Source organism: Pongo abelii, chromosome X, assembly GCF_028885655.2.
Source record: "Pongo abelii isolate AG06213 chromosome X, NHGRI_mPonAbe1-v2.0_pri, whole genome shotgun sequence".
Lineage (NCBI taxonomy): Eukaryota > Metazoa > Chordata > Mammalia > Primates > Hominidae > Pongo > Pongo abelii.
In genome coordinates, this window is record NC_072008.2 from 153,739,631 (window position 1) to 153,883,809 (window position 144,179).

Sequence of the window (144,179 nt, forward strand, 5' to 3'; positions counted from 1 at the left end):
TGCAAATTCTCAAGTACACACTTTAAAAAGAGGTATAGTTTACTAGCCAATAAAGAAGAGAATATTGACTAATACCAATATTCAACATAAAACAAAGCAGAGAAAAGTAAAAAGAGGAGGAAAAAAAGTAGGTGGGACACATAGAAAACAAATAGAAATTATATTGGTAGTCACATTAATTAATTAATTAATTAATTTTTGGGACAGAGTCTCACTTTGCTGCCCAGGCTAGAGTGCAATGGCACGATCTCAGCTCACCCCAAACTCCACCTGCCTGGGCCAAGCAATTCTCCTGCCTCGGCCTCCTAAGTAGCAGGGATTACATGCACCCGCCACCACACCTGGCTAATTTTTGTATTTTTGGTAGGGACGGTGTTCCACCATGTGGCCAGGCTGGTCTTGAACTCCTGACCTCTAGTGATCCACCCACCTCAGCCTGCCAAAGTGCTGGGATTACATGCGTCAGCCACCATGCCCAGCAATAGTCACATTAAATTTAAATGGCATATCACTATAAATAAAAGGCAAAGATTGTAATATTTAAAAGCAAGACTCAATTATATGCTGACGAAAAAGCTTATTTTAAATAAAAAGATAATAGAGTAAAAGTAAAATGAAGAAAAAATTATATATGCAAACACTATTCTAAGAAAAGCTGAAAAAACTATAATGCATCAAAGTGGATTTCAGCAAGGTACATTACCAATGACTAAAAATACTTTATTTTTTTTTTTAATTTTACTTTAAGTTCTGGGATACATGTGCAGAACGTGCAGGTTTGTCACATCAGTATATATGTGCCATGGTGGTTTGCTGCACCCATCAACCTGTCATCTAGGTTTTAAGCCCCACATGCGTCAGATATTTCTCCTAATGCTCTCCCTCCCCTTGCCCCGCACCGGATGACAGACCCCAGTATGCAACATTTCCTTCCCTGTGTCCACGTGTTTTCATTGTTCAACTCCCACTTATGAGTGAGAACATATGGTGTTTGGTTTTCTGTTCCTGTGTTAGTTTGCTGAGAATGATGGCTTCCAGCTTCATCCATGTCCCTGCAAAGGACATGAACTCATTCTTTTTTATGGCTGCATAGTATTCCATTGTGTATATATGCCACATTTTCTTTATCCAGTCTATCATAGATGGCATTTGGGTTAGTTCCAAATCTAAAGAGACTAATTTAATAAAGATAAAAGATTAAATTTAAAAAGATGCTATAACAACCCAAAATGTATATGCACTGATTAAAAGATCTTTGGAATAAATAGAAGCAAAAACTTTGAGAACTGGGAAGAAAGAACAAACCACAATTCTAGTTGAAAACTGCAAGACCCTTCTTTTAAGAGTTGAGAGAATAAATGAACAGAACATTAGTAATCATATAGAAGATTGGAATGATTATCAACCTCATTAATTTATGTGGTGATTAATGAGGTTAAAAAAATGGAAAGAAATGACATGTAGCATTAATATGTTTCTGTCCAAAAATGAAATTAAATTAGAAAAAAATGAAACCTAGAAAATAAGCAAGTATTTTAAAATTAAAAAACATATCACAAAATAACCCATAACCCAAATAACAAACCACAAGAAAAACTACAAGTTATATTGAACTAATGAAAATGAGAACAAAATAACCCAAAATTTGTTGTAGTCTGCTAAGGCAGTGCTTAGATAAAAATGTAGAGCAGTAAATCTTTACCAAAAAAAGAAAGTTTTAAAATCAGTTATTTAGTCTTTCACACTGAGAAATTAGAAAAAGATCAAATTACACAGAAAGTAAACAGAAAGAAAAATAAGAATACAGAAAATTTGAGTGGCACAATCATCCAACTGGTCTGATATTTATAGAACAGTTAACCCAACAGCAGAATTTACAATCTTCTCAAGTGCACAAAAGATATCCATCAACATACACCACCTTCTGGGTCATAAACCAAGCCTTAAGAGATTAAAACAGACTCAAGTCATATATAGTATATTTTTTGATCCAATGCAAAAAAACTAGATATCAATAATGTAAAGATTTTTGGAAAATCTTCCAAACATTTTGAAAATAAACATTTAAATAATCTGTAGGACAAAGAAGTAACAGGAAAAATCAAAAGTTATTTTAAAGTTAATCAAAATAAAAACACAGTCAATCAAAATTTGTGGGACGTTGTTAAAGCAATATGTTGGGTAAATTCATAGTTCTAAATGTACATTAATATAAAAGAAAAAATGGCGCTTGGATAACTGGGAAGCCATATACAAAAGAATGAAACTGGACCCCTGCATTTTGCTATATACAAAAATTAGCTCAAGATGGATTAAATATTTAAACGTAAGACCTCAAACTAAAAAATACTAGAAGAAACTCAAGGAAATATCCTTATCAGCATCAGCCTTGGCCAATAATTTATGGCTAAGTCCTCAAAAGCAATTTCAATATAACACAAATTGATATGTGGTACTTAAACAAAAGTGCTTCTGTACAGCAACAGAAACCATCAACAAAGTAAACAGAGAACCTACAGAATGCAAGAAAATATTTGCAAGCTATACATCTGACAAAGATTTAATATCCAGAATCTGTAAGGAAATTAAACAACTCAGCAGGCAAAAAAACAAATAACCCCATTAAAAAACGGGCAAAGAACATGAACAGACGTTTTTCAAAAGAAGAAATATAACTGACAAACACATGTGAAAATGCTCCCCATAACTAATCGTCAGACAAATGCAAATCAAAACCACAGAGAGATATCATCTCACCCCAGTCAAAATGGCTATTGTTGGAAAGTAAAATTAAATAAGTAAATAAATAAATGCTGGCAAAGCTGCAGAAAAAAAAAAAAAAGGAATGCTTATAACTGTTGGGGAGAATGTAAATAAATTCAGCCACTATGGAAAGCAGTTTGGAGATTTCTCAAAGTACTAAAAACAGAAGTACCATACAACCCAACAATCCCATTATTGAATAAATACCCAAAGGAAAATATATCGTTCTACCAAAAAGACACATGCACTCATATGTTTATTGCAGCACTATTCACAATAGCGAAGATATGGAGTCAACCTAGACGCCCATCAACAGAGGACTGAATAAAGAAAATGTGGTCCATATACGTCATGGAATACTACATAGCCATATAAAAGAACAAAATTATGGTTTTTGTAGGAACACTGATTTACCTGGAGGCCATTATTCTAAGTCAATTAGTGCAGGAACAGAAAACCAAATACTGCATGTTCTCACTTACAAATAGGAGCTAAACTCTGAGTACATATGAACATAAAGATGAGAAAAATAAACCTTGGGGATTACTAAAGAGGGGAGACAGAGAGAGGGTTAACGGCTGAAAAACTGCCTATTGGGTCCTATGCTCACTATGGGTGACAGGATCATTTGTATCCCAAAACTCAGCGTCACACAATATTCCCATGTAACAAATTTGCAGATGTACCCCCTGAATCTAAAATAAAAGTTGAAATTTTATATATATATAATTATATATAAGCATATATAGGCATCATATATATAATAAAATTTAAAATTATGTTTATAAGCATTATATGTATATATGCATTATTAATAATACCTCTATGGCAAGTTACACTTATTGCTTCCTTCAAATTAATTAAAAAAAAAATAAGAAAGGTTTCACATTGAGGACTTCAACGTTCACCTGAGAAAATAGAAAAAGAAGAGTAAATTAAAAATAAAATAAGCAAAAAAAGGAAACAATAAAGACAGCAGTGGAACTAAATATAAGAGAAAACAGAAAATCTGATAAACAATGAAATAAAAAACTAGCTTTTTAAAAAAAAAAATCATTGACATTAACATACCTTAGCCAGATTGACTTGGAAAAAAAAAATCACTGTTTATCATAAATGAGAGAGTAGATGTAACTACAGATTCCATAGATATTAAGAAATACAAAAGGGAATATTATAAACAAATTAATGACAAGAAATCTGACAACATAAGTAAAATTATCAAGTTATTTGAAAGAGACAAATTAACAAAAATTACCTAAGAAGAAATAGATAATCTGAATAGTCCCACATCTATTAAATTATTTTAGTAAAAATAATTATTGCAATGGAAACTCCTGGCATAGATAGCACAGTGATGAATTTTAACAAACATTTAAGTAAGAAACCATACCAATTCTATGTAAACTCTTGCAGAAAACTGAAAAGAAAAAAATAGTTCCAAACTAATTGTAAGACCTATACTATCTTGATACCAAAAGCAAATATATTACACGAAAAAAGATACAGACAAATGTACTTGGACTTACATGAAAATTTAAGCAAGATGTTAGCAAATAAAATTCCACATTATATAAAAGCATAATAGATCATGACCAAGGGAGGTTTACATTAACAAACCCCAGAAGAATAACCACATAAACATCTTAGTAGACACAGACACATTTGAAAAAAATTCAACATCTTTTTCAGTTAAAGAAAAATCTCAGCAAAATAATAATAGAAGGGAAGTTCCTAACCTGATAAAGCATATCTCTAAAAAACCCACAGCTATTATATTACTTAGCCAAGGACTGAATGACTTCCTGTATATCCAGGATATGACAAGGACAGTTTTCACTATCACTATTCAACTCTGAACTGGCGGTGCTACTCAGTACATTAACACAAGAGAAATAAGTAAAGGAAATTATGGTTAGAAAGGAAGAAGTGAAGTAGTCTTTATTCACAATCAACATGATCATCCGTGTAGAAACTGATGGATTCTACAGAAATGCTACTGGAACTAAAACTTGAGGTTAACAAGGCTGTAAGATACAAATCAATATACCAGATAAATTGTATTTTCATATATGGGCAACAATCAAAACTGAAATGTATGAATGCCATTTACGATATAATAAAAAAATCAAATACTTAAATTTAATGAAATGTGTACAATATCCATACACTGAAAAGTGTAAAATTTGTTCAGAGAAACTAAATATCTAAATAAATGGAGACATATATATTTATGTGTCAGAAAACTCAATAATGTTTAGCTGTCAGTTTCCCACATACTGATCTATAGACTCAATGTAAACTCAATCAAAATTCCAGCAGCGATTTGTTTTGTGAAAAATTGATAAACGTATCTAAAATGTGTATAGAAATGCAAAGGAACTCTAATAACCAAAATAATTCTGAAAAAGAATAAGGTTTTAGGACTTACCCTACTTTATCTCAAAGTTTATTCTTTTTTTAAATATATTTTTATTATACTTTAAGTTCTAGGGTACATGTGCACAACGTGCAGGTTTGTTACATATGTATACATGTGCCATGCTGGTGCGCTGCACCCATTAACTTGTCATTTAACATTAGGTATATCTCCTAATGCTATCCCTCCCCCATCCCCCCACCCCACAACAGGCCCCAGTGTGTCATGTTCCCCTTCCTGTGTCCAAGTGTTCTCATTGTTCAATTCCCATCTATGAGTGAGAACATGCGGTGTTTGGTTTTTTGTCCTTGTGATAGTTTGCTGAGAATGATGGTTTCCAGCTTCATCCATGTCCCTACAAAGGACATGAACTCATCCTTTTTTATGGCTGAATAGTATTCCATGGTGTATATGTGCCACATTTTCTTAATCCAGTCTATCATTGTTGGACATGTGGGTTGGTTCCAAGTCTTTGCTATTGTGAATAGTGCCACAACAAACATACGTGTGTGTGTGTCTTTATAGCAGCATGATTTATAATCCTTTGGGTATATACCCGGTAATGGGATGGCTGAGTCAAATGGTATTTCTAGTTCTAGATCCCTGAGGAATCGCCACACTGGCTTCCACAATGGTTGAACTAGTTTACGGTCCCACCAACAGTGTAAAAGTGTTCCTATTTCTCCACATCCTCTCCAGCACCTGTTGTTTCCTGACTTTTTAATGATTGCCATTCTAACTGGTGTGAGATGGTATCTCATTGTGGTTTTGATTTGCATTTCTCTGATGGCCAGTGATGATGAGCATTTTTTCATGTGTCTGTTGGCTGCATAAATTAATTCAAGATGGATTAAAGACTTGAATGTAAGACCTAAAACCATAAAAACCCTAGAAGAAAACCTAGGCAATACCATTCAGGACATAGGCATGGGCAAGGACTTCATGTCTAAAACACCAAAAGCAACGGCAACAAAAGCCAAAATTGACAAATGGGATCTAATTAAGCTAAACAGCTTCTGCACAGCAAAAGAAACTACCGTCAGAGTGAATAGGCAACCTACAGAATGGGAGAAAATTTTTGCAATCTACTCATCTGACAAAGGGCTAACATCCAGAATCTGCAATAAACTCCAACAAATTTACAAGAAAGAAACAACCCCATCAACAAGTGGGCGAAGGATATGAACAGACACGTCTCAAAAGAAGATATTTATTTCAAAGCTTATTCTTAAGCTACAGTAATCAACACAGTATGTTACTGGTATATAGGTAGACTAATATTACAATGGACCAGAAGAGAAAATTCAAAAATAGACCCACGCATAGATGACCAAATGATTTTCAACAGAGGCACAAAGACAATTCAGTAGAGAAAAGATAGTTTATTAAGCAAACGGTGCTCAAATAATTAGATATACATAAAAACGAAAGAAATAATTTAGATTTATATTATACATCCTACATAAAATTTAACTCAAAATGAATTATAGACCTAAATGCAAAACTTAAAACTATAGAATATCTAGGAGAAAATAAGTATGACCTTGGCTTAGGCAAATATTTTTTAGTTATGACATCAAGAGGAAAATTCAGTTTAAAAATTGTCAGTTGAACATTTTCAAAACTAAAAACTTATGTACTTCAAAATATATTGCTAAGTGAATTCAAAGATAAACAATAGGCTGAGAGGAAAATATTTACAAAACATATATCTAATAAAGAACTTACATTTGAAATATATAAAGAATCCCTAAAACTTGTCAGTAAGAAAACCAACAGCCCTATGAAAAAAATGAGCAAAGATTTGAATAGGTGTGTCAGCAGAGAGGATATAGGGATGGGAAATAAGCATATCAAAAGATGTTCAGCATCATTAGTCATTAAGGACATGCAAGTTAAAACCACAGTAAAATATTCATAGCAGCCTTATTTGTAATGATAAAAAAATATAAAAACAACCCAAATGTCCATCAACAAGTGATTGTATAATCACACTGTTCTGTATCTATACAATACTACTCAAAATATAAGAGAAATTAACTATGGATACGGGTACTACCATGGATACATCTGAAGATAACTATGTTCTCTAGAAGAAGCCAGAGATAAAAGGGTATATGTGATTTAATTTATGTACAATTCTAGAAAATTCAAATTAATCTATATTCATGGAAAGCCCATTAGTCGTTGTCTGCAAATGGTATGACCGAGGGGCAACAGCAGGGAGGGATTACTAAGGGGCACAAGAAAACCCTTGATGGGGATGGATATAATGTGCATTTAAACATGTAGTGTATATTTTATGTCAATTATACCTCAGTGAGGCTGTTTAAAATGAATAGCTATGGTTGCCTAAAAAAAAAGATAAGGAGGCTGGGTGCAGTGTCTCACACCTGTAATCCCAGCACTTTGGGAGACTGAGGTGGGTGGATCACCTGGGGTTGGGAGTTTGAGAGCAGCCTGGCCAACATGGAGAAAGCCCATCTCTACCAAAAATACAAAATTAGCCAGGCGTGGTGGCACATGCCTGTAATCCCAGCTACTTGGGAGGCTGAGGCAGGAGAATCGCTTGAACCCTGGAGGCGGAGGTTGCGATGAGCCGAGGTCATGCCATTGCACTCCAGCCTGGGCAACAAGAGCAAGACTCTGTCTCAAATAAATAAATAAATAAATAAAAATAAAATAAATAAAATAAATAAAATAAAAAAGATGAGGACATTAAAAACAACTTCGTGTCAATAATTTTGACAACCTGGATGAAACAAAGTCTATGAAAGATAAATATAATACTGTTGAAGCTCACTTAATAAAAAATACATAACTTTTATATTTATAAAGTGAAGTAAATTTAAAATTAAAAATCAACCACAGGAAATAGGGATTATGGCAATAGCAATGTGAGGAGGTAAAATGATGCTCCCTTGCAGAAAACAAGTATACAACTTAAGAAAAAAAACCCTTCACACTATTTGAGGGCACAGAAAATAAAAGACAAAGACACATTGAGAATAATTAATCATTTAGTTTTAAAACTCTAACAACATTGGGTGGGAATGGCACCAAGAAACTCCTGTGAATCTATAAACTTCTTTTCTTGGGTTGCTTCCATCCAAGCGCCCTCCACTCAGCTGTCAGAGCTGTAGCTTTAGTGATTTGAGATTGACACCAAAAACAGCACCTTTACAGCCAGTCGTCCTGAACTCTAATTGCAGTGGAGGATGTATGCAGAAAACTGAAGGCTTTGCTGGCTTAAGAGTAACAGACTCATTTCAGAGCAGAGAGGAAATGCCCAAGGCCTTGCTAGCCCAGCCATGTTGAAATGATTCAGGGTGAATAGGAGACAAGACAAAAATTAAGGGGGTAATCCTGAAAATTAGAGAGCCCTGGAAGGGCTGAGACCAACTCACACAACCGTGGATGACTGCCAACCCACATGTGCGCTGAAGAAACGCAGAAGTGTCCATCAAAAAATCTAGAGATCTAAAGTACAACATGAAGACTATAGTTAATAATAATACTGTACTGTATACTGGAAGTTTTCTAAAAGTGTATATTTTAAGTGCTCTTACCACAAAAAAAATGGTAGCTATATAAGATGATCAATTTAACTGGCTTAACTGTAGTAACCATTTTATTACATATATGTATATCAAAACATTGTCCTGTACTTTAAATATACACAATTATAAACAATAAAAGCAAAAAGAGATGAGAACTGGATGCAACTTTGAATGTTCCCGAAATGACACATCTCAATCCGCAAAAGGGCGGAGTCCTAATGGCCTCAAGGTGTATGACCACACACTGTTTCCAATTCACAGGCTGACTATGCAGACACAGGAGCAATCCCTAGGAAGTAAGACTAAAAAATGTACACAATACCTTTAAAAAAGAAAAAAAAAGTTACCTGAGACATCAGGAGCTGCGCAGACGCAGGAAAGAGACTTCACAATAGTCCAGACAAGTTACTAAAACAAAAATCTAAAAACAAATTGTTTAAAAAATTGAAAAATATACAACAGAAACCAGAAAAGCTGAACTATGTTATGTAAAATAACCCATTTTCAACCAAAAATTGCTAAACATGCAAACGAAAAGGAAAGTGTAACTCATTCAGGAGAAAAAACAGTCAACATTAATTAACTGTACCTAGATACTTAATTTAGCAATAACTTTGAAATAGCCATCATGAATATGTTTAAGAACTGAAGAAAAACACACTGAAATATCTAGAGGGTAATGTGCTAACAATGAGTTAACAATTAGGACTCACAACAGAGGAAAAGAAACTATAAAAAAGAAACTGTGGGGATTCTAGATTTTAAAGGCACAATAACTTGCTCAAACCAATGTCATGAAGTGTTTCTCCTGTGTTTTCTCTTGGTACTTTCATAGTTTTGAGTCTTAAAATTAAGTCTTTAATGTAGTTTGAGTTGATTTTGATATATGGGGAGAGATAGGGATTTAGTTCCATTCTTCTGCATGTGGACATTCAGTTTTCCCAGCCCCATTTACCGAACAGATTTTATTTTCCTGAGTGTATGTCCTTGGCACCTTTGTCAAAAATTAGTTGGCTATAAATGCATGGATATATATTTGGGTTTCTATTGTGTTGCATTGGTGTATGTGTCTATTTTTATGCCAGTACCATGCTGTTTTGGTTGCTATTGCTCCACAGTACATTTTGAAGTCAGGTAGTCAGGTAGTCAGGTAGTGTGATGTTTCTAGTTTTTTGTTTGTTTGTTTTTTCTGATTTACTCTGGATTGCTTTGGCTTTTCAGGCTCTTTCACGGTTGTATATGAATTTTAGGATTTTGTTTCTGTTCCTCTGAAAAATTAACTGGTGCCTTGATAGAGAGTGCATTAAATCTGTAGATTGCTTTGGATAATATGAACATTTTAACAATATTAATTCTCCCAACGCACAAGCATGGGATTTCTTTTCCTTTATTTGTGTTCTCTTCAATTTCTTTCATCAATATTTTACAGTTTTCATTCCAGAGATCTTTCACCTCCTTATATAATTTATTCTTAGGTATTTAAATGTTTTTGTAGCTATTGTAATGGGATTGTTTCTTGATTTCTTTTTCAGGATTTTTTGGACAAGACCTCAAAAGCATAGATAACAAAAAGAAGAATAGACAAATAGGATTGTATCAAACGGAAAAGCTTCTACACAGCAAGTAAAACAATCAACCGAGTGAAGAGACAGGTTACAGAATGGGAGAAAATATTTGTACACTATGTATCTGACAAGGGTTAATATCCAGAATACATAAGTAACTCAAATAACTAAATAGCAAATAATAATCCAATTTAAAGACAGGCAAATGATCCTAATACACATTTCTCTTTTTTTTTTCTTTTTATTATTATTATTATTATTACTATTATTGTTATACTTTAGGCTCTATGGTACATGTGTGCAACGTGCAGGTAAGTTACATATGTATACATGTGCCATGCTGGTGTGCTGCACCCACCAACTCGTCATCTAGCATTAGGTATATCTCCCAATGCTATCCCTCCCCCCTCCCCCCACCCCACAACAGTCCCCGAAGTGTGATGTTCCCCTTCCTGTGTCCATGTGTTCTCATTGTTCAATTTCCACCTATGAGTGAGAATATGCGGTGTTTGGTTTTTTGTTCTTGCGATAGTTTACTGAGAATGATGATTTCCAATTTCATCCATGTCCCTACAAAGGACGTGAACTCATCATTTTTTATGGCTGCATAGTATTCCATGGTGTATATGTGCCACATTTTCTTAATCCAGTCTATCATTGTTGGACATTTGGGTTGGTTCCAAGTCTTTGCTATTGTGAATAATGCCACAATAAACATACGTGTGCATGTGTCTTTATAGCAGCATGATTTATAGTCCTTTGGGTATATACCCAGTAATGGGATGGCTGGGTCAAATGGAATTTCTAGTTCTACATCCCTGAGGAATCGCCACACTGACTTCCACAAGGGTTGAACTAGTTTACAGTCCCACCAACAGTGTAAAAGTGTTCCTATTTCTCCACATCCTCTCCAGCACCTGTTGTTTCCTGACTTTTTAATGATTGCCATTCTAACTGGTGTGAGATGGTATCTCATTGTGGTTCTGATTTGCATTTCTCTGATGGCCAGTGATGGTGAGCATTTTTTCATGTGTTTTTTGGCTGCATAAATGTCTTCTTTTGAGAAGTGTCTGTTCATGTCCTTCGCCCACTTTTTGATGGGGTTGTTTGTTTTTTTCTTGTAAATTTGTTGGAGTTCATTGTAGATTCTGGATATTAGCCCTTTGTCAGATGAGTAGGTTGTGAAAATTTTCTCCCATTTTGTAGGCTGCCTGTTCACTCTGATGGTAGTTTCCTTTGCTGTGCAGAAGCTCTTTAGTTTAATTAGATCCCATTTGTCAATTTTGGCTTTTGTTGCCATTGCTTTTGGTGTTTTAGACATGAAGTCCTTGCCCATGCCTATGTCCTGAATGGTATTGCCTAGGTTTTCTTCTAGGGTTTTTATGGTTTTAGGTCTAACATTTAAGTCTTCAATCCATCTTGAATTGATTTTTGTATAAGGTGTAAGGAAGGGATCCAGTTTCAGCTTTCTACATATGGCTAGCCAGTTTTCCCAGCACCATTTATTAAATAGGGAATCCTTTCCCCATTTCTTGTTTTTGTCAGGTTTGTCAAAGATCAGATAGTTGTAGATATGTGGCATTATTTCTGACGGCTCTCTTCTGTTCCATTGATCTATATCTCTGTTTTGGTACCAGTACCATGCTGTTTTGGTTACTGTAGCCTTGTAGTATAGTTTGAAGTCAGGTAGCGTGATGCCTCCAGCTTTGTTCTTTTGGCTTAGGATTGACTTGGCGATGCGGGCTCTTTTTTGGTTCCATATGAACTTTAAAGTAGTTTTTTCCAATTCTGTGAAGAAAGTCATTGGTAACTTGATGGGGATGGCATTGAATCTGTAAATTACCTTGGGAAGGATGGCCATTTTCATGATATTGATTCTTCCTACCCATGAGCATGGAATGTTCTTCCATTTGTTTGTATCCTCTTTTATTTCCTTGAGCAGTGGTTTGTAGTTCTCCTTGAAGAGGTCCTTCACATCCCTTGTAAGTTGGATTCCTAGGTATTTTATTCTCTTTGAAGCAATTGTGAATGGGAGTTCACTCATGATTTGGCTGTTTGTCTGTTATTGATGTATAAGAATGCTTGTGATTTTTGTACATTGATTTTGTATCCTGAGACTTTGCTGAAGTTGCTTATCAGCTTAAGGAGATTTTGGGCTGAGACAATGGGGTTTTCTAGATATACTATCATGTCATCTGCAAACAGGGACAATTTGACTTCCTCTTTTCCTAATTGAATACCCTTGATTTCCTTCTCTTGCCTAATTGCCCTGGCCAGAACTTCCAATACTATGTTGAATAGGAGTGGTGAGAGAGGGCATCCCTGTCTTGTGCCAGTTTTCAAAGGGAATGCTTCCAGTTTTTGCCCATTCAGTATGATATTGGCTGTGGGTGTGTCATAAATAGCTCTTATTATTTTGAGATACGACCCATCAATACCTAATTTATTGAGAGTTTTTAGCATGAAGGTTGTTGAATATTGTCAAAGGCCTTTTCTGCATCTATTGAGATAATCATGTGGTTTTTGACTTTGGTTCTGTTTATATGCTGGATTACATTTATTGATTTGCGTATATTGAACCAGTCTTGCATCCCAGGGATGAAGCCCACTTGATCATGGTGGATAAGCTTTTTGATGTGCTGCTGGATTCTGTTTGCCAGTATTTTATTGAGGATTTTGGCATCAATGTTCATCAAGGATATTGGTCTAAAATTCTCTTTTTTTGTTGTGTCTCTGCCAGGGTTTGGTATCAGGATGATGCTGGCCTCATAAAATGAGTTAGGGAGGATTCTCTCTTTTTCTATTGATTGGAATAGTTTCAGAAGGAATGGTACCAGCTCCTCCTTGTACCTCTGGTAGAATTCGGCTGTGAACCCATCTGGTCCTGGACTTTTTTTGGTTGGTAAGCTATTGATTATTGCCACAATTTCAGCTCCTGTTATTGGTCTATTCAGAGATTCAACTTCTTCCTGGTTTAGTCTTGGGAGGGTGTATGTGTTCAGGAATTTATCCATTTCTTCTAGATTTTCTAGTTTATTTGCGTAGAGGTGTTTGTAATATTCTCTGATGGTAGTTTGTATTTCTGTGGGATCGGTGGTGATATCTCCTTTATCATTTTTTATTGCATCTATTTGATTCTTCTCTCTTTTTTTCTTTATTAATCTTGCTAGCGGTCTATCAATTTTGTTGATCCTTCCAAAAAACCAGCTCCTGCCAAACTAAGCTTCACATAAGTGAAGGAGAAATAAAATACTTTACAGACAAGCAAATGCTGAGAGATTTTGTCACCACCAGGCCTGCCCTAAAAGAGCTCCTGAAGGAAGCACTAAACATGGAAAGGCACAACCGGTACCAGCCACTGCAAAATCATACCGAAATGTAAAGACCATTGAGACTAGGAAGAGACTGCATCAACTAACGAGCAAAATAACCAGCTAACATCATAATGACAGGATCAGATTCACACATAACAATATTAACTTTAAATGTAAATGGACTAAATGCTCCAATTAAAAGACACAGACTGGCAAATTGGATAAAGACTCAAGACCCATCAGTGTGCTGTATTCAGGAAACCCATCTCACGTGCAGAGACACACATAGGCTCAAAATAAAAGGATGGAGGAAGATCTATCAAGAAAATGGAAAACAAAAAAAGGCAGGGGTTGCAATCCTAGTCTCTGATAAAACAGACTTTAAACCAACAAAGATCAAAAGAGACAAAGAAGGCCATTACATAATGGTAAAGGGATTAATTCAACAAGAAGAGCTAACTATCCTAAATATATATGCACCCAATACAGGAGCACCCAGATTCATAAAGCAAGTCCTGAGTGACCTACAAAGAGACTTAGACTCCCACACATTAATAATGGGAGACTTTAACACCCCACTGTCAACATTAGACAGATCAATGAAACAGAAAATCAACAAGGATACCCAGGAATTGAACTCAGCTCTGCACCAAGCAGACCTAATAGACATCTACAGAACTCTCCACCCCAAATCAACAGAATATACATTTTTTTCAGCACCACACCACAGCTATTCCAAAATTGACCATATACTTGGAAGTAAAGCTCTCCTTAATAAATGTAAAAGAACAGAAATTATAACAAACTATCTCTCAGATCACAGTGCAATCAAGCTAGAACTCAGGATTAAGAATCTCACTCAAAACTGCTCAACTACGTGGAAACTGAACAACCTGCTCCTGAATGACTACTGGGTACATAACGAAATGAAGGCAGAAATAAAGATGTTCTTTGAAACCAACGAGAACCAAGACACAACATACCAGAATCTCTGGGATGCATTCAAAGCAGTGTGTAGAGGGAAATTTATAGCACTAAATGCCCACAAGAGAAAGCAGGAAAGATCCAAAATTGACACCCTAACATCACAATTAAAAGAACTAGAAAAGCAAGAGCAAACACATTCAAAAGCTAGCAGAAGGCAAGAAATAACTAAAATCAGAGCAGAACTGAAGGAAATAGAGACACAAAAAACCCTTCAAAAAATAAATGAATCCAGGACCTAATACACATTTCTCAAAAGAAGACATACAAATGGCCAATGGGTATATGACAAAATGCTCAACATCACCAATCATCAGGGAAATGCAAATCAAAGCCACAGTGAGAAATCACTTCATCTCAGTCAGAACGGCTATTAGAAGAAAGTCAAAAAATAACAAATGCTGGTAAAGATAGAGACCAAGGGCAACACTTACACATTGGTTGTGGGAATGTAAATTAGTGCAGCCATTATAGACAACAGTATGAATGTTCCTCAGTAAATTAAAAATAGAACTACCATATGATCTAACAGTACCACTACTGGATACACACACACACACACACACAAGAAATTAAATCAGTATATCAAAGAGATAGCCACACTTGCATGTTTATTGCAGCATTATTCACAATAGACAAGACATGAAATCAACGTGTCCATCAACACATAAATGGATAAAGAAAATGTGATACACACACACACACACACACACACACACAAACAAAATGAAGTACTATTTGGCCAGAAAAAAGTGAAATGTTATTGTTTGTGTCAACACGGATGTACCCGGAAGACATTATGTTAAGTGAAATAAGCCACGCACGGAAGGACAAATATTACATGATTTCACGCATATGTGGAATCTAAGAAAGTTGAATCGTAGAAGTGGAGAGTAGAATGTTGGTTATCAGGGAATGGGGAGGGTTGGAGGAGGACGGAAACCAGGAGAGAGGTTTCTCAATGAGGACAAAGTTACTGTTAGGTAGGAGGAATAAGTTCTGGTGTTCTATTGCATAGTAGAGCGACGATAATCAACAATAATGTACCGTGTACTTAAAAATAGCAGAAGGTAGAATTTCAAATGATATCACAAAGAAATGACAAGTGTTTGAGGTGGTGGGTATGCTAATTACCATGACTGCATCTTTACACAATGTACACATGTATCAAAATATCACACTGTACCCTATAAGTACGTACAATTATGATGTATCAATAAAGAACAATTTATTATAGCTTTACCTTTCACATGTTTGACAGTTGAAATTTACACATGGTTTGGGTTATCAATTTCTGATTATCAAATCACTCCAAACCTTCTGGCTAGTCACAATTTATTATTTATAAGAATTCTTCAATCTGGGCAGAATTAGCTGGACAATTCTTTCGCTTCAATGTTGTCTCCTAGGTCTGGAATGTCAAAGACGGTGCTATGGTTGAAATGATGGTGTTCCCTGCAAACTTAATGTTGGAACTTAATCCCTAAGGCAACAGTATTGAGAGGTGTGACCTTTAAAAGGTAATTAGGCCATAAGGTCCACCTCTCTCACGGGATTAAGGCTCTTTTAGAAGATGCTTCATGCAGTGTTTGGTCCTTTTGCCCTTTCAGTTTCTGCCATGTGAAAACACAGCATTTCTCTCCTCTAGAGGATGCAGCCACAAAGCACCATCTTGGAAACAGAGAACAGCCCTCACCAGATATCAGTCCTGCCACTGCCTTGATCTTGGACTTCTCTGCCTTCAGAACTACTAGAAATAAATTTCTAATTTTTATAAGTTACCAAGTCCCAGGTATTTTGTTATAGCAGCACTAATGGATTAAGATAGATGGCTTTCTAACTCATGATGGATGCCTCATCTAGAATTATTAGAACAGCTGGGGATTGGTCAAGCATCTCTCCATGTAGTTAGCTTGGGTTTCATACCCAGGTTTAGCAACCATCACATGGTGACCAGCCTCCAAGAACAAAAGCTACCCCTTTGGTTAAATGTTAGGCCTGTAACAGGCACATCATTATTTCTGCTGTACTCTGTTAGTCAAAGTAAGTTAGAGGGTAGCTCATATTTAATACAAGGGAAAATAGAGTCAAACTTTAGGTGTAAAAAGTGGTACACACATATAGGTAGGGAAGAAATTGATGAAAGCCATATTTGAGGACTATGATACATACTCTAAAATATAGAAGAACAACAAATATATATGAGTAGGGTTAAGCTAGTATATCCAACAAGGTAAATCTTGTTTTTAACTTATATCATCTCAATCACCAGGATAATTTTTTAATGGAAGTTCTATGTTGGATAGGATAATCAATGTGAGTTCCTACAACAATCACTGAAATTCTACAGGTTTAACACCATAAAAATTTATTTTCTCTCATTCACACTAATCTGATGTAGGTTAGATGGTCTTCCACTATTTGGTATTTACTTCATCTGGAATATGTATGTGGTCTCTCGGCAAGGGAAGAAGAGATGGATGACATTATTTCACATGGTTTGGGTATGTTTAATCATTTTATTACATACATACCAGCATATGTATTACACAATACATACATATGTATATGTGTATGTATGCATTTATACAAAATACACACATACATGTTTTCATATGTACATATGTGTATGTTAATATACAGTTATCCCTTAGTATATACAGATAGATTCCAGGACCCTCCTCAGATACCAAATTCTATGGATGCTCAAGGTCTTAATAGAAAATGGCATAGTATAATCTACGTACACCCTCCTGTATACTTTAATTCATCTCTAGATTACTTACAATACCTAATACAATGAAAATGCTACATAAATAGTTGTTATACTTTAACGTCTAGGGAATAATGACAAGAAAAAACAAATACACGTTCACCACAAATGTAACCATCAGAGGCCTAACTACACTTTTGATCTGTGGTTGGTTGAATTTGCAGATGTAGAACCTGCAGACACAAAAGGCTAACTGTGTATCACTTTTTAACTCAAATGGATCATTGCATAATATTTTTTTACATCAATGGCTTTTTATCTATATACTTCCGCTACCTTTTCTAACCAAAAGATAAGCTCTGGAGAGCTTTTTAATATTAATACCTATAGGGTACCTCATTATTTTTAACAGATGCACAGCATTTCATAGTCTAGATATAACCTAATTAAAAAAATAAATCGCCCTATTCATAGACGTAGATCTGTGAGTGGTAGTATATGTAGCAGATAAGAATGTTGTATCTGGAGCCAAACTACCTAGGTGTAAATTATGGCTCTACTGCCTCCTAACTGTAATTTTAGAAAAATTACTTAAACTCACTATGCCTCAACTTCCTCATTTGTAAAATTATGATTAAAATAGTATCTCTTTCACAGGAATTTCATGAGGATTGAAAATCAGGATAGATTGGATTATTCTTCAGTGATAAATCATCCCCAGTTTAAAGGATTAAAACGACAATCTGTCTTGCTCATGCTTCATGCTCATCACAGATCAAGAGTGGATCTATGTTCCTCTTAGTAACTCAGGGTTTCCAGTGAATGGAGAAACCACCATCTTTAATTTTTCCATCTGTGATGCAGATGGAAAGGAGATGGAATCCTGAAAAGGACTCAAAATGGCACGTAAATAATCCAGCCTGTAAGTAGCACGCATCAGTTTGACTCCCAACTCATTATCCAGAACCAGTCACGTGATCACATCTTACCAGACGGAAACCAGAAAATGCAATATATCTGTTTCTGAAAGATGGACAGCAGGAAATATTTGATGAAAAGCATTAAAGACCATGAGAAGGAGCAAATGAATTAATTCTTAGCACAGTGTCTGGCTCATAGTAAGTACTCAGTAAATGATGACAATTATTTCAAATTTTCCATCATTATAATGATGCTATAATAAATATATTTGTGCACCAATATACATGCAAATGCAAGGATTTCTTTGTTTTCAAATTTTTAGCCTTTATTTTAGATTACAAAGGTACATGTGCAGGTGTGCTTTCTGGGTATATTGCATGATGCTGAAGTTTGGGGGACAACTGATCCTGTTACCCAGGTACTGAGCATAGTACCCAATAGTTAGTTTTTTTAACCCTTGCTCCTCTGCCATCCTCCCATTTCTAGTAGTCACCAGTTTCTGTTGTTGGCATCTTTATATCTATGTGTACCCAAAGTTTCGCTCCCACTTAAAAGTGAGAACATGAGGTATTTGGCTTTTGTTCCTGCATTAACTCACTTAAAATGAGGGCCACCAGCTACATCCATGTTGCTGCAAAGGTGAAAGGTTGGAGGAGCCTCATAGGTACCAGATTGGTGAAGAGAACTTCAGTGGACTAATTCTTCAGAATCAGGGTAAATTTATGTTCAGTGAGTACATGGTGCTACGAGTTGAAAATTTGTCTAAAGATCAACAAACACCTTCCATTTTCTTCAATAATGTGTCCTGTGGTGTTTTTTTCTTCTGACTATAGGACTTCTGACCATTCTGCCTCTTTGTCTTGTTTTTTTCCTAATTTCCCCTTGGTTCTCAATTGAGGTTCTGAAAACAATGTATTACATTTTACACCAAAATCACTTTTGTTCTTTGTCCTATAGCAAGGTAAAGAAAACAGAGAGATGCTTTAAAATGACCATGGTATTTTCAAAATGACAGGAATGTATCCATTCAGGAAGCTGTAGTGTGCTGAATTGAATGCAACTGTTTTCCTCAGGGAAATAAGATAAAAAGGGGTCACTAAATATGAGCTTAAGGGACAGTCTATTTCACGTTTGTAACAAGAAGCAGACAGGCTTGTTGATCTACCATTGAACTAGAATTACAGAAGCCATAAAGCAATTACTGATGCAGAAACTGGCCATTCGAGACAGCACATTCATTTGCCCTAGGATCTGAAATAACTCTTTCAAAACAAACATTTCCATCAGCAAATTTTAAGCAGTTAAATGCCACCTTTAGCAGTTTTCTATATTAGCAATTTAATGTATATTTACAAATATTGAGGTGTTTAGACTTCAAAAAAGAGAAAGTCATGTTCGAACAAGGCAAGGCATCAAGACCGCAATACACATGTGAAATTATACTGAAATATTAAAATTGTCCAGGTCGTAACAGAAATCCCAGCACTTATCATGGAAATAAGAGGTTAGAAACAGTTCACCTCTAAATGTTGGTAGGACAAGACACCAAGTGGTTCATTTTATCAAAAACAGTAGGAGTTGTTTGCCACAAAAATATTTCTCATGAATGCATTTCCTCACTCTCAAATTATGCCTGTTAATTGGTCTAAGGATCCAACCAAGTATAACACTTCTGTGTATAATTTTTCAGAAAGAAAAACACTTTACTTTGACAATCTTTTCCTTGACTTCTCTTGTTCACTAGTTACTAAGTCCTGAAGATTATTTTGAAACAAATCAAAGCAACATTATTTTCCTTATCTTTCTATAAGCAATGCCTTCACCCTAAACCAGCACACACACCCTCACACGTCTTGGTGAGTGCAGTGATCTCCAAAGTGGTTTTCCTGCATGTAGTCTATCATGCGTATTTCTGGCCAAAAACATTTAATAGATGTTGAGCAGCTTGCATGCATCCTATGTGCTTGGGATCCATTAATGATCAAAACAAAGTTTCCTAACCCCATGGAACTGACATTCTAGCAGTAGGAGATAGATAATAAAAATACACATAACAAATAATAAATCATATTGTGTTATAAGTGCTATAGAGAAAAAAGAAAAAGAGGAAAACACATATGATCTTTCCTCAGTAACATTTTTCATCATGCTATTTTTCCCCTTCCCCTATTTATCAGCCTTCAATATCTCCCTATTCTCCATATGTTTAAATGGAACCTCTTAGTCTGTTAGTGGCTCCTGTTATCTGTCTCACACTGAGGATCCCACGACCACTTCTTTTCCATCCTTATCCTCTATTATACCCCATACACAAGTTTCTGCTCCAGCAAAGTCAGTGGGGTTCCAATAAGGAGCTAAGCACCATCACCATCAAAACAAACAAAAAAAAAAACAGATAAAATAAATGAGCACTTACTATGTGTCTGGCATTGTACTAAACTCTTTACAAGGACTACCTCATTTAATCCTCACATACTTACACTGCCCAATGTGATAGGTATTATCATCATCTTCATTTTGCAGATGAGGACATTGAAGTACAGGGACTAACTAGTTCAAGATCACACAGGTCAGTAAGTTAGTGAGCTAGCATTTGAACCCAAATCTGACACGAAAGACCATGCTCTTCACCAGTATGCATTGGATTTTAACTACCTGAAGCCATTGCACTGGAGCAGGGGATGGCATTTTCTATAAAGGGTCAGATAATAAATGTTTTGGGCCTTTCAGACCATACAGTTGTCTGTAAACTACTCAACTCTGTCCCTGTTGCTTGAAAACAAACACCAACAACATGTAAATGAATGTATATGGCTGTATGCCAATAAAAACTTATTTACAAAAGCAGGTGATAGGAGGGACTTGGCCCATGGGCCCATAGTTTGCCAATCCCTGTACTAGACTGAGCACTCCTAGTCATAAGATCAATGATCATGTCTTATGCATCTTGTTAATCCCAGTGCATCTACAGTGTTTGGAAACTGAGGCACAGAGTCCACAAAGTTTGTAAGTGATGGATCTAGGATGCTGACCCAAGCAGTTTGACTCTAGAGCTTGTGTTCCTAACTAGCAAGCAAGCCTGCCTTTCAAATATTTAATAATATCTTATAAATATCTTATAGAGAACTTGGCATGCAGTAAGTCCTCAAAAATAAGTGGCTATTATCACCATAATTATCTAAAAAGGAATCACGTAAAAGGACAGATTAGTGAAGGCCATGATAGCTAACTTAAAAGCAAAATACAAACAAACTTTAAAAAGGAAAAATAGTGCCTGACAGAATCTAAAGAAATCAGTGTCAATCCTGATGGGGAATACATTCAGGAACAATACACAAAAGACCAAGAAAATATGACAGCAGTGTTCATCCTTGCCATTGCTTCAATAGCAGAATGAGATTAACCTCATCCATAAACACCAAGTTTATTGCGCGTATAGTCCAAAGTATCTGGCACCAACCCTGGGTTAGCTCAGGGTCTTGTAATCTTAACAAACACAAGGGCATGACCCAAAAACCAGAACAAGGCCTTCAAATGTTCTCCTTGGAGCAAGATGCAGTAATAATGGTATGAGAAGTAACTGGCTCCTATGTACCCTCTTAGCGGCATTTATATATTTATATGCCATCACCTGCCTGGATATGAACTGTAGCTTTGCTTTGGGTTCTCACTTTCTTGGATGGGCACACAAAAATCCCCAGTATCAATTCAGTCTGAAACTTTCTCCAATGAAAGTGCTGGCTAGTCATGTTCAAGATAATAAAGTTGGTATTTCTGAATTATTTACGTTAGCAGTCTTCTTTACCCTCCAACTCATAACTGTTCATTCAAGGTTATCATGATTATATTCAAAATATATGTATTTTTCTAGAGTTAAGGCAGATAAATGAAATAAAATGACATCTGAAATACTGAAATACTATGACTTATTTGAATTTAGCCTGACATTTTTCTTTTCTTTTCTTTTTTTTTTAAATAGAGATAGGGTTTTGCCATGTTGGCCAGGCTGGTCTTGAACTCCTGAGCTCAAGCAATCTGCCTGCCTTGGCCCCCGAAAGTGCTGGGATTGCAGGCATGAGCCATCAGGCCTGGTCATATTTTAAAAACCAATTTCAAAAATCATACTATCTGAGGAGGTTTTCCCTAGGTTCATTTCTATATATAAAAAATTTGTCAGCTTTTATTGAAAAATAAATGCATTATTGAGTATATATTCAGTTCTCTATATACTGTTAATATGATATTCTCTGTGCAACAATCAGCAATCCTTTTTGAGCACTTACTATGTGTAAAAATAATGAAAAAAAAAAAAACTTGGGACCTGCTCCAGAGTATTTCATGATCTTATAGGGAAGAGAAATGTGTATGTTGATTCATTTTTTTTTTAATGTAGTACTTGCCATGATAATGAGAAGTTGGAGATGTTAGAACACAGAGAAGTCTCTTGGGTTTTGTGAAGTTTTTTGATGGATTTGGTGAAAGTAAACTGGTTTGAGAACTCTTTCTACATGAAGGGACACATAATACGAATATTGAAGGGTGAGTAAAAATTAGCCAGGTAAATGAGAGCTTTCCAGGCAAAAGGAGCTTCAGTGGGAAAAAGTAGAAAAGTAGGAATGAATATTTTGATTACAGGAAAAAAGCCTCTTAGAACCACAAGATGATACAGCTTGAGAAAGAAAAGAGGAATGAGATACAATATTTGAGATGTGCTAGGAGTCCAGATCCATTCATTCATTTTTTCCTGCATTCCTTTATTCATTAAATAAGCTTTTAATTGCATACCTCCTATTTCACAAAAAGGAATCAAACAGTCTCAACCCCTGGCATTGCAATGCTTACAATTTAGTGAAAATAATTAAAACAGGTAATTATCGAACAGCACAATGAGCACTTCATATGTCTAGAAAATTTTTTATCCCCCAACCTTAATGCAGCTGTGTCTCCTTCACTATGCTGAGCTCATATATTAATTCCTTAAGAGATTTTCTTTGATCATCCACCACGAAATAAGTCAGTCCATCCCTCCTGTGCTTTTCATGTGTTCTATTGTGACTTAGCAGTTATCAAAATTTATAAATATTAGGCCAACTATGTGAAATTGACATTTTTATTGGTCAAATGTTAGTAATTTCGCCTGATTCACCCTAATATATTTTGAACTCAATATACTTTTATGCATGTGTTTACTTGTTTTTGTTGTCCTTTGTCTCTATTAAAACAAAGGCCATATCTATTTTGCTCACAATTACATTCTGAGAATACAGTATAGTACCTCATATGGTATAAGTATTCAATAAGTGTCAGTTGATATTACTATTACTGCTGTTATTATTATCATCACTCTTATCATTATAGCTTTACAAATATTTCGGAGGGCTAATATGTGCTAAAATGGTAGAATTCAAGTAATATGGGAACACATAAGGGGGAGATCTAACTCAGAATTTTTATGGGTACACTAGATTAAGATAAAAAGAGTTATTTAAATTAAGGCCCAAAAGATGGCTGGTAGTCCAGAACAAGAAAGAGGTTAAAGGAAAGGGAAATTCTAAGTGGAAAAGTCATCATGTGCTAAGGCTGACACGTAAGAGTGGACATGGCCGCCATATTGAGAAATCAACAGGTCTTCGTGGCTCATGGGAAGGTCATGGGAAGAGTTAGAGGACATAAACTCAGAGGGGTGGGCAGGGGCCAGAAGGTTCAATCCTTGTAGGCCACAGTAGAGTTTGAGTTGTAGTATAATGGTGATAGGAAGTCATTGGGTTTTGGAGAAGGTGTCTAAGTTCATTCAGTCTTGTCTAACAAATACCAAAAACTAGGTGGCTTTTAAACAATAGAAATTTATTTCTCACAGTCTGGAGGCTGAGAAGTCCAAGATCGAGGTGCTATTAGATTTAGTGTCTGGTGAGGTCCCACATTCTGGTTCATAGATGGCACCTTCTTGCTATGCCCTTGCACGGTGAAAGGAGCAAAAGAGCTCCTTCTTGGGCCTCTTTTATAAGGGAATTAATCCCATTCATGAGGGCTCCACTCTCATTACCTAATCATGGCTCCCAAAGGACCGACCTCCTAATACCATTATCTTGGAGGATACAATTTCAACATATGAGGCTGAGACGGGTGGATCACCTGAGGTCAGGAGTTCAAGACCAGCCTGGCCAACATGGCGAAACCTCGTCTCTACTAACAATACAAAAATTAGCCAGGTGTGGTGGTGAGCACCTGTAATCCCAGCTACTTGGGAGGCTGAGGCAGAGAGAACGGCTTAAAACCCAGGAGGTGGAGGTTTTAGTGAGCTGAGATCGTGCTCCGCAATCCAGCCTGGGCGACAGAGTGAGATTCTGTCTCAAAAAAAAAAAAAAAAAAAAAAAAAAAGAATTTCCACATATGAATTTGCAGGAGATAAATATTGAGACTATAGCAGAAAGTGGCATATTATTTACATTTTAAGACTAGTATTGAAGTTCTGTGTGTAGAATTAATTCTAAGAGTAAAAGAATGAAAGATCTCTTAGATGTTTATAAGTGATCCAGGCTAGTGAGTGTATAGCTGATGAGGAGGGCTAGATCAGCAAGTTATTCAGGGCTTTGTGTATGGTTTAGAAGTGAGAGAGCAAGGTTTCTGGACTGGGGAACTTGATAGTTGATAGATTCATTTACTGAGATAGGTAATACTAGATGAAGAACAGGTGAGGGTAAGAGTTGTTGAGATCAGTTCTGAACATGTTAAGACTCTAGAGTTTCATCTTTTTGAGTGGAGTAAAACTTTCTTCTTTTTAAATTCAACACATAAACAAAATGCTGAAAAAGTCCTTGCCATCTGTGACAGAAAAGCAGAGCAGCTCTGTTTCATGAACGACAGCACAATTAAAGCTAAAATAAAAATAATTAAATAAATCCCTTTTACTGTACACTCTCAAAGCAAGAAAGAGAAACAACAGTTTTGTTTTTTTCTGCTAGCCAGAAAATGTGTTTCTTTTAATTTGGGCTTTGAAGTTCAGTGTACCCCACATCTGTGTGCATGTTTGTGCTGCTATGTGTATGTGATCTGTGCAGTGTAGAAACCCCTAATCTTTTCATCTAGTTCGCCTCATCATTAAGCTACTTAACCAATTATAATACTATTATGTCACATTGAACAAGTTTACATAATTGCTTCTTTGAAATACTAGGAACATTGGCACATGTATTTGGCTTGTAAAGGACTGAAATATTACAGATAATATTATCCAGTTTTTAAAAAAAAAAAAAGGTTCTTAATAAATTGATTGAGTTCCAGAGCGAAGGTCACTTTTAAAAAATTTCTTAAGCTGACTAGAAGCAGGATGAATATCTTCTGATTTGGCCAAAGATAAGACAAGTATTTCATTTCCCTTAAAATTTGAGGGATAAGTGTATAAGGGGCCCCTTTGCTGTCAACTGTTTTCAGCTGAACTTGTCATGAAGTTTGTTATAACATCGCCACTCAGCCAGCAGAGGGCACTTTAAACACCGCTACATTGCTTGGGCAGCAAATGTAGATGATGCAAAAACACCAGTGTTCACCCAATATCAGGAAGAGCCCCTGCGATTTCCTTTTGGAATTCACAAAAATATAGAAAATATGTGTTACTCTCACTTTCAGAACATCTTCTGGTCCTCACTCATGTACCTTGTGCTCTTCTGCCATTTCTTCTTTGAGGCCTACATTGGCAAAATGAGGCAAACAACGAAGGCTGAATAATGTTGGAACTGAGGAGGAAGCCATAGCTCAGGGTCATCAAGAAAAATAATAGACAAAAGAAAATGGCACAAGGAATCACACGTGGTGCAGCTAAAACAAAACAAAACAAGAGCAAACACAAAACCCAAGGCAGCTTAGGGATAATTAGGTTGATTTAACCCAGTATGTTTATGATCCTTTTAGGGTGAGCACTCACTGAGTGCACCTCCATCTCCAAGCACTGCTGCTGGAAGACCCCCATTCCCTCTTTATCTGTTAACTCTAGGACAAAGGATAACAAAAGCCAGCCAGGGGCAGAGGAGACTAATCGAAGGCAAACAAAGGCTATTAACACACAGGAAAAAATGTATTTACTAAGTGTCACATTTCTCTAAGATGAAAGGCTTTTACTCTAGAAACTGTGCAAGCACACACACACACACCATCCTTTCTAACTTTCTGGACACCAAACTGGAGCCAATTGAAAAAACAAAAATGAAAGAGACACAGGGTGTATACCTAGAACAATAATGCTTTTAAAGAAGCTAAAGCCTTTTTAAAAAATGTTAGCTGCTGTAGCCCCCATGAGAAAAGGTGTCTCAATCATCCTTATGAAAACAGATGTAAACAACTATATTTCAACTAACTTCATCTTCACTGCATAGCCTAAGGCTAGTGAGTTTGCCAAAACCAAAGCGGGTGAATAGGTTCCCAAGGTTCTTCCTGGGAGGATGGAAACAGTGCAGCCCAGGTCCCACGGGGGCAGCTCCATCCCAGAGCATTTCTGATAGTTGAACTGTAATTTCTACTCTTAAATGAGATATGAAGCATTATCCTTTTGTTCGGTTGCCCCAGGCTTTTGAACAGAAGAGTAAATACAGAATCAAAAAGATAAACACTCAACCAAACAATGTGAAAATGGGTTCTGTAATACCTGTAAAAAGGCCCGGCCCAAGACCACTGTGAGCTAGCTAGAAAAGGGAGAAAGACAGTGGGAAAAGAGGTAAGCCGAAGATCAATTCGGTAGACAGTGTGTATGCCCCTCTCTATTTGACTTCACATACACTCGTAACTTTCCAAATAGAGTTACTTTCTTAAACCATACAAGAATTGGAAGAACCAGTTTGATTTGTTAAACCGTTATTTCCAACAAACTTTACCTGCTGTTACAGTAACTACTGTTAACCTAATAGAAAATTTAGTACTTTGAAGTAGGGTCATACTATAAAAAAATCTTAAAATATTTGGCGTTGGTTTAGAGGGTAAACAACAGGCAGCAGGTGATGAGGAAATAGATATAAGAAGCTAAACAAATTGGAGTGGTGTATCATTCCAGAACAAAATATTGAGCAAAACTACTGCCTATGATAACTTGTAAGACACAACATGTACCTATTAAACTGGTAGCTCTTGGAGAAAAATGGTTTTAAAAGCGTTAGTCTGTATTCATGTCTGCTTCTTGTGTTTGGCAAGGTGATAGTAACTTGATAGGTTTAGTTAGGCATTACATGAAAATTATGAGCTCAGAAAAGAATTGCAAATTTTCCAAAAATTACTTATTTGTATTCATCTATGAAAAACTATTGGGTCCTAAATTGGCACCAGCAAAAAGCGTATTGCAAAACCTGGGCATCTCCCATGAAAGACAATGTTCCCCCTACATCCATGATAAAGCCAAGTACCAAAGACCACCGGAGAAACTCCTATAATAAATTCGGTTTTAAATCTGTTGCAACAAGGAAGACTGCACACCATGAAGAACAATAGGATGTCTCAGGAAGAGGAAGTTAGGATAGTAGCCTTCTCATGCTGCAATAACAAATAACACAGACTGGGTGATTTTAACAACAGCAGTGTATTTACTCATTTCAAGGCGTCAGCAGGGCTGCTTTCTTCTGTGCTCTCTCTCCTTGGCTTGCAGATAGCCACCTTCTTTCTGTGTCCTTACGTGGACTTTCTTCTGTGTACAAGTGTCTGAGATCTCCTCCTTTTATAAGGACACCAGTCATATTGATTAGGGCCTACACAAAACACCTCATTTTTACTTAATCACTCTTATAAAGACTTTATATCCAAATACAGTTACATTCTGAGGTACTATGTGTTAGGGCTAGGTACCAGGGATTACTACACCAAATGAATTTGGGATGAGACAAATACTCATTCCATAACTGATGGAAATGTTTGGGTTCATGTCTTTAAAGACGTGGGGCTCTGTTCTGGATTGAATTCTGTCAGGAAAGAGAGGTCCTTATGTATTTCATATTTTAAGTTTTATTTAGGTGGTAGAATAAACGAAGTGGGGCCAGAGTTACCATTGGTAGTCATTTTACCAGGAATGGAAGATATTTAATTATATTTTTGTGCATGGTGTTCTTGCTTTGTGTCTGTGTTCAGTCATGATTACTCAGTGGTCTTGTTTTTGTCTTGTTTCATCAAAGTCATGGAGTGATCCCTTTTCAAATATTGTTGATATTGTGTAGAATTGTTTATTTCCGCAGGGAACACCATGGACTAGCTATTTAGCAAGTAAGCACTAGGCCTAATTTTAGTTACCAGGCTCGCTACCAGCTGTCAGCTGTCAGGGCGGTTTCTTTCTCACCCGCTTCAGATGTGGCAATGGAGATAATGAACAGTGAAGAACATCCCAGAATGTGTAGCCAGGGGCCACTGAGAGTAATGGACAAAGGACTTCCACTAAAACAGAAGAATCAGGAGATAATCATAGAACTTTTCTCACTGCCGTGGCAAAGAAATCTCACAATGCCTGTCCAGCAGAATTCCATCATTGCTCTGGATCAGTGACTGCTACATGTATCCTAGGTCTCCCTTTGTGAATGGGATTTCTTTTTTTCAATGTGATCAGCCTGCCCTACTCCATCATGGTACATTGGCTATTCTGGGGAGGAGGTACTGATAATTCAGCTTGTCATTTGAAGTCATGAGTAGCCAGAACCTAAGGAACCATATCAAGAGCTGATTGAGCTGGATTCAATGACTGCATGAGATTTTGGGGTATCTCATTCAAAGAGATGTCAAATGTGTGTTACGTATCAGAAAAAAATGAAAGAATATTTTAACCAGAAGGGAAAACATGGCAGAAACTACGAACAATTCACATAATAGTAGACTGCATTTCCCAGCTTCACTTGCCTTGTGTGGTTATAAGAATGAGATCTAGCCAACAAAATGTGAGAAGAAATGCAGTGTGCCAAATACACCGCGGATCCATTAGGATCTCTCAAGTATATTTATGTTCTTTCCCCCTTCTAGCTTATTTGGATGGAAATTACTATGGAGAGACCAAGGAGGTCAAGTATAAAGATGGCAAGCCTTTGGCAGCCTGGGCCACTGAATGATTGTGTGGAGGAGAACCAACTTCCCCAACCAGAAACATCCATCTTTCACTTTTAAATGAGCAAGAAATAAATCTATATTCTGACTAAGCCATTATACATTTGAGTGTAATATTTGGGTATTTTTGTTGTTTTCTTCCAAATTTTATTATAGGTTCAACGGTACATGTGCAGGTTTGTGACATGTGTAAATTGTATGTCACAATGGTTTAGTGTACACATTATGTTCTCACCCAGACAACAAACATAGTACCTGATAGATGATTTTTGCATCGTTACCCTCTTCCCACTCTCCACCCTCAAGTAGGCCCAGGTGTCTGTTGTTCCCTTTTTTGTATCCATGAGTACTCAATGATTTGCTTCCACTAATAAGTGACAACATGCAATATTTGGTTTTCTATTCCTGCTTTAATTCACTTAGGGTGATGGCCTCCAGCTATATCCATATTGCTGTAGGACATGATTTCAGCCTTTTTTTTGGCTGTGTAGTATTCCATCATGTATATGTGCCACATTTTCTTTATCTAGTATGCCGCTGATGGGCATCTAGGTTGATTGTCTTTTTACTATTATGAACAGTATTGTAATAAACACACATGTTCATGTGTCTTTATGTAGAACAATTTATATTCCTTCGGGTATATACCCAGTAATGGGATTGCTGGGTTGAATGGTAGTTCTAAGTTCTTTGATAAATCGTCAAACTGTTTTCCACAATGACTGAACTAGTTTACATTCAAACCAGTAATGCATAAGCACTCCCTTTTCTCCACAACCTCGTCAGCATCCGTTATTTTTTGACTTTTTAATAATAGCCATTCTGACTGGTATAAGATGGTATCTCATCGTGGTTTTTATGTGCATTTCTCTAACGATTAGTGATGTCGAGCATTTTTAAGTTCCTTATGGATTCTGAAGTTAGACCTTTGTCATACGTACAGATTGTGATTATTTGCTCCTATTCTGTAGGTTGTCTGCTTACTCTGTTGATAGTTTCTTTTGCTGTGCAGAAGCTCTTTAATTTAATAAGGTGTCAGGCGTCAATTTTTGTTATTCTTACCATTGCTTTTGAGGACTTGGTCATAAATTATTTCCCAAGGCTGATATCCAGAATGGTGTTTCCTAGGTTTTTATAGTTTTAGGTTTTACATTTAAGTATTTAATCCATCTTGAGTTGATTTTTGTGTATGGTGAAAGGAAGGGATCCAGTTTCATTCTTCTGCATAGGCTAGCCAGTTATTCAAGCACCATATATTGAATAGGGAAACCTTTCCTATTGCTTGTTATTACCTACTTTGTCAAAAGTCAGATGGTTTTAGGTGTGTGGTTTTATTTTGGGGTTTTCTAAGCAGTTCCATTGGTCTATGTGTGTTTTTGTACCAGCTGTTTTGGTTAATTTAGCCCTGTATTATAGTTTGAAGTTAGGTAGTATGATGCCTCTGGCTTTGTTCTTTTTGCTTAGGATAGCTTTGGCCATTCAGGCTCTTTTTAGGTTCCAAATGAATTTTAGAATAGATTTTTCTAATTCTGTAAAAAATATTGTTGCTAGTTTGATAGGAATAGTGTTCAAATTGCTTTGGGTAGTATGGCCATTTTAAAAAATATTGATTCTACCTATCAAGGAGCATGAAATGTAACTCCCTGGTTAACTGGATTCCCAGGTATTTTATTGTTTTTGTGGCAATTGTGAATGGAACTGCATTCTTGATTTGGCTCTCAGCTTGGACGTTTTTGGTGTATAGTAATGCCGCTTGATTTTGTACATTAGTTTTGTTTTCTGAAACTTTGCTGAAGTCGTTTATTAAATCTAGGAGTCTTTGGGCAGAGACTATGGGATTTTCTAGGTATAAAATCATATAATCTGTAAAGAGAGATTGTTTGACCTCCTCTCTTCCTATTTGGATGCCTTTTATTTTTTTCTCTTGCCTGATTGCTCTGGGTATCATTTCCAGTACTATGTTAAGTAGGAGTGGTGAGTGTGGGCATCTTTATGTTGTTCTGTTCTCAAGGGGAATGTTTCCAGCTTTTTCCCATTCAGTGTGATGTTGATAGTGGGTTTAACATTGATGCCTTTTAATATTTTGAGGTTGTTCCTTCGATGCCAAAATGTTGAGGGTTTTTAACATGAAGCAATGTTGAAAGCCTTTTCTGTACCTATTGAGATGATCATATGGTTTTGAGTTCTGTTTATGAGATGAATCACATTTATTAATTTGTGTATGTTGTATCAACCTTGCATCCCAGGAATAAAGCCTACTTGGTCGTGATGAATTAGCTTTTTGATGTACTGCTAGATTTTGTTTGTATTTTGTTGAGGATTTTTGCATCTATATTCATCAGGGATATTGGCCTGAGTTTTTTCTTTTGTGTTGTTTCTCTGCTACGTTTTGGTATCAAAATGATGCTGGCTTCATAGAATGAGTTAGGGAGGAGTCCTTCCTCTTAAATTTTTTGGAATAGTTTCAATAGAATTGGGAACAGATCATCATTATACATCTGGTAGATATTGTCTGTGAATCTGTCTTGTCCAAGGCTTTTTCTGGTTGGTAGATCTTTTATTTACTGATTCAATTTCAGAACTTGTTACTGGTCTGTTCAGAGTTTCATCTTCTCCCTGGTTATGTCTTGGGAGGTTGTAAAAGTTTCCAGTAATTAATCCATTTCTTCTAGGTTTTCTAGTTTTGTTCATAGAAGTATTTGTAATAGTCTCTGAGTGTTTTTTGTATTTCTGTGGGGTCAATGGTAAAGTACCTCTGTTATTTCTGATTGTGTTTATTTGGATCTTCTCTCCTTTATTAGTCTATCACTGGTCTATCAATCTTATTTCTTTTTTCTGAGAACAAACTTTTGTTTTTGTTGATCGTTTGTATGATTTTTCACATCTCAATTTCTTTCAGTTCATCTCTGCTTTGGTTATTTCTTTTCTTCTGCTAGCTTTGCAGTTGGTTTGCTCTTATTTTCCTAGTTCCTCTAGATATTGTGTTAGGTTGTTAATGTCAGATCATTCTAACTTTTTGATGTGGGCCTTTAGTGCTATAAACTTTCCTCTTAACAATGCTTTACCTGTGTCCCAGAGATTCTGGTATGTTTTATCTTTGTTTTCATTATTTTCAAAGAATTTCTTGATTTCTGCCTTAATCACGTTGTTTACCCAAAGGTCATCTGGAAGCCGACTGTTTAATTTGCATGTAATTGTATGGTTTTGAGAGATCTTCTTGGTAGTGATTTACATTCTCATTGTGCTGTGGTCCAAGTGTGTGTTTGGTATGATTTTTTTTTTTTAATTTGTTGAGAATTCCTTTATGGCTGAGCTTGTGGTCGATTTTTGAGTATGTAACGTGAAAATATGAAGAATATATATTCTGTTATTTTTGGGTGGAGTGTTCTGTTAGGTGTCGGTTAGGTCTATTTGCTCAAGTGTCGAGTTTAGGTCCCAAATATCTTTGTTAGTTTTCCGCATGGATGATCTAATACTCTCAGTGGGGTGTTGAAGTCTCCCACTATTACTGTGTAGTTATCTAATTATCTTTGTAGGTCTCTAAGAACTTGTTTCATGAATCTTGGTGCTCCAGTGTTGAGTGCATACATATTTAGGATAATTAAGTATTCTTGTTGAATTGAAACCTTTATTATTATGTAATGCCTTTCTTTGTCCTTTTGATTGTTGTTGTTTAAAGTCTGCTTTGGCTAAAATAAAAATAGCAACCCCTGCTATTTTTTGTTTTCCATTTGCTTGATAAATCTTCCCCCATTCCATTACCTTGAGCCTATGGGTGTCATTCCATGTAAAATGTTTCTCTTAAAGACAGCATACTGTTGGGTCTTGCTTCTTTATCAAACTTGCCCCTTTGTGCCTTTTAACGGGGACATTTAGCTCATATACACTCAAGGTTAATATTGGTATGTGAGGATTTGATCCTGTCATGTTGTTAGCTTGTTGTTATGCAGACTTTATTATGTACTTGCTTTGTGTCGCCAATGGTCTGTGTACGTAAGTGGGTTATTTTGATGGCCAGTAACAATATTTTGTTTCCATGTTTAGCTCTCCCTTAAGGACCTCTTGTAAGGTAGGTCAGGTTGTAGCAAATGCCCTTGGCATTTGCTTGTTTGAAAATGATTTTATTTCTTTTTTAGTTATGAACTTAGTTTGGCTGGACATAAAATTCTTGGTTGAATTTTCTTTTATTGATGCTTAATATAGGCCCCCAATCTCTTCCGGCTCATAGGGTTTCTGCTGAAAAGCCCACTGTTAGCCTGATGGGGTTCCCTTTGTAGGTGACCTGCCTCTTCCCTCTAGCTACCTTGAATATGTTTTATTTCACATTGACCTTGGAGAACCTGATGACTACATGTCTTGGGGATGATCATCTTGTATAGCATCTCATACAGGGGTTCTCTGAATTTCCTGAATTTGAATGTCAACCTCTCCAGTGAGGTTGAGACAATTTTTGTGGACAATATCCTCAAATATGTTTTCCAATTTGCTTGCTCGCTCTCTCTCCCTGTCTTTCAGGGATGCCAGTGAGTAATAGGTTTAGTCTCTTTAGATAATCCCATATTATTCAGAGGGTTTGTTCACTCTTGCTTTTTTTAATTTTTTTTTCAGACAGGTAATTCAAAGAATCACTCTTTCAACACAGATTCTTCATTCAGTTTGGTGTATTCTGCTGTTAATACTTTCATTTGTATTATGAAATACTTGTAGTATTTCAGCTCTATCAGATCAGTTTGGTTCTTTCTTAACATGGCAATTTTGTCTTTTAACTATTTTATGGTTTTGATTCATTAGATTCCTTGGATTTGGTTCCAACTTTCTCCTGAAACTCTATGACTTCATTGCCATCCAGATTGTGAATTTTATTTTTGTCATTTCAGCCTTTTAGTCTGGTTAAGAACCATTGCTGGGGAGCTAGTGCTATCATTTTGAGGTAAAAAGGCAATAGGGCTTTTAGATATGCCAGATTTTTTGCACTGGCTCTTTCTCATCTGTGTGGGCTGATATTCCTTAATGTTTGAAGTTGCTGTCCTTTGGATGGGGCTTTTTGCTTTTATATTCTTTAATGTCCTTGAGGTTTTGACTGTGGCATATTATGTGTTCAGTTAACTAGCTTCATTTCTGGATTATTTCAGGGGCCCAATGCTCAGTTTAGCACTCCTTGGTTGCATGCTCTAACTAGGGGGCTGGGACCAGGTCCATGGCTTTGTTCTGTAGCCCCTGTAGTTAAGCACCTGCTATGCTGGGGGGCCCAAGGTGTTACCAGTCCACTGGTAACAACACTCTGATGGGAGGTGCTGGCTGTGGGGTCTGCATTCATTCATATGTGCTGATGGCAGCAGGACAGTGGGGTCTGCACCTGTGCACCGGTGGGGGTGGAGTGTCTGCAATGTCCACATATATGCATCAGCAAAGCAGTGAGGGGAGGCCGCAATTGACTGCACACCAGCAAAGCTGTGGTTTAATGCAACAGGTGGGTGCATGCTGGCAAATGCCTGTCTGCAGAAGCTCTCTGACAGTCAGGCAGGTGCTGCTGGCAAAGGAGCTATGGTGGTGGCCAATTGCAAGTGCCCAAGTTGGGTACCTGAGGCTGCATTGCAAGTGGGTGCTGCCAGGCAGGGATCCTGGAAGAAGCCAGCAGATGCAGTGGGGGTGGGGGGTGGGGGTTGGGGGTTGGGGGTTGGTGCTCAGATTAGACTGGCCCCATCCCACAAGTAAGACAGCTCTGCTTTGTCCAGGTCCAACAGTTGGCAAAGGCCACAGTCACCTACAGGAACATGGTAAGTCTTGAGGAATGGGTAACCTTGGTTGTGCTCCACTGCAGCCATTCCCACACCAAACCCTCTGGACTCCATGCAGGCTGGAGTCCTGTCCCTGCCAACTCTCCGTGTAGCTCTCCCTGCCTGCTTAAATGTCCATGTGGATCACAGGGGCTCCTGCAGCTAGGATTCCAGAGGTCTGTGATGAGCGTGAGCTACACCATGCCTTTTTTACTCATCCCTTCCTCAGGAACCACTTGGAGCCAGGAATGAGTCCTGGAGCTCAGAAACCCTGTGCAGGTTCCCAGCTTCTTCCTCCTTTAGCCCAGGCTTTGTGTACTTCCTTCATCCACTCCGAATTCCTTCCTTCTGAAGATTTGCTCAGAGTATGCCAGTCTTGAGGGTCTCTGGCTCAGAGTATGCCAGTCTTGGGTTGGGTAGAACTCTCAGTGTGAGAAGCTCCTGCAGGCTGCATCTTGTGAACCATTTTAGCTCTTTTCCACTTGAGTGTATATTTGTTACAGCAGCCAGTGATGCCCTAATCTCAGCCCTGTTTAGCATATTTGATTGATAAAATTGTTTGTTTGTTCGTTCATTGACTGCTATACTATAAAAAAAAGATGCAATCCCTTAGAAGCACATAATTCTTTAGAAAGGCATATATTTTGTTTGCATACTCAGCCAGGTGACAAGAAAACTCCATACCTGGGTTACATCCCTCTGGTACCTAAAAAGTCACCCTTGTAGGAACTACAAAACACCTTGCCCTTGAATTTTCTAAGCACCATGTCTGTTACTGCACATGTAGAATGTCTTCAAAGATATCACTGCTAATATTCCTCTTAGAGCTCCTCTTAACAGATTTACCTTAAAGTCTGTGGGGAAAAAATGCGTATTTTACCTAATGAATTTATATACTTAAACAAGGATAACATCATGATGAATGTTTCATTGTTTGCTGTAGATTCTAAGAAGCTTAGATCTCAATTTCATAATAGCTATCCTCAGAAAGCATTTCTTATACTATAACATATTCTCTTCCCTCTGCCACTTGGTGTATTTTATCCAACATTAAGGTATTTTTTTCTTGGAAAATCCATACCTCTATGTATGTTGCCTTGTAGATTTTTGAGATGCACATATTGCATATTCATATATTTGCCATTCTCATTCAATTCTTCTCAACACACTGTTTTCAGGAAAAAAAAGTTTTCCGTAATAATTTCAAACCTTTATGTTCCATGTTACTTTCATTTATTTGAAATAACCTAGGCCTATCAATAGAAGGCTTTGAGTTCATCAATCAGGTTAACAAGCTGGGAGCAGTATGGGTTGGGTAGAACTCATACAGTTAAAATAGTGACCAAGTGAAAAGTATCTAGACACTTCTCACTAACCAGTGGAAGCAAAAGGTGAAACAAGACACTTTTACTCATGCATCTAACTCTCTACTTCCCTAGTGCATGTTCTTTTTTCCTCCTACCCGCCTTGGGATACTTGACTTGGACAGTGAGGAACTAATGGTGATTTTCACCAAGAAATAAGAAACACTCCCAGGTAGAGCAAATCTCTCTGAGTATTCTTCTGTTTAGAATTCACTTTAAACCCAAGGAAATTCTCCAGAGCAGTGACCTGGGACACCCGTAGCTGCCTAATCATTCTCTTAGCAGTTATGTGAGATATACATCCAACATAAGAATGTACTTAATTTAAATACCACTTTTTAAATAATCAGTACCATCTTCCTCTACAACCAGCCCCTTTTCTGTTGCTTTCTCAGGAATATATAAACACATTCTCCAAAATATTTTTTTCCAAAGCATTCTAAAAATAAATTATAAAGAGCAGAAGAAATTAGTGTGTTTGTCAGAAACATGGCAACTTATATATGCAAGTGATTTTCACATTATTCTTTAGTGTCAAAGTTTGAGAATATGTAATGTTAATGGAGGCGTCACTGTTCTCTGTATATACCTCATGCCAAACAGGAAGGTGATAGGAACCGGCATCCTGAGAGGCAACAAATAGAAAAGCCTACCTCTGCCTTCTTCTTCTAATTTCTTCTAGGATTCCCCGAAGTAAATGATAGACTCTCAATAGTACACTCCGGATACAGAATTCCAAACTGATAAGAGCTGATAAGGGATTATAGAAGTCACCTGGTTTAATCCTCTTTTCTTTTTCTTTTCCTTTTGTTTTCTTTCTTTTTAACATAAGCAAAATACCTTAATCAAATAATTAATGAGAATCACTAAGATGAGTGTTCTTTGTTCCCATCTGATATTGAAAAGATGTGTCTTATTTCCAAGTCTCAGAATTTTTTTATCTGACAGTACCCACTCTTGTTATCATAATCAATCTCCAAAGTCTATTTTTAAAAGGTTTACCTCATAAGCTTTGGCCTGTTTATTTCTACAAGCGCAATAAGAATGCTAATCAATCACATAGGCCTTCTTGAGTTTTGTCTGCAAGTGTAATACCATACAATATTGAGCAACTAGTAAGGCCACAATTAACTTCTGTCCACAAGTTTATATAAGAAACCTCAAATTGGACTTATAATGCTTATTGTTGTTCTCCCAGCCAAGGCTAGGAAACCAAGCCCAAGATACATGCTCCACCAGATTTCATGAACAGCCCCTATACACTTAGGTGAAATACTCTCTTGTTGAGGTCCTCCAATATTGATAATGTCCCTGTCTTGTCAGGAAGCGACCATCATTATTACCGGTGAGGCTGGCATTCTATAGGCAGGTACAAGAGCACTTTCCTGGAAAGACTTTGTAGGCATTAAGCCCATATGTATTTCTTAATACTGAGTTTTTCACACCTGATTAAAAGACGATCATTCTCAAATATATCACTCCAGATACAATGGTTAATTTTATGCATCAATTTGACTGGGCTAAGTGATGCCTAGATAGACAGCTGTCAAAACATTATTTCTGGGTGTGTCCATGAGAGTGTTTTAAGAAGAGGTCAGCGTTTGAGTTAACAGACTAAGTAAGATCACATTCACCAGTATGAGTGGACATTATCCAATCTATTGAGGAATGAATACACACACACACATATGTGTATATAGATATACACACACATATGTACATATATACTCATATGTGTATATATAAACTAAAACAAGGATAACATCATGATGAATGTTTCATTGTTTGCTGTAGATTCTAAGCTTAGATCTGAAGCTTATATGTATATATGTGTATATATGTACATATATGTGTATATATGTATATATTTGTGTATATATGTGTATATATGTATATATGTGTTTTTTCTTCTTTCTGAAAAACTTCCTTTAACATTTCTTGTAGTGCAAGTATGTTGATGTTAAACTATTTCACGTTTTATATACCTGGAAAAGTCTTTATTTGGACTTCAGCTTTTAAAAGTATTTTTGTTGGATAATAGATTCCTGTATGCTCCACCGTTTTCTTGCTTGCATTGTTTCCAGTGTGAAACCTGTTGTCATTATTATCTATGATCTATTATATGGAATGGGTCATCCTTCATCCAGCTGATTTTAAGATTTTCTTTATCACTGGTTTTGAGCAATTTAATTGTAATTTGCCTTGGGTTCATTTTCTTGTTTCTTCTGCGTAGGGTTCATTAAAACTCTTGGATCTATGAGTTTCTAACTTTTATCAAATTTAGAAAATGTTTGGCTATCACTACTTCAAATATTCTCTGGATTGCACCCCCCAACCAGGGGCTCCAATTGTATGTATATCAGGCTGCTTGAAGTTGTCCTATAATTCATTACGTGCTCTTTTATTTTCTTTTTAAGTGCTGCTGCTTCTACTTTTTCACTTTAGATAGATTGTTGCTATTTTATTATTATTATACTTTAAGTTCTAGGGTACATGTGCACAATGTGCAGGTTTGTTACATAGGTATACATGTGCCATGTTGGTTTGCTGCACCCATCAACTCGTCATGTACATTAGGTATTTATCTTAATGCTATCCCTCCACCAACCCCCCACCCCACAACAGGCACTGGTGTGTGATGTTCCCCGTCCTGTGTCCAAGTGTTCTCATTGTTCAATTGCCACCTATGAGTGAGAACATGCAGTGTTTGCTTTTCTGTCCTTGTGATAGTTTGCTGAGAATGATGGTTTCCAGCTTCATCCATGTCCCTGCAAAGGACATGAAATCATCCTTTTTTTATGGCTGCATAGTATTCCATGGTGTATATGTGCCACATTTTCTTCATCCAGTCTATCATTGATGGGCATCTGGGTTGGTTCCAAGTCTTTGCTATTGTGAATAGTGCTGCAATAAACATATGTGTGTGTGTGTCTTTACAGCAGCATGATTTATAATCCTTTGGGTATATACCCAGTAATGGGATCGCTGGGTCAAAGGGTATTTCTAGGTTCTAGATCCTTGAAGAATCACCACACTTCCACAATGTTGCTAATTTCAAGTTCATCAATCTTTTCTTCTGTGCTCTCTATTTTTTTGTTAATCATATCTGGTCTGTTTTCTATTTCAGACATTTTCGTTTCATCTTTATTAGTCCAAATTTGGTCCATTTTATATTTCTCATGTTACTACTTTATTTTTTCACATATTCGGTACAGTTAGAATAATCCTTTTAATATCCTTTTCTGTTAATCCTAACATCTATCAGCTCTCTATATTACAGGTTATACTTTCCCGCTTTTTTGTATGCCTGAAAAGTTTTTATTGGTTGCCAGTCATTGTGAATTGTACCTTGTTTAGTTTTAGATATGTTTGTATTCCTATAAATATTTTTGAGATTGTTCTCAGATGCAATTAATTTACTTGGAAACAGTTTCATCCTTTCAGGTCTTTCTTAAGATTTGGTAAGCAGGAAAAGAGAAGTGTTTATGGTTAATCATTCCCCATTATTCAGGCAAAACCCTTCTGAGTATGCTACCCAATGGCCTGTGAATCTTAAGATTTTCCTGTCCGGATGGTGAGAACAGGCACTATTAACAGCCCACTTGAGGTTCAGGAACAATTATATCTCATGCCATTGGATGGTTCTTTTCCTGGACTCAGGTAATTTCACACACAAGTGTTTATCAGTACTACATTGAATACTCAAGGAAGACTCTCCACAGAACTCTAGAGTTATATCTCTGTGTAGATCTGAGAATAATCGTTACTGTTATTTCTTTACTGCTATATAAATGTGGCATATGCCTTAAAGACACTTGCTGCTGAAGAGAGTTTTGATTACTACTTCAGAAAAATTAAATTCCTTTTTAAAAAACCAAATACTATTATCCCATAAAGACATGTAGTAAACAAGGTAAATGCTTAACTGCTCATATTCTGAGTATTTGAATGGTAATTATTATGCTGTAGACATTAGTCTAGTAAACACATAATGTATTTTCATATTATTTTGGTATTTCTCTAAAATGCTCTACTCATTTTTCTTATGTCCATCATTTCCTATACTGTTGATCTGAAAAATGGTTTGCACCTTTTACGATGGATAAGACTCCTATAAAGGAAAGACAAAACATTCAAGTACTAGTGAGTTTGTATTTGAATTTGAGTTTGTATTTGAGTGTGGGGAAAATTGGGCTGGGGTGCAGTATGTTTAACATGAATATGTGGGTGTGTGGGTGTGTTTATTATCCTCACACGTGTATCATACTGTAGCATGGCCATGTGTCTGAGAAGTCTCTTATATAGTTATGTATCTGAGATTTATGAATCTGGGAATGAGATTTAGTATGGCTGTGTATTTATAAGGCCTTCCATATGGACATGAGTCTCATGCAAGGGAACTACACTTTTGTGGAATTATGTGAGATGGTTAGGTATGCTGCCATGAAGTAGTTGTGTGGAAATGGCAGGTGAGGAGAGGCGAAACTAGGCAGGGTGATAACAATGAGCAAATGGGGCTTCAGATTCTAAACTTTCATGGCAATGAGATTCTGTTGTACCTAATTTGAGTTGAATGACCATGTCCTTAAAGCCCTTGGTTCTAGGACAAATTCTCAAACGTAAATGAAGATTTCAGAATATATCCACCCAAATCTCATACTTGAAAATGCCTCATGTTTCAACATTTTATTTTTTAGCATTGTTTATGCTGCAGCAGCATTTAAATAAAATTTTGATGCCCTCTAAAAGCACCCTGTGAAAAAAATGAAGAATGATGAGCAAACAGCTGAGAAGTCAGGATCTATTTATCTAAATACAATTTGGCTAAGGAAGATGGCTATACTTGCCAAGTTTGAGAGAGTCTATCTTGGTAGCTGCTTTGCTATCAGATGCAGGACTTCCACAGATAAATAGAAAAGCAAAATAGGCATAGAAAGTATCATTTTATAAAGATTCCATCACTCCCATTATCTCCCCATGTCTCGTGGAAAGTAGCCCAGATCAAACCCATGAGCTAGTTGGAGCACTATGTACTGCTATTCTTTTGGAGGAAACACCTTGGGAGGTATTAAAAGAGAACATAACAAATGACCAGTTGCTGATATGTATAAGACCATTCACCAAACATTCCTGAAAACCTCTTTCCATTGTGCCTAGCACAGTGCTACGAGCAGAGTACATAGAAGTGGGCTAAGACATGACCTCTGTCCTGATGATCAAGTAGAAAGACATCCAACAAATATAAATGATGCAGTGTTTTACGCTGAAGGATGTGTCATGTTTTCTGTTATCCACTCAAGTAAGTCCCAGCACTATGCTATACTTGGCATCAAAAGAACAGCATCCAAGCATCCTGTGGTAATACAGAATGAACTATCCTTGCTGCCTGCATTCAATTTTGATGTCAAGAGACTGCTCTTCAATCATATATGAGGCATATCTGATTAAACATAAATTTTATCCAACTAATAGTTATTGGGTGACTATTATGACCCAGGCCATGTTCTAGGACCTTAAGATATAATGATAAACAAAGTAGAATAAGATCATGCCCTTCATTTAGCTTGGGAGAAAGACAATAAACAATAAATATATATAAGGAATAAGGCAGCTACCTAGTAATGTAGAAGATGATAAGTGCCATGGAGGTGGGTATTCAGACTGCTTAAGGGGAATCAGTAGTAACAAGGGGGGAGGTTAGAGCTTTAAATAAGAAGGGCAGGGTAGCTCTCACTGAGAATATGATAAATATGAGAGAGGACATGAAGGAGACAAGGGAGTTGGCCAAGGAGCTACGTGGGAGAGAGCACTGGGGACAGGGCATTCCTGGCAGAGAAAACAGGTAGAGTCAGACCCTGAGTGGGGAGCATGCCTGGCCTGCTCAAGGAACAGCAAGGAAGCCAGTGGGCTGGAGCTGAGGTATGGAGAGTAGGAGATGAAGTTAGAGGTGGGGGATGAGGGTGGTAGTGGTGCATATTATGTAGGCTCTAGGGGGTCATGAAAAGGACATTGAAAGGAAGTTGTAATATAGGGGAAAGAATACTACACCTGGTATCAGAAAGGCGAGGTTCAAACCCTGATCTATACCTTTTCTAGAGGTATGACTTTAGGCAAGTCACTTAATTGTCCAGAGCTAAGTTTCCTCAAGTTAGTTGAAAAAACATTTTTGAAGTGCTTCCTCTGCACCAGTGGATTCAGCAAAAGAAAACAGGATGTATTTGGCCAAGAAGTCTACAGGCTATTAGGAAGAGAAGGCAAGGAAACCAACAGGTCCAGTAGAGTGCAGTGAATGGAACAATGCAAGCGAAAGGTAGAGAGGTGGTGGCGTGGGGGAAACCTTCCTGATCACACACTCACCACCTGCTTCATATTCTCTATCACAAAACTGTGCTTTCTTCACTTCATGGCACATAGAAAAATTGAAAGTTATTACATTCTTTGTTTTATTATCTCTATCTCCTCATTAGAAAAATATCTCAGTTAGGGCAGGACCCTTGTCTCACTTCTTCACTACTCTATTGTATCCCAAATGCCTAGCACAGGGCCAGCACAACACTAGCCCTTCATGTTGTGGAAAGAATGAGTGGAAAGAGTGTAATAACGGAAAGCTTCAGAGACTAGGGTTATGTCCAGACATACAGAAACCACCTCCTAAAAAAGCACAGGGTCTGTTTACCAAGAGTCACACATCTACATTACAGAAGTATAATAGCAGTTCTCTCATAAAATGGTTATGAGAATTCAACAAGATCATGTATTTGAGTGGTGTGGAGTGGCTCCCCATAGTTGTGGTGGGAACCAAGTTGATAATATTTGTTACAGATGGTTTTCTCTGTATGTTGCTGAAAGACCTCTTCAATGAAATTGGCATGCAATTGCCTAGACTTCTCAGTGCTATTTAATGAGGCTGTTGTGTCAGCAAGAAGAATTCATGAGTATGTTACTGCTATCTTCCAAACCTTGCAAATGGGTATCTAAATCCTCATTCTCCCTTTGTAGTCTCTTACTACCTCAGCAACACTGGGATAAAACTATAATAAATAATCAATAGTGCTCCTCTCGAGGGAAATGCTGCTCTAGCAGTCCATGAAAGACAAATGCTGCTGTAGCCATTGAAAGAAATTACCTTTATGAAAGATCTACTAAATCAACATGGAAGAGCATCGGGATGAGAAAAAAGAATACCAACAATGGATTTTGTCAGATTCACACAGAGCAATCCAGAAATGTTGTAAAACATTATACATATAACCCCCCAGAAGTCAAAGAACCAGCATTTATAATGCATTTGAGATGCAGCCTTGAGACATGTTCATATAACTCCCATATTATTTTTAATTTAAATCAAAACTGAAAGCTGAAAAGATTTTCTGAAATCTAGGCCACAATAATCTCTTTAGTGTTGCATTGCATCTAGTGTTGTAATAATCAGGTAGGAAAAATATGCACAGGGAGATTGTTTTTCGAGTCTTTGATTCTATAGAGGCTGAAAATTGTAGAAAAATACTAGAGGATTTGAAGTGACAACAAAGTTAGGATCAAATCCTGGCTCAGCTATTTAAAGCTATGTGCCCATCAGCAAGTCGCTTAGTCTCTAAGAGTCATATATAAAATGGAAATTATAATACTTGTCCTCATGGAGTTGACAGAAGGAACGAATGAGATAATAGATGTGAAATTAATTCTTTACAATGTGAACTTATACACAGATGTTATGCCAATTATTTTGATTTCTACAAATGATAACTGGTAATAGTACAGGTTTTCTAGTAGTTCAAGTTTCTACTACTAATAACATGTTATTTCTGAATAGTTATGATCATGTAGCTGTCATATTTTTGATGATTCTCCTGCCTATAGATTATCAAAACTCCGTATTTAACATCTAAGGAATTTCTCAACATTACATAAGATTTAAGACTGTGTTGTCCATTATTCCTTCCCTACTATCTAGACCAGTCCCTGGCACATAGGTGGTACCTGCTATATAGCTGTTGATTAATGGATTAGTTAACAAACCTACATTTCTATCCCATTCACCATTACTCTTCTTGATACACAGCCCAGAGTTCAGCCTCACTGAATTACATTCTCCTCATACACATTCTATACCTTTCCAGCTTCAAGCCTTTGTTCAAACTTTTCTTCCACCTGGAATGCCCTCCCCCAACTCCTTTCCATGTTTTCTTATCTTTACCTAATAGCCTTCTCTTTTGTCCCAAGTAGAAGTAACATCTTCCTCCTCAGGCCCCCTAGAATATTTTATTTGTACTTCTCATACGATACTTATAACATTTATTATTGTGTTATGCAAATTGAACAATGTGTTATATTTCCCCTACTAAGCTACATCCTTAATGAACTTAGGATCCTTAATGGATTCATTGCTGCATTGAACACAGCACCTATCACAGTCCCCTGCACAAAACAGATGTTTCTATGGTTTAAATCTGTCCCCCAAATTTCATGTGTTAGAAACTTAACCCTTAAATTCATATGTTGATTTTGTTTGGAGATGAGGACCTTAGAATGCAGTTAGGATCAGGTAAAGTTATCAGGTTGAGGATGCCACGATGGGACTTGTCGCTTTATAAGAAGAGAAAGAGAGACCTGAGCTGACACATTTGTCAGCTCACCATTTGATGCCTTCTCACCATTTGATGCCTTCTACCCTGTTATGCTGTAGCAAGAAGGCCTTCACCAGATGCTAGCCTCTCAATCTTGGACTTCCACGTCTCCAGAACAATAAGACATAACTTTCCTTTCTTTATAAATTACCCAGTCCCTGGCATTCAGTTAGAGCAACAGAAAATGGACTGAAACAATGTTCAGTACATGTTTGTGAAGTATCTGAATGAAAGACAAGTAGAAGGTTAAAAGGGTTATGAATTTCCTACTCACTGTTAAAAATTATACAAAGTGCTCCAATTCTGTTTAATCAGGATATGGTTTCTTGACAATTAAACCCACTTTGCTATTGAAAAATTAAGACACCAGAACATTGTGAATTCAACACTCACATTAAAATGTCTTGGGAGCTTATATTTTCTAATTTAATGATTCAGTAGAGATGAAGGAAATGTATATGATGCAAATTTGTTAAAAATTCAGCAACTTGTATTAACTAAATCTCAATCTGCAAGCTTGAAATCTTCTCTATGATAATATTCTGTTCGATGACCTTTTATATTTATCCTTTGGAAACTGTGCTTAGACTTAATAACCCAACTTTCTCATTATCATTTATTTTGACCTCAAGACTAATTTTGCAGCCTGCAGGGGAAAACTTTTCCTGCTAATTAGTTCTCCTTGGTTGTATTCCAAGAGAAATGACAAATTTCACTTTGTTGAAGATTCCTCTTGATACTGGCTTCAGCCAACTGAAAAAAACCGTATATAATTTTAAACTCATATATTTTTCCCCATGAGAAGAAACCAACATTTTATGAGAGCATTCCTCTAGCGATTGTCATCATTTAGCTGCACACAACTTGGAACCCTGGTATTTCATTGTTAACGTAATGAAATATAGAAGTAGTCAAATAATTTGGAAATAGTATACTCGTATTTCAATAAGTTGACTAGGGTCTGACTTTTATTCTTGATTTATTTCAAATAATTGGTTCATTACTAAAGTTTACCTCTATTTTCTCTGTCAGGTTGATTACACACTGTTAAAACTTACACAATTAAGGACTATTTTAGTGTTGAAGTTAAATAATTTATTAATGGATCTGTATTATGAGTAGCAATCTTCAGCCATTTGTTTATCCTTTAGGAAGGAGACAAAGAGGTGTGATTACTAAATTCTGTTTTAATTATAACTTTTCTACTGTTTCAAAATTCTTGGAGATGTTTCAGCATTTTAGAGTCACCAATTTTCAACAGTGACATTTTTATTGGACTATTGACAAGACACACTTTTTTGTTGCCAATGCAGCCCTCCCATATGCTCTTTTACTGTTATTCTATTAAAAATCTCAGATGAAGTAAGCATACCTCAGCTATTTCCCTTTTAGTGATGCTTTATCAAATGGGGTATTTGAATACCCTGAGTTCAAATTTTAATTTTGCCATGAACTCATGTGTTTTGGTTTTGCCAATTTTTCTCTTCAGATCCCCTTGCTAGAATAAGATATTTAACAGCCCTACGCTCATTTTGTAATTTATAAAATGAATATAACACATTTACTACCTTCAATTTACATCTAACACTTTGTAAAACACAAATTTAACCATGTTATCTCTGCTTAAAATCCACCAGTGGCTTCCTGATGCATACAAGATGAAGACTATACTTGTTAGCTTGGTAAACTAGGTCCTCCCTGATCTGACCATTATTGATCTCTGCAGGTATTCTATCTGCAAAATGAGTTGCTGCAACTTGCTCACACTACCTAATGCCAACTGTTAACATCTACTCTCTACTCCACATTCAGTAATGTAAAATTGCCCGCAATGGGAGTATTTACATCATAGAAATCTGCAACCAGATAGTGAGTTGTTAAACATTTAGCAGCACGCCACTGGTGGTAGGTATTTCAACCAGAAAAGCTATGATAACACTCCAGTAACATCTTATCCAACTCAAAGGAAAAGCCAAAATATTTATAATGGCTTGGAATGTTTTACCACTCTGGCCCTCATTACCTCACTACCTTCATCTCTTCTTCCTCTCTACTCCATGTACTCTATTCTACACACACTAGTCTGTTTCTTATTCCTCAAACACACCATACACACTCTCAACTAAAAGACAGCCAGACACATTCTTGCTATTCTTTCTACTTCAAATGCAAATGATCACAGGGACTCCTTTTCATCTTTGAAGTCAAGTTTCAAATGCCACCACCTCAGAAATATCTTCCTTGATTAATGCTGCAGCTTTCTTATGTAGCCCTTTTGTGAAAATTAGAACAAATTCCCTTTTTCTTTTTTTTTTTTAAGTTCCTGGATACATGTGCAGAATGTGCAGGTTTGTTACATAGGTATGTATGTGCCATGGTGGTTTGCTGCACCTATCAACCACTCATCTAGGTTTTAAGACCTGCATGAATTAGGTATTTTTCCCAATGCTCTTCCTCCCCTTGCCCCCTACCCCAACAGGCCCTGGTGTGTGTTATTCCCCACCTTGTGTCCGTGTGTTCTCGTTGCTCAACTCTCACTTACGAGTGAGAATATGAGGTGTTCCTTCCAAATCTACAGACCAAAGTATATAACATAAATTGGGGACTTTCTGCTCTGGTTGAAGTAAAGGCCTGAGGGCCCAGACCCCTGCCTAGTCAACCACGAAGTCAATAGACCACAGTGTAAAAATTCCTGCACTGAATGTTCTTGAAAGCCTCTGCCATCTTCAGTATTCTATGACTTTATGATTTTGTCATTTACCAGATTTCTGGGCCAGTGAAGTCATGGATAGCCAACTATATAGATGGCAAATTCATTTATTCAACAAATATTGAGTGTCTCTGTATTCTAGGTACTATGTCACATGAAGGGACAAACAGCTTGAAAAAAGCATGGAGACTCTAAGATCCAATCCAGTGGATTTCCTAAGCCATTCTCTCAAGCCTTCTTCTATTCTCCCTCTACCAATCCCCAACTTCTTCAAACCAAGAGATTACATCTAAAGATGTAGAAGAAAAATATTATAACCTTTATGTACTGTAGGACCGAGAAAATTAGTACCATCATATTATTTCCATTATAGGAGTAATCTTTACTACTTAAACAAGCACATTTGCCCAAAGATTTCCAACAATGAAGCAAGTAAACTAAATATTACTATTGGATAATCTATGGTAGTTTCCTCGTTACTTTGTTCATTAGAGTGAACAAAGGCACTAAAAGGCAATCAAAAATCACTCAAGAAATTCATTGGCTTGCAAAGACTATTCAATGTACATTACTTGGCCTATTTAGAAAATGAAATGCAAGACTAAAAAGTGTCAACTGTTGAAAACATTCAGCTCCTTGGTTTACCATATTCCTATAAATTTTTAGATTTTTTTGTATTTTTACAAATGAGATTGCTTTCTTGATGTCTTATCAACTAGTTGGCAATTGCTATATTACAACAGTACTGATTTTTCTGCATTGACTTTCCTCTCCTGCAACTTTGTTGAATTTATCAGTTCTAGAAGTTTTCAGGTAGAGACTTTAGGTTTCTATATATATATATAACATGTCATAAGTAAACAGGAACAGTTAAATACGAAACACTGATGAAATAAATTGAAGAAGACACAAAAATGGAAAGACATCCCATGTTTACAGATTAAAAGGATATTGTTAAAGTGATCATATTACACAAAGCAATCTACCCACTCAGTGCAATTCTTATCAAAATACCAATGACATTCTTCACAGAAATAGAAAAAAAAATTCTAAAATTTCTATGGAATCACAAAAGATCTTTAATAGCCAGTGCAATCATAAGTGGAAAAAAAAATAAACCTGGTGTCATCAAACTATCTCACTTCAAAATACACTACAAAGCTAGAAAAGCAAAAACAGCATGACAGTGGTTTAAAAAAAAAGACATACAGATCAATGGAAAAGAACAGAGAATACAGAGACAAATCCACATACTTACACGATTTGATTTTCAAAAAAGGTGCCAAGAACATACATTAGAGAAATAACACCCTCTTCAATAATTGGTGGTGGGAAAACTGAATATCCATATGCAGAAGAATGAAACTATACCCTTATCTCTCAACACATACAAATATCAACTTAAAGTGGATTAAGCACTTAAATCTAAAACATGAAACTATGAAACTCCTAGAAGAAAACAGGAAAAAAGCTCCGTGACATTGTTTTGGGCAATGACATTTTCAGATATTACCTCAGAAGCACAGGAAACAAAAGCAGAAATAGACAAACAGGATTACATCAAAATAAAAAGCATCTGCAAAGCAAAGGAGACAATCAACAGAGTGAAAAGACAACTGCAGAATGGGAGAAAATATTTGCAATACATTAGTTCAAAAGGGGATTAATATCCAGAATATACAAAGAGCTCAAACATCTCAACACCAAAATAATAATTATAATAATAATAATTCAATTTAAGAATGAGTGAATGACCCGAGTAGACATTTCTCAAAAGAAAATATGTAAGTGGCCAAAAAATACATGAAAATGCTCAAGATATCTAAGTATCAGGAAAATGCAAATCAAAACCACATTAAGACATCATTTCACCCCAGTTAGAATGGCTATTATCAAATGGACAAAAAAATAACAAATGCTGCCAAGAAAGTGAAGAAAAGGGAACTCTTATATACTTTTTGTGGGAATGTAAATTCCTACAGTCATGAAAAATGGTATGAAGTTTCCTCAGAAAACTAAAAACGATACTACCATATGATCCAGCAATTTCACTATTGAGTATATTACCTGAAGGAAAGAAAATCAGAAATTCAAAGAGATACCTGTACCTCCATGTTTATTGCAACACTATTCACAATAACCAAAAATCAACCTAAGTACCCATCAATGGGTGAATGGATAAAGAAAATGGGTGCATATATGCCATGGAATACTATCCAACAATTAAAAAAGAATGAAATTCCGTAATTTGTGGCAGTGTGGATGAGCCCAGAGGATATTATGTTAAGTGAAATAAGCCAGGCACAGAAAGATAAATACCATGTTTCCTCACTCATATGTGGAAGCCAAACAAGCTGATCTCCTAGAAATACAGGAATACCTTGTTTTATTCATCTTTGCTTTATTGCACTTTGCGGATTTTTTTTTTTTTTTTAACAAACTGAAGGTTTGTGGCAACCCTGCATAGATCAAGTCTATCAGCACCATTTTTCTATCAGCGTGTGCTCATTCCATGTTTATGTGTAACATTTTGGTAATTCTCACAATATTTCAAACATTTTTATTATTATATCTGTTATGGTGATCTATAATCAGGAATCTTTAATGTTACTACTGTAATTGTTTGGGGTCACCATGAATTGTGCCCATATAAGGTGGTGAACTTAATAAATGTTATGTGTGCTCTGACTGCTCTACTAACCAGCTGGTCCTCCATCTCTCTCTGCTCAAGTGTTCCTATTTTCTGAGATTCAGCAACATTGTAATTAGGCCAATTCATAACCCTACAATGGCCTAAGTATTCAAGTGAAATAAAGAGTCGCACACCTGTCATTTTAAATCAAAAGGTAGAAATAATTAAGTTTAGTGAGGAAAGCATGTCAAAAGCCAGGATAGGCTGAAAACTAGGCTACTTGCACCAAACAGCCAAGTTCTGAACGCAAAGGAAAAGTTCTTGAAGAAAATTAAAAGTGCTACTCCAGTGAACACTGGAATGATAAGTAAGCAAAACAGCCGTATTGCTGATGTGGGGAAAGTTTTAGTGATCTGGATAGATCTAACCAGATATAACATTCCCTTAAGCTGAAGCCTATTCCAGAGCAAGAGCCTAATTCTCTTCAATTCTGTGAAGAATGAGAGAGATGAGAAAGCTGCAGAAGAAAAGTTTAAAGCTAGCAAATGTTGGTTCTTGAGGCTGAAACAAATAAGCTGTCTTTATAACATAAAAGTGCAAGGTGGGCCGGGCACAGTGGCTCACGCCTGTAATCCCAGCACTTTGGGAGGCCAAGGCGGGTGGATCACAAAGTCAGGAGACCGAGACTACCCTGGCCAACATGGTGAAACCCCGTCTCTACTAAAAATACAAAAGTTAGCTAGGCGTAGTGGCACGTGCCTGTAATCCCAGCTACTCGGGAGGCTGAGGCAGGAGAATCGCTTGAACCAGGGAGTCGGAGGTTGCAGTGAGCCGAGATCGTGCTACTGCACTCCAGCCTGGTGACAGAGAGAGACTCAGTCTCAAAAAGAAAAAAAAAAAAAAAAAAAAACAGTGCAAGGTGAAGCAGCATGTGCTGATGTAGAAAATGCAGCAAGTTATTCAGAAGATATAGTTAAGGCAATTGATGAGGATGGCTACATTATACAACAGATTCTCAATGTAGACAAAACAGCCTTCTATTGGAAGAAGATGCCATCTGGGACTTTCACAGCTAAAGAGAAGAAAATGACTGGTATTAATGTTTCAAAAGATAGACTTACTCTCTTGTTAGGGGCTAATAATGCATTTGTGATTTTAAGTTGAAGTCAATGCTCGTTTACCATTCTAAAAATCCTGGAGTCCTTAAGAATTGTGCTAAATACATCCTGACTAATACATCCTGACTATGCCCTATAAATGAAATAGCGAAGCCTGGATAACAGCATATCTGTTTATACCATGGTTTACTTAATATTTTAAGCCCATGGTCAAGACCTCCTCCTCAGAAAAAAAGATTCCTTTCAAAATATTACTGCTCATTGACAAGGAATCTAGTCACTTAAGAGTTCTGATGGGGATGAATGTTGTTTTCATGCCTGCTAACATTCCATTTATTCTGCAGCCCATGGATCAAGGAGCAATTACAACTTTCAAATCATCTTTAGAAAATATGTTTCAAAAGGTTATAGCTGCCATAGATAGTAATTCCTTTAATGGATCTGAGTAAAACAAATTGAAAATCTTCTGGAAAGTATTCACAATTCTCAATGTCATTAAGAACATTTGTGATTCATGGGAAGAGGTTGAAATATCAACACTGACCAGAGTCTGAAAGAAGTTGATTTCAATCCTTGGGAATGACTTTGGGAGAGTCGAGACTTCCATGGAGGAAGTAATTGTAGATGTGGTGGAAATATCAAGAGAACTAGAATTAGAAGTGGAGCCTGAAGATGTGACTGAATTGCTGTAGTTTCATGATAAAACTTGAAGGGACAGTGTGTTGCTTCTATGGATGAGCAAAGAAGTTGGTTTCTTGAAATGAAATCTGTTCCTTTTGAGAATTCTGTAAAGATTGTTGTAATGGCAAAAAAAAAAAAAGGATTTAGAATATTCCATTAACTTAGTTGATAAAGCAGTGGCAGGGTTTGAGAGGATTGACTCTAATTTTGAAAAAATATTCTACTGTAGGTAAAATGCTATCAAACACCATTGCATTCTATGGAGAAATCTTTTATGAAAGAAAGTCCGTCAATGTGACAAACTTCATCATTGTCTTATTTTAAGAAATTGCCACAGCCACCCCAACCTTCATCAACTGCTACACCAGTCAGTCAGTCATTAGCCACCAATATCAAGGCAAGACCCTCCATCAGCCAAATTATTACAACTCGCTGAGAGCTTAGATTATTATTACCATTTTATAGCAATAAAGTACACTTTTTAGAAATGTTATTGCACACTTAATAGACTACAGTGTAGTATAAATATAACTTTCACATTTACTGGAAAACCAAAAAGTTTGAGTGACGCACTTTATTGCAGTGGTCTGGAACAAAACCTGCAATATCTCTGGAGTATGCTTGTAGAGAATACAATAATGGATACTACAGGATGGGAAAGGTAGGGAGGAGGCAGATGAAATGGTTTGGCTGTGCCCCCACCCAAATCTCATCTTGAATTCCCATGCGTTGTGGGAGGTAATTGAATCATGGGGGCAAATCTTTCCTGTGCTGTTCTCAGATAGTGGGTAAGTCTCACAAGATCTGATGGTTTTATAAAAAGGAGTTCCCCTGCATAAGCTCTCTCTGTCTGCTGCCATCCATGTAAAATGTGACTTGATTCTCCTTGCCTTCTGCCATGACGGTGAGGCCTCCCAACCACGTGGAACTGTAAGTCCATTAAACCTCTTTCTTTTGTAAATTGCCCAACCTCTGGTATGTCTTTATCAGCAGCATAAAAACAGACTAATACAACAGGTATAAGGAAAGGTTGGTTAAAAGATAAAAAATACAGTTAGATGCAATGAATAAGTTACATTGTTCTACAGCGCTAGAGGGTGACCATAGTTAATAATAATTAATTGTATATTTTTAATAGCCATTTATTTCTTCATGTTCTCAGCATGAAGAAATAAATAATTGTTTGAGGTGACGAATATGCTAATTACACTGATTTGATCATTACACGTTGTTTACATGTATGGGAATATCACTTTGTACCCTATAAATGTGTACAACAATTGCGTGAACTAAAAATATGTTTTAAAAGTAAGTTCCCCAAATAGTCTATCAATTTTGATGAAGATCTGAATTCAGGACCCAAACTTCCCGCCACAGTTTTTCTACAAACAAGGAAACAAGGCAGAAGGTATTTATTGTAAGGTTAAAGATATTGATGGCATGAAATGCGGCAGTATCAGTCAGATAACTTTTAGAGATATCTGGAATGCAAAGTCAGCAAATCTTGATACTTTATTGATTATAGATCACAGAGGGCTGGGTGCAGTGGCTCATGCCTGTAATCCTAGCACTTTGGGAGGCCTAAGTGGGTGCATCACTTGAGGTCAGGAGTTCGAGACCAGCCTGGCCAACATGCCAAAACCCTATCTCTACAAATATACAAAAATTAGCCTGGCATGGTGGCATGTGCCTGTAGTCCCAGCTACTCAGGAGGCTGAGGCAGGAGAATTGCTTGAAGTGGGGAGGTGGAGGTTATAATGAGCCAAGATCATGCCACTGCACTCCAGCCTGGGTAACATAGTGAGATTCTGTCTCAAAATAATAATAATAATAATTAATGAAAAAATAAGATTACAGAGACAAGGAAGAGGTCAAGGATGAATCCCAGTTTTCTTACTTGCATAACCAGTTAGATCAGATGGTACTAACTGCTCAGATACACAATACAGAAAAAGCAGATTGTTGAGGTTGAAGAAAGTGGTGAGTTTAGTTTAGACACTCCCAGTTTTAGTTGACCACAGAACATCAAGGTGAAGTACTGTATCACAAAACGGCATCCATGGACATTTGCAGAGATCTTTTATTTTTTTAATTCTGTTTTTACTGTGACGGCAAATTATAGAAATAAGCATTTTTGAGATCATTTAGTGAAAGTAATTAAATAATAAATGATACATTCAAGCCAAGTGAAAGCCAAGTGATGTCGTGGCAGTTCATTATGTATACACAAAAAGTTTCATCGTGATTTAAAAAGAGAAATGTAGTGGAACTGAGTCATCATAGGGCACGCAGTGTAGGTGAGATGAACTCAAAAGAATCTGGCCTTTAGCCGTCAGCACCATATCCATAGTGAAGAAACCGAGTTTTATTTTGTTTTTTAATTATCTGTTGCATCATGCTGTGACTTTGTAGTCTTCATTATATTTAATTAGAATTTTTTGTTTGCATTAATTACAAAAAGCACATAAATATACATACATATAGGATTGATATTTTTAAAAGTATCTTATAAGTATCATATACAAAAAATAAGAGTTATAGCACTTGGGCATCTATATGAATTTTTTCCTCTAGAAAGAATTGAAACATTACTCAAGTTAACAAACCAAATGCCACAAATACTAGGTTAAAGTTCAAGACAGATTTAAACTGAAGACACATTGTTGATGATATTAAAGCCATGAGGCTAGCACTGAGGATAAGTATAGAACAAGAAAAAGCCTATTACTGAAGCTTGAGGGGCTGCTAACATTCAGAACTGAAACAGTGAAGGAGGTGGAGAAGGAGGAGCTATAACGGTAAAGGGACAAACAACATAGTATGGTGTAATACAGACTAATAAAGGGGACATTTCAAGAATGAAGTAATGGTCCACAGTTGCAAATGCTGCAGTGAGGCCATGTTAGAAAACGACTCGGAATACGACTGTCAGCTCTGGCTAAGTTCTTCCAGTTCCCAGATAGAGGAACACTTGTTCTCCATCCTCAAACCATTCCTACTTAGGGTATATAAGCTACCAGCTAAATATCAAGTATCAAATATCACTTACCAGCTAAACATCAAGTAAGCCTTAAAATTAATAATTACCCCCACTGCAGCCTTGTATGCTGGCTCTTATAATGGGTTTGTATCTTTTTGTAACCACACCCCAGTACCACCTATCCCCCTCGTGGCACCAGCTTGATATTGACACTCGCCTTCCTGAGTTTTAATGCCTGACCCTTCTGACGTTCAGCCTATTTTCCAAAACTTTTGCTATGGGCTGTTTTGGTATCTCCTTTAGTCTGCATCAATAGATCAGCTTGGCTTACAGAATTTAGCCCCTGTCCTTACTCATTTTTCTAATACCAATCACATATCACTTCCAACATAGAAAAGTTTGTGACCTCATTTGGTCTTTATAGATCTCTTTATGATGTCTTTTTCAATTAAGATACTTCCATTTTCCCTGAGCTGCTTTTCCTACTTAATTCCTTTTCTCCTTTTTTACCAACATCCAGTAACAGTAATGAAAAAATGTCAATAACCGAACATCTTCACCAGTATTCAGAATCAAGTCTTCAATTCTGTGCATTCCTTATATTTTATACTTTTCTGCATGCTTTTCTTAGCTCATTCTACTCTATGCCCTTAAATTTAGTTTATTCCAGTGCAATAGCAAAGGGGTGACTATCAACTAAATTGTACTTTCCATTAAAAAATTCAGTAGCTTTTAAAAGAGAGCAAGATGACATATTTTAGCTCAGCCACTGCATTTACTACCAAGTTTGTTTTAAAAGCTCATTGTAGAATTTTGAGACTGTATGTGTGGCTTGTTCATGGGTCATTAGGGCGCACTCTGCAGGCTTCAGCAAGGTGATTTTGTAAAACTCTACTAAAGTTAATGAATCCAAGTTTCATTAAATCATTAATTGCATTCAGTGTGAAACTATGTGGTGTTTCTTTCCACAATTACTGGAAATCATGGCAGAGAAAATGCTGAGAAATTGGAAGGACAAGTATATACAAGTTAGCAAAGTACAATGTTTTTGTTTCACCTCTTGCTGACCTTGGGCATTGCCCCCGACAGGATTTTAAAGCAGCCTAGAGAGCATCACTTGCCGGGAAATTCCACTGGCGTGAACTCCAAACTATAGAAAAATCATGCAAGATCATTGCCATTTAGGTCTGACATACTTCAGGTTGCTCCAAACTTGGATATATCACTGAATTTCTAATTGTGAATTATGTTTATCTTCAAAAGTACCAATAAAATCATATACAAAAGTCAGAAGAAGAAGATGTCAGTGTTGGGTTTTTTCTTTTTTCATATGCTAGAGAAGAAAAAGTTTTCCTTAATCAGGAGTAACTTCTTATTTTGTAAAATGGAACAGAAATTCATATTCTGACTACCTGCTTGTGTCTGTGAGGTCAAATGAAATCACATTCTTTTAGGAAGAGGCAGTCCTCCATGGGCACTAAGCATCCTTGCAAGTTCTTGCTGACAATGCCAAACAGCAAGGCTTATCGGTCTCTTGATACTAAGCTGTTTCTGTGTCTAGTCACGTAGGCAACTAAGTAGGTCAACGCAACCACAGTAACAAGTTTAGTCCTTGCCATTGTCTGTGAAGTTGGGGTTCTTCTCTTAAAGTCCTCAACTCTAAAATCTTCTTTCTCCTACAGTACCATAGCAACCATAGCATCGGTTATCATCTACCTGCTAAGGATCCCAAATTTGTTTCTTCAGATCTTCTAAATTTCTAGGCCTCATATTTATCTGCCTACTGAATGACTTCCCTGGATGTATTGTTTGCATTAATTACAAAAAGCACATAAATATACACACATGTAGGATTTATATCCATACTACTAGCTTTTATAACTTCCGATGTATTTACCCTGGATGTCCCACAGGTAACTCCAAGTACACCTGTCCAAAACTAAGCTCATTCTCTCCTTCATTCCCTACTCAGATTTGTTCTTTTTTCTGCCATCTACCTAATATTCCTAGTTATAAACCATGCATCATGTTCATTCACTCCTTTCTCGTTATCAAGCCCCCAATACGCACGTATTCAATTATTCACCATATTCCTTCATTTCTACCCACTTACTATGTCTCTATTCCATTCCTTCTCCTCCTCCATCCCCATTGCCACCGGTCTAATGTGATCATCTTTTTCTGAAATTCCCTTACTTTCCCTAACAAATGAGAAACTCAATCCTATTTTGGAGATTTACACTTGCTTGTCTCTCTACTTGTCCAAACTGCAAAAAATATCACTAGTGACTGTTTTTCTACTTGTCTCACTAGCATTATCTCTTGCCTTCAGCCTAATACCAGCACCTTATGATCCAAAATATATATATATGTGAATATACACATACATACATATACACGTGTGTATGCATATGTGTATATATATGCACATATGTGTATATATATGCGCATATATATATATATATGAAATATGCTTGTTTCTAAATTTGGAAAGCTTTTTTTTTTTTCTGAGACAGTCTTGCTCTGTCACCCAGGCTGGAGTGCAATGGCACAATCTCGGCTCACTGCAACATCCGCCTTCCAGGTTCAAGCGATTCTTCTGCCTCAACCTCCCAAGTAGCTGGGATTACAGGCACCCACTATCATGCCCAGCTAATTTTTGTATTTTCAGTAGAAACAGGGTTTCGCCATGTTGGCCAGGCTGGTCTCGAACTCCTGGCCTCAGGTGATCCACACGCCTCGGCCTCTCAAAGTGCTGGGATTACAGGCGTGAGCCACCATGCCCGGCCTTGGGAAGCTATTCTACTCTCCCTTGCCATCTATGATGCACCAGCCAGATACTGTTCAAGGAAGGACTTGCTGCCCCAGCTGCTAGGAATTCTATGAGTGGACAATCCTCAACTGGCAGCCCCTTCAAGGATTGCCTCAGCTGCAGACAGCTGCTCTGTTCAAAGTTCACATCCCTTCCTAGATGAAACTCACATCTAATGACCAATGCAGGCATATAAATATCTGGACACTTTGACCCACGAGTGTCAACTTACAGCTCTGCAAGGCTATTCCATCTTCAGAGCTCCTTGTATATACTTCTAGATGTGTATCACAACTGGGTTTCTTCCTCTGAGTAGTTCTTCTTTCTCCTTCCTTCCATAAATATTGAACCCAAGTATTGAACTCCTCAATAAGTAACCTGCACACTGAACTCCAACTCAGAGTCTGCTTCCAAGAAAACCCAACCTGTGACACCATCACACTGGTTATTTCTTTGAGACAGGCTGCTCTTTGACCTATCCTCCTGGTGAATACCTAATGATCCCCTAAGAATCAAAACAAGCGTAACTTCTTCTGTTACCCTTTCCTTGAATTTTCTCTTTCACTCCACCCCAATCAGTGTAGTTCATAATTACATAATCCTTTTCTGCTGCCATTATGTTTTATAGAAAATTAGAAAATCCTGCTAATACAGTAATAACAAAGTATTATATTATTCATCTATCCACCTGTATCTCTTAATTAGACCTTGTGCTTCTTCATATGAGAATCTGTATCTCACATGTCTTTATATCCCTACAATATAGCACAGTTACTGGCCCATTATAGGGCACAATGACTACTCATAGGATTACAAATTTCAGTGGAGAATGGGGAATGATGTTATAGGTGGAATGGATAACTTATAAAAAGGTATCAAGTCATGGCAATGCATGATGTATTAATATATCAGTTAACAGTCTTTCATTCAACAAATATTTTTGAGTACCTACTATATAACAATCACATTTTGTAGGGGCAACATGAGATGAACAAGACAGATATAGCCTCAGCCCTTATAATTGATCAAAGGCAGACAGACATTGAATAAGTTATTAAAATAGTTATAAGTAGCCCTCGCCCTCTCCCTCTCCCTCCTTTCTTCGGTCTCCCTCTCCTTTTCGGTCTCCCTCTGTTGCCGAAGCTGGACTGTGCTGCCGTGAACTTGGCTTACGGCAACCTCCCTGCCTTGGGCTCCTGTGATTCTCCTGCCTCGGCCTGCCGAGTGCCTGGGATTGCAGGGGCGCGCCGCCACACCTGACTGGTTTTTGTATTTTTGGTAGAGACGGTGTTTCGCTGTGTTGACCGAGCTGGTCTCCAGCTCCTGGCCTCGAGTGATCTGCCCGCCTCAGCCTCCCGAGGTGCTGGGATTGCAGACGGAGTCTCGCTCACTCAATGCTCAATGTTGCTCAGGCTGGAGTTCAGTGGCATGATCTCGGCTGGCTACAACCTCCACCTCCCAGCCGCCTGCCTTGGCCTCCTAAAGTGCTAAGATTACAGCCTCTGCCCCGCCGCCACCCCGTCTAGGAAGTGAGGAGCGTCTCTGCCCGGCCGCCCCGTCTGGGAGGAAGTGAGGAGCGCCTCTGCCTGGCTGCCACCCCGTCTGGGAGGAAGTGAAGAGCGCCTCTACCCGGCCGCCCCATCTGGGAAGTGAGGAGCGCCTCTGCCCGGCCGCCCCGTCTGGGAGGTGAGGAGCATCTCTGCCTGGCCGCCCCGTCTGGGAAGTGAGGAGCCCCTCTGCCCGGCTGCCCTGTCTGGGAAGTGAGGAGCGCCTCTGCCCGGCCGCCAGCCCGTCTGGGAGGTGAGGAGCGCCTCTGCCCGGCTGCCCTGTCTGGGAGGTGAGGAGCGCCTCTGCCCGGCCGCCCTGTCTGGGAGGTGTACCCAACAGCTCCGAAGAGACAGCGACCATCGGGAGCGGGCCATGAGGACGATGGCGGTTTTGTTGAAAAGAAGCCGGGGGAGTGTGGGGAAAGGAAGGAGAGATCAGATTGTTGCTGTGTCTGTGTAGAAAGAGGTGGGCATAGGAGACTCCATTTTGTTCTGACTAGGAGAAATTCTTCTGCCTTGGGATGCTGTTGATCTATGGCCTTTCCCCCAGCCCCCTGCTCTCTGAAACATGTGCTGTGTCAACTCAGGGTTAAATGGATTAAGGGCAGTACAAGATGTGCTTTGTTAAACAGATGCTTGAAGGCAGCATACTCTTTAAGAGTCATCACCACTCCCTAATCTCAAGTACCCAGGGGCACAAACACTGCAGAAGGCCACAGGGACCTCTGCCTAGGAAAACCAGAGACCTTTGTTCATGTGTTTATCTCCTGACCTTCTCTCCACTATCATCCTATGACCCTGCCATATCCCCCTCTCCGAGAAACACCCAAGAATCATCAATAAATACTTCATAAAAAAATAAATAAATAAAATAGTTATAAGTATTAAGAAGGAGAAGTACAGGGAATTATGTGATTACATAGCAGGATGGTCTGATCTAGTCTAGGGGGCTTAAAAGAAGACTTAACAGAATATTTTTTAAAGCTGAGGCCTTAATAGTAAGTAATAGCAAGGTGAAGGCTGGAGAAGAATGACTAAAGAAGATGAAATACCAGGGCAGGAGGATCACCTGAGGTCTGAGGTCAGGAGTTCAAACCAGCCTGGCCAACATGAGGAAACCCTGTCCTACTAAAAATACAAAAATTAGCTGGGCATGATGGCAGGCGCCTGTAATCCCAGCCACTTGGGAGGCTGAGGCAGGAGAATGGCTTGAACCTGGAAGGTGGAGATTGCAGTGAGCCGAGATCTCGCTACTGTCCTCTAGCCTGGGTGACAGAACAAGACTCCGTCTCAAAAACAAAAAAAAGATGAAATAGCATGTGTCGGGACTCTAGACAGCAAAGAGGATGACATATTCAAAGACAAGAAAGAAGACTAGAAAGAAAGAACAAGAACCGTCATTAGAAAGGAAATTTAGAGCCAGACTACTGGAAAATGATTACTAACGGTAACACATTAGAATTTTATTTAGGAAAAATCTGCATCTATTGAAAATAATTTATTCAAACATCAACATGATTATCTGCTGCATTGGTGATAAATTAGAATAAAGAGAGCCTGGACCGGGCACATTGGCTCACTCCTATAATCCCAGCACTTTGGGAGGCCAAGGTCAGCAGATCACCTGAGGTCGGGAGTTGGAGACCAGCCTGACCAACATGGAGAAACTCCGTCTCTACTAAAAATACAAAATTAGCCAGGCATGGTGGCACATGCCTGTAATCCCAGCTACTCGGGAGGCTGAGGCAAGAGAATCGCTTGAACCCAGGAGGCGGAGGTTGCAGTGAGGTGAGATCATGCCACTGCACTCCAGCCTAGGCAACAAGAGTGAAACTCCATCTCAAAAAAGAATATATATTAAAAAAAGAGCCTGGAGGCAGAGGGACTGTCTAGAATGCTGTTTATTCATTTATTTATATTTTCAAAAATATATTTAGGTGTGAAATTATAATGGTCTGGACTAAGACAGTGGCAAACAGGATGGACAGAAGGTTTTATGCAATAAAGATTTTTGTAAAGTGCAATTGGAAGACTCAGTGATTTGTTAAATACAGAAAATGAAGGAAAGAAACAGCCATTATGGAAAACAGTATACAGGTTTCTTACAAACACTAGAAATATATCAACTATATAATCCTGCAATCTCACTACACGGTATTTATTAAAAAAAAAAGGAAATCAGTCATTGAAGGGATAACTGCACCCCCATGTTTATTGCAGCACTATTCAGAATAGTCAAGATATGGAATCAACATAAGCGCCCATCAGCAGACACATGGATAAATAAAACATGGTGTATACACACAATGGAATACTATTTTGCCACAAAAAGAATAGGATCCTATCATCTGCAGCAACATGGATGAGCCTGGAGGACATTATGCTAAGTGAAATAAGTCAGGCACAGAAATATAACATGGTAAGTTCCCACTCATATGTGGAAGCCAAAAAGTTGATTGCATAGAAGTAGATAGTAGAATAGTGGGTACTCTAGGCTGGGAAGGGTAAGCAGGAAGGGAAGGGGAAGAAGAGGTTAATAGCTACAAAATTATAGGTAAATAGGAAGAATAATTTCTGGCATTCTATAGCCCTGTAGGGTGATTATAGTTAACAAAAATTTACTCTGTATTTTCAAATAGCTAGAAGAGAGGATTTTGAATGTTCTCAACATGAAAAAATAAATATTACTTGTTAGGGGTGATAGATATGCTAATTATCTGATTTGTTCATTACACATTGTATACAGGTTTGGAAATGTCACACTGTGACCCATAAATATGTACAATGATTATGTGTCAATTAAAAAAATAAAAGAAATAAAGTGAAAAATGTCTTGGATTGTCTTGTAGAATGTTTGAGGTGCAATAAAGAGTGTTCCTCTCCCAAGACAAGTACATGAATCAAGAACTAAGAAGCAATTAGTTGTTTATTGATGATAAACATGATTTGCTCTTTATATGGAAGTCAACATATACACTATTGCAGTAAAATCTCATGTTTTCACCTACCAAGTTTGGGTTATCCATTCAGCTAATACTTATTTATTGAACCCTGACTGCCATATGCCAGTCACTAGGCCAGATAGCAAGGATAGAGTATTAAAAAAGAGATTCATTTCTGCCATCACAGAGCTTTTTACCAAATAATCTGTTAAATTTATATTCCAATGATTTCTTGTTTGTGTATTTTTCTTTATTTTGAGAAATTTGTATCATGGTATGGGCTATAAATACGTGTTACCTTGTTAAATTGTAAAGGGACTAGGAGAGACGTATGTATTGCCACTGTTTTCAATACTCACTTTATATCCATTCTTCCTTATAGTAACAGGAAATCTGTTTAAAAGAGCTTTGCCAACTGATTCCCAACACTTAGCCAAGTTGTTATGATCAAATAAAGATAGGCATTTTCAGCACAGAGATTGCTTTTTCAATTAAAATCAGTGAGGATTATTTTAATATACACTTCTCTTTAGAGAGATTTCTCCAATACACTATGTGTTGCTAAATGAAGTGTGTCTACCTATTGGTTAGGTACAATGTTGAGCATATAGAAAAGGTAAAATGCTCAACCCAGGTAAGAAAAAGAAGAGTGTATCTATTTATTGCTCCATATCCTTTGACTTATGGAACCTGTTATTGTGATCTCCAGAAAGGACTGTGGTGGTGACTTGTCAGGCCTCTCTCTGGTGATACACACTTGCAACCCTAAGGCATTGGTGGGACCATTTAAAAGTAGCGAGTTTACCATATACTCTTACTATCCAGCCTGAAAACGTGGCTACCAGGAAAAAGAGTCCCCAGGTTCCTCTTCTGGTCATAATTGAAGATCAAACAGAAAACTGATACGTGAATACCTTCACTGGAATGTTGGTTTCAATTGTGAAATTGAAATCTCTGTAAAATGATGGATGAAACTGTATGAAAGATTTATTCATAAATTATAAATTATAAGTTATAACTTGTATTTATTTATAAATTATAAATTACTATAAATTAAATATTACTTATTCATTTCAAAATGCTTACTATATTTCTCCTAGTAGGAAGATTAATAAGAAACCCTCATGCTTTCCACCCATCAGTCTGGATGGTAAGCTACGTAATCATCTTATATTTTCTAAAATCTAATATATTTTTCCTTTTTGAACCATTCCCATATCCATTTGTTAGAGACAGCAGAGAACAAACACAGAAGCAACATGGTTTCCAGAAAAGCTGCAACAGGCCTGGAGTGCCTACCTCCATATTCTTTATTATGTGAAGAAATAAAGCTCTTAAGTGCCATGATGTTTGTTTTGGGGGTAGGGGTGGGTGTTTCCTACATTCAGCCAAATACAATCACCATAGTCATAGAAAGACATCATCCAGGACAAGGGTTTTTCCTAAACATGCACATTTTAATTTTTAAAAAAATCCAAATACGCACATGATTTTTAAAAGCCTGCTTAATACATGAACATGATATACAATCCAAATAATTTGTAAAGGGTGTACAGTAAAAGCTCAGTCTTCTTCCTACCCTCCACACTAACTCTCCTAATTCAGCTCCACAAGGGCAACTAATAAGTTTCTTCCGCACCTTCCAGAAATTTTCTATGCAAACTAATCCTATGCTGAAGCCTGCTATATACATATTTTTTACCTTGAATTTTATCACTTAAAATGTATCTCCATATCATAAATCACTGGGCTCATATTAATGGCTGCATATTACATTATACGGGATATATTGCCATTTGACAGGTCCCCTTTTAATGTACTCTGTGAACAATTAAGTTGCTTCTACTCTTTTGCTATTATAAACAATGCTACAGTGTAGTAGCATACCAAACACAAGATGGGACAGTGGGAAGAATGAGGAAACCTTGACAGGTGGTGTTTTAACACTGGCATAATTTAAAATTAGATGCATGTGATGCTAATAAAAACAGACTAACATTTAGTCAATTTATTATTGTTCAATTTCCTACCAACAAGGTATTCCTTTCTCTTTCCTTATTAAGTAACCATTTTAGTAAATAACATTGAACATACTGCTTTGTACATATATGCAAATTTATACGCAGTAAAATTTTGATAGATACTGACAAAGTGCCCTCCAACGTGGTTGCATCAATATACATTTTCACCAGGAAGAAATAATGTCATATTTCCTACACCTCCAACAGTACTGTGAAATGTTGAGCTTATTTGTATTGTTCTATACTGACAGGTAGAAATGGTCTTTTTTAATTCACATTTTTTATTATGCATAGCGCTTAGTATCAGTTCACATGTTTATAAACTGCTCTCCCTGTCAATTATCTCTTCATGTGTTTTATTTTTATGGAGATATAATTTACATTCCATAAAATTCACTCACTTAAAGTACATAATTGAATGTTTTTTAGAACATTCACATGGTAGTGCAAATATCACCACTATCTAATTCGAGAACATTTTCTTCACCCCCAAAATATAGCCAATACTCATTTGCAGTCATTCTCCATTGCCAACTCCCTCAGATCCTGACAAGCACAAGTATACTTTTTACTTTATTCCTATACATTTGGTTCTTGTGAAAATTTCATTAAAGTTTAATTATATAATAGGCAATGTTTTGTATCTCGGTTCTTTCTCTTAACATGTTATCAGGATTCATTCCTGTGGTTGCATCATTCCTTTTCATGGATGATTACCATTCCTTTTCACATCTTTTGAAGAATGTGTTTTCAGGTCCTTTGCCCATTTTTTAATCACGTTATTTGTTTCCTTGCTATTGCACTGAATTCTTTATATATTTTGGATACTCACTACTTATCAGATGTGTGGCTGACAATACATTTTCTTCCATTCTGTAGGTTGGCTCTTCACTCTGTTAAATGGTTTGTTTGCTCTGTGGAATCTTGCTTTGTGGGTTTATATCAAACTAAAGAATACTTTTTTTGCCTAAGCTTTTGGGGTCTAATAAAAAAACTTAAACTTATTGCCCAGACCAATGTTGCGTAGCTTTTTTCCTAGGATTTCTTCTAGTAGTTTCACAGTTTTGGGTCTCATGTTTAAGTCTTTAATCCATTCATTAAGGATTTTCACGTATAGTGTGAAATAAGAGTCTCAATTCATTCTGAGGCATGTCTATAACCAGTTCTCACAACATCTTTTATTGAGACTGTCTTTTTCCCATCATGTGTTCTTGACAGCTTCATCAAAAATCAGTTGGCTGTAAACGAACGGGTGTGTTTCTGGGTTCCATTGGTTATCTATTTTAGTACCAGTGCCATTTTTTCATATTATTGTAGTTTTATAATATAGTTTGAAATCAGTTCGTGTGATGCATACAGCTTTGTTCCTTTTGCTAAAAATTGCCTTAGGTACTCAGGGGTTTTTATGGTTTCCTGTGAATTTTAGGATTGTAAAATCATTATTAAAATTAAGTGTAATTATTTTTATTTTGCTGCTTGTGCTTTTGGTGTCTCATCTAAGAAAACAATGCCTAATCTAAGTCATAAAGATTTAGGTTTGCTGAGTGTGGTGGCTCACGCCTGTAATCCCAGCACTTTGGGAGGCTGAGGCGGCAGATCACGAGGTCAGGAGATCGAGACCATCCTGGCTAACATGGTGAAACCCCATCTACACTAAAAACACAAAAAAATTAGCCGGGTGTGGTGGTGAGTGCCTGTAGTCCCAGCTACTCGGGAGGCTGAGACAGGAGAATGGTGTGAACCTGGGAGGCAGAGCTTGCAGTGAGCCTAGATCACGCCACTGCACTCTAGCTTGGGCGACAGAGCGAGACTCTGTCTCAAAAAAAAAAAAAGATTTAGGTTTATGTGTCAACTAAGAGTTTTATAGTTTAAGCTCTTATATTCGGGACTTTGATTTTGATTAGATTTTTAAAAATCGTTTCACATTATATTTCAGATTCAGGGGATACATATGCAGCTTTGATATACTGTGTGATGCTGAGGATTAGAGTATGATTGATCCTGTCACCCTGGTGCTGAGCATAGTAACCAAAAGTTAGTTTTTCACCCATATCCAAACCCCTCCATAACCCCTCTAGTAGTCCCCAGTGTCTACTTTTGTCATCTCTATGTCCATGAGTCACATATATAAGTGAGAACACGTGGTATTTGGTTTTATTTTTCTGCATTAATTTGCTTAGGAAAATGGCCTCCTGCTCCATCCATCTCCCTGCAAAGGACATTATCTGGTTCTTTTTTATGGCTGCATAGTATTCTTAAGTATATATGTGCCACATTTTCTTTATTCACCATTTCCTTTTTTATTATTATACTTTAAGTTCTGGGGTACATGGGCAGAACGTGCAGGTTTGTTACATAGGTATACATGTGCCATGGAGGTTTGCTGCACCCAACAACCTGTCATCTACATTAGGTATTTCTCCTAATGCTATCCCTGCCCTAGCCCTCCACCCCGACAGGCCCCAGTGTGTGATGTTCCCCTCCCTGTGTCCGTGTGCTCTCATTGTTCAACTCCCACTTATGAGTGAGAACAGGTGGTGTCTGGTTTTCGGTTCTTGTGTTAGTTTGCTGAGAATGATGGTTTGCAGCTTTATCCATGTCCCTGCAAAGGACATGAACTCATCCTTTTCTAAGGCTGCATAGTATTCCATGGTGCATATGTGCCACATTTTCTTTATCCAGTCTATCATTGATGGACATCTGAGTTGGTTCCAAGTCTTTGCTATTGTAAACAGTGCCACAATAAACATACATGTGCATGTATTCACCATTTTCTTTATTCCACCGTTGATGGAAACCTAGGTCAATACCATATCTTTGCTACTGTGAATAGTGCTGTGGTTAACATGTGAGTGCATGTCTTTTTTCAGTAGAATAATTTATTTTCCTTTGAGTATATACCCAATAATGCGATTGCTTAGTTGAATGGTAGTTCTGTTTTCAGTTCTTTGAGAAATTTCCAAACTGTTTCCCACAGTGGTTGAACTAATTTGCATTCCTCCCAACTACATATAAGCATTCCCTTTTCTCTACAGCCTTGCCAGCACCTGTATTTTTTAAACCTTTTAATAAAACTGTTGTGTCAACTACAAAAGGACTTGCAGAGGACCTTTCACCAGAAACCCTACAAGCCAGAAGAGATTTGGGGCCTACATTCAACATTCTGAAAGAAAAAAATTCCAACCAAGAATTTCCTATCTGGCCAAACTAAGCTTCATAAGTGAAGGAGAAATAAGATCCTTTGAGACAAGCAAATTTTAAGAAAATTTCTTACCACCAGGCATAGCTCCTGAGAGAAGCACTAAATATGGAAAGGCAAGACCATTATCAGCCACTAGAAAAACACACTGGTGATACTACAAAGCAATCATGCAAACAAGTCAACATAATAAACAGCTAACAACACAATGACAGGATAAAATCCATACATGTCAATACTAACCTTGAATGTAAATGGGCTAAATGCCCCAATTAAAAGGCATAGAGTGGCAAGCTGGATAAGGAACCAAGACCCGATGTTATACTTATTTTTTTTCTTTTTTTGGAGATGGAGTCTGGCTCCGTCATCCAGGATGGATGGCAGTGGCGTGATCTCAGCTCACTGCAACCTCTGCCTGTGGGGCTCAAGTGATTCTGTCATGCCTCAGCCTCCCAAGTGGCTGGGATTAGAGTCACATGCCACCATGCCCGGCTAATTTTTTATTTTCATAGAGACGGGGTTTCCCCATGTTGGTCAGGCTGGTCTTGAACTCCTGACCTCAGGTGATCCACCCGCCTCAGCTTCCCAAAGTGCTGGGATTACAGGCGTGAGCCACCGCATCCAGCCCCTATGTTATACTTTCTTCAAGAGACCTATCACACATGCCGTGACGCCCACAGGCTCAAAATAAAGGGATGGAGAAAAATCTATCAAGTAGATGGAAAACAGAAAAAAGCAGGGGTTGCAATCCTAATTTTAGACAAAACAGATTTCAAACCAACAAAGATCAAAGAAAACAAATAAGTAACCAAATGGTAAGGGATTCAATTCAAGAAGAAATCCTATCTAAATATATATGCACCAAAAACAGGAGCACACAGATTCATAAATCAAGTTCTTACCGACCTTTAAAGAGAATTATACTCCCACATGACAACAGTGGGAGAATTCAAATACCACTGACAGTATTAAACAGAACACAGAGGCAGAAAATTAACAAAGATATTCTGGACCTGAACTCAACACTGGACCAAATGGATTTCATAGGCATCTACAGAACTCTCCACCAAAAAACAACAGAAGATACATTCTTCTCATCTGCACAGGGCACATACTCTAAAATTGACCACACAATAAGACATAAAACTCTCCCTAGCAAATGCAAAAGAGCTGAAATTATACCAACCACTATCTTGGACCACAGCACAATAGAAATGGAATTCAAGACTAAGAAAATTGCTCAAAACCATACAATTACATGAAAATTAAACAATCTGCTTCTGAATGACTTCTGAGTAAATAATAAAATTAAGGCAGAAATCAAGTAGTTATTTGAAATTAATCAAAACAAAGATACAACATAACAGAATATCTGGGACACAGCTAAATCAGTGTTAAGGGGGAGATTTATAGCACTGAATGCCCACATCAAAAAGTTAGAAAAATCTCAAATTAACAATCTAACATCACAACTAAAAGAACTAGAGAAGCAAGCGCAAATGAACCACAAAGTAAGCAGAAGACAGGAAATAACCAAAATCAGAGCCAAACCAGAAACTGAGAAAAGGAAAAAATCCAAAAAATAAACAAGGAGCTAATTTTTTCAAAAAATTTAAAAAAATAGAGACTGCTAGCTAGACTAATGAAGAAAAGAGAGAAGATCCATATAAATATAATCAGAGATTACAAAGGGGATATTACCAATGACACCACATAAATACAAATAACCATCAGAGACTATTATAAACACCTATTATCCACACAAACTAGGAAATCCAGAAGAAATGAATAAATTCTTGGACACATACACCCTCCCAAGACTGAACGAAGAAGAAATTGAATCCCTGAACAGACCAATAACAAGCTCTGAAATTGAATCAGTAATATATAGCCTACCAACCAAAAAAAAAGCCCTGGACCAGACACATTCACAGCCAAATTCTACCAGATGTACAGAGAGGAATTGGTACCATTCCTACTGAAACTATTCCAAAAATTTAGGAGAATGAACTTCTTCTCAAATTATTCTGAGGCTAGCATTATCCTGATACCAAAACTTGGCAGAGAAACAGCAAAAACAAAAAGCTTCAGGCCAATATCATTGATAAACATTGATGCAAACATCCTGAAATAAATACTAGCAAACTGAATTCAGCAGCACCTTAAAAAGCTAATCGACTGCAATCAAGTAGGCATTATACCTGGGACGCAAGGTTGTTTCAACATATACAAATCAATAAATGTCATTCATCACATAAACAGAACTAAATGCACAAACCACATGATCATCTCAGTAGATGCAGAAAAGTCTTTTGATAAAATTCAACATCCCTTCACGCGAAAAACTCTCAACAAACTATGTGTTGAAGGAACATACCTCAAAATAATAAGAGCTATCTATGACAAACCCACAGCGGTCATCATACTGAATGGAAAAATGTTGGAAGCACTCCCCTTGAAAACCAGCCCAAGGTAAGGATGCCCTCTGTCACCACTCGTATTTAACGCAGTATTGGAAGTCCTGGCCTGAGCAATCAGGCAAGAGAAAGAAATAAAGGACATCCAAATAGGAATAAAGTAAGTCAAACTATCTCTGTTTCTAGATGACATGATTCTATATCTAGAAAACCTCATTGTCTTGGCTCGAAAGCTCCTTCAGCTGATAAACAACTGCAGCAAAGTTTTAAGACACAAAATAAATGTACAAAAATCAATAGCATTCCTATACGCCAACAACAGACAAGCCAAGAGCCAAATTAGAAACACAATCCCATTCACAATTGCCACAAAAAGAATAAAATATATAGGAATATAGCTAACTTGAGGGGTGAAAGATCTCTACAATGAGAATTACAAAACACTGCTCAAGGAAATCAGAGATGACACAAACAAATGTAAAAATATTCCATGCTCATTAATCAATATCATTAAATATAATCAATATCATGATAATCAATTTCATAATCAATATCATTAAATATAATGATAATCAATATCATTAAAATGGCCATACTGCCCAAGGCAATTTACAGATTCAATGCTATTCCTATCAATCTACCAATAACATTCTTCACAGAACTAGATAAAAATATTTTAAAATTTGTATGGAACCCAAAAAGAGCCTGAATAGCCAAGGCAATCCTAAGCAAAAAGAACAAAGCAGGAGGCATCACACTACCTGACTTCAAATTATAGTACAATAATAAAAACAACATGATATTGGTACAAAAACACACATATAGACCAATGGAACAGAATAGAGTGCCCAGAAATAAGGCCACACACTTACAACCATCTGATATTTGACAAAGCTGACAAAAAAAAGCAATGGGGAAAAGACTCACTATTCAATAAATTGTGCTGGGATAACTGGCTAGCCACATGCAGAAGATTGAAACTGGACCACTCCCTTACACCATATAAAAAAATCAACTCAAAATGCATTAAAGGCCTAAATCCTCAAACTTTGAAAACCCTGGAAGACAATCTAGACAATACCACTCCGGACATAGGAACTGGCAAAGATTTTATGACGAAGGCACTAAAAGCAATTGCAACAAAAGAAAAAATTGACAAATGGGATATAATTAAACTAAAGAGCTTCTGCAAAGCAAAATAAACTATCAATACAGTAAACACACAACCTATGGAATGGCAGAAAATATTTGCAAACTATGCATCCAGCAAAAGTCTAACATCCAGCATCTAAAAGGAACTTAAAAATTTACAGGCAAAAACCAAACAACCCCATTAAAAAGTGGGCAAAGAACATGAAAGATTTTCAAAAGATGACATATATGTCACCAACAAGCATGTGAAAAAAGCTCAATATCAATAATCATTAGAGAAATGCAAATCACGCCACACTAGTCAGAATAGTTATTCTTAAAAAGTAAAAAAAATAACAGATGCTGGCAAGGTTGCAGAGGAAAGAGAACAGTTATACGCTGTTGGTTGGAATGCAAATTAGTTCAACCATTATGGAAAGCAGTGTGGCAATTCCTCCAAGAGCTAAAAACAGCAGTACCATTTGACCCAGAAATCCCATCACTGGGCATATACCCAAAGAAATAGAAATCAGTCTATCAGAGAGACACATGCACACATATGTTCACTGCAGCACTATTCACAATAGCAAAGACATGGAATCAACCTAAATACCCATCAATGGGAGAATGGATAAAACGTGGTGTATATACACCACAGAATACTACTCAGCCATTAAAAACATTGAGATCATGCCCTTTGCAGGAACATGGAGTTGGAAGCCATTATCCTTAGCAAACTAACACAACAACAGAAAACCAAATAGAGCATGTTCTCTTATAAGTGGGAGCTAAATGATGAGAACACATGGACACAAAGAGGGGAACAACAGACACATGGGCCTACTAGAGGGTGGAGATTGGAAGGAGGGAGAGGAACAGAAAAAATAATCATTGGGTTCTAGGCTTAGTAACTGGATGACAAAATAATCTGTACATCAAATCCTGTGAAATGACTTTACCTGTATAAAATACCTGCACATATACTCCTGAACCTAAAATAAAAGTTAAAAAAAGGTCTTCTGACTGGTGTGAGATGACATCTCCCTCTGCTTTTAATTTGCATTTCCAGATATTGATGTTGAGCCTTTTTTCGTATTTTGGTGGCCCTTTGTATGTAATAACTTTGTCTTTTGTTTTCTGGTCATTGTGCCTCTTTCCTAACAGTATTACCTGGGTATTTCCAAAAAAAATTTCTCAGAGTGACTGTGGGTATCCTCATCTTATTTGTGACATTGATGAAAATATTTCTAGCATTTTACTATTAATCATGATGCATTGTAAGGGGTGTGTAGATGGTGTTTGGTAAAGGGGTGTGCACGTGTGTGTGTTCATTTATTTAACTAGCCATCTTAATTTCAATTTTAGTAAGATTTTTATAATGAGTAGACATTGATGTTTACAAAGTGAGTTTTCTGTATTCATGAAAATGTCTAAGTACATTTTCTCTTTCAATCTATTGGCATAGTAAATTATATTTATAAATTCCCTAATATGAAACCTTTCTTTCTCACATGACTATCTTCTATTTTTCTTTCTACTTGATAACATTTTGTTTAGTGTGTTTACATTGAAATTTATAAGTTTGTTTGGTCTATAGTTTATGCTCTTTGTTGAGTTTTTATATTGAAAATATAGTGGCTTCATAAAAAATTGAGAAATTTTATTTCTATGTTCCAAAAAGTTTTAAATGTAAATGGAGTTATTTGTTCTTTAAATATTTAGGAAAATTCATCAGTGAATCTTCCTGAGCCTAGTGCTTTATAAAGAACAGCTCTTAAATAACTTTTACAATTTTCTTTCATGGCTTTCCATTCTTTTTGCTTTCAGTTGGTTCCGAAGAAGGTGAGTATGTTAGAGACATCATTACTAGTTTTAATAACAAATATTCTCCATAAAAGATTCAACTCATGAGTGTGCATCACTTTCTTCTCTGGAGCTTTCCTAAAATACATACCTGTGGGTTCCACTCCCAGAGATCACTATTTAGTCAGGCTGGAGAGAAGCCCAGGTTTTTTAGTTTTAACAAGATTCTCAGGCAATCCTGGTGTACTTGTCAACAAGATCTCCAATTTTTCTTCCAGACCTGGTATTCAACTTTATTTTGAGACAGGGTTTTACTTTGTTGCCCAGGCTGGAGTGCAGTGACACCATGGTAACTCACTGCAGCCTTGAACTCCTGGGTTCAGGCGATCCTCCCACTTCAGCCTCCCAGGTAGCTAGAACCACAGGTACATGACACCACACTTGGCTAATTTTTTTTATTTTTTGTAGAGATGGGGTCTTGCTGTGTTGCCCAAGCTTGGTATTTGACTTTATAACTTCTGAACAGATTTTTTAAAAATGGAACACCTAGTGCCAAAGAACTCATCCACTGAGTCTATGAAACATTTTCCTAACTTTTGCTCATTGATACCATTTTAATGTTCAAATCATAGGACACGCAGAAAAATTTATTAAAGAGTTGTACTAGCCTGGAATCATTTATTTTCTCCCTCCTCCCACCTCCACCAAAGACACACACACAGGCACACACGAGTATACTCACATAAATATAGACACATTACATACAAGCTTATAGGTGGCCATCTACACGCATTCCTCATGCACAAAGACATGCAGTGCCCAGGTAGACATGTGTGCATGCACACTAACACATACATGTACTGATATGTACATGCACAGATACATATGCTCACATGCTTTCATGTGCATACATGCACACACACTCTCATATACTTTCCTGCAACAAGGTATAGTATTAAATAAAAGGGCCTTCGTTAGGACGAGGCTCAAATTCTGGCTGTGTCAATGACTATCCATATGATCTTTCTGGCCTTCAGTTTGCTCATGGTGTTACCATCCCTGACTCACTAGATCATAGTGAGAATCAAGATATAAAGTTGTCTTTAAGCACTCTGTCCATAGCCTGAAAAGTTCTATTCAAACATGTATTACTATATTGTAACGTCATTTTCAAGAGATTTAATTTTCTTCATAAAACCATTCAGTGTGATTTGGACATCTGGTAGTAATACCCTTTTATAGATGAGAAATCTGAGGCACAGAAAGTTTTAACTTAACCCAACCTGTGAAGCAAGCATGGCAGAGTTTGTGTCTATCCCTGGTCTCCTACCTCTGGGAGCCTTGCTGCAAGCATCGTCAGTATTATAATGTACCTTCTGGAACTACCATGCTTATTTCACAAAGGACATTGCACTCTGATGGCAATTTATACCTAGCCAGTTTAGCTTTAAAAATTGGCTCAAAACCATGACTACAAATATTTACTATACATATGACTTGGAGGACTAGAGAGCCCTCTACTATACTTATGCTTCCTCTGAAATCCGCCCGCCCCCCCCAAAAAAAAATTAAAGATGTGAGTATAAAAAATACATTGTTGGAGAATATAAAATTATACTGTCCATACGTTTGAATTTGAGGGTATGCTACCTTGAGAAAGCTGAAAGTTGCAAAGGCATGAGCAATGTATTGCTTGGTTCCCTTGCCCAGAATAGCGTTGATTCCATTTTAAATGTCACTCGAGTGTATATATGTCAAAAGAAAGATACCAAATCAAACTGACAATGACTCAGTGATCAGCACTGGGCTGAAATTATTCTATGAAGTATCTGTCATGCAAATTGATGGGGAACTTAGCAAAGATGGTATCTCATCAGACATCACAGCAATTTTTCAAAGGCAAAGAAAAACTGTTGCGCGCACATGCATGCACACACACACACACACACGCACAAAACCCTGCAAGTTCTTTTGAGGTTATATGAATGATCTTAATACCTACAAAAGATTTTTCTCACAATTTGTAAAAAAAAGAGTTTTTAAATAGTCTGTATTTTGGATCAATGCAAAGTTCATTAAGAAAGTAGAAGCAGTAGCTATAGATGTTCAAGAGGAAGAGGAACAAAACAAAGTCAATTGAAAAAACCAGGACAGTTTTAAGTAGTCCTGGAAATAAATTTTATACTCTTTGGAAGCCAAGTTATTTACAAGAAAGAAATAAAATATGTACAGAAAGAAAATATGGGTCTGGTTCACAAAGCATTTTGTCCTGTATCATCTCATTGAATCCCCAGGACGTCCCTGTAAAACAAGCAAAACAAGTATTAGCTCCAGTTTTTAGATAGAAACTGGGCTCATAGTTGTTGGCTAGTTCAAGGCTCCAAAGAGCCTTAAAGGCACATAAATGAAGCAAGAAAGTTCACAAAAGCAACAGGAATCGAAGCATGTTCTCCAAAATGCTTTGCGGTGTCCAGATTTTAAAATCTGTGGAATACTGATTTTCAAACTTGCCTGCACATTAAAATCACTGTGGAGTTCTAAGAAAAATTCTGATGCCTGGTTTTCTACTTCTGGTGATCCTAACTCGACTGCCCTGGGCAACAGCCTGGGCATCAGAATTTCTTAAAGCAGCCTAGAGGACTATAATGGGTAGCCGTTTAGGAACCATTGGCCTAGAACACCACAGTAGACTTCAGAACCAAGATTTTTATCATCTCTCTTATTGAATTAAAGGTGTAGTAATGTCTTAATGCTCAGAAAATTCACAGACCAGCAAGAGAGACAGGCACGCATTCCAGTAACCATATGGTGATTTGGTACATATATAATTTACAGTATAAACCAAATGGCATACATTCTAGAGAGCAAATACTTTGTTTGGATACTGAGAGAAGTTAGGGAAAATTCCAAAAAGGAGGTGATTGCTGATCTGGACTCTGGAAGGTAAGTCAGAATTGCCAGGCTAAGGGTACAACGATATTTAATACGTGGGAGGTAGAGGTTGCAAAAGCAAAAGCATGTAAAGAAGAAAATGAGATGGGGAGAAAAAAGGGAGTAATTTAATAAGGTGAAACACAGGGTAGATTTACATAGCTAGAAGAGATTGGTCTAAAAGAAGTAGGTTTACTTTTTAAAAAAAATATTAGGTTTATATGGTGGGAAAAAAAATCACACCATTTAAACGTCCGTTAAATAAAAGCGCTCAGTTCCTAATTTCTAATCCCCAAATCACTGTTGATGCTTTCTGGTATATTGTTTGTTTCCACAGCTATTTTATGCATATACACACTTAGTGGATCCAGATCCCTGTCTAGAGACAGTTCTTCAAAATACCAAATTGTAGTAACGGTATTTAATTTTCATGTTAGCCTCCACTCCATCAGGTAGAGGCAATCTGGCCTCACCTAAATTAGCAGTTTCCTAACATACATATAGACAACACAGGTACACACACAGAGTCTTTGTAGATAGCATCTGATATGGTCTGGCTCTGTGTCCCCACCCAAACCTCATCTTGAATTGCAACCCAAATTGTAATCCCCAGGCGCTGTGGGGGGACCTCATGGGAGGTGATTAGATCAGAGGCAGTTCCTGCATGCTGTTCTCATGAGATCTGATGGTCTTATAAGAGGGCTTTTCACCTCTTCACTCTGCACTCTTCTCTCCTGCCGCCATGTGAAGAAGGATGTGTTTGCTTCCTCTTCTGCCATGATTGTAAGTTTCCTGAGGCCCTCCCAGCCATGCAGATCTGTGAGTCAATTAAATCTCTTTACTTTATCAATTACCCTGTCTTGGGTACGTCCTTCTTAGCAGTGTGAGAATGGACTAATACGGCATCCAAGTTCCAGGGATTTAAATTTACTTGGTCTCAACCTTTCAAGAAAGAGGACAATGGGGGGATTTGGTCTGTGTTATTATCTATCAACTCCAGTAGTCACCAGAAATTCTTCAAGGCCATCTCATCTTCAGTCCTCTCTTCCTGCTCCTGCTGGTGCCGGTTTGCTGTTCTTTACTTCTGATCCCAGATATTCATATTCATTCTCTCTCCCCCGTCTCCCTCTCCCTCCTCCCCCTCTCCCTCTCCCCTCCCTCTCCCTGTCTCTCCTTCTCTCCCCCTACCCCTCCCTCCCCCTCCCCCCCATCAGAAGGTGGATGCTCCTGAACCTTGCTAAGCCTTCAGGAAATTCAGAGGCGCAGGATTTTTGCCATATCTGTGCTGCAAAATTTCATTGTTCCTTTCTGTGCAAGGAACAATGAAATACTATCTCTTGCCACCTTCCTACAACCCAGGGAAAAGACCATGAGGCCAGCTCATGTCCAACAGCCTATGCCAGAATTACAAAGAGGTGACCTGCAAGTGTATTTCATGTGGCTATATAAAATGTTCTTGTTTGTCTGTTGCTTGTTTACTTTAAATGTAAACTAGTTGGCAACATGTGAACATCAGGAAGTTTCACATGAAGTGTAGATTTCTAGCTTCTCTTACAAAATCCAAAGATCTGGCAACACTGGGTCTATATTCTCACTTGGCAAAAATTGGCTGATGTAGGTAATCACAGCATGAATTTTCCAGTTGGAGTTTCCATCAAAGGCCCATTGCATTCATTTACATTCCTAGCCTGCTACCAGTAGGAATTTAAGTTTTTAACTTGTTATAAACATACCTCATAGTTTCTTCTATTCTACTTTTTTGCATCTTCTATAAGTTCTAATTTAAAAATTATGTACACATCCTCTATCAGTTTTTAACTCCCGTTAACCATATTACAGAAACTCCCAAGGAACTTGCAATATCTTTTTTTTCTGAGTTTCCGCTTCTACCCTCCTTCCCACCAGCCTAGTCCAGGAAACAGTATCTTGAGTTAGTTAGAAGCCCCACTCTTAGATCATCTGAAGTTACACAATGCTATTGATTTGTTCATACACCTATATTTGCCCTGTTTCCCTACGAGGACCTAGGCTTTTCAAACTCAATGGCCAGGAAACTGATTATTTTTGTCTCCTGCACTATTATTTCCTTCACCTAAGAAATGTAAAATGCCTTAGCTTTTGGCTGAATGGGAGAAAGGGTGACAGGGTAAAAAGAAGTAGGGAAAAATAAGTTAGTAGATAATATTGACTGATACGTATATACATGTATGTATACCTTTCATAGAAACAGAAGCATAAATGTGTATATGTATTTTTTCTTCAATTTCCTTTATTTAACAGCATATCTTAGACACTATTTACTACGTGTGTGTATAGATATATATATGTGTGTGTATCAACTGTATAATATTTGTGTATCAACTGTATAATATTTGTGTATCAACTGTACAAAAGTTGTGTATCAACTGTATAATATTCCAAAGTGTGGATATGTCATAATTCATTTGCCTGGCCTCCTATTATAAGAAAACAAATTTTCCTTTTTTATTAAGCTAAAAATCATGCTGCACTAAACATCCCAAAGTTATTTACACATGTATGCAAATATATCTATAAGATAAATCCCTGGAAGAAATGCTGCCAGTTCAAAGGATGGGTGAATTTCTTTTTATTTTGATAGGTATTACCAAGTCACAGTCACCATGGCAAGATATATACCAATTACAACATCTTTAATACTTGAACAGCATGCCCCTTTCCTTCATATATTTCATCATGTTGTATTTTTATTATTGTTAATCTGTCTTTGGCAGTATTATCAGAAGTAGAATCTGTTTTTTGGGTTTTTTTTTTGTTTTTTTTTTTTTGTTGAAATAGAGTCTCACTCTGTCACCCAGGCTGAGTGCAGTGGTGCAATCTCGACTCACTGCAACCTCCGCCTCCCAGGTTCAAGCAATTCTCCTGCCTCAGTCTCCTGAGTAGCTGGGATTACAGGTGTGTGTCACCACACCCAATTTATTTTTGTATTTTCAGTAGAGACAGAGGTTTCACTAGGTTTTTTTTTTGTGTGTGTGTGTGTTTCTACAATCATGAAGGGATTTGAACAGTACATGAAGCAGGATGTGTGATTAGTGGGTGAGGGAGCCAGCACACAGCCTTTGTCTACCTTCTCCATGTGTGCTATCATCTGGCTTTTCCACTGTCATCTCTCAAATCTTTTACTTATACCTCATCAAGTAGCTACCAAAAACACCATTTGAGGAGAATCTCCTGAAATGAATCATCCTCCTCCCCATTACAGAACTCCATAACTCCCACCACAGACAAGCCCCAGCCAGCGATAACTTTGGGCCGTGATCACAATTCACTTTGAGAGAAATGATGCTCGAAGATCCATTACAAAGGTGAGAGACTAGAAGCAGAGGAGACCAGTTAGGTTGTGGTGGCCATCTTCCAAGGGAAGAGAAAAAGTCTAAAATTATGTCAAAAGTGGAATGGATAGGTGACATATTATTTTGAAGTCTCATAAAGAATAAAACTCAATAGAACTCAGTAAATCATTTCATATGATGGCAGAAAAAGAGGGAGGCTTTGGAGCTGATGCTAAAATTGTGGTCTTGTACTGCTATGCCAATGATGAAGCTATTAACCAATTCAGAAAACATAGAAAAAGCAAGATAATTGTTTCCTTTTTTATAGAGGATAATTCACTTTTTAGTATTTTGATTCTAAGATGCCTACAAGGCATCTAAGTGGACAGGCTCAGGAGCCATTTAAAAGTTGGGGTCAGGAATGAAAGAGAAAAGAGAAGTTATCTGTATTTAAAATCTTATATAAGACAAACTGAATTTAAAGAAATTCAGCATAAGTTCCACATTTAAATGTTTTATGGAAAAGAAGATAAAATAGTTAAAAGTGTTGAAGAAAAATAAAATGCCTGAGGGATTATACTGAACTAGAATCAAACAGGCTTACACATTTTTTATTAAAACACTTTTAAAATGTTCCATCTTGCAAACTGTGTTTATAAAACAAGGGCAATAAAGAAAACGATTACTTGATTAAACACAATAAAACATATTTTTACATAAAGACTTCCACAGTAACAAAGTAAGCATGGGTATCTCATCTCCTCCTCCCACACCCCCCTGCACCAAAGGAGAAGACAACAGCTGCATTTCTATATAATCTTGGAGTGAGAGAGACATTTCTACCTAGAAACCAAAGTAGAAAACTTAAAGAAAAAGACGACTAGATATTACTACCTGAAAATGTAAAGCTCCTGCATGACAAAAAGAAAGCATTAAAAAATAGCAGGCAAATGATAAAATGGAAAAATATTTGCAATATATGACATACAAATAATTACCTTTAATTATACAAATCAATAAGAAAAAAACTCCCCCCAAACAGGCAAAGTGATCATAAACATAGAAAATAATATATCTCAGCACTAATTCAGGAAAATAATTAAGTTAAAATAATAAAACTTTCGTACTTACCAAATTTTCAAAGTTATGAAGAAAATAAGGATAACCTCCATGCAGGCAGTATACTGAGATGGCTTTTCTCATGTGCAACTGGTAGCAGCATAAATTGTACCACTTCTTACAGAGCAACTTGGCAATAAATTTCAAGTCTTTAAAATGTACATGTGCTACACATTTATCTTAAAATATAGGCCAAGACTTGAAAGATCTATGTTAAAAGATGTGCATCACATTCTAACAACAGGAGATTGGTGAAATAATTTATGATGCATACCAATGAAATGTAATTCAGCTACTAAAAATCATTTTTCTTATTATATTTAATGACATAAAATGTTCAAAATTTAATGCTAAGTGGTTCATGCATGATTCCAAGCAGTTTATGGAGCACAATACCATAAATGTAAATCTTTCTTCCTCTCTCTTCCCATTCTCCCTTCCTCTGCACTGCCCACTGCCCCCCGCCCCCCACCCCACCACATAGAGCAGTAAGTACAGCAAAATACCTAAACATGCCCATTGTGGTTATCTCCGGATAGAATTATTACTGAATTTCATATTCTTTATTTTATACTTTATTTGCTGAAATGAACTTGTATTGCTTAATTATCAGAAAATAATTCTAAACTTGCAACCTTTCTGCCTGCTCCCATACATCCCCAATAGAACTCATAGAATCTCAACATCTTGGTGCCCTTTTTACAGTGCTTTCTATTTTGGATTCAAAATGTTGAGTAGGATAGATCCAAAGGGACCATCAACTAAATGGGCTCATTTTGAATACAAGGATAAGAGAGGCCCATAACAGAGAAGGCTTTCACTCAGAATCATATAGTAAATTGTCAGATTTAGAACAAGATCCATAGTGTTCTGACTACCAATTTAGTCATCTTTTTTCTCTACCATGTATTCAATTATATTCCTTCTTTCTGAGCATCTAATTTTGAATACTCTCTTTTAAGATTAGAATAGGTCTACTTTTAAGATTAGAATACAACCATCTGTGAAATTAAAGGACTATAGTTGCTATTTCCATTTCTCCAGCTTATCTTAATTCTAAATACACACATTTGGTTAGCCTCCATCACATTCAGAATACTGTGCTGTGTGCTTCATATAACAGCAAAAAAAATGAGACCCAATCCCTATCTTCGATAAGCTTTTACTCCAGTCAAGAAAGCAGACACATAAAGAACCAATGTAAGGCATAAAAAAATCACAGAAGCTATGGGAGCACAGGCATTCTGATTACCTGAAGACATTGCATGCCTTGGATTCTATCATGTTACCTATTCTTGAGCACATAGAATTTTTTGTTGGTTTTAAGCACTTAAAATTGTCTCATGATATTCTTCATCTAAAAATGCATGAGAATCCAATATAAAATGTTCATAATGACATTGAGTGCACATCCACCCATCACATCTCTGCCCACAACACATGAGGCACATTCTCAGGATTTATTCTCATGTCACTGATTCCCTATCCCATCAACACTCTATAATTCTTAACTATGAAGATTTCCAGTTCTTGAGAAGGGTATATTAGATCTTCTCTACTTGGTACAAATAATTTATATGTATGCAATAAATCTATGACAGTGATCTAACATATACAACGAAAAAATCTACATAGAGAATGAAAGTATCATATATGTCACCAATCTTAGCAGCAGTGTGCTAAGCTAAGGCAAATGACTGGAAAATTTGAAACAGGTGCCTATGTCAAGTCATTTCATTGAAACAATCAACCGGGACAAAGGTTTTCACTACACACAAAGCTTCTCAGCTCTTAGCATCCCACTGGCTGTCCTGTTTCTGCGGCACACTTTATTTCAGTTTTCTTTCAGTTTCAATCTTCTACTTCACCACTGAGCCTGACATTCTAATGCTGGAACTGTTCCTGTTACTTAATGTGTAAAATACCAATACAACATTTCTGCTTTCCCTTGGGCCCTTCCATAGCATGTAGAAGAAGGAGCACTGGTTTGGGAGTCACCACAAATTTGTTCTTAGTCCAACTTGTCCTCTTATTCTGTGATTGTAATTCTTATATATCTCTGTTTCTATAAAATAGGGAGAATAATGGCTGCCACGTATTCCCTCATTTTCCCTAAATTTTCTTTCCACAGCCCCTTTTATAAGTAGAGTTGTAGTTGAACCCAACATACAGGTTTAAAACCACATCAATTCTTGACCTAATGTAGGTCAAGCCCATGTGCGTGGATAGTCTCAGATCTGTCTACTGGTGGAGCTTGGAAAGTAACCCCTGTATTCATTCAAGGCTCAGTGAGCCAGAGATAAATTTTAAGCACTGGAAGACTCAATTTTTATGAGCAGGCTTCTGTCTCATTTTGCCTGTCAAGCAACCTACTGTGATGTTGGCACTGTGAGTCTGCCCAGTATGCCATGGCCCTGTCCATATTCCCTCCCAAACTAACCCTCTTTGCCATATTTCTCTACGCATCCTTGCTGATAACTCAGGACCGTATTGACTCTGGATTCTGCCTAACACCTAGAACCTCTACCACTATAGCCTATTGACCAGATAGGGTTCCCATGACAAGCATCAGTACTAGGTTTAGACACTGACAATATCCCAAGGTAGCCATGATTGGGGGCAACACTGTATGAATTAGTTACATCCAATACCATGCTAGACTATATTCTGATTCATACTGACTTCCTCTCCTTCCTTGCCACTCAGTGTTGCTGAGATTCTAACATACCTTATCCCCCAAAGCAAATAATGAGAGCGTCTGCTCCTCCTACCCCACAAGGCTTTTATGAAGCATCAAATGAAACGATATACAGGAAGATGCTTTGAAAATTGCAAAGATGTAGTCAAATGTTAGTACTTCATCTCAAGGTTTACAAACAGTTGTTAAAGGCATTTTCCTTTCCAGTTCCTTCAAAGAGAAGCTGTATCCTTGGAGGACTGTGAATTTCATCACTTTTTTTTTGGACCTCCCTTGTCTGTTTTATCTTTCAAGAAAAGATTTAACTGCTCTGTCTTTTCCCCTTCCCCTCAAGATTAGCACATAGTTTTACGAAACACTGTATAAACATGTTTTCTCAGACTCCACTGAAAGATGTCTGCATGCTCCGCCTCTCCATCAAGGAGAAGAAGAACCTGAATAATCAAAAGGTAGGGTTTTGAAAAGGTCACCATAGCGGTGCTCACTTTCCTAATTTATACACATTTCCCCAGTTTATGAAATGTTGGTGGCAACTGGAAAAGCAGAAGAAAACCAGCACTGTGTAAGTCAGAAAAGCACCACAGAAACATGGGAACAGATGTCAAATCATCTGTCTCTCAGCCAGAATCTTGTGATCTTCCTCAGGTACGTCTGTTTTATAAGGATACCAATCAAGTTGTGTTAAGGATACCCCAATGACTTTATTTTCAATTGATTGTCTCTATAAAGACCAAAATGTGCCCCATAAATGTATACACCCACAAGGTATCCACACAATTTTTTGAAAGACCAAACTAGATCTCTACATCTCCAAATAAGGTTACATTTTGAGGTACCAGGGATTAGGAATGAATTTGAATGGGAGTCATTTCAAACCATGACAATTATTAATTATTTACAAAATATACAGCATGTAGCAGAAACATGTTTTACAAGAACCATACCATTTACATTTAGGAGCAATTTTAAGCACTGGATGACTCAATTTTTATGAGCAGGCTTCTGTCTCATTTTGCCTGTCAAGCAACCTACTGTGATGTTGGCACTGTGAGTCTGCCCAGTATGCCATGGCCCCGTCCATATCCCCTCCCAAACTAACCCTCTTTGCCATATTTCTCTACGCATCCTTGCTGATTGTAGGATACCAAGGTACCTTATTGGTATCCTTATAAAAATTTCCATATTTTACATTTCTTTTTCTTCACTATATTGCTGAAGTCTGCCAGCCCAAATAAAGACTTTTCACCATTGAACAATGTCTCTCAGTGCTAGAGAAGGGACTTGTTTCCACAGGAATAAGATGACATTATGAAGAAAATAAGCATGCAAGAAATAGCATCCTCAGAGTACCCTGACAACAGCAACAAAACTATTCTAAACCACAAGAGAAAACTGTTTCAATTTACGTGTATTTCTACATTCCACATAGGAATTAAAGTGACAGGTTTGATCACTGGCAAACTGCCCAGACCACTGAAGAGACGTACCAGTCTGATCCTATCCTCTTCACCCTCACTTTCAGCCCATATGCCAAAAAGTAAGAACTTTAGGTCCCCATTGTCCACTCAATCTGTAACAATGTGTTCACACTAGGGAACAGTGTAAACAGCAATGGTCAACAGTAGGCCCCAGAAACACTTTTAAAATAAGAAGTATGTCCAGCCCTCTTTCTGTATTGTTTCCACGTTTAGGGGTTTATTTCCTCTTACTACCCAACCCCGAACTTCAAAGATCCCAATTTCCCCCTACTCTCTCCTTAAACATTAGTGCATACTTAACTTAATGTGTAACTTAAGTGCTGGCTTCTCTTGATCGGGGAGATGGAAGACTTCGTATTCCATAAAAAGTGAAATCCCAGATAAAGGAAATATTTGAGATTTTTAAATTCCTTACCCAAGCCCAGAATTACACCACTGCACAGCAGCCTCTTCTACCTCTCTATGTGGCAGGACTAGTAGGGCAGAGTCAGGTGCCCCAACTTGTGTAGCTGTGTGTCTTTGGGTGAATGACCTTCAGTGAGCTTTGTAGTTCCCTCATCTGTACACTGACGATGTGACAGCACCTACTTATAAGTGTATTCCTAAATGTAAATGGTATGGTTCTTGTAAAACATGTTTCTGCTACATGCTGTATATTTTGTAAATAATTAATAATTGTCATGGTTTGAAATGACTCCCATTCAAATTCATTCCTAATCCCTGGTACCTCAAAATGTAACCTTATTTGGAGATGTAGAGATCTAGTTTGGTCTTTCAAAAAACTGTGTGGATACCTTGTGGGTGTATACATTTATGGGGCATATTTTGGTCTTTATAGAGACAATCAATTAAAAATAGTCATTGGGGTATCCTTAACACAACTTGATTGGTATCCTTATAAAAAGAGGGAATTTGGAAACAGGGAGAATGCCATGTAAACACACAGGTAGAAGACAGACATCTAGAAGCCAAGGAGAGAGGCTTGAAGCAGATCCTTTCCTTACAGCTCTTACAAATAGACCAGAAGATGGCCGAATAGGAACAGCTCCGGTCTACAGCTCCCAGAGCGAGCGGCGCAGAAGACGGGTGATTTCTGCATTTCCATCTGAGGTACCGTGTTCATCTCACTAGGGAGTGCCAGACAGTGGGCGCAGGTCAGTGGGTGAGTGCACCCTGCGACAGCCGAAGCAGGGGCGAGGCATTGCCTCACTCGGGAAGCGCAAGGGGTCAGGGAGTTCCCTTTCCAGGGGTGACAGATGGCACCTGGAAAATCGAGCCACTCCCACCCGAATACTGTGCTTTTAGGACGGGCTTAGGAAATGGTGCCCCAGGAGAGTATAGCCCGCACCTGGCTCAGAGGGTCCTACGCCCACGGAGTCTCGCTGATTGCTAGCACAGCAGTCTGAGATCAAACAGCAAGTCGGCAGCGAGGCTGGGGGAGGGGCACCCGCCATTGCCCAGGCTCCCTTAGGTAAACAAAGCAGCCTGGAAGCTTGAACTGAGTGGAGCCCACCACAGCTCAAGGAGGCCTGCCTGCCTCTGTAGGCTCCACCTCTGGGGGCAGGGCACAGACAAACAAAAAAGACAGCAGTAACCTCTGCAGACTTAAATGTCCCTGTCTGACAGCTTTGAGGAGAGCAGTGGTTCTCCCAGCACGCAGCTGGAGATCTGAGAACAGGCTGACTGCCTCCTCAAGTGGGTCCCTGACCCCTGACCCCCGAGCAGCCTAACTGGGAGGCACCCCCCAGCAGGGGCAGACTGACACCTCACACGGCCAGCCAGGTACTCCAACAGAACTGCAGCTGAGGGTTCTGTCTGTTAGAAGGAAAACTAACAGAAAGGACATCCACACCAAAAACCCATCTGGACATTACCATCATCAAAGACCAAAAGTAGATAAAACCACAAAGATGGGGAAAAAACAGAGCAGAAAAACTGGAAACTCTAAAAAGCAGAGTACTTCTCCTCCTCCAAAGGAACGCAGTTCCTCACCAGAAATGGAACAAAGCTGGACGGAGAATGACTTTGAGGAGCTGAGAGAAGAAGGCTTCAGACGATCAAATTACTCCGAGCTACGGGAGGATATTCAAACCAAAGGCAAAGAAGTTGAAAACTTTGAAAAAAATTTAGAAGAATGTATAACTAGAATAACCAATACAGAGAAGTGCTTAAAGGAGCTGATGGAGCTGAAAACCAAGGCTCGAGAACTACGTGAAGAATGCAGAAGCCTCAGGAGCCGATGCGATCAAATGGAAGAAAGGGTATCAGCCCTGGAAGATGAAATGAATGAAATGAAGCGAGAAGGGAAGTTTAGAGAAAAAAGAATAAAAAGAAACGAGCAAAGCCTCCAAGAAATGTGGGACTATGTGAAAAGACCAAATCTACGTCTGATTGGTGTACCTGAAAGTGACGGGGAGAATGGAAACAAGTTGGAAAACACTCTGCAGGATATTATCCAGGAGAACTTCCCCAATCTAGCAAGGCAGGCCAACATTCAGATTCAGGAAATACAGAGAACACCATAAAGATACTCCTCGAGAAGAGCAACTCCAAGACACATAATTTGCAGATTCAGCAAAGTTGAAATGAAGGAAAAAATGTTAAGGGCAGCCAGAGAGAAAGGTCGGGTTACCATCAAAGGGAAGCCCATCAGACTAACAGCGGATCTCTCGGCAGAAACCCTACAAGCCAGAAGAGAGTGGGGGCCAATATTCAACATTCTTAAAGAAAAGAATTTTCAACCCGGAATTTCATATCCTGCCAAACTAAGCTTCATAAGTTAAGGAGAAATAAAATACTTTACAGACAAGCAAATGCTGAGAGATTTTGTCACCACCAGGCCTGCCCTAAAAGAGCTCCTGAAGGAAGCACTAAACATGGAAAGGCACAACCGGTACCAGCCACTGCAAAATCATACCGAAATGTAAAGACCATCGAGACTAGGAAGAGACTGCATCAACTAACGAGCAAAATAACCAGCTAACATCAGAATGACAGGATCAGATTCACACATAACAATATTAACTTTAAATGTAAATGGACTAAATGCTCCAATTAAAAGACACAGACTGGCAAATTGGAAAAAGACTCAAGACCCATCAGTGTGCTGTATTCAGGAAACCCATCTCACGTGCAGAGACACACATAGGCTCAGAATAAAAGGATGGAGGAAGATCTACCAAGCAAATGGAAAACAAAAAAAGGCAGGGTTTGCAATCCTAGTCTCTGATAAAACAGACTTTAAACCAACAAAGATCAAAAGAGACAAAGAAGGCCATTACATAATGGTAAAGGGATTAATTCAACAAGAAGAGCTAACTATCCTAAATATATATGCACCCAATACAGGAGCACTCAGATTCATAAAGCAAGTCCTGAGTGACCTACAAAGAGACTTAGACTCCCACACATTAATAATGGGAGACTTTAACACCCCACTGTCAACATTAGACAGATCAACGAGACAGAAAGTCAACAAGGATACCCAGGAATTGAACTCAGCTCTGCACCAAGCAGACCTAATAGACATCTACAGAACTCTCCACCCCAAATCAACAGAATATACATTTTTTTCAGCACCACACCACACCTATTCCAAAATTGACCATATACTTGGAAGTAAAGCTCTCCTCAATAAATGTAAAAGAACAGAAATTATAACAAACTATCTCTCAGATCACAGTGCAATCAAGCTAGAACTCAGGATTAAGAATCTCACTCAAAACCGCTCAACTACGTGGAAACTGAACAACCTGCTCCTGAATGACTACTGGGTACATAACAAAATGAAGGCAGAAATAAAGATGTTCTTTGAAACCAACGAGAACAAAGACACAACTTACCAGAATCTCTGGGATGCATTCAAAGCAGTGTGTAGAGGGAAATTTATAGCACTAAATGCCCACAAGAGAAAGCAGGAAAGATCCAAAATTGACACCCTAACATCACAATTAAAAGAACTAGAAAAGCAAGAGCAAACACATTCAAAAGCTAGCAGAAGGCAAGAAATAACTAAAATCAGAGCAGAAGTGAAGGAAATAGAGACACAAAAAACCCTTCAAAAAATAAATGAATCCAGGAGCTGGTTTTTTGAAAGGATCAACAAAATTGATAGACCGCTAGCAAGATTAATGAAGAAAAAAAGAGAGAAGAATCAAATAGATGCAATAAAAAATGATAAAGGGGATATCACCACTGATCCCACAGAAATACAAACTACCATCAGAGAATATTACAAACACCTCTACGCAAATAAACTAGAAAATCTAGAAGAAATGGATAAATTCCTCAACACATACACCCTCCCAATACTAAACCAGGAAGAAGTTGAATCTCTGAATAGACCAATAACAGGAGCTGAAATTGTGGCAATAATCAATAGCTTACCAACCAAAAAAAGTCCAGGACCAGATGGGTTCACAGCCGAATTCTACCAGAGGTACAAGGAGGAGCTGGTACCATTCCTTCTGAAACTATTCCAATCAATAGAAAAAGAGGGAATCCTCCCTAACTCATTTTATGAGGCCAGCATCATCCTGATACCAAAGCCTGGCAGAGACACAACAAAAAAAGAGAATTTTAGACCAATATCCTTGATGAACATTGATGCAAAAATCCTCAATAAAATACTGGCAAACAGAATCCAGCAGCACATCAAAAAGCTTATCCACCATGATCAAGTGGGCTTCATCCCTGGGATGCAAGGCTGGTTCAATATATGCAAATCAATAAATGTAATCCAGCATATAAACAGAACCAAAGACAAAAACCACATGATTATCTCAATAGATGCAGAAAAGGCCTTTGACAAAATTCAACAACCCTTCATGCTAAAAACTCTCAAGAAATTAGGTATTGATGGGACGTATCTCAAAATAATAAGAGCTATTTATGACAAACCCACAGCCAATATCATACTGAATGGGCAAAAACTGGAAGCATTCCCTTTGAAAAGTGGCACAAGACAGGGATGCCCTCTCTCACCACTTCTATTCAACATAGTGTTGGAAGTTCTGGCCAGGGCAATTAGGCAGGAGAAGGAAATCAAGGGTATTCAATTAGGAAAAGAGGAAGTCAAATTGTCCCTGTTGGCAGATGACATGATAGTATATCTAGAAAACCCCATTGTCTCAGCCCAAAATCTCCTTAAGCTGATAAGCAACTTCAGCAAAGTCTCAGGATACAAAATCAATGTACAAAAATCACAAGCATTCTTATACATCAATAACAGACAAACAGAGAGCCAAATCATGAGTGAACTCCCATTCACAATTGCTTCAAAGAGAATAAAATACCTAGGAATCCAACTTACTAAGGATGTGAAGGACCTCTTCAAGGAGAACTACAAACCACTGCTCAATGAAATAAAAGAGGATACAAACAAATGGAAGAACATTCCATGCTCATGGGTAGGAAGAATCAATATCATGAAAATGGCCATCCTTCCCAAGGTAATTTACAGATTCAATGCCATCCCCATCAAGTTACCAATGACTTTCTTCACAGAATTGGAAAAACTACTTTAAAGTTCATATGGAACCAAAAAAGAGCCCGCATCGCCAAGTCAATCCTAAGCCAAAAGAACAAAGCTGGAGGCATCACACTACCTGTCTTCGAACTATACTACAAGGCTACAGTAACCAAAACAGCATGGTACTGGTACCAAAACAGAGATATAGATCAATGGAACAGAACAGAGGCCTCAGAAATAATGCCACATATCTACAACTATCTGATCTTTGACAAACCTGAGAAAAAGAAGAAATGGGGAAAGGATTCCCTATTTAATAAATGGTGCTGGGAAAACTGGCTAGCCATATGTAGAAAGCTGAAACTGGATCCCTTCCTTACACCTTATACAAAAATCAATTCAAGATGGATTAAAGACTTAAATGTTAGACCTAAAACCATAAAAACCCTAGAAGAAAACCTAGGCATTACCATTCAGGACATAGGCATGGGCAAGGACTTCATGTCTAAAACACCAAAAGCAATGGCAACAAAAGCCAAAATTGACAAATGGGATCTAATTAAACTAAAGAGCTTCTGCACAGCAAACGAAACTACCATCAGAGTGAACAGGCAACCTACAAAATAGGAGAAAATTTTCGCAACCTACTCATCTGACAAAGGGCTAATATCCAGAATCTACAATGAACTCCAACAAATTTACAAGAAAAAAACAAACAACCCCATCAAAAAGTGGGCGAAGGACATGAACAGACACTTCTCAAAAGAAGACATTTATGCAGCCAAAAAACACATGAAAAAATGCTCACCATCACTGGCCATCAGAGAAATGCAAATCAAAACCACAATGAGATACCATCTCACACCAGTTAGAATGGCAATCATTAAAAAGTCAGGAAACAACAGGTGCTGGAGAGGATGTGGAGAAATAGGAACACTTTTACACTGTTGGTGGGACTGTAAACTAGTTCAACCCTTGTGGAAGTCAGTGTGGCGATTCCTCAGGGATCTAGAACTAGAAATTCCATTTGACCCAGCCATCCCATTACTGGGTATATACCGAAAGGACTATAAATCATGCTGCTATAAAGACACATGCACACGTATGTTTATTGCAGCATTATTCACAATAGCAAAGACTTGGACCCAACCCAAATGTCCAACAATGATAGACTGGATTAAGAAAATGTGGCACATATACACCATGGAATACTATGCAGCCATAAAAAATGATGAGTTCATGTCCTTTGTAGGGACATGGATGAAATTGGAAATCATCATTCTCAGTAAACTATCGCAAGAACAAAAAACCAAACACCGCATATTCTCACTCATAGGTGGGAACTGAACAATGAGAACACATGGACACAGGAAGGGGAACATCACACTTCGGGGACTGTTGTGGGGTGGGGGGAGGGGGGAGGGATAGCACTGGGAGATATACCTAATGCTAGATGACGAGTTGGTGGGTGCAGTGCACCAGCATGGCACATGTATACATATGTAACTTACCTGCACGTTGCGCACATGTACCATAGAGCCTAAAGTATAATAATAATAATAATAATAATAAAGAAAAAAAAACATAAAAAGAGAAACAACATTAAAATGTACTCTATTCATAAAAAAAAAAAAAAAAGAAATAGACCAAGCCAGCTTCCACACATTGTTTGAAACATGTACCCTCCAAAACTATGACACAATATATTTCTGTTACTTAAGCTATCCAGTCTGTATTATTTTGTGGTATTTTGTTAGGCAGTTCTAGCAAACGAATACAATGTTTACTTATAATAAAGCTGAATGCATATATACATCTCTTTTTGGTCAGCATATCAGAAGATAGGAAATATAAAAATAATTACAGCCTATTTAGGAGATAAGAATACCCCGGTCTATTTCAGGTTATAGTCACATAAAACAGAAGTAATAAATAGGGTAACCGTATAATTTACTACCTAAACCAGGGCAATTTTGAGGATAAAAAGGGACATTATTAGTAAATAGACTGGATTGTCAGTAAACATCAAAATAGGACTGTACAGTGTAAATCAGGACCTGTGGTCCCCCTAGAAATGGAGGGCAAAGGTATACCCCATTGCCATCAACCAAGTCAGTTAATGCAAGATTCACTAGTTCCACTAGAGCTATTTGGTTAATTTAACCATAGCTATCAATTAGCTTGTAAAAATATGAGTTAAGGTCAGAAGAAAATAAGGCCAAGTTAATTACCTCCATGTCATTAACTTTGACATTGTGTTCATTTCTAAAATGTCCTGAGCCTAACAGAGCTTAAGTTCAGAAATTTGAACAAGTCTTAGTTTAGAGATAAGTGTGTTTCTGTTGATGATATATTACTTTCTGATCCTCTAACTTAGAAAGGGAGAACAAGACGGGAAGTGCTTAATGTAATACATGCTTCATCTCAGAATCAGATCATGAGCACACTGAAGGAACAAGTCAAGGACATTCATTACTCAGCGGGCCAGGGAAAGAAAAGATGTTGGCTCAGAGAAAATTCCCTCCCACTCCTGGGCAAAGAACAGTCAGTACGCTTCAAGGATTGTTTTCCCAACTTAGGGACTTCCCTGTTCACTTTGACTGCCACATAACCACCTCTGTATGAAGGAGAGTACTCTAAACAGGAGGTTGTTTTGAGTGAAATATTTGCCCTCCTCACTAATTGATTTTTTTAATTAATCACTTCATTTAGAATCCATTCAACCTAATAGAGGTGAACATTCATCATACTGGGAAGACTTTCAGCTCAGAGAGAACATCCATGGCTAGTAATTTGTCCATGAACTGGCTTAGGAGTCTTTAAATGAGATTGAAGCCATTCTTATAAAGCTAAAATGCCATGCAAAATTAAATAGTGAGGCCAGGTGCAATGGCTCACGCCTATAATCCCGGCACTTTGAGAGGCCGAGGTGGGTGGATCACCTGAGGTCATGAGTTTGAACATGGTGAAACTTCATCTCTACTAAAAATACAAAAATTAGCCAGGTTTGGTGGTGGGTACCTGTAATCCCAGCTACTCGGGAGGTTGCGGCAGGAGAATCGCTTGAATCCGGAAGGCGGAGGTTACAGTCAGCTATCGTGCCATTGCACTCCAGCCTGGGTGACAAGAGTGAGACTCCATCTCAAAATAAAATAAAATAAAAATAACCTTGTGAGCATTTTTAAAGAGTGAGCTAAATGCAAAGTAAACCTATTTGGAAAAACATTGAGTCAGTAATTTCAATATTGATAAGAAATACATTAATGAATGATCATTCCTCAAATTCACAATTGCCCTCTGCTTATGGTGAGGCAATGTAGTACAGTGGAAACAGCATGGGTCTTGCAGCAGGCAAACTGGGACTCTGTCATTTTCTAGAAGTGTGTTCTTGGTTCTGAGGCTTAGTTTCTACATCTGTAGAATGGGGCAAGTAATTCCCCTTTGTATTTTGTGGAGCTCTCATGAAAATCCAATGAGATAAAGTATATTAAACCTCTCTATAAAATATGATACATCTCATAGTTAAATGGTATTGCAAAAAAATTTAAGTACAATGGTATTTATAACTCTAAATAAATAATTGTTGAGGTACAGAAATAAATGAAATGTTCCCATCCTAATCAAACAGGTGATGAAGCAATGGTGTGATCTCTAAAACACAAATATTCACCTCCCCCTGCCCTCACCAAATCACCCCAAATACTAGGCTTTCAATGAATGCCACATCCAATGACACAGTGCTTCAATAAAAGTCATGTGTGACTGAGTTGGGTTGCCAAGAATAGCCAAGGCAGCAATGTCCAACAGTGAAAGGATGTTTGGGATGTGCCAGCGAACATTTGAGGCATTAATAAAAATAGGATATTAGAGTTTTAATGAAAGAATATCACACCTAAAAATTGGTACTTAGGCTGAAAATGGTAAAACAGTGGTAAAGAAAGAAGACGACAAGAAACAAACAAGTTGTAGAAATAACTAATGATAATTCAATTGGTTTAACCAAGTAACCTATTACAAAAGCCCAGATCCTAGTTTGAGTGAGTCTAGATTTCACTGAGTTTAGATTGTTGATTAAAAGTTTTTGGTCAAAACAGAGGACAATTTTTTGTCAATGTTTTAAAAAACCACACAGAAGCATGCTTTCCTCTAATTCTAAAAAAAAAAAAAAAAAAAAAAAAAAAAAATTCTTGCCTTGTTCTTCTTAATCATAGCACTCTTATCATATTGAAATGGCCCTTAGAGTCAGAGCTTAAATTTTACTACCACATTAATCTTATGCTGCAATGACTATCATTATACTAAGAATCTAATAACAGCTTATTGTCAGAACAATAATTCCATTAACAGCTTTTAATAGGATTGTACTAACTCTAAGTGTGCTTCTAATATAAATTATTCCACAACAAGTACCCACTTGCATATAATCACTTCCTTAGAATATAGCAAAGTAACAGCCTCAGCTCCCAACTCCTTAATTTATTTTACATTCCCTTTTGTAACATTTCTGGATCTGAGTAATCAAAGAAGAACAGAGTTTAAAAGTTCCTTAGAGATCATCTAGTCCATCTTCCTCATTCTGCAGGTCAGAAACCAGAGGATTCAGAGAAGCCACATGGGTTGTCAGTACTAACATATCTTTAAGCAGAAGCAGCTCTGCTAATGTTTAAAGTGATGAGGTCTGTACAAGACCCTGAAAAGATAACTTGAATTTCATAATCATGCATCTGGAGTCATGAGCAAAATTGATCATATTAGCTTATCATCTTAGCATGATCTTATTGTGACTGGTAAAATCAAAGGGACTATATTCTGGGTTAATAAACAGTGAAGGTCATTTAAAAGAGATGTAGCATACTATTATGGGAAAAGCCTGGGATTCAAAGTAGGAGGACAAAGATTCCCATTCTGGGCCTGCCACTTACAAATCGCGTATCGTTATTTATGCTACTTAGTCTCTATGAGTGTCAGTCTTTTTATCACTAAAATGAGAATACAGGCACCTACTTTGAAGATTAATACATGGATTCAATGAAACAATAGATGTGAAAATGCCTTGTAAAGCACAAATTGCTACATAAATGCTTGTTTTAAAATACCTCCCTGAAAAAAAAACATTCCATTCATAATGAAATTAAAACTTTAAAGGAATAGTTTATAAATACACAGAATTGTTAGGAATGATTTAAGGCAAACAGCTTGTCAGATGTGCATGTGGTTTGGAAGGTCAGTGAGTGGAATCAATAACATACAGAGAGCATCAGAGCTACGGCTCCCATAGGAGCAAGCAGCCACGGGTTATAGAAAATAAAACATTCAAAAGAAGCCAAGAATTAATTTCCAAGATGACGAACTAGGGCTAGATAGGTGCTTTCCTTCAGTACATCTATATCTCTACCTGTGTATATATCTGTCTCCTTATTTAATCCTTGTAAGAAGCACTTTACATTTTCAGGAGACTAAGACTTCGTGACATTAATAATCCTGCCCAAGACATAAAACCAATGGGTGCAAGATTTAGATTCAAAGCCAGTGTTCTTCCCACCTTAACAACATACCGCCTGGCTCACTGTCAAGAGTTCCTGCAAAGTAATCTCCTTTGTGCTACTTTATTTCTAGTTTTGCCCTTCACTTCCTAGACTTACTCTCATCATAGGCATCCACTTCAGTATTTTATATATATTCTTGGATATATATGTATATTTGTGAAAGTACATTCTGACATTTTGTGTGCTATCTACATAAATATTACTCTATAGATCACACATTGTTACTATTTTCCATTTAATACTCTACTTTTTTCAGAATCCATCCATGTTGCCATATGTACATCTAGTTCATTTCTTGTGGCAATTGGATAGTATTCTATGGTATACATCTAACATATATATTTGTGCATTTTCCCAATGATGGCTAGCTATTATCTATAAAGTAGAATTATCTAGAAACTCAAAAGTTTTCTAAATATGTTCACAATTTATATGAACTTTACCAATTGATTTTGCTCAGCCCTACTATTTTATAGATGAGAAAATCAAGGAGAACTATCCAAGACAGTCCATCAGAACTAGCAGCATCTAACAAAACACTAACCAAGACAATATTAATTCACAAGGCTATCGCCAAGAAGTAGAATTTACCTTCTCATTAGGAATTGACAAAGGCAGAGAGATCATGCCATTGGTGACACAGAAAATCTTATGTACAGTGTCCTCATAGTCTGGGAACATGATATGGACATGGATTCACTTAGATATGCACGTTGACAGAGCCTTACATGAAGAAAATGTAGAAATTCAGGCTCCCAAAGGAGCCGCTGTGTGAATTCAGGAGGTACTCTGCTTACTTTAGTATGTAGAGTGAGAGATCTTCAGCTACCTTCCCTAGGTCTAAGTCCCAGCTTTGCCAATTAAGAGATCTATAACCTTGAGCAAGCTGCTTCAATCCTCCTGCCATCATGTCCTCATGGGGTAAAATGAGGATTAAATAAGTTAATATTTGTAAACCCTTAGAGTTGTGCTAGGAGCATAAGAAGTGCTTTATAAGCGTCTGTTGAGTAAATATATATAAAACTCATGGGAAGTAGATTGTATTTTGTAAAACTGGAAGCTATCTACTTCCCATGGGTTTTATGAGGGTAGATATAAATGCATTAAGTGTGTCTAATTGTGTATTACCATTCATCATATTCCTAACCGTCGTTAAAAATATTATTTAAAAAAACTCCTACTACTCTTTTAAAAGAATATTCCCAATATTCTTTAAGAATAACAAAGCCCCATTCAAATGAACAGGTCCTAAAATCCGGATAGGATAGGTAACTAAATGGAATGAAAGTAAAATCTGGCTCTACTTGAATATTCGGTGTACAGCTTTCATAGGGCAGAAATTAGATTCAGTATTCATAGGGTTCCATCAGAGTTCACTGTTAACCAAGGCTGTATGAAGAGGCCAATCAAGTAGTTGGAAGAAGCAAGGACACTACAGACTAATAGAATCATGGGTCCTATCAATGGCAAGTAAATTTAGGGAACAGGAAGTGCAGTGCTTTGCTTAATAAAGGGGGAATTTGAGATACCAGAAAAGTTAAAAGAAAAAAAAAAAGCTTTGTCTGAAGTCAAAGAATCAATCAGTTGCAATGCTCAAAGACTCAATCCAAGGTTCTTTCAACTGTATCATGCACAAACTCAAATTTCCATGTATTAGAAGTGCATGCATCAGACTTTTTTCAAATCATACAAAGAAGATAAATTAGGGGAGATTATTCACTTTGAAATAAAAAGGCTGCTTTAAAAAAGGAACTCACAGCAGGTTTCCTTAAATAGCAGCTCTCCTCCTGCATTTGAAATTAGACCTTACTCCTATGGAAAATGAGGTGCCCCAGTAGTAGTGCAGAGTCCTAGTCCCCCAAACACTAAATAAAGACTCTGATTAAGTTTGAAATTAATTTCATTTGCATACATAATCATAGTCATGACTTCATAAGCATATAAATTAGAGAGGCTATGAAGATGGGCATTTCTTATTTTTATAAATACAGAAAAACTGCAAAGTCAGAGTAGCCTTGGGGAAGGGCACACTTGACTTTGACTTGGTAAGTGGTTAATTCTCGGTTTGTTATGCACAGTCCCTCTAGATCAATGGTGTTTTTCACTCCCAGGGCCATGCGTCACACCCCATCTGGGAAAACTGGGACTTCTGTCTTTCTCCCTGATTTGACTCTGATTTCCTCAAGGGCAGGGACAAAGATCTTGATGTACTTATCTTCGTCTCTCTACTGTTCAGCACAAGGTCTGGCACGGAAAAGAAGGTATGCAATGACTGGTGGTTGAAGAAAAAGTGAAGGAGTCGACTAATGTTTCTTCAAATCAAGTTTGAGCTTTTCACATATAAATCTGTAATCTAAGAGACATGTGATGATTTGTGTATAGAAACTAACAAAAAAGTGAATACATAGTTTAGCAAATGGTGATAAATGCTGTGGGAACAAAAGCAGTGCAAGGGTACAGAGAGTGCTTGGGAGGCTGAAGGGGGTTTGGAATTTCAAGCAGAGAGATCAGGCAAGGCATTGTGAAAGTGCTATTTGAGCAAAGATTTGAAGATGGTAGCAGACTAAGCTAATAAGCTATACTGTCACTCAGGAGAAGAGCATTCCAGCCAGAGGCAAGGACTCACTCAAATGCCTTAATGTCAGAGCCTGCCTATTTGAAAAACAGCAAAAAGGCCTATGTAACTAGAGGAGAGAAGAGGGTGGGGAGGCAGCAGTGTGGTAGGACATAGGGTTAGAAAACTAACTTAGGTCCAATATAATGAAGGAATTGGTAGGCCATTGTAAGGGAAGCCAATGGAAGATTCAAAGCAGGAAACTGACATGATGTGACTTATGTTTAAAAAAAATCGCTCTGGTTTCTATGATTAGAATACGCCATGGGGGCGAGGGATGAAGCAGGGTGACCTATGAAGAGACCATCTTTAATAATTTAGGTGAAAGAGAATGGTAACTCAGATTAGGTTGGTAACAGATGATATAGCGGGGAGTGGGAAAATTCTGGATAAACTTTGAATATGGAATAGACAGTGTTTTCTAACAGATTAGATGTTGAATATGAGAAAAAGAGAAGCATTAAGGATGATCCAAAGATTTTTGGCTTAAGAAACTGGAAGCATGAAGTTTGCATTTACTAAAATGAGGAAGGCTTGGGAGGAGCAAGAATGTGTTTGGTGGGTGAGGTGCAGAGATTAGGAGTTTGGTATGGACATATTAAACCTAAGATGTCTAGTAGATATCTGAGAGAAGTCATAGAACGGGCGGCTGGATTGACGGCAGGGGCGAAGGCTGGAGACACCATTAGGGTACTCATCAGCAGATGGATGGCATTTAAAGCCAAGATATTTAATAAAATCAAATGTTATCAGTTGAATTGTGCTCTCTTCAACATTTATATGTTGAAGTCTTAATCTCTAGTACCTCAAAATGTGACCTAATTTAAAGAAAGTGTCTTTACACAGGTAGAATTAAAATTAGGTATTAGGTTGGCCCTATTCCAATATAAACGGTGACCTTATGGATAGGAGAAATTTGGACACACACACACAGACACACAGAATACCCTGTCAACATGAAGACATCAACATGAAGACACCCATCTACAAGCCAAAGAGAAAGGCTTGGAGTAGACCTTCCCTCACAGCCCTGAGAAGGAACCAACACAGTCATGTTAAAACCTTGATCACAGATTTTCAGCCTCCAGAACTGAAGTACTTTGTTACAATAACAAATTAATGTATCAACCTAATGAGTAAGTGTGGATGGAAAAAGATGTGCAAGAACTAAACTGGACCCTGGAGCACTACAACCTTTAGAGTTCATGAAGAATAAGAGTATCAGCAAAAGAGACTGAGATGGACCAGTCAGGGAGATGGGAGAAAAACCAGAGAAATACTGAAATCCAAGTAAAGGAACTGTTACAACAAAGAACGAGTGATCAGCTTTATCAATTACTACTTATAGTCAAGTCATATGAGGGCTTATAACTGTTCATTGCATTTAGCAATGTAGTTTTCCTTGCTGACCTGAAAAGAACAATTTTAGCAAAATAGTGGGATGAAAGCTTGACTGGAATGGGTTCAAGAGAGAAAGAGAGATGAGCAATTAGAAATAACAAAAACAGTTTTACTCTTTTTTAGAGGTTTGATGAAAGAGAGCAAAGAACTGAGGTGGTAGTGAAAAAGATGTGTAGAGACAGACTTGATTCTTACCACTGAAGAAATCACAGCAAGTTTGTATTAGACATGATCCATTGGATCAAAATTGGTTATATAATGGTTATGAATTTCTTATATAATGTCTTTGTAGAGGGATTAGGATCTAATCTCAATGGAAGGGCAACAAAAAAGAAGGCCAAGTATAATACAAGACAGTATAGTATAGTATGGCATAGTATAGGACAACTGTGACGATTTAATTAGATAACATGGTGAAAGCTCTTACACTGTACCTGCAACAATGTGGCTGTTCAATAATCATTATTATTAGGTATTATTCAAATGTTGTTTAATTACTCTCTTCCCTTCTCCTCCTCTCTCCTATTTTCCTCTCATGTGAATCACCTACATATAAGTGTATAAGATGTCATGAGTATAGCTGAGATTATCTTAAGAGAGTAGATAGAGAAGGATACCTCTGAGTATTTCAAAGTTTAGAGATCAGAAAGATGAAAAGGGACCTGGAGAATGAACAACTTGAAGGGTAGAAGAAAAAGTGTACAAGGAAGCAAAAAGGGGAAGTATTCCTTAGACTGCATGGAAATAAAAGATAACAGACATCCTAACTGTGTAAAGTCTCTACAATGTCAGTAAGCTGCAGGGGATCCTGAGGAAAAAGCAGAAAGATAAAAGTGGCCTAGTAGTCTGCTCTCATATGACTTGGGAAGAAGGGAAATGAGGAGGAAGTGATCTGGGCTACTATAGTCCCCAAATTTCATTGTAGTTCACATCAAGGTTTGAATCCTGCTTTGAATCCTCCATTGGCTTCCCTTACAATGGCCTACCAATTCCAAAGAAGTGAAGTCTGTGCATTTTACATAATATCATTTGGATTTTTAAACTATCAACAATACTTTCCTCTCTGCAATATCATAAATCTACACTTTGCCACTTCAATCAGATTAATCTAATGTACCTTTTCATCAAATGCATCTTCTATTTGAGGACAATCTGTCCTAAAGTTTTGGCTAACATGTTTAATGTTCTGTTCTATAAATAGAAATTGTGTCACACACTCAGAGAAGTTTCCAATTATGCAAACACATCAATTCCAGAAACCTTGATAGACTTTTTGGATTGCTCTTCTCAGGACTGATGTAGATTTAAAAAGTTATTTTCAATGATTTCATTGCTAGAGTTCTTAAATCTTTATTGCCTCTGGAGTTTTTGGTTTTCAATTTATAAAGTAAACATTAAAGTCCAGAGAAAGAGTTAAGTTTTTAATATGCAGACTAGCGACAAATAATTCACTCAACTATTTTGATAAGATAGAGGTATACTCTTCCAGAAGGGTTAAAATATAATTTTCTAAGTGTGATCCTCAGGCCACTTTCATCAGAACTGCCTTCTGTACCAGAATCTCTGAAGACAGAGTTCAAGAATCTGAATTTCTGAAAGTGTCTTAAGTGATTCTTAGGAAAAATAAGACTTGAGAACCACCGCCTTAAACTACACTGTGAACCAAAGAAGGAGGGAATCTACAGTAGGACCCTGTGACTGAAGCATTAAGTGCCACGGGATGAGGCTAGTGTTCACTAGCAACTCATTTGTAATTTCATTTGTAATGTTAAAGATGTTATCTCTTAGGTCAAGAAGAACCATCAGAGAATTTTTATTTCCTCATTTTAGAGGTATAATACCTTCATTAGAATGCAAGCTTACTAGAGCAGGAATGAACTTTATTCCACCATATTTAACATGGTGTCTAACTTACAGTAATGTGCAATAAATGTTTGTTGCACTAAATGGAACATTACGAGTGAATGGGGAAAGGATGGACCAATGGAAAAATGATCCTGGAAAATTGGTTATCCATTCAGAAATAAAGAAATTGGGTTCCCCCCCTCATACCACATGCAAAATTCAATCCCAAGTGGATTAGAAATCTAAACAACAAAGCAAAGTTTTAAAACATCTATAAGAAATTACTAAACCTTAGTGTATGAAAAGATTTTCTGAACAAGATACAGAATGTACACATAATTTTAAAGAGATTATTAATGCAACAATAAAAAGTCTGTAACAAAAGATATAATTTATAAGAGTATAAAAAGGCACAGAATAGGCGAGACTGTCTACAATACATCCAGTTGAATACCAACAAAGGCTTGGCATTCAGAATAGATACTGTCTACTCTAAATAAGAAATATGGCAAGCAACAAAAATGTTTAAAAAAATAAGCAAAGAACATTAGCAAACACTGAGCATAATAGGGAAAATGACCAATAAGCACATGAAAAGGTGCTTAATACCACGAGTAATAAGAAAATGAAAATTAAAACTACAACGTGATACCATTTGAGAAAAATATTTGTTATGTCAATTTCTAGTTTTGGCAAGAAAGCAGAGCAATTGAAATTCTCATGTTTTCTGATGGAAGTATAAACTAATGTAACCACTTTAAAAAACAAATTAGCAAATATGCAGCAAAGATTTGTACGCATCAAGTCAGCAAGTTAACTTCTAAGTACATTGTCTAGAAGAAAACCTAATATGTGGGCACAAAAAGATATATACATGAATATTTTCTTGAGTCATAGACAATTTTTGTCAACACAGAGTATCACAAAAAATTAGGAAAAAACACTAATGTATTTCAACAGGAGAATAAATTATAGCATAGAATTACATATAATGAAAATTAATAAATGAGAGCGATACATATCAACCTAGGAAAATCTCAAGAACATAAGGTTAAGTGAATGTAACAAGCTGAAAACTATGTAGAGTATATTACCTGAATAGATATATAAAAATGTTTAAAACCATAATAAGATACATTATTTCTAATTTGTGCATATTATTTTAAAAGAAAGACATGCATAAGAAAGAAAAACATCAAACCCTGAAAAATGTTTCTGGAGTAGAGTGGAATTAGATGTCTAGTAATGTTTTCTTTCTAAAATAACAATAGTAAATCTGAAGCAAAAAGAGGCAAAATACTAAAGATTTGATAAAGGTACAACGGGTGGCCACAGCTACATCATTCTCAAATGAGTGCCTAAACTGTGGTGTTGCTGATGAGGCTGAATAAGAAGAAATTAATCCAAATGATATGTTAAAATGATAGAATTATCTAGACATGGTGATGTTCTCCTGTAGTCCTAGCTAATTGGGAGGCTGAGGCAGGAGGATCACTTGAGCCCAGGAGGCTGCAGTGAGCAATGATAGAGCCCTGGGCAACAGAGCAAGACCTCATCTCTAAAATGCAAAAGAAAAAGAAAGAATTAACAAGGTATGGTGATTAAATGAATATAGAGGATATGGGTCAGGTGATTACATGAATATAGAGGATATGGGTCAGGTCAGAGCCAGTAGTAACTCCCAGTTTTCAGACTTGGGCGAACAGGTGGTATCATTTACTGAGATAAAGAAATACCATTTGACCCAGCCATCCCATTACTGGGTATATACCCAAAGGATTATAAATCATGCTGCCATAAAGACACATGCACACGTATGTTTATTGCAGCACTATTCACAATAGCAAAGACTTGGAACCAACCCAAATGTCCATTAATCATAGACTGGATTAAGAAAATGTGGCACATATACACCATGGAATACTATGCAGCCATAAAAAAGGATGAGTTCATGTCCTTTGTAGGGACATGGGTGAAACTGGAAACCATCATTCTCAGCAAACTATCGCAAAGACAGAAAAACCAAACACCGCATATTCTCAATCATAGGTGTGAATTGAACAGTGAGAACACTTGGACACAGGAAGGGGAACATCACACACCGGGGCCTGTTGTGGGGTGGGGGGAGGGGGGAGGGATAGCATTAGGAGATATACCTAATGCAAATGACGACTTAATGGGTGCAGCACACCAACATGGCACATGTATACATATGTAACAAACCTGCACATTGTGCACATGTACCCTAGAACTTAAAGTATAAAAAAAAATTTATAGGAGGAATATTTGAGGTGAGGTAATTAATTTTGAGTGAATAGAGGCAGAAAGAGAAATGATTTCAAGCTTATTGATCATTTCTGAGTATGGCTGGTATATTGCTGTCTATAGCAGAAAGTAGTAATTGTATTTCGTCTTTCCTAGAATCAGGAATTTTGTCTGTAAATACCATTAGATCACCAAGTCCAACTCTGAATTTTATAGATAGGTAAACAAAAACCAGAGAAGGGTAGTGACTAGCTCAAGGTCACACAGCTATTGAGAGAAGAATCTGGGACTAGAACCAAGATCTGATTCCAAGTTCTTTAAAATTATATTAATATTATAGCTATTATAGCTTTCCGTGAGGCTGGCCACCTGTCTTCTGACCTCAGCTTCAGTGTCCCCTCCCCAGGAAGGCCTTCCTGTCCATCCTCTCCATACCTTGAACAGGCTGCTCATTTGTTTCCTTCAGTCTGCCTCTGAACTTGGTGCTTTGGGAGTTTTAGTAACAACACTTTATGAGTTTCTGCCACAATAAAATAGCGAATTTCCAATATATTGCCCTTTTTTTCTAGAGAACTACTAAAAAAATTTATTGACAAGTTTTACATGATATGCACATTTAAATACTCCTCAGAAATGTGCTATTTTTTCAAACCGGTACCACTTTGCTGACTCATATTTGGCATACAAGAGGCTCTGAAAATAACTACTATTTAGTGAAGGACAACTATGTACTCAGTCTTGTACAATGTACTGGTAGCTATACATAATTTAACAAACCTGATAACATCTCTATTTTAGATATTGTTCACATTTGACAGATAAACTGTAACCAAGATAGGTAATATACTTTGCAGAGACAAATACAAATTAACTACTTTTATGTTTTCCATTTTTAAAGAAAAAGAGGTAACAGAAACAAATAGACCAAACAATATGCCCAAGATCACAGGGCCAGCAAGAGACACAATCAGGATTGGAACCCAGGCAGTCTGGTTTTCGACTCTGTTCTTAATTAATCACTATGCTGTACTGTCTCTTGCAAAATGAGTGCTTTCTAAATATTGGCTAAAAGTTTGAAGGAGGTGATTAATTATTCCTAGGGCTACTTTTTAGTGGAGCTGTTGTTACTTTGGTTGGGCATTAAAAGAATGATAGCATTTTTATTTCTAGACAAGTAGGGAAAAGTGGTGGCTGAGAGAAGAACTTCATGAGTACAGGTCATGATACACCTGCGGGGTGTCCACTGTTTGGGGAAATGACAAGCAGCTTATAATCAGAAGTAGAGGAAACTTGAAGGGAAATCATAGAGGATGAGATGAGATTTGAAAAGTAGGTAGAAATCATGTGGGGAAGAGCATAGGATCCCAAGGAGCAGAAGTTTCTGAGTAAAGGGGTACAAGGCAGAAGAGCTAGATTCTCTAAGTTATAGCCCCTAAGGAGGAAGACTCATAATCCAAGGCTGAAAGGAACAGTGAAGGCCTAGAAGACCATGAACCAAGAGTCTGGATGCAGACATTTTTGCTTATTAGACAGTCCTGTGGCCTTTCGTTCACTTTTCTAGCAATAATTTGATTTTTTAAAATTTTAAATAATACCATTGCTTCTTTAGCTTGCTCTCTGCTAAAAAAAAGACATTCTTCTCTTTTATGCTCTAGAAGATTATGGTATGGTTTTAGAAGGAAACGGGATAAAAAATTTTAGAGTGTTTCTTGGGTCTCTTACTGAGATTTAATTCAGGACAGTTTAGCTTATTTCAATCAAATAAGTTTATAAAGGTAAAAACCATCTTACTCCTATGGGGCTTTGGCAGGGGGAAATGGTATTTCGCTTTGAGTGAAGGATGGGGCGCCATCTACAGGGCTAGTTTGAAACTAAGCATCTGCCTGGATTAAAAACAAGCAACAAGTCCTAAACACAGTGGTTTTCAAACTTAAACAGTGGAGCCTGTTTCAAATCTATCATTACATGGAACTTTGCTATATAAACCAGATAAAAGCAGTAGTTATTATAACTTGTTTATTTTGTAGAAGCAAAGTTTTAAATATTTATTGATCACATTACAAATGAAGATGTTGTGATTTACGTAATTCAAAATCAAGGTTTTAAATAACCTCTCATGTTTCCTCAATAACCAATTTATTTCTCAATATTGTTCTGATTTCATAGTATGAAGACAAGTCCTAATTCATACAAATAAGTATTTACAAATTATAATTGTTTTCAATAGTGTACTTTTTCAGGCTATTTTTTAATTATGTTCCAAAAGCTACCATTTATGTATAGAAACATTGATAGAGGTTAAAAGAAAGGGCAAAGATTCCTCAAGTAAATTCAAGTAGATTTAAACTAGGCTTGACAATATGAAATTCATACAAAGAGACTTCAAAGCAAAAGGCATTAAACTGGGAAAGGAGAGTCACATTTCATTGATTAAAAGAAAAAATCACAAAAACTAATATTAAACTGTTAGAAATACAAGGAAAACACATTTCTTAGCATTATATCACAGCATTATTCATAGTATTATTCATAATGGTAAACTGAAAATAACCAAAACTACATAAATACATAGTTCTAAATAAAACACTGGAAAATGATAAGCAAAATATATCAGAATATTATCAATGATAATGCAGGAAGTAATGTGATCAGATTTGCATTTGATAAAAATGAAAGATTCCACTCACAGTAGCCTAAATTAAAACATGGCATCTATATAAAGAGAGTATTAAATTTTGCTGGCAGCATACAGGATTTGAATAAATGGAAAGATATGCCATATTCTTAGGTGGGAAGAATAGAGCAAAAATGTCCATTCTTCCCTTAATTATTCATAAGTTGAACAGAATCATAGGATAAACCCTCAATAAAATTGAACTAAAGTTTTTACAAAAGGTTAAAATTCATAAGAATATTGGAGAGTAATTTAAGAAAATTTTGGAAAGAGGAATGCTGAGTCCAGAATTGCCCTCCCAAAAGAGAGTATATTTTGACAGGTATTTGTTAAAGTACTAGCAGACCAGTACAACAGAAGGTAGAACCCTAAAATGAACTCTATGACTTTAGGATTTCCAGATTTGGCAACCAAATTTAACCATACATGATGGAGAAAATAGCAGAAACTTCACCAACCCCAAGACCAACTTAAATAAACAAACGTGGGCAAATATTTGCCACAAATACATCATATCAAGCGATTGTTAATGACCTTACTATTGTTTTTCAAACCATTAAGGGAAAACACTACCCAAAGAGAAATAATAAAGGATACAAATCAAAATTTCACCAAAAATGAAATGTAAATGGCCAATAAATATATAACACCGTGGGGTGGGCGCAGTGGCTCACGTCTGTAATCCCAGCACTTTGGGAGGCTGAAGCGGGTGGATCACGAGGTCATCCTGGCTAACATGATGAAACTCTACCTCTGCTAAAAAGAAAAATACAAAAAATTAGCCCGGCATGGTGGCAGGCGCCTGTAGTCCCAGCTACTCGGGAGGCTGAGGCAGAAGAATGGCGTGAACACAGCAGGCGGAGCTTGCAGTGAGCTGAGTTAGTGTCACTGCACTCCAGCCTGGGTGACAGACTGAGACTCTGTCTAAAAAAAAAAAAAAAAATATATATATATATATATATACACACACACACATATATATACACACATACACACACATATATATGAGAAAAACACTGTGTTCAACCTTACAAATTATCAACAAAACACCTTTGTCCATACTTTTTTTTAAAAAAAGTATTTTCCTATTGTTATTTGCATGAGGAATCTCTCTTATTTTTTAGCTCCCTGCTTGAATGTCACCTCTTCAGAGAGGACTTCCCTGGCTGTCTTATTGAAGTAGACACACACACCTCTAACATGCACACTTGTTCTTCATGATTGCAATGCAGTGTCCTTCATAGCACATACCTTAAGAATACCTACATTTGTTTGTTGTCTGTCTGCTCCACTAGTCTACAACTTCCACAAAAGTAAAGAATATGATTTATTTACCAATACCATATACATCCAGTTCGTAGCATGGTGTCTGGCACAAGGAAGGCACTCAATTTTTGTCAAATGAATGAATAAATGAATGTAGTTTTCTACTATTTTGTTTTGGTTTCATTTTTATGAAAATACCTGGTATTAGCCAAGACTGTCTAAAGTCCTATCATATACTGCTAGTGGGGGATAAAAATCAGTGCAGGTATATTGGAAGTCAATTTTTCCATATTTTAATATGTAAGTCAGATCTTATCTCTCCTCTGCTCAAAACTTTCCAAAGACCTACCCACAGAGTCAAAGCTAACGTTCAGAAAGGCCTACGGATTCTACACGGTCTGTCATCCCCTAACCCTGCTCAATCACCACTGTTCTGGCCATACAGCCTATTGTTCTCCCCAACTCACTCCACTCCAGCCACACTGACTTCCTTTTGATTCCCCAAATATCCCATACATGTGCCTGGCTCATATATATTTGCAATTACTTACGCCTGGGATGCTCCTCTCTGGATGTATAAATGGCTCCCTTCATCCCCTCCTTTATGTTTTCCTTCAAATATCACCTTAGTAGGGAGAGCTTCTCTGACCACCTTACATAAATAGTCACTCCTAATCTCATTACTCTGCATTATTTTCCTCCATAATACACATCACCATCTGACATGTCATATATATATTTTTTAATTGTCCATTTTTCCTCACAAAACTGTCAGCTCCATGAGCACAGGACAGGGATTATTTGATTTGTTCACTACTACATATCTAACCCCTACAAGAGAGCCTGGCATATAGTAGATTCTCAATAAACGTGTGCTGACTGAAGGAATACATGTGAAGATGGTCATACCATTTCACCTAGTAACTGTATTTCTAGGAATCTGTGCTAAGTAAATAGAAGGTCTATCTATACAATTTCCCAGGTTTTCCTTCAAAACATTACTTATAAGAGTAATGAATTAGAAATAATCTTCATGTCCTATTATAAGGGAGTTAAACTGTTATACAAAATGTATATGGAATATTATCCAATCATTTAAAATTATGTCCTTATAGAATTATATTAATGACATGGGGGAAATGTTCACAATAGAATATTAAATTGATAAACCATAAAAAAGTTATAGCATTTTTCTGCACTTTAACATTTTCTATAAAGATAAGATTTTAAAAGAAAACAATGTTATTAAGAGAAAAAAAATCAATGACGTTCTTGTAGGGTAACCTAGTTGCAAACAAAATGACTTCTGACTCCATCTGTAGGATAAAATAGCAACAAAATGCCGCAGTGGAACTGAACAAGTAGACATGAAACTTTTAAAAATTGAGGACGTAAATGATTTGATTTGTCCAAGTGAATGTTAAGTAGTTCCTACTGAAACATACGTAACAGGGTCATTTGTTTTTATGACCTGGTTCATTTTAACATAATCTGCTGTTGGCTTATAGATAGATAGTACTTGTCTTGGATATTTTTATGTCAGGGCAAAAAGCAAGCATCCAATTTATCTAAAAAGATAATAAAGCCACAAAATTTAGATTACTTACAAATAACTGTGGTGTAAGGTACACATGGTAGACATGAAACAGTTAAATACTGGGCCCGACAGTTATGTGGATGTTATATTTGCTGTGGGGATATTTGCCCCAATAGCCAGGAAGTACCCAGAGAAAAGAGTAATGAGTAAACATGTTCCAGAAAGCCTCCTTGCCTAAAACCACGAAGTTCTGACCAGAAAACTTTACCTAGAACAAGACCAGTAGACATCCTAACACATTCACAGAAGGCATTCCAGAGCATAAGGGAGTTAACACAGCAGGCAAGCATGGCATGGATGTGTGCACTTGCAATTTGAGAATAAAACGCAGCAAGAAGAGAGTACTAGAAATGCAATCACCAGACTCTCCGAAATGAAGGCAGGAGACTTGTATACTTTAAGGACAGAACTTTGTGAAAATGCAAACAGAGAGACTGAGAATTATCAACATTGATACTAACCTGTCTGGCTGGACCTGGGTAGGAGGCAGACATAGATGCTACAGGTCAGAGACAAGGCCATAAGGGAATAGAATCCAGGTCAGGATGCTGACTGGGGCACTTCCAGACATGAAGATCACAACTCAAGTTGCTCATAATGCCTTAAACACAAGTTGGCTCTTAATAACAATAGTAACAATGACTATAACCTACTTAGCATGTATTACATGGCAAGAGTTATGCTAGGTGTTTCTTATACTTATCAGTCCTTTTCTTTAACTGTTATTTTAAGTTTGGAGTACAAGTGCAGAGTTGTTACATAGGTAAACTTGTGTCATGGGGGTTTGTTGTACAGATTATTTCATCACCCAGGTAATAAACTTAGTACCCATTACTTATTTTTCCTGATTTTCTCCTCTCCTCTCACCCTCCATTCTCCCAAAGGCCCCAGTATATGCTTTTCCCCACTATGTGTCCTTTTCAGTAGAATCATTTTATTTGAAGTAAACTCCTTAAGATGGAGGTGAGAGTGCCTGGAATCCACATTATTCTGTTTGTGAAAGATGTACTACCCTCCTCAGAGTTAGATTAATTCCCATTAGAGGCATATTCTTTTAGTTACTTCTAAACCTTTTACCTTCCATTGCAGGATATATACTATCCTGAAGTAAAACCATTATCCTCTACTCTTATACTAGAAGTGGATGCACCTGCCGGCTTCATCAGTCTCTGTCCTGGGCCCTCTCAGGGTTAGTCAGGTAATAAAGGCACATGAACTCAGTGCCCAAACAGGGCCAGCCCTACCTAAGTGAGGCTCTCCACATTTATTCCTCTCTAAGGCCCCCACTACACATTATTTCTCCTCCAATTAACCATTACTAGATCCTCAAAACTTCTCCTCACTGGACAAGGGATTGAACAGCCTCCTTTGAATGTGCTCAGATTTGGCTATATTCCCCCAATATGTTGCTCCAGAATTTGTACACATGGGGCTATTGGCGGGAGATCTAGTTGAAACGAAAGGCTCCAATCAGAGATACCATATTTGCATAACACTTTATGGAAGACTGAGAAAATATGTCACCAAAACACAAATTATAAGGAAAATATGGGTAAAGTGGGATGTGGACAGTGATGAATATTTTAGGAGGAAAAAGTAAATGGTAACACATGGCCACCACTGGACCTGGTTACAGACAGGACTGAAGGCAGAGATCCAATCTGCACAGAAGATATTGGTATTATCACTTCTCTTGTTTTAGATTGCATACTTCTGTTACTGCTGCTAAGATTAATTTTTATTAAATTTATGATCAATTAAAATTCCCATTTCAAAGTCTATCCCTCTTGTCAAGTTTGTTTGTGAAGCCAGAGGCATGGCAGACATTTTCCCTTAATTATTTTGTTTGAATTGGCCATTCCTTCAAGCTGTCAAAATCTTTTTGTATCCCAATGCATTAGCTATCTCTAAAACATTAACAGTGTCTTCCAGTCTCATACCATTTGCAAATTTGCACTAAAGAATCGTTTGCTTGAAAAACATATATGCACATGTGCAGTGAAAGCTAAATAAATGTGGTTAGTTTTCAATTCTAGCATTCCGTTTAGCTTTCTTGGATCCATAATAAGGCAACAGTTGTCTTAATGACTCAATAAATCACTGCATGCTATTTGGAGCAAACGTATGGACTTTAATGTAAAAGGTACTAGAGGTTAAGCATTGAAGTCTGAAATGGAAACATAGACTCTGTATAACTTGACACTGAGAAAATCGTGGTTTCCTGTTGGAAATAAAAATAACCTCTAGCTTGAGAAAAGGTAAGAGGAAGGTGAAAGGCTACAAATGTGAGCCACATTAAGTGATGCCTTCACATTCAAACCCAACTCACACAAAATGTCACCCAATACAGTGAGCAGTATAGGAAGAAGAATCCCTCTCCTTCTGTAAGAGCATCTACCAGATTTGTGTGCTGGGAGCAACTTTCTTTATATTCTCATCAGAGAGTATCCATGAGTTAGCATTATCTACCTCCTGGTGCAATGGTCTTTTCTGTGGTGTAAATATCTTTACTCATGGAAATAAACATACCAAGCAAGTTAGGAAATTTGTTAGTAGACACCTGAAATTACAAGTTCTGAGGACAAAACAAAATCCTGGAGTCTCAGTGTTCCAGTGGATTCTAGACCTACACTTGACCTGCTTATTCAATATAAAGACAGACCTGGGATCTGAAAAACAGGGATTTTACTCTTATCTTGAGGACTTTATTAAGAGCCAGTGGGCCTAGATTTTAGTACTGCCACTAGCTAGTTCTGTTCCCTTGAGAAAGTTGGAATTCTGTACAATGACAGAATTCCATTGTCATTGTCTATACAATGACAGTGACATATTGGATGATACGAATGACTTCCAAACTTTAAAAAAAAAAAACAGTTAAAATTTCAAAAATGCAAATGGAATCTTATGACAACTCACTTAATAGATGAGATTAAAAGCATATAAACAGGTGCTCTGGGTGAAATAATATGGTAGCCCAGATACCTGCCAATTTAGCTCCAGAAGCTCCACTGAGAGACTTCTAAAACTTCTATAAGCACATTTTAAAAACCATTAACAAGGCCCCTTCAATTCTGGCTTATGATAGAAGCAACCTAAGCCACGATCAGTTCCAACATTCTATGGATGTATGAAGCAGAGCTTGGAGACTATAAAAGATTAAAAATATTAGTTATAATCATAGTGACTACCATTTATCGAGATACCATTCCACTTGACTTTACTGCTAAGGAGACTGATGATCACAAAAGTGGCAAAGTCAGGTTTTAAACATAAGCCTGATATGACAATAAATACACTAGAGTGTGATATGTGCTAAAGTAGCTCTAGCTACCAAATATAGTAGGGTCACAAGAAAGGATGGGGTAAGTTCTACTTGAGGAAGTAAGAGAAGCATCACCTTTATCTGACTTTCAAAAAATCAACAGCAATTCAAACAAATCTGGGAAAGGAATTAGGGGCCCTGAGCACAACTTGTGCAATGTCAAGGAGGTGTGGAACATCATGCAGCAGGGGAAATTAGTTGGAGGCAAGACTGCACACATAGACAAACAAGAGTCTGATTGTGAAGACATCCATCAGCATCCCATAATAAGGAATTTAGACTTTTTTCTTTGGGGTTGACACCACTGCAATGTTTAAAACAGTAGTATGAGATCATTCCTCTTCCAGGAGCACTCCAACTTTTTTCCTTTCTCTTTCTTGAGGGATCAGCTGAAATATCATTGACTCTGAAAAGTCATTACTTACCCTTCTTCTTTTTCCTTTTTTGAGATGGAGTATTGCTCTTGTCGCCAGGCTGGAGTGCAATAGCATGATCTCGGCTCACTGCAACCTCCACCTCCTGGGTTCAAGCAATTCTCTTGCCTCAGCTTCCCGAGTAGCTGAGATTACAGGCGCACGTCAACACACCCACTAATTGTTGTATTTTTAGTAGAGACGGGGTTTTGCCATATTGGTCAGGCTGGTCTTGAACTCCTGACCTCGTGATCCACCCGCCTTGGCCTCACTAATTGCTGGGATTACAGGTGTGAGCCATCACCGCACCTGGCCTACTTATCCTTTTTCTAAAACCTAAGATCCATGAGAGGTGAGGCCTCATCATTCTGGATCACCGTTGTGTCCCCAGCACCTAGAAGAGTCCCTAACACAGAGTAAGTAAGTGCTCAATAAATATTTGTTGCACGAATGAAGAACTCAAAGTCTGATTGCAAAGCTTGGACTCACAATCACTGTGCCTGCTTTGTGACCCCACCTTGAAATGAATAGAGGATACTGTATTGGAAATGGCAAGGTATCCAAAAAACAAAGCAAGTGTGAAAACTTCTTATAGTCTAGTAAGTTTTGTAATGACTTTAAAATGCTGATACTTCTCTAGATATACCTATCTCACTAGGGGGGACCTTTATATCCTGAGGAAATCTGCCCTATTATCTTCAACTTCCAGAATTTGTGATGATTTGAATGACTATATTTGATGCATTAAAGTCATAACCACATCCTTTTATTTTTTTTTTATTATTTTTTCTTTTATTATTATTATTATTATTATTATTATACTTTAGGTTTTATGGTACATGTGTGCAATGTGCAGGTAAGTCACATCCTTTTAAATATAAAATTCATTCCATCTTTCCAACAAAACAAAGTAGAATGAATCTGTCTGGAAGGAGGCTTATTATCTCTGGAAGGTTACTTTGCCTGTGTTTCCTAACTTTTAAGAGAAATCCTAATAGTTCCTCTCTCATAGAGTAGTAGTGAAGACCAAACCAAATAGTACACTTAATACACTTAGCATAGTGCTTGGCACATAGAAAATCCTCAGTCAGCATCATCTTTTGACATCATTATTGTTACTGGTGGCATTACAAGGCATTTATGAGAAATTGCAATGCATCCTTGTGAGGGGAGCTAGATTTCCCTTTCATAAACCCAACCCTCCTTTTATGGCAGGTTCTAAGGCCTGACCACAAAGGCTACAGATTTGGTGTCTGTACTTCCCAGACAATACCCTGAAGCCTCTCTTTCATTTGTCTTTTTCCCTAATAGACCATTCACCACTAATTACTTTTAATCATTTTCTGCTGCACAGTTTTATATGTGTTTATTATGTTCACAGCTGTCTTGCTTAGCAAGAATAGAAATCTTTTACCTCATTATTATACCTGAGTCTCCTGATTACAGTTCCCTTGCCTCCCAAACTAATTTCCTCCAAGAGGTTCTTCTGACAAGGCAGGATTTTCCTTCCCCCTCATCCCTTTTCTTTTCTTTTCTTCACAAACCCTGTAGTGAAAGAGAGACCTTGAGTAGATAAAGAACACAGAAACTGTATCATATAAGTTAAACTAGTTAAACTATGAGATGCGGTTATGGTACAAAATATGGTCAAATGTTGATTTGCCTTGTGGAGGATCCACTCTGAAAAATAAGTTTATTTATTTGAAAAATATTTAGCATATTTTCTGTTCAAGTTTCTGGGTATTTGGTTGGGAACCAAACATACCAAACCCTTCCCTTTCATGAAACTGATATACTAGTAGGGGACAGAAAACAAATATGCATATTTCATCAGATACTGATCTGTTTTTAGAAAAATAAAACAGGATAAGAGGATAGAAAGTATCAGGACACTGCTTGAAAAATTTGGTCACGGCTTTCTAAGGAGGTTCTATTTGACAGTCAGAAGCTCTTACACAACTTCAAAGATTTGGTGCCTCCCAAATCCCCAAGACCCTTGGGGAAAGGCAAAGGGCTATAAACAAGCCAGGGGATCGTGGGGAAAGGGAAAAGGGAGGAAATTCCCAAATGCTTATGCAAGATTGACTCTGCATGGAAGACGGAGGAGGATATTTGTACTTTGCTGGACATCACGAAAGAGTACCTCAACTGACAGGTGAACTAGTTGAGCCAGTGAAATTTCTGTTAGCATTTCAAACTTCCAGATCTGTAGAGTCAGGTATGTTAAACTTAGAGTTAGATTGAAGAAAAGCACTGTGGAAAATAGAAAATGACTGTCCCAGTCCATCTTCTTCCAGGTTCCAGTGGGACACGCCTCCGCTTATTGAGTGGATGAGCAGTTTCAGATGGTGTACTAGTCAGGTTCTCTAGAGGGACAGAACTGATAGGATAGATGTATCTATAAAGAGGAGTTTATTAAGGAGTATTGACTCACATGAGCACAAGGTGAAGTCCCACAAGAGGTTGTCTGCAAGCTGAGGAGCAAGGACGTCAGTCTGAGTCCCAAAGCTGAAGAACTTGGAGTCCAATGTCCGAGGGAAGGAAGCATCCAGCACAGGAGAAAGATGTAGGCTGGGAGGCTCAGCCAGTCTAATCTTTTTCATGTTCTTCTCCCTGCTTTTATTCTGGCTGCACTGGCAGCTGATTAGATTGTGCCCACCCAGATTTAGGTTGGATCTGCCTTTCCCAGTTCACTATCTCAAATGTTAATCTCTTTTGACAACACCCTTACAGACACACCCAGGAACAATACTTTGCATTCTTCAATCCAATCAAGTTGACACGCAATATTAACCATCACAGGTGGTAACTATCAAGCAGCCACCTCAGAAAGACGAAAAAGATAGAAGGAACATTTGGAAGAAAAGGAAAAGAGTAAACCAAACCTTCTGATTGTTCCTGTAGGCCAGGGAAAACTGCCTCTCTGAAGATCAAGGAAATAAGGGCGGTAACCACAAACATTTGGGTTACAACAGCATTCTGTTATGTTTACTAATAAAATGTATTCTTTTCCAAGAGGTGTTTAAGTTCTTTACAGTTTATAAAGTATTTAACTGTTTAAAGCTACTTTCATATACATTATTTTGTTTGATCTTCTGCGAGACAGACAAAGCAGGCATTGTTATCCAATTTGTTGTATGAGGAAGCTCAGTCTAAGTGACTTGCCTGAAGTCCCCCAAGTGGGGGATTAGAACCCAGGACTTTCTGCCTCCATAACCAACCATTTGCTAAGCTCCTATCTTAAGCCATAAGCCCAGCATTTTATGAACACCAAGATACTTAAATCATCAAGAACTATGTTTGCATAAATGATTTCTAAGAAATTATTGAGTATAAATAAACATTTTTAAATATAGTCCCTTCGAATTTAAAGTTAACAGAAACCCACAGAGAAAAAAAGAGACTCCATTCAAATCTCACACCCTATGCAAAATTAACTCAAAATGGATCATAGACCTAACATAAAATGCAAAACTATAAAACTTCTATTAATAGAAGACATAAGAGAAAATCTTCAGAACCTTGAGCTACATGAAAAGTTCTTAAATATGCCACCAAAGTATGATCCATAAAAGGAAAAAACAGGTAAATCAGACTTCATCAAAATTAAAAACATTTTATCTGAAAAGAACCCTATTAAGTGGATGAAAATACAAGCTATCGACTGGGGAAAAAGTTTACCAACCGCATATCTTAATATATGTATAAGTGTGTGTGTGTGTGTGTGTGTGTATATATATGTATTATACATAAGTGTATATACTTGTATATGTATAAGTGATATACTGTATATACATATATCGTATATACTTATACATATTAAATTATATATAATAAAGTACATTTTATATATATATACATTACATATACTAGGGTACATATATACTTATATATATGTAAGGATCCTTATATTCTTATATATATAAGGATCCTTGCATATATACATGTATTCTCTTATATATATAAGGATCCTTACATATATACTTATATATATATACACACACACACATATATAAGGATCCTTATATATAAGTATTCATTATATACATTACATACTTATATACACATTATATACATTATATACTTATATATTTAATGTATATAATGAATCCTTATATACATATATATGTAAGGATCCTTACATATATACTTATATGTATACTTATATGTATACTTATATATACTTACATATATATAAAAGTATATATGTAAGGATCCTTACATATATATATATATAGGTATATATGTAAGGATCCTTACATATATATATATAAGTATATATGTAAGGATCCTTACATATATATATATAAGTATATATGTAAGGATCCTTACATATATATATGTAAGTATATATGTAAGGATCCTTACATATATATATGTAAGTATATATGTAAGGATCCTTACATATATATATATAAGTATATATGTAAGGATCCTTACATACATATAAGTATATATGTAAGGATCCTCACATATATGTAAGTATATAAGGATTCATTATATACATTATATATATACTTACATATATATAAGTATATATGTAAGTAAGTATATATAAGGATCCTTACATATATATAAGTATATAAGGATATAAGTATCCTGCTATAAGTATATAAGTATCCTAGTGTATATAAAGAACTCTGAAAACTCAACAGAAAATGAATTCCATGTAGAAAATGGCTAAAGGCTGGAATAGACATTTCACTGAAGGGGATATACAGATGGCAAATATACACATGAAGAGATATTCAAAATTGTTAGGGAAATTAAATCAAAACCAAATGAGATATTACTGTACACCTTTAGAATGGCTAAATTAAAAAAAAAAAAGTGACAACACCAAACGCTGGCAATATTGTGAGGAAACTAGATCACTTATACATGGCTGGTGAGGATATAAAACAGTACAGCCACTCTGGAAATGAGTTTAGCAGTCCTCTTACACAACTAAAGATGTGCTTACGGTATGACCTAGTAATTACAGTCTTGGTCACTTACCCTGAGAAATGAAATCTCCTGCTTACATAGAAATAAGTAGAAAAAACTGTTTAGCAGATTTATTTGTAACAGACAGAAACTGGAAACAAAGCCCAGATGTCCCTTAGCAAGTGAATGGTTAAACAAAATGTGGTATATCCATACCATGGAATACTGCTGAGTCATAAAAATAGAACAGATTATTGACACACTTACCAACTTGGATGGGCCTCATATATATGCTGAGTGAAAATAGCCAATTTCAAAGGGGTAAATAATATATAATTCTATTTACACACTATTCTTTAAATGACAAAAGTATAGAGATGGAAAGATATTAGTGGTTTCCAAGAGTTGTGATGTGGGAGAGTAGTGTGGATGTGAAAATAAGTAGTAAACTAAACAAGGGAAATCTTTGTGTTAATGGAACAGTTCTGTATCTTGATTGCAGTGATTACATGAATCTATATATAAAACTGCATAAAACTACACACACATACACACATACACACACACACACACACGAATGCATATAAAACTGACGAAATGTGCAGACAAATGTTCTGCCCCTGAGCTATACCCCCATAAATGGTGAAACCCAAATAAGCTATTTGGACTATACCAATGTCATTGTCTTGGTTTTGATATTGTACTAGAGTTATATAAGATGCTAACATTGACAGAGGCTGCATGAAAGGTAATGGGACTTCAATGTACTATTTTTGCAATTTCCTGAAAATCTATAATCATTTCAAAATTAAACTTTAAAAAATAAGTTAATGGACCTTTGCATACTACTGAACAGAATTATTTTCACAAGAAAACATTCTAGAGAACAAAAACAGTATACAACAGCATAGCGTGGTAGAAAAAATGACTAGACCAAGAATTAGAATACCATGAACCACTATTTAACCTCTGTGATTTCCACAGTTTTGTCTTTGTAGTTCAGCTTCTTTCCTTCTTCCAATTAGCAACTCTGCTCCCCTGACCACATAGGTGCCTATCTGACCTTGGCCAGGCCAATCACAATGCTACGTCTCCTTTAGATGCAGGTTTTGATCCAAGATATGGCACATAATCCAAACCAGGCCACTCAGAATCTGCTATCCTGAGTTGGTATTAAACGGGACACGGAGAGGCTTTCTCTTCTCCACTGAATTTCAAAAAAGCAAGAATGTGACCACCGTGCCTTCCAGTGACCATGTCCCCAGCTAAGTGAAGAAATCTGAAAGACATAAGTCAACATGCAGATAGATCTTGCAATAGGACCTGGGGACAGAACAAGCAAAGCATCAAGGAGTAAAATAGTCCAATTGCCATGGAAGGCCCTGGATCCACTAGATCCTGAGGCATATAGCTCTGCCCATCCTTCCCAGATACCTAGGCCAATACATTTAATTACAGCAGATGTAAGTGTATGTTAGATATGCAACTAAAAGTTTTCTGAACCGTGTGATCTCTTAGAGTCTCAATTTTGTCATCTATAAAATGAGAATATTTGACATACTTGCCTCAACATTTTACAGTTCTCAAAGGAGACAGCACACGTGAATGTTCTTCACAGCAGTATGCAAATGTAAGTGATTAGTATCCATTATTATAAAAAAGGAAATTATCAAAAACATCCAGCTCATTTTTAATGAGTGTATTCCAGCAATTTCAAAAGCAACATCGAGAGTAAGAAACAAACACTAAATGCTACCATAAATAGAAAAGAAACAGATTCTTATGATTCATGTTCAATGAGTCATTAATGACTCAGAAAAAAAGCAAGCAGAAAGCAACATTCAAATATATACAAAAATCTTCTCTAGAGTTTAAAAATTGAATAAATCTTTAAAATGTAGAAATTTGCTGAGAAAAAGGTCCTGTGTCACAATCCTTTAAATTGTGATATACTTCCATTTTGATCAGAAACATCCTGTTTATTGTATGTTGCCACTTTACACGTGGCACATAATGACCAAAGTCTCTAACTCTTACATGGACTAAATACCTCAATATGTTGCCTGTTTCTTTGTTTTCATCTTAAATGGGTCAAATTTCAATTGAGTTCAAGATGGCTTCATTTTCCTAAATTACAAAAATCCCGACCAGATTCCTTATTGATATTAATTAAATGTGATTTAAAGCTAGACATCTACTTGTAACCAGTAAGTCCACAAGACAGTTCAAACTGGGAGGGCTTTTCCCAGCAGTGGCAGCCTAAAACCCTGTGAAAGATGCAGTAGGTGGGTAAATCTACCCTCAGCATTCAAGAGTCAAACTGGACCCCAGGAGCTAAGTGCAGCACAGATAAGTAGGTGGTTACTCGTCTAAATATGCAAGGCAACATTTGTACTGGATGAGAGTGAGAAATCAAGGACACCAAAGCCCAGAAAGGAAAACAAAGAAAGAAATGTGTATCAGCCACCCTGTGAGCCTCTGAAGTGTCTAGCATCATATAATCTTTATCACCCACAGTAAGATAAGTAGTAGTTGAAAGTGTGAGTGGAAAAGGAACGAATGAAAGGGTGGTTTCTTTACAATGATAACTCTTGGTAGATTTACTCTTAGCAAGTGGTTTATTTATTTTCCAGCAATTGTCACTCTGTAACAAGTCAATCCTTAGTTATCAAGCTATACTTTCAACACTTCATAGAATGGAAAGGAATGGCCATACATTTCCTTCACTATCAAGCCTTCACGCCCAGCCAAGGCAAATCCCATCTTGCATTGGAGAGCCTCAGTAATGGCAATAATGCTGACCACCATTTATTGCATTCTCACTCTCTCTCCAGGCAGAATAGAATGGTGGTTAAACACACAGACTTACACTGAAGAGTAAACTACCTTGATTCTAATCCCAAGTCTACCATATACTCATTCTGCAACCCATCAATATGCCACTTCCCTCAGTGCCCATCTACTTGCTGTGGTGTGCCAGAGACTACCTGCTCTGCCTTCCAATTCAGAATTGCTATCACTTAGGTGGTTCTGTGGGTTTCTGTTCTCTAAGACAAGACAGAGAACAGAGCAGGGTCTTCCCTGTTACATAGTTGCTTTTTATCCCTGAAAGTAAATTCACATATCTTTTGTTTTTGAGAGGTGTACTTTTACTGTACCCTCTGGAATGACAAAAAGCATCAGTTCACAAGGACCATCACAAAAGGGACTCACAATTAAGAGACAGCAGAAACACTCTTCTGACATGAGACATCTGAGAGAAATATGGTTACAGAACAAAATTAAAATGATGCAAACTTTGACAATGTAAACATAATGTCATTGGGGCTATTTTAGAGGCTGCCTACCAGAAACATAATTTAAATAATAAGAATTCCAATTATTTGTTGTCTTGTTGTTTTTTTATAACATTTTTCTTATCCTACAATAGATTTTGCAGAACCTAATATTTAATTTGGAGAAGCAATGTTTGAAGTTTAAAGATTATTTCACTTATACTGTTTCTTTTTTGCTTCTATTAAATTAAGTAGAACTGAATTTAATGCCTATTATGAAAAATAGCCATTAGGGTATGATACCAATTTGTAAAATTATCTCTCTATCTAGCTATATAAATGCCTAAGATCAATACATGTTATTATAGTTATTAATGTCAAAATGAACTAGATAATTGTTTTTGTCAATAATGAAAGGCCAAGGACACCTGCAGAAAATGCACAAGAAAGGAAAATCTTCGCTAAAGAGACATTTCAACCCCAAAATGTTTAGTTACTAATGCTTCAGAACAGACCCCTTAGCCACTGCCCTTATTCTACAGATTAAGATCATGATATATAGTAAAACTCATTTCCTTCATTGGCTAAAATAAAGAGGAATTAATTGGTGCTTCCAATAAAACCATCAAATCAAGGATTGAGGATTTTATATTTAGATTCTTTTTTAAAATTTGGGATTCAGTGGATACATGTATAGGTTTGTTACATGGGTATATTACATAATGCTGAGGTTTGGGGTACAGATGGTCCCATCACCCAGGTAGTGACCATAGTACCCAATAGGTAGTTTTCAGCCCATGTTCTCCTCCCTCCCCACCCCCTCTAGTAGTCCCCAGTATCTATTGTTCCCATCTTCATGTCCATGTGTATTCAATAGTTATCTCCCCATTGTAAGTGAGAATATGAGGTATTTGGTTTTATGTTTCTGCATTAATTTGCTTAGGTTAACGGTCTCCAGCTATATCCATGTTGCCACAAAGAACATGATGTCATTCTTTTTAATGGTTGCATATTATCCCATGTACCACATTTTCTTGATCCAGTCTACCATTGATGGGCACTTGGGTTGATTCTATGTCTTTGCTATTATGAATATTGCTGCAGTGAGCATACAAGTGCATGTGTCTTTATGATGGAATAATTTATTTTCCTTTGGATATATATCCAGTAATGAGATTGCTGGGTCAAATGGTAGTTCTGTTTTAAGTTCTTTGAGAAATCTCCAAACTGCTTTCCACAGTGGCTGAACTAATTTGCATTCCAACCAACAGTGTATACATGTTCTCTCTTCTCTGCAGCCTTGCCAGCACCTGTTATTTATTTATTTATTTATTTATGAGACAGAGTCTCACCCTGTCACCCAGACTGGAGTGCAGTGGCGCAATCTTGACTTACTGCAACCTCTCCCTCCTGGGTTCAAGCAGTTTTCCCTGCCTCAGCCTCCCGAGTAGCTGGGATTACAGGTGCCCACCACCATGCCCAGCTAATTTTTGTATTTTTAGTAGAGACAGGGTTCTACCATGTTGGCCAGGCTGGTCTCAAACTCCTGACCTCAGGTGATTTGCCCAACTTGGCCTCCCAAAGTGCTGGGATTACAGGCATGAGCGACCGTGCCCGGCCAGCATCTGTTATTTTTTGGCCTTTATAATAATCATCATTCTGACTAGTGTGATATGACACATCATTTTGTTTTTGATTGGCATTTCTCTGATGATTACTGATGTTAATTAAGCATTTTTTCATGCTTCTCGGCCACTTGTATGTCTTCTTTTGATAAGTGTCCGTTCGTGTCCTTTGCCCATTTTTAAATTGGATTATTTGGTTTTTGCTTGTTAATTTAAGTTCCTTGTAGATTTGAGATTCAGCAATTTAGAGAGGAAAAAGCACTAGACTATGAATGGGAAATACCTGAGTGCTAGTTCTAGTCCTACCACTAAATTGCCATGTGATCTTGACAAAGTCTAGTTCCCCCTGTACAGAATGGCTCAAGCTGATCTAGGAAAAGAAAATGGCACTATGATCAAGAGATTTTGAAAATCCTGAATACTGTATTCCTCTTTTGGGGTTTCCCAATGAACATTATTATATTAAGGATTCAAGTACTCCTGAAGTAAAGAAGTATGTTTAAAAGTATTTAATCTAAAGATTCTCAGTTTATAAAGCATTTTATGTCATATAACCTTTCTTTAATATCACTATAACCCTATGAAGAAAGAACTGTGACTTTACAGATGAGAAAACTTTTACTTAATAGTAACCTGAGATCACATTAGGAAGGTCAGAGTCAGATTATGTTTTCATTTTAGAAAAATGTATAATTTACATTTGAGTTCTAATTCTACCAACATAAACATACAGTAACCACACTTCAAAATATGTAACTGGAGAATAGAACGTTGCTGTTTACTAATATCAAAATGACCACACTCTGCAAAACAGGGCAGTGAATGACTCCTTCACATGAAGCCAAAGTAAGAGATCAAATTGTACTTTGAGCAAATGCTTTATTTTTCATTCTTCCAATAAATCCTTCCACTGCTCAGTCACTTCCAGAAGCAATTATATTTTAAATCATGTAATTTTCAACTAAATGTATTATTCAAAAATTGATAACATTTTTCATCTGTTGCTTCATGAATTCTGTTATTTTTCTGTTGCAAATAAAGGTACAAGAATTAAAGTTTGAAACTGCCCATAGGTCTAATACGGATAACTTATCAAATAATTACAAAATGCAAGCACAAAGGGAACCTTATTAGGCTATGAGCAAAGAAAATGTATGCAGTATTTTAATAGAGAGGAAATATTTTTGGTTTAACATCCAATTATTAAAGAAAAACAAGTAATGATAACACCACCAACACAAGAGTAACCATTTACTGAATATTTATGATTTAGTTAGGCACTGACCCGAGTGCTTTACATATTTCAATTTATCCTCACAACCACCTGTAGTTTAGGTACTATTAGTAGTCTTATATAACAATGAATAAAAAAAACAGCTAATGTTCAGAGTAACAAAGTGTCACACAGCAAGCAAGTGGTGCAGTCAGAACAGGACCAAACATTCTTCTCTTAACTTCTACAATATGCTATTCATAATCTGCTTTTCTATGTGTACCTTATTTAAAACATAAATCTAATGTATAAAGAAGAAAAGAGATATAACATGAGGCAATTTAATAGCACCTTAGTGAAAAAAATAGCTGAAAATCCAAAATGGCCTGTGATTTTGCGTTTGCATGAACAACACCTCAGTACACAGTGATGCATTCTGATATTAGGTTAATTCATACCATCTTAAACTGAAACCTCAAAGGATCCTTGGTAGTCATCTAGTCTTACCTCCCATCAGATATTTTCAGTAGCCTTCTTAATGCCATATAGCCTTAAGTTGCCTCCCCCTTACTGACATGAGATTAATTTGCTCACAAGACAGAACATTTTTACTTTTGAACATCTTTAGATGTATTACACTGTAAATCATTATTTGAGGTCAAGTTGTTCTGCTTTTAAATTGTACTCAGGATCTGCCTGGTCTGGCCCTTACTATCTTGCTCCCTGCCACTCTGGGGCTGAGTAAAGAGGTAAGAGGACTGTGCGCCCCACAAATTAGCCCATGGAGGAGACAGAAAACTTCAACTAAACTACTCAGCAGTGTTGGCCACATATAGCTCTTACCTATAAGTGCCATCTATTGGTTTGTAGATCAAATTGCACAGCCCAATATAAAACATGCTGACAGAAGTACAGAAGGCTATAGAAGAAAAGCCAAAAGACCCCACTCAGCAGTTCCTATAGTTGTACCCCTTAGGGAGTAGAGGAAGAAAAAAGAGAAGAAAAAAAGCAACATCGTAAGAAAAGAGAGAAAAAGAAAAAAATCCTACCTACAAAAAATAATTACAAAACTTAGAAGTGCCAGCATCTCCAGATAAGAAGGGACCAGTGCAAGAATTTGGCACTACGAAAAATCTTAATAGAGTGGCAACACCAAAGAATCACACTAACTCTCCACCAATGGTCCCTAACAAAAATGGAAACTCAGGAAATGACAGATAAAAATTCAAAGCAGGGATTGCAAGGAAGCTCAATGAGATCCAAGGCAAGGTTGAAAATCAACACAAAAAAACTTCTAAAGCAATCCAGAAAAATGAAGGAAGAGATAAACATCTTAAAAACAAATCAGTTAGAGCTTCTTGAATTGAAAAAAACTCGCTTAAGGAATTTCAAAATGCAATCAAAAGCTTTATCAAAAGACTAGATCAAGTAGAAGAAATAATTTCAGAGCTGAAAGTCTTTCAAACTAAACCAGTCACACAAAAATAAAGAAAAGAACTTTTTAAAAATGAACAAAGTCTGGGAGAAATATGAGACTATCTGAAGCAACCAAACCTATGAATTATTGGCATTCCTGAGAAACCTTGAGAACATATTTAATAAAAATAATTCAAGAAAATTTCCCTAATCTCACTAAAGAGGTAGACATCCAGATACAAGAAATCCAGTGAACACCTGTGCAATACTATACAAAACAAATGTCACCAAAGCATATAGTCACCAGACTATCTAAGGTCAATTCTAAAGAAAAAAATCTCAAAGACAGCTAGAGAAATAGGCGAGATCACACACAGAAGGAACAGCTATCAGATGTTCTATCATCTACCAGATCTATCAGACTAACAGCTGAATTCACAGCAGAAATCTTACAAGCCAGGATATACTGAGGGCCTATTATCAGCATTCTGAAAGACAAAAAATTCCAACCAAGAATTTTATATCCTACCCAACTAGGCTTCATAAGACAAAGAAAAATAAATCTTTACTAGACAAACAAACCCTAAGGAAATTTATTACCACTAGAACAACCTTACAAGAGATCTTTAACGAAGTTCTAAATATGGAAATGAAAGAACTGTATCTGCTACCACCAAAACACACTTAAGTACATAGCACACAGACCCTATAAAGCAACCATGTAAAAGAAATTACAAAGCAATCAGCTAACAACTACACACTAGGATGAAAACCTCACCCATCCATATTAACTATGAATGTAACTGGTCTAAACACCCCACTTAAAAGGCACAGAGGGCAAGTTGGATATAAAAGCAGGATGCACCCAAGTGCTGTCAAAAAAAAAAGACCCATCTACATGTAATGATACCCATAGGCTCAAAGTGAAGGGTTGGAGAAACATCTATCATGCAAATATAACACAAAAAAGTAGTAGGCATCACTATTCTTATACCATAAAAAATAGACTTGAAACCAACAATAGTACAAAAGGACAAAGAAGGGTATTACATAATGATAAAGGGTTCAATTCAACAGGAAAACTTAACTATCCTAAATATATACACACCAAATATTAGAGCACTGAAATACATAAAACAAGTACTTCTAGACCTACAAAAAGAATTAGCCACACAATAATAGTGGGGGACTTCAATACCCAATTGATACGGTAACATCATCAAGGCAGAAAACTCTCAAAGAAACTCAACTGGATAGCATTGGGAGATATACCTAATGCTAGATGACGAGTTGGTGGGTGCAACGCACCAGCATGGCACATGTATACATATGTAACTTACCTGCACGTTGCACACATGTACCATAGAGCCTAAAGTATAATAATAATAATAATAATAATAATAAAAAGAAAAAAAAAAAAGAAACTCAACTTAAATTCAACACTTGACCAATTGGTCCTAATAGAAACCTATAGAATACTCCACTTATCAACCAAAAAATATACATTCTTCTCATCTGCATATGGAACACACTGAAAGATCAAGCACATGCTCAGCCATAAAGCAAATCAAAATAAATTTGAAAAAAAAATGGTACCAACCATACTTTTGGACCACAGTGGAATAACAACACAAATGAATAGCAAGAAGGTCTCTCAAAGCCATACAGTTACGTGGAAGTTAAACGGTTTGCTCCTGAATGACTTTTGGGGAAAGAACAAAATTAAGAAATAAAAAAACTGAAATAATCAAAAATGGAAACACAACATAACAAAATATTTGGAATGCAGCAAAAGTAGTGTTAAGCAAAAAGTGTATACCACTAAATGCCTACCTTAAAAAGTTAGAAAGATATCAAATTAATGATCAAACATCACACCTAGAGGAACTAGAAAAACAAGAACAAATTAAACCCAATGATAGCAGAATGGAAAAAAAGTAACTACAATTAGAGACAGACTGAAAGAAATTGAGACCCAGAAATCCATACGCAGAATCAACAAAGCCAAAAATGGGTACTTTGCAAGGGTAAACAAGCTTCATAGTCTAATAGTGAAATTAACACAGAAAATAGAGAGGAAGGGCAGAACAAGATGGCAGGGCAGAAGTCTCCACTGATTATCCCCCAAACCCCACAAGAACAACAATTTAATAGCTATCTACACACAAAAAAAGCACCTTTGTAAGAACCAAATATCAGATGAGCACTCACAGTACCTGGTTTGAATTCCGTATCTTTAAGAGAGGAACAGAAAAAAAACAGAAAAATCAATCTTAAATCACTGATGCCACCCTTCCCCAATCCCCTGGCAGCAGTAGAGTGAGGCAGAGAGCATTTCTGTGCCCTGGGGAGAGGGACAGCTATCAATTGTGAGGCATTGAAGTCAAAGTTGCCCTTGTTATAGCAGAAGGCAAAACCAAACTCAGCTGATGTCTGCCCACAGAGGGTGCATTTAAACCAGCTCTAGCCACAGGGGAATCGCTGATCCTAGCAGTTGGAACTTGAGTTCCTACAAGCCTTGCCACTACAGGCTCGAGTGCTCTGGGGTTCCACATAAATGTAAAAGGCAGTCTAGGCTACAAAGACTGTAACACCTAGGTGAGTCCTAGGACAGAACTGGGCCCAGAGACAGTGGACTGGGTGGGCACGTAAGACACCAGTCAGGGTGACTAAGGGAGTACTGGCATCAAACCTCCCCTAATACCAGGCTGCACAGCTCGCAGCTCCAAAAGAGACCCCTTTCTTAAACTTGAGGAGAGGAGACAAGAGAGTGGAAAGGACTTTGTTTTGCATCTTGGATACCAGCTCAGTTGCAGCAGGATAGGACCCTAGTCAGAGTCATGAGGCCCCCTTTTCAAGTCCTATTCTCTGGACATATATAGACACGCTGACCCAGTAGAGAACCTGTTTCATTGAAGGGAATGACCCAGTCCTGGAAGAATTTATCACCTGCAAACTGATGAGCCCTTGAGTGAGCCCTGAATAAGCAGGAGCAATGCTTAGGTCATACATTAAGGGCTTTGTGTGAGACACTGAGAATTGCCAGCCTCAGGTAAGACACATTCCCACCTGTGGTGGCTACAGGGTGAGAGGCAAGCCTCCTGTTTTGGGAGGGGACCCCAATTCACCATGCCAGTGAGACTCCTTCCACTTCAAAAAAGCAGAGAAAAAAGTAAAGAGAAATTTTTATTGCACCTTAGGATCAAGCAGAAATTCTTAAGATGAAAAATGCAATTCACATACTGAAGAATGCATCGGAGCATCTTAATAGCAGAATTGATCAAGCAGAAGAATGAACTAGTGAGCGTGAAGACGGGCTATTTGAAAACACACGGTCAGAGGAGACAAAAGAAAAAAGAATAAAAAACGTGAAGGGTACATACAGGCTGTAGAAAATAACCTCAAAAGGGCAAATCTAAGAATTACTGGCCTTAAAGGGGAGGCAGAGAAAAAGATAAGGGTAGGAAGTTTATTCGAAGGGGTAACTGCAAACTTTCCAAACCTAGAAAAAGATATCAATATCCAAGTAAAAGAAGGCTATAGAACATGAAGCAGATTTAACCCAAAAAAGGCAACCTCAAAGCATCGAATAATCATCCTCCCAAAGGTCAAGAATAAATAAAGGATCTAAAAAGCAGCAAGAGCAAAGAAACAAATAACATACCATGGAGCTCCAATAAATCTGGTAGCAAACTTTTTAGTGGAAAACTACATACTAGGAGAGAGTGGCATGATATTTTTTAAGTGCTGAAGGAAAAAAACTTTTAGCCTAGAATAGTATATCTGATGAAATTATCCTTCAAACATGAATGAGAAATACTTTCCCAGGCAAACAAAAGCTGAGGGATTTCATCAATACCAGACCTGTGCTACAAGAAGTGTTAAGGGGAGTATTTCAATCAGAAAAAGGACGTTAATGAGCAATAAGTAATCACCTGAAGTTACAAAACTCACTGATAATAGTAAGCACACAGAAAAACACAGAATATTACAACATTGTAACTCTGGTGTGTTAAGCTTCTCTTATTCTAATTAGGAACATTAAATGATGAAACAAAAGTGATAACTATGACAACTTTTCAAAACAGACAGTACAATAAGATATAGATAGTAACAGTAAAAAGTTGAAAAGTGGGGGGATGATGTTAAGGTATAGAATCTATCAGTTTTTGCTTGTTTGTTGGTTTATGCAGAGTTAAGTTGTTATCAACTTAAAATAATGGGTCCTAAGATAGTATTTTCAAACCTCATGGTAACCTCAATCCAAGAAACATACAATGAATACACAAAAAATAAACAGCAAGAAACTAAATCATATCACCAGAGAAAATCACCTTCACTAGAGGAAGACAAGAAGGAAAGAAAAAAGAAAGAAAAGACCCCCCAAAAGAAACAGAAAACAAAGGACAAAATAGCAGGAATATGTCCTTACGTACCAATCATAATATCAAATGTAAATGGATTAAACTCTCCAATCAAAAGATATATACTGGCTGAATTGATAAAGCAAGACCCATTAATATGTTGCCTATAAGAAATACACTTCAACTATAAAGACACACAGACTGAAGACAAAGGGGTGAAAAAAGATACTCCATGCCAATGGAAACCAAAAAAGAGCAGGAGTAACTATACTTCTATTAGACAAAGTATATTTTAAGATGAAATCTACGAGAAGAGACAAAGTATGCCACTATATAATAAGGGGGTCAATTCAGTAAGAAGATATAATAATTTTAAATATGTATGCATCCCACGCTGGAGCATGCAGATATGTAAAACAAGTATTACTAGGGCTAAAGAGTGATATAGACTCTGATATAAAATAGCTGGCAACTTCAACATCCCACTTTCAACATTGGACATACCTTCCTCACAGAAAATCAGCAAGGAAACATCGGACTTAATCTGCATTATAGACTAAATGGACCTAATAGATACTTACAGCACATTTTATCCAATGGCTGCAAGATACACATTCTTATCCTCAGCACATGGATCATTCTCAAATATAGACCATATGTTAGGTAACAAAACAAGTCTCAAAGCATTCAAAAAATTTAAAATAATATCAATTATCTTCTCTGACCACAGTGGAATAAAACTAGAAATCCATAGAAAGAGGAATTTTGGAAACCATACAAACACACACAATTAAATAATATGCTATTAAATGACCAGTGGGTCAATGAAGAAATTAAAAATTTCAAAAATTGAAAGAAATATTAATGGAAACATACCAAAATCTATGAGATACAACAAAAGTAGTACTAGGAGAGAAGTTTATAGCTATAAGTTCCTACATAAAAAGTAAAGCACCAAACAATCTAACAATGTATCTTTAAAAACTAGAAAAGTGAGAGCAAACCAAACCCAAAATTAGTATAAGAAAATAACTAATAATGATCAAAAGAGAGATAAATGAAATTGAAATTAAAGAAACAACACAAAAGATCAGTGAAACAAAAAGCTAGGTTTTTGAAAAATTAAATATAATTAACAAACTTTTACCCAGACTAAAAAAAGAAGATCCAAATAAATAAAATCAAAGATGAAAAAGGAAAGATTACAACTGATACTGTGGAATTTCAAAGGATCATTAGTGGCTACAATGAGCCACTGTATGGCAATAAATTAGAAAATCTAGGTGCACAGGCAACCAAACCAAAAATGGACAAATGGGATCATATCAAGTTTAAAAAGCTGCTGCACAGCAAATGAAACAATTAACAATGTGAAGAGACAACCCACAGAATGGGAGAAAATATTTGCAAACTACCCATCTGACAATGAATTAATAACCATATTATAAAAGGAACTCAATCAACTCTATAGCAAAAAAAAACCTAATAATCAGATTTTAAAATGGGTCAAATATTTGCACAGACATTTCTCAAAAGAAGACATACGAATGGGAAACAAAAAAGCATATGAAAAGTTTCTCAATATCATTAATCATCAGAGAAAGGCAAATCAAAATTATAATGAGATGTCATCTCAGCCCAGTTAAAATGGCTTAAATCTAAAAGATAGGCAATAACAAATGCTGGTGAGGATGTGGAGAAAGGGAACTCTTGTACACTGTTGGTGGGAATCTAAATTAGTGCAATCAATATGGAGAACAGTCTGGAAGTTCCTCAAAGAACTAAAAATAGCACTACCATATGACTCAGAAATCTCACTGCTGGGTATATATCTAAAAGAAAATAAATCAACATATTGAAGAGATATCTGCACTCCCATGTTTGTGGCAGCTGTGTTCACATTAGCCAAGATTTGGAAGCAATCTAAGTTTCCATTAACAGAAGAATGGACAAAGAAACTGTGGTACATACACACAATGGAGTATTATTCAACCATAACAAGAATGAGACCCTGTCATTTGCAACAACATGGCATTGAATCTATAAATTACCTTGGGCAGTATAGCCATTTTCACGATATTGATTCTTCCTACCCATGAGCATGGAATGTTCTTCCATTTGTTTGTATCCTCTTTTATTTCATTGAGCAGTGGTTTGTAGTTCTCCTTGAAGAGGTCCTTCATGTCCCTTGTAAGTTGGATTCCTAGGTATTTTATTCTCTTTGAAGCAATTGTGAATGGGAGCAACAACATGGATGGAACCAGAGGTCGTTATGTTAAGTGAAATAAGCCAGGCACAGAAAGACAAACATCTCATGTTTTCACTTATTTCTGTGATAAAAAATCAAAACAATTGAACCCATGGAGAGAAATCATATAGATGGATGGTGCCTAGAGGCTTGACTGGGTACTAGGGAGTTGGGGAGGGAATCGGGGTGGTTAATGCACACAAAAATAGAATGAATGAATAAGCCCTAATATTTGATAGCAAAACAGAGTAAATATAGTCAATAATAATTGTACGTTAAAAAATCACTAAGAAGTGTAGTTGGATTTTGTGTAACACAAAGGAAAAATGCCTGATGGGATAGATACCCCATCTTCCATGATGTGGCTATTACTCACTGCATGCCTGTATCAAAACATCTCTTATAAATATATACAGCTATTACATACCAACAAAAATTAAAAATAGAAAAAATTTTAAAAACAAAGAAAGTGGATTCAAATAAGCACAATCAAAAAACAAAGGTGACATTGCAACCAATTCAACAGACATACAAAAGATCCTCAGAAAGTATTACATCTGTGTGCTCAAAAACTAGAAAAATCTAGAGAAAATGGACAAATTCCTGAAACACATAATTATCCAAGATTGAATAAAGAAGAAATAGAAACCCTAAACCAACCAATATTGAGTTCCAAAATTGAACCAATAACAAAAAATGTACCTACCAAAAAATGCCCCAGACCACATGAATTCACAGCTGAATTATACCAAATGTAAAAAGAAGAACTGGTACCTATCCTACTAAAACTACATCCAAAAATTAAGGAGGAGGGACTCCTCTCTAACTCATTCTATAAAGCCAACATCACCCAAAACCTGTCAAAGACACAATGAAAAAATAAAACAGGCCAATATCCCTGATGAATATTGTTCCAAAAATCCTCAATGAAATACTAACGAATCAAATTCAGCACCACATCAAAAAGTTAATTCACCATGATTAAATAGGCTTTATTCCTGGGATGCAATGTTGTTTCAAAATATGCAGATTAATAAATGTGATTCACCACAAACAATTAAAAACGAAAATCATATGATCATCCCAATATATACAGGTATAGCTTTTGATAAAATCCAGTATCTCTTTATGATAAAATCCCTCAGGAAACAAGAAATCAAGGGAACCTACCTCAAAATAATAATAGCCATCTATGACAAACCCACATCCATCATAAAATATGCAGATTAATAAATGTGATTCACCACAAACAATTAAAAACGAAAATCATATGATCATTCCAATATATACAGGTATAGCTTTTGATAAAATCCAGTATCTCTTTATGATAAAATCCCTCAGGAAACAAGAAATCAAGGGAACCTACCTCAAAATAATAATAGCCATCTATGACAAACCCACATCCATCATAATATTGAATAGGCAAAAGCTGGAACCATTCCCCTTGGGAACTGGAACAAGACAAGGATACCCATTTTTAACACTCCTATTCAAGGTAGTACTTGAAGTTCTATCCAGAGCAATCAGGAAATAGAAATAAAAGGCATCCAAATAGGAAAAGGAAAAGTTAAACTCTTTGCTGATGATATGATTCTATACCTAGAAAACCCTAAAGACTCTTCCAATAGTTCCTGAAACTTATAAATAACTTCAGTAAAGTTTCAGGATACAAATTTAATGTAGAAAAATCAGTAGCATTTCTGTATACCAATATTGTGCAAGCTGAGAGACAAATTAAAAATGCAATCACATTTACAATAGCCACAAAAAAACTAGGAATTCATCTAACCAAAGAGGTGAAAGAACTACAAAGCACTGCTAAAAGAAAGCATAGGTGACACAAGCAAATGGAAACACATTCCATGTTTATAGGTTAGAAAAATCAATAGTGTTACAGTGGCCATGCTGCCCAAAGCTATCTGCAGATTCATCACCATGCCTATCAAGCTACGAACATCATTTATTACACAACTATAAAAATCTGTTTTAAAATTCATACGGAACCAAAAAAGTGCCTGAACAGCCAAAGCTATCCTAAGTAAAAAGAACGAAGCCAGAGGCATAATGTTATCTGATTTCAAACTATACTATAAGGCTACAGCAACCAAAATAGCATGGTACTGGTACAAAAACAGATGTGTAGACCAGTGGAACAGAATAGGGAACCCAGAAACAAAGCCATATATCTACAGCCATCTGATCTTCAACAAAGTCAACAAAAATGAGCAATGGGGAAACAACTCCCTATTCAATAAATGGTGCTAGAATAACTGGCTAGCCATATACAGAAGAATGAAATTGGATCTCTACATTTCACCATATAAAAAATTAACTCAGGATGGATTAAAGACTTAAATTTAAGAACTCAAACTATAAGAATCCCAGAAAAAAACCTAGGAGACACCATTCTGAACATTAGCCTTGGAAAATAATTTAGGACTAAATCCTCAAAAGCAATTACACACACACACACACACACACACACACACACCTTGACCAGTGGGACCTAATTAAACCAAAGAGCTTCTGCACAGCGAAAGAAACTACTGACAGAGTAAACACACAACCTACAGAATGGGAGAATATATTCACAAATATCACATCTGACAAAGGTCTAATATGAAGAACCTATAAGGAACTTATATAATTGCAGAAACAAAACAAATTTAAAATGGACAAAAGACATGAACAGACACTTCTCAAATGAAGACGTACATGCTTCCAACAAAGATATGAAAAAATGCTCAATATCAATAATCATCAGAGAAATGGACATCAAAACCACAATGAGATAACATCTCACACATGTCAGAATAGCTATTATTAAACTGTCAAAAAACGACAGATGCTGGTGAGGCTTCAGATAGAAGGAACACTTATACACTGTTGGTGTGAATGCAAATTAGTTCAGCCACTGTGGAAAGCAGTTTGGGGATTTCTAAAGGGACTTAAAACAGAACTACCAATTGACCCAGCAATCCCATTACTGGTTATGTATCCAAAAGAAAATAAATCATTCTGCCAAAAAGCCACATGCACTCCAGTGTTCACTGCAGCATTATTCACAATAGTGAAGACATGGAAACAACCTAGGTGTGCATCAATGGTGGATCAGATCAAGAAAATGTGGTTCATATGCACCATGGAATACTATGAAATCATAAAAAAGAATAAAATCATGACCTTTGTAGCAACATGGATGCAGGTAGAGACCATTATCCTATATGAATTAATGTACACATTGTCACTTATAAGTGGGAGCTGAACAATGGTACTCATGGACATAAAGATGGGAACAATAGACACTGGGACCACTATACAAGGGGAGGGAGCGAGGCAAGGCCTGAAAATGTAACTGTTGGGTACTGCGCTCAGTATCTAGGTGGTGGGGTCAACCATACCTCAAACCTTAGCATAATGCAATATACCCAGGTAGTAAATCTGCACATGTACCACTGAATCTAAAATAAAAGTTAAAATCATTAAAAAATAAATAAATTGTACTCATTGATTTTGCCAACTGATATAACCTAATATTTGGTTCTTCTAAATGATCGCTTTTCTGATAGGTTTCCCTCAACTGGTAGTCATCTGTTCTCCAGTGTATTACTCATGCTGTTTCAACCTTTCCTAGCTGAAAGCAGAGTTGTTCCCATCTAGTTTACTCTCCTTTGGAGGTATCCTAATTTGGCATTGCTTCCTTTCAATTTGAATACAATACTCCTGACATGTTTAAATAAATAGAACATTGATTCGATTATTTATTCTTTGATCTAGACATTGTAATTCTGGCAGTAGAAAGAATGTATCCTGTTTTTACCAGCCACATGAAACTTCTTGACTTACAAAAAGTACAATTTTTTTTTTTTTACATAAGCCACTTCTAAGTCATGTCTCTTCTATCTTGTGATAGATTTAAAATTAAATTCAGGGTTAAACAATTATTTTTATAAGTTTCCTCTTGCTGATTTCAGCCCAGCATTCCCATTTGGGTCATATTGAAGTATTTTGATTTTTTCATGTGTTGACCAGGTTGAAGCCTCTAAACTTCTACTCAATACATTCCAGTAGTTCCATAACTACTAGACTAGTGCTACCTTTGAGCTCTTACCTCATGATAACACCAACACTCAGAAATACTGTTAAATCTGGCATTTGCCTTCTCAGAGGAAAATATGGATATACATGTCTCTTATAAGAGAAAAATATGTTTAACATATCATAAAACCACCTTTTCAATTTAGTGTTTTTCTTTTCTCTTCTCAGCAATGCTAAGAATCCTAAAACAATATTCTCTACAGAAATGCACTTCTAATCCACCATGACTTCTTAGTCTGGGCATACCAGTTTAATTCTTAAGAAGACATAAAATACTCAAACTTCTCAGATTCACTAGTAGTAATGTAGTATAACATCAAACTGTAACAGATAAAATAGGCCTTTAAATTCATACTTGTGGGTTACCTGATCATGATAAATTTTGTAGCCTTCTTTCCCTTTTTAGCTTCTAGTTTTCAATCCCATGTTCAATCTTATGGAAGAGACATATACCCCGTATCTGTATGTCATGTTGGGGACTCATGGAACCACAATGTGTCAGGCACTGCATTGTGTGTTAGAGAGCAAGCCTGAAAACACATACTCCATTCCTCCAAAAAGCTATTCAACAGGCATGAAGTGGAGAAGGGAAAAGCATCTTTAAAATCTTTAAAGAATTGAAGAGATTGTTTATACGCAGAGACTAGTGTGGGTAGAGAATAGACTACATATGAAGATAGCCACAGTAGATAAAACAGGAAAAAGAGAAAGATTGGGTAAAAGGCCTTAAGGCCAACCTATGAAGTATTAAGTTGATCCTTTAAGCAAGAGGGTGGGGGAAAGAACATTAAAGTGTTTAAATCAGAGGATAATATGACTAGACCTGTTTTGGAAATATTCTTTGGTGATCATGTGATGAAAGGTAGAAAGGGAAAGACCAGTTATGTAGAATCCTGGAAGGAGGCTACTGGAGTAGTATAAATGGTGGATGATAAGGGCTTGAATTAGGGAAATGACAGTGAGAAAGGAAAGAAGGAAAATCTGAGTGTTTAGGTCGAGGGGTATGACTACCAGATTTCTAGCAAGGGTGACTGAGTTGATATAGTTAAGAAGAGTAGATATAGAGAGGAAGATGGTAGGAATAATGAGTGCATTTCATTTGTGGATGTGTTGAATTAGAGATGCTCATGACACATTAAGGTAGAAGTATCTCATAAAAAGCTTAAGTAGGCTCTGGACTTCAAGAAATCGTATCCAAAAATTAGAATAGCTGATACATTCGACAACAGATACAGGGTCCAAAATGAATGTGCTACTCAGAGTGGAGTAATTTGTAATTTTCAAATCGGGTTCTTTGTGAAGCAAACTCTGAGTTGGAAATGAGCATGCAGGAGGTTTGTTGGGGGGCTTTTGGGATTAACACCTGTGAAAGGGAGGAGAAGGAACCAGGACTAAGTAGAGGGAGAGATTGATATGTGATGCAGTCCTAACAAAGGCTCAAGTCAGTCCTCACAGGGAGTGCTGGACCTGAGATGACCCTGAAATGTGGTCCCAAAGTAGGGTTGGGCAAGGGATGGGGAGCTTGGTATCTCTTTAGCTGATCAGTCTGTAGATGGAGGCTGCACCTAAATGTGTGACCTTGGCAATGTAGTTTTCTGCAGGGAAGGGAATTCCCAAAGCCTGCTGAGAGCTGAAGGTTTTTGTCAACAGCATTCTCAGCAGCAGAAGAAATAAATTCTTCATTGCTGAAGAGAGATCTGGCAATGCAATACAGTGTCCACCACATGCACCAAAGTTATCAAGATAAAGTTTAACATGGGTTCATATGAAGCACTGCACCTAGTCACCCAAATACAACTGTACCAACACCAGAGAGACATAGCACCTGCTTAAAAGGCTATGGGTGTATAGCAGACTGTTAGATCAATATGGTGTGGCTCTGCTTTTTTAAAAAAGGAAAATAAAGCTAAAATAATCTTACCATCAGTAAAGCTGTAGCATTAAGAACTCAGGAAATGAACATCCTGTTCAAATCTGTTACTGATCAATATCACCTGGAGTACATGTTTTAGTGTTGAGCACCACGTTAAGGGGACCACTGACAAACTACCATATGCCCAGATCAAGATGACCAGAACAAGATGGTGAGACTTTAAAGTCTGCCATTAATAAATTAACTGGAAATGAGCCCAGAAAACCCAACGTAAAAGAGAGTTGTATCTTCAAACATTTGGAGGACTGCTGTACAAAAATAAAATTACATGTGCCATTTTATCCCAGAGGTAGAAACCATGGCTGAACACATTTTGTCACACCATAAGGAGGCACTTTCTAAGGATGTAAGTCACCCAACAGTGGAATGGGCAGCCCCAGAAAGTAAAGAGATGTTCCTGTCACTGAAACTCCTGTAAGGGGTCAACTGTGGAGAAAGAAGTGAGGAGAGAGGGTGGCAAGAAGAAAAGCAGCCTTTGATTGGAGGCTGTACTAGATGCTTCCATGATCCACTGCAGGCCTCTAATTTGCTGATCCATCTCATCTGTTGAGGGTTTTTTTTTTGCTTGTTGTTTTTTTTTGGAGACAGAGTGTCACTCTGTTGCCCAGGCTGGAGTGCAATGGTTGGTGTGACTTCAGCTCACTGCAACCTCCACCTCCTGGGTTCAAGCAATTCTCACCTCAGCCTCCCAAGCAGCTGGGATTATAGGCACCCGCCACCATGACTGGCTAACTTTTTTATTTTTAGTAGAGATGGGGTTTCACCACGTTGGCCAGGCTGGTCTCGAACTCCTGACCTCAGGTGATTCATCCGCCTGGGCCTCCCAAGGTGCTGGGATTACAGGCTGAGTGATTTTTTAAATGTAATAATTTAGATACTGGTAGTTAAAACTTGATAAATTAAAAATACCTCTCTACCTCCTCTCCTCTGTTTACACCTCTTCCCCAAGTCTGCATTCTCGGTGACATGGGAATTATTTGTTCATACCAAATGAGTTACCTAGAAGGAAACTAAATATGTTTAATCAAATCTATGTAAACATAATTCCGAATAAAAGTTGCATATCTTCAAAAATAGTACATGTCAAAACACCCTATGCATTAGGACAGATTTGTTGAACAAATACAGTAAGTAGGCATTGACAAACAAAGGAAATGGATTAATAAACCCAGAAGCACTAGCAATGAGGGAGGCTTATTATGGTGAATCCCCCCAGCCTCATGAAGTATGTGCATGCAAAAAGACTGTGAAATGCTCAACACTGCAATGAAAAAGCCACTCACTCTGGAATCCAGTCCTGAAATTCTTCTGTCCAGTACCACAGTCACTAGCGACAAGTGGCTATTTAAACTAAAATTAATTTTTTTTTAAATTTAAAAATGTAGTCCCTCAATTACACTAGCTACATTTCAAGTGCTTAGTACCCATGCATGGCTAATAGCTATCATATTGCACAGCACAGATATACTGTTTGTTTCTATTATAACAGAAAATTACATTGGATATCACCACCCCAACCCTTTCTTCTGAAGATAACAAATAATAGTTCACCTTGCTTTCCTTTTTTTTTCCTTTTTATTGGGGGATAGGGGACAGAAAATTATCATGGTTCAAAAATAAACTGAATGCATTTGCAATAACATTCCCACATACCAACCTCTAAAGTGCCCCCCCCCCCTTCTTCAGCAGTCATCTAAGGATCACTTCCAACTGTTTACAGGGACAGAAGAACAGAACAGGCTCAGCGTTTAGCAGACAGCTCAATCAAACATGAAATTGTGGTCCTGTAGCCACTTAGGTATAAGTGCAACAGATTTGCAGATTTATTTTAAATAAAACAAATAGTATCAGAAAGATCTTGGGAATATTCTTTATTAGCAGCAGATACCCTCCTTTCCAACCTGCCCACTGTTGCTGTGAGTTTCTAAAGGAAAAATAGCTTTAGCAAGAGGGGGAGGAAAATGAAGTAGTCGTAACATTGCATGTTTTCCTTATATGGTATCTACAAGCTGAAGACACTTTTAGTATTTTGCTAAAATATGAATGCACATAAAAAACATGTATTATAACCTATGGATTTTTTGAGGAAAACAGTTTAAGAATAACCACCACATGAATCAAGGGGGAAAATAACTGAGGAGAGATTTATATATGTTCATGTATAATGTCATCCAAATTCCAGACCCAGGAAAAAACAGACTGATTTGGTGATTATTTGTAGCTGCTAGAAATAAAATAGGTCCCATTTTGTTCTGTAAGGTGATATACTAACACTTCAGTGTCCAGGCCTGTGGGTAGTAGGGAGATTAGGACAACAGAGCCTTTCCTAGGAGTATAAGTTAATTCAGGGGATCCAAATCCAATAGAAAACCAAAGGCCTAAAATGTTCAAACATGATAACACAATGTTTCCAGTGAGCCAAATGAGTGTAGCAAGTTCAAGATGTGGTAAGCTTATGAGTGCAGGATAACTGGTTATCCCAAGTCAGCTAGGTCATCTAGTCTTTCCCCAGCATCATACAGGTACCTCAGGAAGACTCAGGCTCAATGGCACCAATACAGCTTGCAGAGCGAGGAAAGACAGACAATAGGCAGAGACAGAGATTAGTAAGACACAAAGCAGCCAGGGGCTGGTTCCTGTACCTGATGGATTGCAGCAAGCTCAGTCATCATGCAAGCACTACCCAATTCTGCAGCAGAGAGTGTGGACAAAAGTGAAGGATCCATGAAATACTCTATCCTCAGACATCCTACAGTGCAGAGGCAGTACTATCTAGAGACCTATCTACACACAGCAGTATTCCAGCTAGAAGGCAAGTGTGAGGAAGACAGATTCCATTCCTCAGGAAAGAAATCGTCAAGAATCAGATTAGCTCTAAGTAAGACCAACTCACAAAAGGTGGGTTGCTTGATTCAGCGTGTTCCCTGACCCAGATGTTTGACTGCAAAGGCAAATAGGAAGTTGAAAGAGGGAGAGCTAGAATATACTGCTGACAGAATCCCTACCCCTAGTTTTGGGAAGCCATCTTTATTCTGAGACTTTATAGATGGACAAGATGAGGAGATGGAGCCCTTTGAGATGTATAACCTCCTTTCTTGTCAGGGTTTATTAGGAACTCTGATGGGTTTAATGGTACCAAGGAAGTCAGAATGCATGTGCGTGTGCATATGAGTGTGCATTTATCTGGGTGTGTGTATTGTAGTGATGGTGGTGTGGGAACTGGTGAATACAAAGCAAACACTGGAAGGTTGACACTTCACAAATATAGTAAAGTGTCCTGATAAAACACTCTGTTTGTCTGGGGCGGTGGCTCATGCCTGTAATCCCAACATTTTGGGAGTCCGAGGCAGGCGGATCACGAGGTCAAGAGAGTGAGACCATCCTGACCAACATGGTGAAACCGCATCTCTACTAAAAATACAAAAATCAGCTGGGCGTGGTGGCACGTGCCTATAGTCCCAGCTACTCAGGAGGCTGAGACAGGAGAATCGCTTGAATCCGGGAGGTGGAGGTTGCTGTGAGCCAAGATTGCGCCACTGCATTCCAGCCTGGCAACAGAGCAAGATTCCATCTCAAAAACAATAACAACAACAACGAAAATACTCTTTGTCTTCCTCATTCTGTTCTTCATAGTTCAAGGCATGGGTCTTGCCTTCTATTCCCTTTCCTTCAGTACTCAGAACATTCCAATCAGTAGAGTTTCATCGATATTGCTATTAGACATTTCCTGGGCATAACATGGTAAACCCTAAGCAGAAGGAGCCAGACCAGGGCTCCAATGACCCTGCCCCAGCTCTACTTTCTTCATGGATTAGTTAAAACAGAAAACAAAGCTAATCCGAGGTTAAATTGTTTCTAAGAAAACATTTAAAAAAGAAGATACAAAGTTATGGCTCACTGAGATTCCAACTTTCGTAATGTTTTTGGACATCCCCTTGAGGGGGTTATTCTCAAAATCAAACTGAAAACACCTGAAAAACAGCCAGGCACCATGTTCACCTTGACAAACACTTTGTTTTCCAAGTTTCATGCTCCCCTCCTCAACTGTAACTGCTTTTAGGCATGAAATATAAAAGCAGTAAAAATGAAAAGGCTCAACCAGGGCTCGTTAAGATCACAGCTGAGTTTAGGAAGACATCAATGGAACTGCAGTGGCTTCAGGGACCCTTCCTTGCTGAGATCTTCAGCCTCTTCATGGTAACCACCCATGTACCTCGTGGAAAACTAGTAAACTGATGCAGCCTGTGGAATACTCGCACTGTTCCATCTGGTCCACAGGATCTCCATAACATCTACATAAGAGAATCAACAGCAAGCTTTTTTGGAAAAATGATGTCCTTTCCCCATATGCCAAACATTAATTCAGAACATTCAGTGGTGAGGTTCAGGCATCAGTATTTTAAAAATAAGAAAAAGAGAAAAGAAAGATGGAAAAAATTCCCTAGTCGTGGATAAGAACCATGGAAAAAGGCCATCTATTTCATTGGTTTCTATTACTCATTTGCCTTGATTTTAGATGAGTTTTCTGATCTCGGATGAATTTTCTGACTCTAATATAATAATACGTACCTCATCCTATTTTTCTCAAGTAGATTGTGATTATATGAAACTGCCTTAACTATCTTATGTGGAGGAAAAGGACATTAGTAGTAAGAGAATTTACAGCTCACAGAGACATACTTGTTTAGCCACAGCAATCAAGTGAGAGAAAGAAAGGGCATCCAAATTGACAAAGAAAAAGTCAAATTACCCTTGCTTGCAGACAATGTGATCTTACATTTAGAAAATAACTAAAGACTCCACCAAAAAACTCTTAGAACTGTCAAACATATTTAGTAAAGTTAAAGGATACAAAAATCAACCTAAAATGTCAGTATTGTCTCTATACTAACAATGTTATTAACAATGATCAATCTGAAGAAAAAAAAAAAACAAAGCAATCCCATTCACAATAGCTACAAAAATTAACTAGGAAGAAATTTAACCAAAGAAGTAAACTGTCTCTACAAGGAAAACTATAAAACAACGATGAAAGTTACTGAAGAGGATATTAAATAATAGAAAGTTATTCCATGCTCATGCATTGAAAAAATTATTATTAAAATGACAATACTACCCAAAGCAACTTACAGATTCAATGCATTCCCTATCAAAATGCCAATGACAGTTTTCATAGAAATAGAAAAAAACAAAACCATACAGAACCATATAGAACTAGAAGACTCCAAATAGCTAAAGCAATCCTGAGCAAAAAGAACAATGCTGAAGGCATCACATTACCTGACTTCAAATTCTACTACAGAGCTGTAGTAACCAAAATAGTGTGGTACTTCCATAAAAACAGACACATAGAACTATCAAACAGAATGGGGAACTCAGAAATAAATTCATGCACTTACAGCTAAGTCATTTTCAACAGAGGTGCCAAGAATACATGGCATTTAAAATATGATGCTGGGAAAACTGGATATCCATATGCAAAAGAATGTAATTAGATCCTCATCTTTCACTATATGTAAGAATCAAAATGAAATAAAGACTTAAATCTAATACCCAAAACTATAAAACTACTAAAAGATAAATATTAGGAAAATGCGATAGGACATTGGTCTGGGCAAAGCTTTTTTGGGTAAGACCTCAAACGCATAGGCAACCAAAGCAAAAACAGACTAAAGGGATTAAATCAAGCTAAAAAGCTGTTGCATAGCAAAGGAAAGAAAGTAAAGAGACAATTCAGAATGGAAGAAAATACTTGCAAACTATCCATCCAATGAGGGATTAATAACAATAGTATATATGGAACTCAGACCAGGTGTGGTGGCCCACACCTGTAATCCCAGCACTTTGGGAATCCAAGTCAGGAGGATTGCTTGATGCCAGGAGTTTGAGACCAGCCTGGACAACATAGTGAGGCCTCATTTCTACTAAAAAAAAAAAAAACCTGAAAACCATGGCATTGAAGCTTGTGCCTGTAGTCCTAGCTACTCGGGAGGCTAAAGTGGGAGAATTACTTGAACCCAGGTCGAGGCTGCAATGAACCATGATCACACTACTACACTCCAGCATTGGTGAC